Here is a 131,803-nt window from a genome sequence, read left to right on the forward strand (position 1 = left end):
CCCTCTCTTAGATATTTATTTTGTACTAGGAAGTGTTTTTATTTGTTAATCCTTTGTTGCTCTTGTGAGCTGTTTTGAGCTCACCCTGGTTGTTAGGAAAGGGCTTGGAGGAGGAGTCAGCGGATCTCTGAGGCTTCTGTACACAGTGCTTGATTCTGATTTTTATGCTTGAGGAGCTGGACACAGAGGAAGGGTATAGAACTTGTACAGGTATATATCTGTATCTGCGAAGCTGTATGTATAGATCAATGTCCAGAATTAAGTAAAAGTGAAACAAAAGAAGTGCCATGGTCAGATCACTTTCTGGTGCAACTGGACTTCTCCGCAACCCTTCCCCTCTGCAGGGAGGTGGGACCGATTCGGATGGTCCGCCCCCGCTACTTAATGGATCCAATTGGCTTCCAGAGAGTGGTAGGGGATGTTTTATCCCATGTTGATGGCCTCTCAGCCGACTCCCTGGTGGCCCGCTGGAATGTGGAGTTAACCAGGGCCATTGACTGGCTCCGAAGCGCCCTCTCCGATTGCATGGAGCCCGGACAGCCCCGTGGTTTTCCCCAGAGCTGAGGGCGATGAAACAGTCGCTGAGACGGCTAGAGCGCCGGTGGCGGAAAACTCATTCTGAATCCGACCGAACACGGGCTAGAGCTCAACTTCGAGCCTACCAAGTGGCAATGGCGACGGCGAAGAGGACCTTCTTCACCGTCTCCATCGCATCTGCAGAAAACAGCAGCAGGAGACTCTTCCAGGTGGTTCGCAATTTAGCGGAACCACCTGCTCCATCCGGGCCCAGTACGGGCCACAGGATCTCCTGCAATGATTTTGCAAAGTTTTTTGCAGATAAAGTCGCTCAGATTCGGGTAGAGGTAGACTCCACCGTGGGAGCAGGGCCGGGGCGGGGGAGTGCTAGAGTCTTGTCTAGTCAAGTTTTGTGGGATCAATTTCAATCTGTTACCTCCGAGGATGTGGACAGGCTGCTTGGACGAGTGAAACCAGCCACCTGTCTCCTTGATCCTTGCCCATCCTGGCTAATAAAAGCTAGCCGGGAAGGGCTGGGCGATGGGCTCCGCAGGGTGATAAATGCTTCTCTCCATGAGGGAGCCTTCCCAGACCCGCTGAAAGAGGCGGTTATTAAACCGCTTCTTAAAAAACCATCTTTAGATCCAGCCAATATGGCCAACTATTGCCCAGTCTCAATTCTTGGGCAAGGTGATTGAGCAAGTGGTTGCTGAACAACTCCAGGCACGCCTGGAAGAAGCGGACCATTTGGATCCCTTCCAGTCAGGATTCAGGCCTCATCATGGGACTGAAACTGCCTTGGTCGCACTGGTCGATGATCTCCGGCGGGCTAGGGACAAAGGTAAGAGCTGTTTCCTTGTTCTGCTGGATCTCTCAGCGGCTTTTGACACCATCGACCATAACATCCTTCTGGACCGTCTAGAGGGCTTGGGAGCTGGGGGCACTGTCATGCAGTGGTTCCGCTCCTTCCTCCTGGGCCGTGTTCAGAAAGTGGTGGTGGGGGATGAGTGTTCAGACCCCTGGGCTCTCACTTGTGGGGTGCCTCAGGGTTCTGTCCTCTCCCCCATGCTTTTTAACATCTATATGCAGCCGCAGTTATATGCATATAGATGTTAAATATGCATATGCATATAGCTGCATCTATATGCAGCTCAGTTGCGGATATGCCTGGAAGCGAAGCGAAAGGAAAGTCCGATGCTGTAAAGAAAAATATTGCATAGGAACCTGGAATGTAAGAACCATGAATAGAGGTAAGCTGGATGTGGTCAAAAATGAGATGACAAGAATAAATATCGACATCCTGGGCATCAGTGAACTAAAATGGAAGGGAATGGGCGAATTCAGTTCGGGTGACTATCATATCTACTACTGTGGGCAAGAATCCTGTAGCAGAAATGGAGTGGCCCTCATAGTCAACAAAAGAGTGGCAAAAGCTGTGATGGGATGCAATCTCAAAAATGACAGAATGATCTCGATACGAATCCAAGGCAGACCTTTTAACATCACAGTAATCCAAGTTTATGCACCAACTACCGGTGCTGAAGAAAGTGAAATTGACCAATTCTATGAAGACCTACAACACCTTCTAGAAATGACACCAAAGAAGGATGTTCTTCTCATTACAGGGGATTGGAATGCTAAAGTAGGGAATCAAGAGATAAAAGGAACAACTGGCAAGTTTGGCCTTGGAGTTCAAAATGAAGCAGGGCAAAGGCTAATAGAGTTCTGTCAAGAGAACAAGCTGGTCATCAGAAACACTCTCTTCCAGCAACACAAGAGACGACTCTACACATGGATATCACCAAATGGGCAGCATCGAAATCAGATTGATTATATTCTCTGCAGCCAAAGATGGAGAAGCTCTATACAGTCAGCAAAAACAAGACCTGGAGCTGACTGTAACTCAGATCATCAGCTTCTTATAGCAAAATTCCAGCTTAAACTGAAGAAAGTAGGAAAAACCACTGGGCCAGTAAGATACAATCTGAATCAAATCCCTTATGAATACACAGTGGAAGTGAGGAACAGGTTTAAGGATTTAGATTTGGTGGACAGAGTGCCTGAAGAACTATGGATGGAGGCTCGTAACATTATACAGGAGGCAGCAACGAAAACCATCCCAAGGAAAAGGAAATGCAAGAAAGCAAAGTGGCTGTCCAACGAGGCCTTACAAATAGCGGAGGAGAGGAGGCAAGCAAAATGCAAGGGAGATAGGGAAAGATACAGGAAACTGAATGCAGATTTCCAAAAAACAGCAAGGAGAGACAAGAGGGTCTTCTTAAATGAGCAATGCAAAGAAATAGAGGAAAACAATAGAATGGGGAAAACCAGAGATCTGTTCAAGAAAATTGGAGATATGAAAGGAACATTTCGTACAAAGATTACCATAATCAAGGACAAAAGTGGTAAGGACCTAACAGAAGCAGAAGACATCAAGAAGAGGTGGCAAGAATACACAGAGGAATTATACCAGAAAGATATGGAGGTCTCGTACACCCCAGGTAGTGTGGTTGCTGACCTTGAGCCAGACATCTTGGAGAGTGAAGTCAAATGGGCCTTAGAAAGCACTGCTAATAACAAGGCCAGTGGAAGTGATGATATTCCAGCTGAACTATTTAAAATTTTAAAAGATGATGCTGTTAAGGTGCTACACCCAATATGCCAGCAAGTTTGGAAAACTCAGCAATGGCCAGAGGATTGGAGAAGATCAGTCTACATCCCAATTCCAAAGAAGGGCAGTGCCAAAGAATGCTCCAACTACCGCACAATTGCCCTCATTTCACACGCTAGCAAGGTTATGCTTAAAATTCTACAAGGCAGGCTTAGGCAGTATGTGGACCGAGAACTCCCAGAAGTGCAAGCTGGATTTCGAAAGGGCAGAGGAACCAGAGACCAAATAGCAAACATGCGCTGGATTATGGAGAAAGCTAGAGAGTTCCAGAAAAACGTCTACTTCTGCTTCATTGACTATGCAAAAGCCTTTGACTGTGTCGACCACAGCAAACTATGGCAAGTTCTTAAAGAAATGGGAGTGCCTGATCACCTCATCTGTCTCCTGAGAAATCTCTATGTGGGACAAGAAGCTACAGTTAGAACTGGATATGGAACAACTGAGTGGTTCAAAATTGGGAAAGGAGTACGACAAGGTTGTATATTGTCTCCCTGCTTATTTAACTTATATGCAGAATTCATCATGCGAAAGGCTGGACTAGATGAATCCCAAGCAGGAATTAAGATTGCCGGAAGAAATATCAACAACCTCAGATATGCAGATGACACAACCTTGATGGCAGAAAGTGAGGAGGAATTAAAGAACCTTTTAATGAGGGTGAAAGAGGAGAGCGCAAAATATGGTCTGAAGCTCAACATCAAAAAAACCAAGATCATGGCCACTGGTCCCATCACCTCCTGGCAAATAGAAGGGGAAGAAATGGAGGCAGTGAGAGATTTTACTTTCTTGGGCTCCTTGATCACTGCAGATGGTGACAGCAGTCACGAAATTAAAAGACGCCTGCTTCTTGGGAGAAAAGCAATGACAAACCTAGACAGCATCTTAAAAAGCAGAGACATCAGCTTGCCGACAAAGGTCCGTATAGTTAAAGCTATGGTTTTCCCAGTAGTGATGTATGGAAGTGAGAGCTGGACCATAAAGAAGGCTGATCGCCGAAGAATTGATGCTTTTGAATTATGGTGCTGGAGGAGACTCTTGAGAGTCCCATGGACTGCTAGAAGATCAAACCTATCCATTCTTAAGGAAATCAGCCCTGAGTGCTCCCTGGAAGGACAGATCGTGAAGCTGAGGCTCCAATACTTTGGCCACCTCATGAGAAGAGAAGAATCCTTGGAAAAGACCCTGATGTTGGGAAAGATTGAGGGCACTAGGAGAAGGCGACGACAGAGGACAAGATGGTTGGACAGTGTTCTCGAAGCTACGAACATGAGTTTGACCAAACTACGGGAGGCAGTGGAAGACAGGAGTGCCTGGCGTGCTATGGTCCATGGGGTCACGAAGAGTCGGACACGACTAGACGACTAAACAACAATGCAGCCGCTGGGAGAGATCGTCAGGGGGTTTGGGGTGGGTGTCCATCAGTATGCTGATGATACCCAGCTCTACCTCTCTTTTAAATCAGAACCAGTGAAGGCGGTGAAGGTCCTGTGTGAGTGCTTGGAAGCGGTTAGAGGATGGATGGCGGCTAACAGATTGAGATTGAATCCTGACAAGACAGAAGTCCTGTTTGTGGGGGACAGGAGGCGGGCGGGTGTGGAGGACTCCCTGGTCCTGAATGGGGAACTGTGCCCCTGAAAGACCAGGTGCGCAGCCTGGGAGTCATTTTAGACTCACAGCTGTCCATGGAGGCACAGGTCAACTCTGTGTCCAGGGCAGCTGTTTATCAGCTCCATCTGGTACGCAGACTGAGTCCCTACCTGTCTCTCCAGAGTGGTGCATGCTCTAGTTATCTCTCGCTTGGACTACTGCAATGCGCTCTACGTGGGGCTACCCTTGAAGGTGACCCGGAAACTACAACTAATCCAGAATGCGGCAGCTAGACTGGTGACTGGGAGCGGCCGCCGAGACCACATAACACCAGTCCTGAAAGACCTACATTGGCTCCCAGTACGTTTCCGAGCACAATTCAAAGTGTTGGTGTTGACCTTTAAAGCCCTAAACGGCCTCGGTCCGTTATACCTGAAGGAGCGTCTCCACCCCCATCTTTCTGCCCGGACACTGAGGTCCAGCTCTGAGGGCCTTCTGGCGGTTCCCTTGTTGCGAGAAGCCAAGTTACAGGGAACCAGGCAGAGGGCCTTCTCGGTAGTGGCACCCACCCTGTGGAATGCCCTCCCACTAGAGGTCAAAGAGAACAACAATTACCAGACCTTTAGAAGGCATCTCAAGGCAGCCCTGTTTATGGAAGCTTTTAATGTGTGATGGATTTCTGTATTTTAATGTTTGATGGATTTCTGTATTTTAGAATTTCTGTTTTGTTGGAAGCTGCCCAGAGTGGCTGGGGGCACCCGGCCAGATGGGCGGGGTATAAATAATAAATTATTATTATTATTATTATTATTATTATTATTATTATTATTACTGAAGCCTTATCTTCTGCAGGAGTAAACATTTTTGAATCTTAAGCTGTCTCTGTGAGGCAATTGGAACTGGGGGGGGGAACTTCTGCTATGTGGGTATCCCAACAACCTTGGGCTTCTGTTTCATGCACAGTGCTGTACAAAACTGGTTCATCTGACAACATTAATGTCAGGTGAGTGTCATTTCCAGCTCCCCCTGCATCTGAGAAGAGCCTGGCTGCTGGATTAGGCCAAAGGGGGCCCATCTGGTCCAGCAATCTGTTCTTCACCAGATGCCCAAATGGGAAGCCTGAAATCAGAACACCCTGTTCAACATGCCCCAGCTTTTCAAGGGTGGGTAAAGCTTTCTACAATGAAAACAGGCGAAATACCTCGTATAAGTGCTATGCAAATAGATGTGCAATGCTATGATTAGGAAGAAGCAATGCAAAACTCAGGCTGCTCTAAAAACAGTCCTGGACACTCCTTGGACACTTTCCAGCTTTTGGATCTGAATAGAGGATGCAAAGAACCAACATGCAGAATTGGAGGAGGGAGGAGGAAGGAAGCGTCAGTCCCCAACCTCACCAGGGCTTCCCCGTGCAGGTTTGGTGGCAAATTCCCAATTTCCTGGTCACATTCTTGGTACTCACCCAATCCTCCCAGACACTTGTAAAAAAAGTAAGTATTGACACTTAAAACAGGGAAATGTTCCATGCCCAGACTTGTGGTCAGCTTGATGGCAAAGTGTGTCTTTTCAGCTAATGCCAGGAATTAATTGTGCAAATACCAGAGGCTACTGGAGATTATTCGTTCAGGTAAATAGCTTAAAACACCGCACATGTTTCTAAGGAGGTGGCTGGGTGGAATGCTAATACAACAGGATGATAAAATGAATTCATAGATATTGTGAACAGTCAAATGGCATACAGGAAGTAGCATCATTGCTTCCCAATCCTCTTTTGCATTCTCCATTGTAGATTCACACCTATAAAAATGACCAGTAACCAAGGTGATTGAGAAATGAGATTGTGCTGCGCATGAGATTGTGCTGCGCATTAGGCATCACTGAAACCTGGTGGGATGAGTCTCGTGACTGGAATGTAGTAATAGAGGGATACAATCTATTTAAGAGAAATAGACCAAACAGGAAAGGAGGAGGAGTAGCTTTATATGTTAGGGATATGTATACCTGTGAAGAGATCCAGGATTTAAAACTTCAAAGCCAAATTGAGAGTATCTGGGTCAAAATTAAGGGAGAGAAAAACAACAGTGATCTCATTGTGGGAGTTTACTATAGATCCCCAAGCCAAACTGAGGACACAGATGATGCCTTCCTGGAACAGATGGCCAAGCATTCCAAAGGAAGTGAGATAGTAGTAATGGGGGATTTCAACTATCCTGATATTTGTTGGAAGTCAAACTCAGCCAAGAGCATAAGGTCGAACAGATTCCTCACTGGCCTTGCAGACAACTTCATTGTCCAGAAAGTGGGAGAAGCAACAAGAGGATCAGCCATTTTAGATCTGGTCCTAACCAATAGTGATGACTTGGTTAGTGGGGTAGAAGTGGCAGGATCATTAGGTGGGAGTGACCATGCTCTTCTGGAGTTTATTATCCAGCGGAAAGGAGCAACCAAGCACACTAAGGTCCAAATTCTTGACTTTAAGAAAGCCGACTTCAGAAAACTTAGGGAAACGCTGGGTGAAATCCCATGGACAGTAATACTAAAAGGGAAGGGAGTTCATGATGGTTGGGAGTTTGTTAAAAGGGAGATATTAAAAGCACAACTTCAGGCAATACCAATGAGACGGAAACATGGAAGGTGCCTAAAGAAGCCAGGCTGGCTATCTAAAGAACTTTTGACTGAGTTAAGATTTAAAAGGGATATGTACAAAAAATGGAAAAGGGGGGAAATCTCCAGAGAGGAATTCAAACATATAGCCAGCACGTGTAGAGACAAAGTCAGAAAAGCTAAAGCACAGAATGAACTCAGGCTCGCCAGAGAGGTTAAAAGCAACAAAAAGGGCTTTTATGGGTATGTTCGTAGCAAAAGGAAAAACAAGGAAACAGTGGGGTCACTCAGAGGAGAAGATGGTGAAATGCAAACAGGGGACAGAGAAAGGGCAGAACTCCTCAATGCCTTCTTTGCCTCAGTCTTCTCCAAGAAAGAAAAAAACACCCGACCTGAAGAATATGGAGCAGATGATTCAGCAGGGGGAACACAGCCCAGAATAAGTGAGGTGGTAGTACAAGAATACTTGGCTAGTTTAGATGTATTCAAGTCTCCAGGGCCAGATGAACTACATCCAAGAGTATTAAAAGAACTGGCAGAGGTGATTTCAGAACCACTGGCAATAATCTTTGAAAATTCCTGGAGAACAGGCGAAGTTCCAGCAGACTGGAGGAGGGCAAATGTTGTCCCTATTTTCAAAAAGGGGGGAAGAGAGGACCCAAACAATTACCGCCCAGTCAGCCTGACATCAATACCAGGAAAGATTCTAGAGCAGATCATTAAGCAAACAGTCTGTGAGCACCTAGAAAGAAACTCTGTGATCACTAAAAGTCAGCATGGGTTCCTGAAAAATAAGTCATGTCAGACTAATCTGATCTCATTTTTTGACAGAATTACAAGCCTGGTAGATGAAGGGAACGCTGTGGATGTAGCCTATCTTGATTTCAGCAAGGCCTTTGACAAGGTGCCCCATGATATTCTTGTAAAGAAGCTGGTAAAATGTGGGCTAGACAATGCTACCATTCAGTGGATTTGTAGCTGGATTACTGACCGAACCCAAAGGGTGCTCATCAATGGCTCCTCCTCATCCTGGAGAGTAGTGACTAGTGGGGTGCCACAGGGTTCTGTCTTGGGCCCAGTCTTGTTCAACATCTTTATCAATGACTTGGATGATGGGCTTGAGGGAATCCTGAGCAAGTTTGCAGATGACACCAAGTTGGGAGGGGTGGCTAACACCCCAGAGGACAGGATCACACTTCAGAATGACCTTAACAGATTAGACAACTGGGCCAAAGCAAACAAGATGAATTTTAACAAGGAGAAATGTAAAGTACTACACTTGGGCAAAAAAAATGAAAGGCACAAATACAGGATGGGAGACACCTGGCTTGAGAGCAGTACATGTGAAAAGGATCTAGGAGTTTTGGTTGACCACAAACTTGACATGAGTCAGCAGTGTGATGCAGCAGCTAAAAAAGCCAATGCAATTCTGGGCTGCATCAATAGGAGTATAGCATCTAGATCAAGGGAAGTAATAGTACCACTGTATTCTGCTCTGGTCAGACCTCACCTGGAGTATTGTGTCCAGTTCTGGGCACCACAGTTCAAGAAGGATACTGATAAGCTGGAACGTGTCCAGAAGAGGGCAACCAAAATGGTCAAAGGCCTGGAAACGATGCCTTATGAGGAACGGCTTAGGGAGCTGGGTATGTTTAGCCTGGAGAAGAGAAGGTTAAGGGGTGATATGATAACCATGTTCAAATATATAAAAGGATGTCATATAAAGGAGGGAGAAAGGTTGTTTTCTGCTGCTCCAGAGAAGCGGACACGGAGCAACGGATTCAAACTACAAGAAAGAAAATTCCACCTAAACATTAGGAAGAACTTCCTGACAGTAAGAGCTGTTCGGCAGTGGAATTTGCTGCCAAGGAGTGTGGTGGAGTCTCCTTATTTGGAGGTCTTTAAGCAGAGGCTTGACAGCCATCTGTCAGGAATGCTTTGATGGTGTTTCCTGCTTGGCAGGGGGTTGGACTGGATGGCCCTTGTGGTCTCTTCCAACTCTATGATTCTATGATTCTATGATTCTATGATTATATCTACAAAATGACATGGGTGACAGAGACTTGGTTGGATGAAGCAGATGGGCCTGTCCTTGCCGCTGCTTGTCCACCAGGTTTCTCGTATGCACAGCAGCCCAAGTCATATGGTGTGTGTGTGTGTGTTTAACAGTGATTTTCAGGAAGTCACTAGTTTACATCAGGCGTCCTATTGGGAAGACCCACTTTTCTGAGTGCATGTTCTGGAAGTTGGGCAACAGGGGCAGTACAGGATTCCTTTTGGTGTACCGACCTCCCCGCTGCACCAAGGATTTCCTGGCCGAGCTGCTTCAGGTCGTGGCAGATGTTCTCCTGGAGACACCTAGTTTGATTGTCCTATGGGATTTTAACATCCATGCGGTCACTTCCCTGGTGGACTCCCAGGCTGTGGATCTGGTCCTTCAGGGGCACCGTTACCCCATTCAGGACCAGGGAGTCCTCCACACCCACCCGCCCTCTGTCCCCCCAAAACAGTACTTCTGTCTTATCAGGATTCAACCTCAATCTGTTAGCCGCCATCCATCCTCCAAACGCCTCCAGGGCCTTCACTGCCTTCACTGGTTCTGATTTGAAAGAGAGGTAGAGCTGGGTATCATCCGCATACTGATGAACACCCAGCCCAACCCCCCTGATGATCTCTCCCAGCAGCTGCATGTAGATTTTAAAAAGCATGGGGGAGAGGACAGAACCCTGAGGCACCCCACAAGTGAGAGCGCAGGGGTCTGAACACTCATCCCCCACCACCACTTTCTGGACACGGCCCAAGAGGAAGGAGCGGACTGTATGACAGTGCCCCCAGCTCCCAAGCCCTCTAGATGGTACAGAAGGATGTTATGGTTGATGGTATCAAAGGCCACTGAGAGACCCAGCGCAACTAGGAAACAGCTCTCATCTTTGTCCCTGGCCCGCCAGAGATCATCAACCAGTGCGACCAAGGCAGTTTCAGTCCCATGGTGAGGCCTGAATCCCACCTGGAAGGGATCCAAATGGTCCGCATCCTCCAGCTCCATGCCTGGAGTTGTTCCGCAATCACTCAGCACAGTATCCCTGAAGGAGCGTCTCCACCCCCATCGTTCAGCCCAGATACCAAGGTCCAGCTCCAAGGGCCCTCTGGCGGTTCCCTCCCTGTGAGAAGCCAAGTTACAGGGAACCAGGCAGAAGGCCTTCTTGGTGGTGGCTCCCACCCTGTGGAACGTCCTCCCATCAGATGTCAAAGAAATAGACAACTATCTGACTTTTAGAAGACATCTGAAGGCAGCCCTCTTTAGGGAAGTTTTTAATGCCCGATGTTTTATTGTATTTTAATACAACCCCCAGGATGGGCGGGGTATACTGTAAATAATAAATACTGTAATAAAGGTTGTGCCTGTGAGAATTTCTAGTCTGGAAAAAATGCAAGTAAGAGGTAACTGGATATAAATTTGTAAAACTATGAATGTGTGAGAAGTCCCTTACGTGGACTTGCAATCAGACAAGGAGACACCGAGGTAAGTCTTACCGGTTCCTCTTTATTGTAACGCGTTTGCAAAGGCGGGCTCCACGACCTGAGTGGCGAAGAGCCAAGAGCAATGTACAGGCTTAAGCTTATATCTCTCCCTACTGCTGCCGCCCCTCCCTTCAGAGGCTTGGCTTACAATCTAACTATCAGAGTCAAACACATTTCTATACATTAACCGAGCTACACTCCCTATTCTAACGTTTAACCTTATCAGGAAGCAGGGGCTATGCTTCCTTATCTCTATGGCACCCTCTAACTCAGCTGACAGGGCACCCTGGAATTTTCCACTGAGTTTGAGGCACATCCTGTCTTTGTTTTAGTGACATCCTGACTTAGTTTTTCCCACAATCCCCCCTCTTTTTATATCTTGTCTCAAACTCACAGAGTAGTTCATGTCCCAATCTGCTTTGATTATTCTCATCCTCCCTGGTGGAAACTGCCGTATACCTCATTGTCATCAAATGTGTATGTACTTTTCTCTCTGCTAATAGAGCCAGTGAATTATTAATAGCTCGGACAAAGATGGGCAATATGCATGGGATCAGGATGCACCCTGCTGCTATTAGTCCAATAAGGGCTACAATTGCCTGTAGTCCGGGTAATTTTGGAAACCAGGTACTGAACATGTCCTTAAAATTGAATCCATCCCACGTTTGAACCGGCACGTGAGCTAATTTAACCATTCTATCAGCTATGTCCTTTACCACCTTTCCACTATCATCTATTTCTATACAACAATTGGTCAGATTGAATTTTCCACAGACCCCTCCCAGCGCCCACGTTTTCTCCTTTAATATGTTTGAAAAGATATTTTCTGTCTTGTAAATAGGATCGTTCCCATTCGTAACTTCCACATCCAATTCCGGCGTTCCCATTTGGTCCTTGGCCTTTGTTTATTGCTAGACAGGCATCAAAGCAGACCATAACCTTCCCGGCTCCCCTTGTGGTGTTATGTGCTATGTATCCCTGCCTGTTTTGGGCTATCTGGAACATGTTTGTTCTTTCCCCGGCTGTATTTGATCCTACAATGCTGGATTATAACCTCCTCTATGAAAACTATATTACACTCTTCAGTACAATGCACACACAGCACACACCCCTCACAATGCGCACAGCAACAGCATTCAAAGAAACACTCACACGTGCAGAACAGACACATTTACAGTCTAGGAGTGCTCTGCTGGATTCTGGTTCCTGATTTTGTAAGAGTCACTCTTAGCGGGTTATCTGGACTGGCCGTTGCCGTCCAACTCTCCGGCGGGGCTTTCTTCACCCGGTGGTAGTGGGTCCATCCATGCTCTCTGGTCCGTACTGCTGACTCAGTGGTGAGTAGGACTTGGTATGGGCCCTCCCAACTCGGGGTGAGTTTCTCCGACCGCCACGCTTTTATCAGGACCAGGTCTCCAGGTTGGAAGCTGTGCTGTTGTTCCAAGAGTGGGGGTCTCTGTGCTAGTACGCCTTGCCTGTGAAAGGATAACAAAGACTGGGACAGTGACTGCAGATATTTCCGGGTGAACTGATCCCTAAATTCAATCTGAGGGTTTCCTAGGGGAGCTAGATAGGGGTGGCCCATCATCATTTCAAATGGGGACAGTCCAGTGTCCTTCCGGGGAGCCACCCTCATCCTTAATAAGGCCAGGGGGAGATTCTTTGTCCAGGGCAAACCATTCTCTAGATACAGCTTGGTCAAGTGTTTCTTAATCTCTCCATTGGCCCGTTCCACTTTCCCACTACTCTCAGGATGCCAGGGGGTGTGAAAGTTCCATGTGATTCCCACCGCCCTCATCACCTCTTGCATTGCCAATTGGGTGAAATGGGTCCCCCTATCTGAGTCTATTGCTTCCGTTATCCCATAGCGAGGAAGAATATGCTCCAGGATGGCTTTTCCAACCACTTGGGCCGTGGCTCTGCGGCTGGGAAAGGCCTCAACCCATCCTGTGAGATGATCCTTAAACACCAACAAATACTTTTGCCCCCCTCTTTCTGGCAACTCAGTAAAATCTACTTGTATCCTTTGGAATGGCCACACCGCTAACGGTCGCCCGCCCCTTTCTGTCTTTCTGGCTCGGGCCTTATTGACCTTCTGACATATTAAACATTTCCATGCAATGGCGTGCGCCATGGGCCACATGTCCCTGCTCCAATACAGGGGTTTCACCAGATTAACCATTCCCTCAGTGCCCAGATGGCTTCCCGCGTGTATTTTCTCTAAAATATTTAGCATCACCGATTTAGGAAGGACCATCTGTCTCTCTGGGGTTTCCCAATCATCTCCTTTCTTTTTCCACCCCTCCTTTTCCATATATTCCTTTTCCTTTTGAGTAAATACTAAATTTTTCAGGTCCTGCGGATCTATCACCGGAACCTGTAGGACACATTGCCTAATTACTTCGTCTCTGGGCTCTCCCTCAGCTGCTTCTCGCGCCCTGAGGTCTGCCCATGCATTTCCCTGCTCCTCTGGACTATGTCCCTTGGTATGAGCTAGAATATGCACAATCCCTACTTTCCGTGGTCCCATTAGAGATTCTAGCAACCGTTCCAACAAGGCCACATGCTCAATCCGTTTCCCATCTGCCTTAATAAAACCTCTCTCTCTCCATGTCCTGCCAAAAGTATGAACCACTCCCCACGCGTATCTTGAATCTGTCCATATGGTTATATCCAATCCTTTTGCTAATTCTAGGGCACGAGTCAATGCCATCACTTCACATTTTTGAGCTGACCAAGTGCTGGGGAGCGCCCCGCTTTCTATAGCCTCCCCATCTTCCTTTACCACTGCATATCCTGACTTCCTTCTGCCTTCTCTAACATAGCTGGACCCATCCACAAACCACCTTTCACCTTCCTTCAATGGCACTTCACTTAGATCTTCCCTTACTTTTGCCATCAATTCTATATCTCTCAGGCAGTCATGCTCATCTGGCTCCCATTCCTTCCTTTCTCCCCTAAGAAATTCCGCGGGATTCAAGTTCCTGTCTGTCCCAATAGTGATGTCTGAGCCTGTTCTCAAAATTCCCTCATATTGTACCAGACGTCTGTCCGTCATCCAGGTCGGAGCGGCTCCCGTCATGACCGCCCCGATCTGGTGAGGGCTGTGTACAATCAAGGCTCCCCCAAAAGTCAGTTTTCTGCTTTCTAGAACCAGTTCAGCTGCTGCTGCTACTGCTTGTATACACGCTGGCCACCCTCTGACCACTGGTTCTAATGTTGTACTCAAATAAGCCACCGGGTGGTATCTTCCTCCCCTTTTCTGAGCTAGCACCCCCACTGCCGTTTGGGATGCCACTGTCACATATAGGTGGAAGGGTTGTTGTAAGTTGGGCAGGGCCAATGCCGGACTGGCGATTAGGGTTCTCTTAATTTCTTCCCATCTTTCCCTGTCTCCTTCATCCCACAATACTTCCTCTTCCTTCCCAGTTAGCTTCTTATTCAAGAATTGGGTTAATTTTGAATATTGGTCTATCCATAATCTACAATATCCCAGCAATCCCAACATCCTTCGCACATCAGTCCTAGTTCTCGGGGGTCTCAATTCCATGATACCTCTTACCCTATCTGGGTCCAATTGTCTGGTTCCCCCATCCAATATGTGCCCTAAATATTTAACTCTCCTTTCAGTGAACTGCAACTTTTCCCTGGATACCTTGACTCCCAGGTTGCCCAGCCAATTCAACAATCGAATGGAATCTAATTTAACTTCCTTTTCCTTTTCTTGCAGACACATTCTCTCTTTCTCCTTCTACCTACCTAGCACCTTCACTGCACATACAACATACAATCCACCATTTAACTCCCCTACTCAGCAAGAAATTTGTAGGCTTGCAGACACGTTGCCTTCCACCTAGCCATAAAGTAACAGAATTGGAAGGGACCTAAGGTCATCCAATCTGACCCTCTAAAACAATGGTTCCCAAATAGGGGTTCGGGGACCCCTGGGGGTCCACGGAGTACACCCATGTGGTACACGGCCCCATCCCTTGCCTCCCCCCAACTAATTTTTGTCATTTTTGCATGGTAATAGCACAAATTTTATGGTCTGTTATATCACTGTGTGGTTTTTTAATAGATTGGCCAGAATCAGTTTATATATTTTGACCTGCCAATACATAGCAATGTTTCACTCCTCAGGCTGAGGGAAAACAGGGCAGCCGATTGCGAAACCCTGCCTTCCCCTCACACTGACAGATCATCCTCACTTCAAGGCACCATGGCACTACCTTCCCTTCTCACTGAGGCAAAGCAGCCTCTCTTAATCAGCAAGAAAGCAGCAGCAGCAGCCACAGTGGGCATGCATCTTCACTGGCTGCCACCGCTCGCTGCCCTGCTGATGGCGGCTTGAAGTACCGGTACCCCCTCATCCCCTTCCACTCAAACCATGCGGTGGAAGTGACTCTGCTTTCCTTCCCCCCCTCATCCGACCTCTGTGGCTGCTCCTTCCCTCAACCCCACTAGGCCTGGCTGATACATTGCCCAGGACCAGCATGAGGGACAGACTGCAACTACGGCTTCACTCAGCAGTGTATCATGGGTGAAACTGCTGCCTCCTGAGTCCCTCTGCACGCAAGCAGGTGTGGGATCGCGGCTGCTCAGCTGGGGAAATGCAAGTTCTGTCCCAGTTCTCCATTGAGAGGCATGCAGTTGCATTCCCCTCAAGTGAGAAGTTTAACCCCCACCTTGCCTCCAGCATGAGCCAGAGAGGGGGGTGAGGTCTCTGTTAGACTTCCCCCCCCCCACCCTCTACCACCACCTGGTCCATATTTGGGGGGGGGCACACATCATGGTCTATCAGGATATCATGATGCTAAGCTGCTGATATACCATGATGTTGAAAGCCAGCTATCACCCAGCCCTAGTCTGTTTTTTTTTTTTAGTATCCCTAAAATCCATTGCTTATTAGGAGCTACCCCACATTTTGTTCAAAAACTTGCTTTGCAGAGGTAACTACCATAGAGTTATAAGATACCCAAGTTGGGTGAATTTTCTAGAGAAAAATCATCCTCATTTGCATGGTACGCCTAACGCAAAGGATAGGAGTAACTAAGGGTTAAATAAGCACATACAGAAACTGAGAAGGGGTGAGTACCTTCCACACCAAATGGAGTTCCTAGCAATACTTTCCCCCTCCCTTTCAGCTTTCCCATGGAAGGAAGCTTACTTGGGAGTAAGTTTACTTATTAGTAAATCCTGGCTGCTCTCACAGAAACTGTAGGAGCCCTTCTGCCCAACTGAACCAAAGCTAAAACTGGACTCAGGTAGACAATTGCTGGCTATGGAGCCTCTACCTTTAATAATATTTTCCTAGAAGGCACGCCGTATTAAAACATTGGGCTAAATTCACAGCACATTTCAAAGTAGAATAGAACATGACGGTAGATTAGCTCTCTCATAAACTCAATTCCAACTAAACATTCCCCATAAGTTCCAAATTTCTTTCCTCTTTAATTGCAAGGGGGGGGCAATCCCCCTCTCAGAACACAATTTAACACGTACAGGAATTCTTTCCTTTCCTTTCTACCACTTAGAGGAAGACTCTATTTTGGAGCCCTTCTTTTGACAAAACATTTGCACACCTCATTCTTACATTTCCATGTTTAAGATTGATCAGGTCCAACATGGCTTCTTTAAACTAATTTTTTTTTTTTTTTGAGCAAGCTTGCAATTATAACTATCTGTGGATATTATGGCCAAATTTAAACAAATCCCTTGAACATTTTCAGTCTTGAGTACAGCTCTTATTTACTTCAAGAAAAACAGAGATCTCTAACATACAGACTCTCAGGCTGGATTTTTCTCTAATTATTTATGGGTTTCTGTCTGGCCTTTTGACAGAGACACAAAGAACAGACTCACATATACTTAACAAACACACATAATAGACAACATGTAACATATAACTATATATATATATCTTTCCTTCATTTTAAGGAATTTGCTTGTTCCATTAAACTCTTATACACTGGGGTTGATGAGCCTCCCCCCATTTTCCCTTCACCTCAATTATTCACTGCACTCACACACTCGCACCTGAGTTTTGTGGCCTGGGTGGTCGCCCACACGCAGGAAACGCACTACTGCCCAGTCCGGTCTCTGCCAAGGCAGAGACCCACACTCAGTTTTGGGTTTCCTCTACGGTCCCCCACTCTTTCACACTCCATGCATATAGGCGCCTCACACAAACAGCCTCCCAACCTAACCTGGTTCCCTTTTACCTTCCCATTTTTATTTTATTTTATTTTATTTTTACCTTACACGTTTTACCTTTACCCTATGGAAGGATAGTTCGGTCACGTCTTACCTCTACTGCGTGCCTACTAGACCACTTCCACGAGGCTGATCAGGCCTCTTGCCCCTACCTCTGCTGCGGGGTCCCTTATTCTCTGTTCCTTATTTTCTGTCAGTTCCTCTGACTTCTTCTCCCCTGTCTTTCCCTTCTCAGGAAATCACACAATACTCACCCCTTTCAGTCCAGTGCCCCCTTCTCGGTGTGGCTAGTGAACTGACAGGCGTCCCTGCAGGGCAAGGCAGTTCGTGACTGCAACGGTCCCTGACCGCTTCCTTTCTCTTATTTCCCTTAAACACACTTAAATCGGTTCTCCGTCGTTCAGCCCTCGGGATCTGTCACCACAGGATCCGGACAGTGGGTCTCTCTGAAAAGAACAGAGTGCCGGCCGACCCTCTCCCGAGATTCCTGCCGCGCAGACCGTCGAGGGCCCCACGTTGGGCGCCAAAATTGTGAGAAGTCCCTTACGTGGACTTGCAATCAGACAAGGAGACACCGAGGTAAGTCTTACCGGTTCCTCTTTATTGTAACGCGTTTGCAAAGGCGGGCTCCACGACCTGAGTGGCGAAGAGCCAAGAGCAATGTACAGGCTTAAGCTTATATCTCTCCCTACTGCTGCCGCCCCTCCCTTCAGAGGCTTGGCTTACAATCTAACTATCAGAGTCAAACACATTTCTATACATTAACCGAGCTACACTCCCTATTCTAACGTTTAACCTTATCAGGAAGCAGGGGCTATGCTTCCTTATCTCTATGGCACCCTCTAACTCAGCTGACAGGGCACCCTGGAATTTTCCACTGAGTTTGAGGCACATCCTGTCTTTGTTTTAGTGACATCCTGACTTAGTTTTTCCCACAATCCCCCCTCTTTTTATATCTTGTCTCAAACTCACAGAGTAGTTCATGTCCCAATCTGCTTTGATTATTCTCATCCTCCCTGGTGGAAACTGCCGTATACCTCATTGTCATCAAATGTGTATGTACTTTTCTCTCTGCTAATAGAGCCAGTGAATTATTAATAGCTCGGACAAAGATGGGCAATATGCATGGGATCAGGATGCACCCTGCTGCTATTAGTCCAATAAGGGCTACAATTGCCTGTAGTCCGGGTAATTTTGGAAACCAGGTACTGAACATGTCCTTAAAATTGAATCCATCCCACGTTTGAACCGGCACGTGAGCTAATTTAACCATTCTATCAGCTATGTCCTTTACCACCTTTCCACTATCATCTATTTCTATACAACAATTGGTCAGATTGAATTTTCCACAGACCCCTCCCAGCGCCCACGTTTTCTCCTTTAATATGTTTGAAAAGATATTTTCTGTCTTGTAAATAGGATCGTTCCCATTCGTAACTTCCACATCCAATTCCGGCGTTCCCATTTGGTCCTTGGCCTTTGTTTATTGCTAGACAGGCATCAAAGCAGACCATAACCTTCCCGGCTCCCCTTGTGGTGTTATGTGCTATGTATCCCTGCCTGTTTTGGGCTATCTGGAACATGTTTGTTCTTTCCCCGGCTGTATTTGATCCTACAATGCTGGATTATAACCTCCTCTATGAAAACTATATTACACTCTTCAGTACAATGCACACACAGCACACACCCCTCACAATGCGCACAGCAACAGCATTCAAAGAAACACTCACACGTGCAGAACAGACACATTTACAGTCTAGGAGTGCTCTGCTGGATTCTGGTTCCTGATTTTGTAAGAGTCACTCTTAGCGGGTTATCTGGACTGGCCGTTGCCGTCCAACTCTCCGGCGGGGCTTTCTTCACCCGGTGGTAGTGGGTCCATCCATGCTCTCTGGTCCGTACTGCTGACTCAGTGGTGAGTAGGACTTGGTATGGGCCCTCCCAACTCGGGGTGAGTTTCTCCGACCGCCACGCTTTTATCAGGACCAGGTCTCCAGGTTGGAAGCTGTGCTGTTGTTCCAAGAGTGGGGGTCTCTGTGCTAGTACGCCTTGCCTGTGAAAGGATAACAAAGACTGGGACAGTGACTGCAGATATTTCCGGGTGAACTGATCCCTAAATTCAATCTGAGGGTTTCCTAGGGGAGCTAGATAGGGGTGGCCCATCATCATTTCAAATGGGGACAGTCCAGTGTCCTTCCGGGGAGCCACCCTCATCCTTAATAAGGCCAGGGGGAGATTCTTTGTCCAGGGCAAACCATTCTCTAGATACAGCTTGGTCAAGTGTTTCTTAATCTCTCCATTGGCCCGTTCCACTTTCCCACTACTCTCAGGATGCCAGGGGGTGTGAAAGTTCCATGTGATTCCCACCGCCCTCATCACCTCTTGCATTGCCAATTGGGTGAAATGGGTCCCCCTATCTGAGTCTATTGCTTCCGTTATCCCATAGCGAGGAAGAATATGCTCCAGGATGGCTTTTCCAACCACTTGGGCCGTGGCTCTGCGGCTGGGAAAGGCCTCAACCCATCCTGTGAGATGATCCTTAAACACCAACAAATACTTTTGCCCCCCTCTTTCTGGCAACTCAGTAAAATCTACTTGTATCCTTTGGAATGGCCACACCGCTAACGGTCGCCCGCCCCTTTCTGTCTTTCTGGCTCGGGCCTTATTGACCTTCTGACATATTAAACATTTCCATGCAATGGCGTGCGCCATGGGCCACATGTCCCTGCTCCAATACAGGGGTTTCACCAGATTAACCATTCCCTCAGTGCCCAGATGGCTTCCCGCGTGTATTTTCTCTAAAATATTTAGCATCACCGATTTAGGAAGGACCATCTGTCTCTCTGGGGTTTCCCAATCATCTCCTTTCTTTTTCCACCCCTCCTTTTCCATATATTCCTTTTCCTTTTGAGTAAATACTAAATTTTTCAGGTCCTGCGGATCTATCACCGGAACCTGTAGGACACATTGCCTAATTACTTCGTCTCTGGGCTCTCCCTCAGCTGCTTCTCGCGCCCTGAGGTCTGCCCATGCATTTCCCTGCTCCTCTGGACTATGTCCCTTGGTATGAGCTAGAATATGCACAATCCCTACTTTCCGTGGTCCCATTAGAGATTCTAGCAACCGTTCCAACAAGGCCACATGCTCAATCCGTTTCCCATCTGCCTTAATAAAACCTCTCTCTCTCCATGTCCTGCCAAAAGTATGAACCACTCCCCACGCGTATCTTGAATCTGTCCATATGGTTATATCCAATCCTTTTGCTAATTCTAGGGCACGAGTCAATGCCATCACTTCACATTTTTGAGCTGACCAAGTGCTGGGGAGCGCCCCGCTTTCTATAGCCTCCCCATCTTCCTTTACCACTGCATATCCTGACTTCCTTCTGCCTTCTCTAACATAGCTGGACCCATCCACAAACCACCTTTCACCTTCCTTCAATGGCACTTCACTTAGATCTTCCCTTACTTTTGCCATCAATTCTATATCTCTCAGGCAGTCATGCTCATCTGGCTCCCATTCCTTCCTTTCTCCCCTAAGAAATTCCGCGGGATTCAAGTTCCTGTCTGTCCCAATAGTGATGTCTGAGCCTGTTCTCAAAATTCCCTCATATTGTACCAGACGTCTGTCCGTCATCCAGGTCGGAGCGGCTCCCGTCATGACTGCCCCGATCTGGTGAGGGCTGTGTACAATCAAGGCTCCCCCAAAAGTCAGTTTTCTGCTTTCTAGAACCAGTTCAGCTGCTGCTGCTACTGCTTGTATACACGCTGGCCACCCTCTGACCACTGGTTCTAATGTTGTACTCAAATAAGCCACCGGGTGGTATCTTCCTCCCCTTTTCTGAGCTAGCACCCCCACTGCCGTTTGGGATGCCACTGTCACATATAGGTGGAAGGGTTGTTGTAAGTTGGGCAGGGCCAATGCCGGACTGGCGATTAGGGTTCTCTTAATTTCTTCCCATCTTTCCCTGTCTCCTTCATCCCACAATACTTCCTCTTCCTTCCCAGTTAGCTTCTTATTCAAGAATTGGGTTAATTTTGAATATTGGTCTATCCATAATCTACAATATCCCAGCAATCCCAACATCCTTCGCACATCAGTCCTAGTTCTCGGGGGTCTCAATTCCATGATACCTCTTACCCTATCTGGGTCCAATTGTCTGGTTCCCCCATCCAATATGTGCCCTAAATATTTAACTCTCCTTTCAGTGAACTGCAACTTTTCCCTGGATACCTTGACTCCCAGGTTGCCCAGCCAATTCAACAATCGAATGGAATCTAATTTAACTTCCTTTTCCTTTTCTTGCAGACACATTCTCTCTTTCTCCTTCTACCTACCTAGCACCTTCACTGCACATACAACATACAATCCACCATTTAACTCCCCTACTCAGCAAGAAATTTGTAGGCTTGCAGACACGTTGCCTTCCACCTAGCCATAAAGTAACAGAATTGGAAGGGACCTAAGGTCATCCAATCTGACCCTCTAAAACAATGGTTCCCAAATAGGGGTTCGGGGACCCCTGGGGGTCCACGGAGTACACCCATGTGGTACACGGCCCCATCCCTTGCCTCCCCCCAACTAATTTTTGTCATTTTTGCATGGTAATAGCACAAATTTTATGGTCTGTTATATCACTGTGTGGTTTTTTAATAGATTGGCCAGAATCAGTTTATATATTTTGACCTGCCAATACATAGCAATGTTTCACTCCTCAGGCTGAGGGAAAACAGGGCAGCCGATTGCGAAACCCTGCCTTCCCCTCACACTGACAGATCATCCTCACTTCAAGGCACCATGGCACTACCTTCCCTTCTCACTGAGGCAAAGCAGCCTCTCTTAATCAGCAAGAAAGCAGCAGCAGCAGCCACAGTGGGCATGCATCTTCACTGGCTGCCACCGCTCGCTGCCCTGCTGATGGCGGCTTGAAGTACCGGTACCCCCTCATCCCCTTCCACTCAAACCATGCGGTGGAAGTGACTCTGCTTTCCTTCCCCCCCTCATCCGACCTCTGTGGCTGCTCCTTCCCTCAACCCCACTAGGCCTGGCTGATACATTGCCCAGGACCAGCATGAGGGACAGACTGCAACTACGGCTTCACTCAGCAGTGTATCATGGGTGAAACTGCTGCCTCCTGAGTCCCTCTGCACGCAAGCAGGTGTGGGATCGTGGCTGCTCAGCTGGGGAAATGCAAGTTCTGTCCCAGTTCTCCATTGAGAGGCATGCAGTTGCATTCCCCTCAAGTGGGAAGTTTAACCCCCACCTTGCCTCCAGCATGAGCCAGAGAGGGGGGTGAGGTCTCTGTTAGACTTCCCCCCCCCACCCTCTACCACCACCTGGTCCATATTTGGGGGGGGGGCACACATCATGGTCTATCAGGATATCATGATGCTAAGCTGCTGATATACCATGATGTTGAAAGCCAGCTATCACCCAGCCCTAGTCTGTTTTTTTTTTTTTAGTATCCCTAAAATCCATTGCTTATTAGGAGCTACCCCACATTTTGTTCAAAAACTTGCTTTGCAGAGGTAACTACCATAGAGTTATAAGATACCCAAGTTGGGTGAATTTTCTAGAGAAAAATCATCCTCATTTGCATGGTACGCCTAACGCAAAGGATAGGAGTAACTAAGGGTTAAATAAGCACATACAGAAACTGAGAAGGGGTGAGTACCTTCCACACCAAATGGAGTTCCTAGCAATACTTTCCCCCTCCCTTTCAGCTTTCCCATGGAAGGAAGCTTACTTGGGAGTAAGTTTACTTATTAGTAAATCCTGGCTGCTCTCACAGAAACTGTAGGAGCCCTTCTGCCCAACTGAACCAAAGCTAAAACTGGACTCAGGTAGACAATTGCTGGCTATGGAGCCTCTACCTTTAATAATATTTTCCTAGAAGGCACGCCGTATTAAAACATTGGGCTAAATTCACAGCACATTTCAAAGTAGAATAGAACATGACGGTAGATTAGCTCTCTCATAAACTCAATTCCAACTAAACATTCCCCATAAGTTCCAAATTTCTTTCCTCTTTAATTGCAAGGGGGGGGGGGCAATCCCCCTCTCAGAACACAATTTAACACGTACAGGAATTCTTTCCTTTCCTTTCTACCACTTAGAGGAAGACTCTATTTTGGAGCCCTTCTTTTGACAAAACATTTGCACACCTCATTCTTACATTTCCATGTTTAAGATTGATCAGGTCCAACATGGCTTCTTTAAACTAATTTTTTTTTTTTTTTTTTGAGCAAGCTTGCAATTATAACTATCTGTGGATATTATGGCCAAATTTAAACAAATCCCTTGAACATTTTCAGTCTTGAGTACAGCTCTTATTTACTTCAAGAAAAACAGAGATCTCTAACATACAGACTCTCAGGCTGGATTTTTCTCTAATTATTTATGGGTTTCTGTCTGGCCTTTTGACAGAGACACAAAGAACAGACTCACATATACTTAACAAACACACATAATAGACAACATGTAACATATAACTATATATATATATCTTTCCTTCATTTTAAGGAATTTGCTTGTTCCATTAAACTCTTATACACTGGGGTTGATGAGCCTCCCCCCATTTTCCCTTCACCTCAATTATTCACTGCACTCACACACTCGCACCTGAGTTTTGTGGCCTGGGTGGTCGCCCACACGCAGGAAACGCACTACTGCCCAGTCCGGTCTCTGCCAAGGCAGAGACCCACACTCAGTTTTGGGTTTCCTCTACGGTCCCCCACTCTTTCACACTCCATGCATATAGGCGCCTCACACAAACAGCCTCCCAACCTAACCTGGTTCCCTTTTACCTTCCCATTTTTATTTTATTTTATTTTATTTTTACCTTACACGTTTTACCTTTACCCTATGGAAGGATAGTTCGGTCACGTCTTACCTCTACTGCGTGCCTACTAGACCACTTCCACGAGGCTGATCAGGCCTCTTGCCCCTACCTCTGCTGCGGGGTCCCTTATTCTCTGTTCCTTATTTTCTGTCAGTTCCTCTGACTTCTTCTCCCCTGTCTTTCCCTTCTCAGGAAATCACACAATACTCACCCCTTTCAGTCCAGTGCCCCCTTCTCGGTGTGGCTAGTGAACTGACAGGCGTCCCTGCAGGGCAAGGCAGTTCGTGACTGCAACGGTCCCTGACCGCTTCCTTTCTCTTATTTCCCTTAAACACACTTAAATCGGTTCTCCGTCGTTCAGCCCTCGGGATCTGTCACCACAGGATCCGGACAGTGGGTCTCTCTGAAAAGAACAGAGTGCCGGCCGACCCTCTCCCGAGATTCCTGCCGCGCAGACCGTCGAGGGCCCCACGTTGGGCGCCAAAATTGTGAGAAGTCCCTTACGTGGACTTGCAATCAGACAAGGAGACACCGAGGTAAGTCTTACCGGTTCCTCTTTATTGTAACGCGTTTGCAAAGGCGGGCTCCACGACCTGAGTGGCGAAGAGCCAAGAGCAATGTACAGGCTTAAGCTTATATCTCTCCCTACTGCTGCCGCCCCTCCCTTCAGAGGCTTGGCTTACAATCTAACTATCAGAGTCAAACACATTTCTATACATTAACCGAGCTACACTCCCTATTCTAACGTTTAACCTTATCAGGAAGCAGGGGCTATGCTTCCTTATCTCTATGGCACCCTCTAACTCAGCTGACAGGGCACCCTGGAATTTTCCACTGAGTTTGAGGCACATCCTGTCTTTGTTTTAGTGACATCCTGACTTAGTTTTTCCCACAAATGGTAAAGAGAAAGTAGATAGAGAACAGCTCTTCTGCCTCTTTCCTAAAACTAGAACGCCTGGTATACAACGAAACCGAATGTTGGAATTTAGGTGGGAATGTTTTAAAAGTTCTTGCAACCCTGCTTCAACTGCTCAGTCTTGGCTCGAACCTGTTGCGCAATAAACCTTGCTATTTTGCTCCGGTTGGTGGCTGGATTCCTTCCTTTATTCCGACCGCGGGCTCTTGGCTGAGCAGCTGGGTGGCTGAGCAGCCACGCACCGAGAATTTTCTATAACCGGCTGTATTTTACTTGGATGTCTCTTTTGTGTGTGTGTGTGTGTGTGTGTGTGTGTGCGTGCAAAAGCCAAAGCCCCATTTTCCCCATAACACAGGAGTCACAGAATCCAAGCCTCTGCACCAGGGGTCAGCAACCTTTTTCAGCAGGGGGCTGGTCCACTGTCCCTCAGACCTTGGGGGGGGGGCGCGGACTATATTTTTTTTGGGGGGGGGGATGAACAAATTCCTATGCCCCAATAATTTCCCAGAGATTTAATAAAAGGACACATTCTACTCATGTAAAAACACACTGATTCCCGGACCGTCCGCGGGCCGGATTGAGAAGGTGATTGGGCCGCATCCGGCCCCCGGGCCTTAGGTTGCCTACCCCGCTCTGCACCAAAACCTAAATCACGGATGGATCTAATCTCGTGGCGTGGGGTGGGGGAGGAAAGGATTTTGCAATGAAAACATTGTGGGGGGGGGCCCACTTTGCAATTGGATTTCTGGGATCAGCCCCTCCGTTGATCTCTAGATCCCCAGAAGGAAGAGGGGAGGGGGGAAACCTTCCTCTCCCCCCACATTCAACTCTTTCTCTCTCCTCCCTCACACAGCACCCACAACCCACCCATCATATGTTGCTCCTCCTCCTCGCCATCCGGCTTCTGTTCCGGGAATGGGAGGGGGAGAGAGAGCCCCCTCCCAAACTGCCTGCTTCTCCCGGAAGTGGCGCTTCTACGCCGGTTTGCTCCTCTGCGCCGTAGCTCTAGGGGCGCGCGCTTTCGGAAAGGGGAGGAGGGGCGGCAGGGGAAATCCCCCCCCCCGTGGGAAAGAGAATCGGGAGCGAGGACAAAGAGGTAAAGGGGCCGCGGGGGGGGGAGAGAAAAGGACTCAGAGGCCCCCCGCCAGCTCCCCAAAGAGCCTTTCGTGGGTCCCATCGGCAGGGCCTGGATCCCTGCACGCGCCATGGCGGGGGGGGGGGGACATGGGGCGCCAACCCAGGGGGTCCCCACGAGGACCCCCCTTGCCCCGTTTCCCCCACGCACGGATCCCTGAGAAAGGCGGGCCATGAAAGGGTTAAGGGGCGCGGGGGACGCCTGGATAGAGACCCCCCTCGTCCCTTCTCTACTCGTCTTGGGGGGGGGCTCCGGATGGAGAAACAAGGGGTGCGGAGGGGAGACACAGGGACAGAGAGGGGAGGTCGAGGAAGTGGGGGGGAGCATCCCTGGGGCAGGGAAGGGCAGCATTGGCGGGGGGGGGGGGAGAAGAGAGAGATAGGAAGACCAGTTTTTAGGGAGACGTCTCCGCGGGGAAGCTCCGGAATGACCGTCTTGGGTTCTCCCTCCCACCCAGGAATCCACCTCCACGTAACCAGAGAGGGATCAAGGTAACCAGAGAGGGATCCCTGGAAAAGGGGGGGTCCAGTCCCCCCACCCCTTCCTTCCTTCATGCTCCATCCTCTTCCCACCCCAGAAGCCCCTTCCCTTCCCTGCCCAGACTCGTAGGTTCTGCCAAGTCCAACTGTTATGTATTAAGTTAACTGCAATTCTCACTCAGGTCCACAACATGCAAATGAAGGATTGAGAGTGCTGTTGACGGATTGGGTAGCTAGGGGAAGTTTGTTACTGCTACAAGTTACAGAGTACTATATAAGCCAGTTGGCTAAGCTACTGTTCAGCCTGGACTCAGAGCTAGAATAAAGAACTGGTTGTTTTGAGAGCTGTGTCTTCATCCTTCTTAGCCACTATTCAACACCAACCATTGGTCCCCCTGGAGAGGAGAGGAAATCCCAAGAGGAAGAGGGGAGGGGAAGCTTCCCGGAAGCGGCTCTTTGTTTCCGCAATCCCACCCAGGAAGCAGCCAGAAACCTTTCCCTCTCTCTCAGGCTTCCATCTTTAAGTGTCTTTTCCACTCCCTGGTTCATTGAGGATGAGGATAATGTACACCTGTCATCAGAAACACAGGTGCAGAGTCCGTGGAAAGGCTCTCAGGATTGATATAGAAGTCGAAAGCATTTCTCTTCCTCTTATTCTTTGTAGGCAGCGTCAGAGTGACTGACAAGCTGAGATACAATCCATCAGCATCCGATGACAGCGACTGCATGAATCTTCCCAGTCAAAGGACCCATTTTCATGATAGACAGTGCCTGTGGCTGGAGGCTCTACACGCAGGGTTTGCCTATGCAGGCCAAAGACTGCCAGTTTTAGCACAGGTGAGGTGTGTGACCTCCCCAAATTTACAGACTGTATGTGAATTAGAATTTGTGGGTGGGATTATAGTTCACGGCAACCCTGTGATTTTCTCCACCCATAATGTTTTGAGATCTGATATTGTAGTACAAATCCAAAATAACTACAAACAATCACAATATAACAACAAGAAGAGATAGTGGTTCATTTCCTTGACCTCTGAAGGGAGAGCGTTCCACAGGGTGGGTGCCACCACCGAGAAGGCCCTCTGCCTGGTTTCCTGTAACCTCATTTCTCATGGGGGGGGGAGGGACACTAGCAGAAGACCCTCTGAGTAGGACCTCAGTGTCTGGGCTGGACGATGGGCTTGGAGATGCTCCTCCAGGTCTTCAGAACCAAGTCTGGGCTTTAGGTTGCAGATTTTTCTCCTCCATAATGATCTCTAGATCAAGTACGACATATTATTAGCAGAGTAGGAAAAAACAGCAGCAAAAAAATTCAATCAGCAGAGAAATTTATTACTGAAGGTAAATAAGCATAACAGGAGCCAAAAAAAGGAGCAAAAAATTAACTTCCAGTAAAACCCTAACTTAGCAAACCCAAACAGCACTCAAGTAAGAAACACACAAGCAGAGTACAGAATAGCAGGATAGGAAGTGGGACCAGGCACCTTTCAATACTGTAATTTATAAGCAATTCAATGGCAGAGTAACCTTGGGACTGGATAACAAGCCTGGTTCACTCCAGTTCAAACCAGCTTCATCTGGTTCCCAAACACAAGGAAGGATCTCCTTCTATCTCAGGTCGGGGACAGAGGGTGGCGCTAAGGAAGGACTCGTTGCCACAGCCCTCCTTGGTGTGCGGAGTCCCCAGGGCGCAATACTTTCCCTGATGCTTTTCAACATCTTTATGCGTTCCTTTGCTCAGATTGTCCAGAGTTTTGGGCTGGGTTGTCATCAATATACTGATGACACCCAGCTTTATCTTTTGATGGACGGCCACCCTGCCTCGTCCCTGGACACACTGACCAGATGCTTGGATCCTGTGGCTGGATGGCTGCGTGGGAGACGGTTGAGCTAAATCCTTCGAAGACAGAGGTCCTCTGGCTGGGTCGGGACGACATGGGGTTGGGGGGCCATCTCCCATCTCTTGCCGGGGCTCAATTAGTGCCAGCTCCTTCTGTCAAGAGTTTGGGTGTAGCCTTTAACGCCTCCCTTTCCATGGAGGCGCAGGTTACAGCCACAGCAAAGGTGCCATTTTTCCATCCCCACCGTATCAAGCAGTTGGTCCCTTACCTCTCTCACCCTGATCTGGCCACAGTGATCCGTGCGACGGTCACCTCCAGGCTTGATTATTGTAACTCGCTCTACGCGGGGCTGCCCAGAAACTCCAGCGGGTGCAGAATGCTGTGGCGAGGCTCCTTACAGGGTCCCTGCCATGGGACCACATTCATCCAGTGCTTTACCAGTGGAGTACAGGGTCAGATTTAAGGTGCTGGTTTTGACCTTTAAAGCCCTATGCGGCCTAGGATCCTTGTACCTACCGGACTGCCTTTGCTGGTATGCCCTGCGGAGGACCTTAAGGTCCACAAATAACAACACATTGGAGGTCCTGAGCCTCAATGAGGTTAGATTGGTCTTAACTATTTGCAGCTTTTGAGTCACCTTCAAAGGTAGCCGCATGTTGAGCACATGGCAATAGTCCAAGCAGGAGATAACCAGAGCATGCACCACTCTGGGAAGACAGTCTGCAGGCTGGTAGGGTCTCAGCCTGTGTACCAGATGGAGCTGGTAGACAGCTGCCGTGGACACAGAACTGACCTGTGCCTCCATGGACAGCTGTGAGTCCAAAATGACTCCAAGGCTGCACACCTGGTCCTGAATGGGCACAGTTACCCCATTCAGGACCAGGGAGTCCCCCACACCTACCTGCCCTCTGCCCCCCCCCAAAAAAACAGTACTTCCGTCTTGTCAGGATTTGTCCTCAATCTGTTAGCCACCACCCACCTGCTGACAGTCAAACAGGGCATTCACCGCCTTCACTGGTTCCAATTTAAAAAGAGAGGTAGAGCTGGGTATCATCCACATACTGGTGAACGCCCAGCTCAAATGCCCTGATGATCTCTCCCAGTGGCTTCATATAGATGTTAAAAAGCCTGAGGGGGGAGGAAGATAATGGTGGCAGGAGCTTTCCTGGTCCTGCACCCCCAAAAGCTCCAGGCATAATACTTTCATTAGCTTTGAAGGGGGCACTTGATACTTCTTCAAAGGACAAATATTCTGCATACTTTTTCATTGACGTATGATATAAAAAGGAGTTATGTTTTATATATTCCACATAGGAGAGACTTTGATAAACAGGTCTGAGTTCATCGCTCCGCCTGAAACTGCTGTGTTAGCAGCAATGGAAGCCTGGGCAGTGTGGTTGGGGGTCCTGGGCTGCCTAGACCCCCTCCTCAGCCTGGCTGATATGGTCCCAAAGAAAGCAGAACAGAACGTTTGGCACCAGTTTGGCTGCAGGAGTTGCTGGAAGGAGGTGTGCAGGACACCATCCAACGGTCTTAGAGAGGCTCTCCTCCAGAGCCTTTTCTTCTCCTGAGGATAAACCACGAGGCAGCGAAGGTTTAGGATCCGAGTTTTCCTTCTCAATGGGCTCCCTTCCCCAATTGACGAGCCCCACCTTCCCTTCACTTTCCTCTGCAACATGGACAGAATCTGCCTTCCTCACTGAGGGATTCACTGCTGTTCTCATCCTCTCCATCCAGCAGGGCCTGCCTTCACCTGCAGCAGAATTCCCCAACACACCAAGGATTGGAGACCCATCAGCTATCCTCACCTGGTTTAGCCGGCCGGTTGAAGCCGTTGCTTGGATCCTGGCCTCTGTTGCATGCTGGCAGCTTCTGGAAGCCACAGGTGAGCACTCAGTGCAGGGTGGGGACCCCCAAAACATGTCGGCCACCAAAGGTACTACTGCTCCCCCAACACCCCAAGACATCCTATAATTGTGATATTTAAGATGGATCAGGAATAAATTCATGTCCCCAGAAATAACACAACTTCTGGCCATTAATGAATCAATACTACATGTTCAAGGTTGAAGTTTCCCTTAAGTACAGTTATCCATTTGCCTTTGATATCCAGCTTTTTCAGTGCCAGATTAGGATAGTCCTGCGTCAGAAGAGGGGCACGAGGTCCGGCAGCACATCATTATAAAGAACAATGGGGGTGGGTGTTTCCATCTGGGATCCCCATGTTCCAGCTGCTTTCCTTCGGCTTCTCCTGCTCTTTCAATGCAATGTGAGGCATGTAGACGGAGGTCCATCTCCAAGAACAGGAGCTTCCCTGAGCACCCATTCAGCTGACCCCAAGCGCCAAGCCTTGTCACTAGTTCTCTGACTGACCCAGACCACAGTCCCTGGAAAAGATGTAGACCTGGATCTCACAGAATGGTCCATATGGACCTCCTGAGGCCAATGGGACTGTGCAGGGGATTAATGAAGATCTAGATCTGTTTGTTTCTGGTTGGTGACCTTGCAGTGACCTTCTGGTGAGTCAGGGGAGCCAGGTGATTAGCTGTGGGCGGAGCTAGTCAGTGCTTGGAGTGCAGCAACTGAAGAGGGAGCAGAAGGGCTTCTGCCTCTTGGATTTAGGTGACTGTCCAGGCTTGTGTGTCCAGGCGCGCAGTTTGACCCATCTTTTAGTTTTAGCTCAGCAAGTCTCACACATTTATTAGGGGGGGGGGGGAGCCTAGGCTTCTTCTTCTTCACCACCGACTTCAAGCTTTTCAAGATGGAGGGGGAGGGAACAACTGTAGTCACTTGCAATTCCTGCGCAATGTTTGTTTTCTTGCCAAAGGATGTAGGCAGCTACACTTTCCGCAATTGCAAGTTGGTTGCCCTACTGGAAGGCAAGGTTGCCCTACTGGAAAACAAGGTCCAGCAACTTCGGGTCCGTGTTTCTACACTCCAGAGAATCAAAGAGCTGGAGCTTTACTTGGATGCAGCAGAGCACACTGTCTGCACCAAGGAGGAGGAGACAGGGGACATCCCTGAGGAGGTCAGTTCCCCAAGACAGCAGCCAGATGTATGGAGGAACGTGACTCATAGAAGTAGAAGGCCCAGGGATCGCTCTGAGTGTTTAGAGCTACACAATCGATTTGAAGTCCTCTCCCTTAACATGGAAGACGAGGAACAGACTCCGTTTGAAGATCTCTCCCTCATCACAGTTGATCAGGAATATGAAGATGAGCAGCAAAGTCAGTCCTCCGGGAATATGCAGGTAACCTTGGAAGAGACAGCACATGGAAGAATCCCGAACAAGCCTATGAAGAGGCGTGTAGTGCATAGCTGCCAAGTTTTCGCTTTTCTCGCGAGGAAGCCTATTCAGCATAAGGGAAAATCCCTGTAAAAAAGGGATAACTTGGCAGCTATGGGGTGTAGTGGTGATAGGGGATTCCCTACTGAGGGGTACAGAAGCAGTGATCTGTGGGCCTGACATGATGTCTCGAGAGGTGTGCTGTCTCCCCGGGGCCAAGATCAAAGATGTAACAGAACAGAACGGCTGCAAGGAATCACAAAACCCACTGACAAATACCCCTTCCTTTTGGTGCATGTGGGAACCAATGACACTGCAAGCCATAGCCTCCAGAAGATCAAAAGTGATTATGAGGCTCTGGGCAGGAAGTTGAAGCAATTAAATGCACAAATTGTCATCTCATCTGTCCTCCCAGTTGAACGACATGGCCCAGGGAGAGAGGGAAAAATAGGGGAAGTGAACAACTGGCTTCGCAAATGGTGCAAACAGGAACGGTTTGGATTCTTAGATCACGGTCTGCAGTTTCTTGAAGACGGACTTCTGGCAAGTGATGGGCTGCACCTCACAAGGGTTGGAAGGAATGTTTTTGCCATGAAACTCAAAAACCTCATCAGGAGGGCTTTAAACTGACTTATGTGGGGGAGGGAGACAGTGGTCCTGAAGGTAGGAGTCTATCAAATGCTGAAGATGATCATCCAAATGTCAAGGACCAAATGGAGCAAACAGCATGCAGACCTAGTGGCGGGAGGAAAATATCATTAAATAAGACACATGGGGGAATGATCAATGGTCTTCAATGTCTGTATACTAATGCACAGAGCATGGGAAATAAACAAGATGAACTTGAGCTCTTGGTACAGCAAACTAAATACGACATAATAGGCATCACTAAAACCTGGTGGGATGAGTCTCATGATTGGAATGTAGAAATAGAGGGATACAATCTATTTCAGAGAAATAGACCAAAGAGGAAAGGAGGAGGCGTAGCGTTATATGTCAGGGATGTGTATACCTGTGAAGAGATCCAGGATTTAAAACTTCAAAGCCAAGTTGAGTGTATCTGGGTCAAAATTAAGGGATGTGTATACCTGTGAAGAGATCCAGGATTTAAAACTTCAAAGCCAAGTTGAGTGTATCTGGGTCAAAATTAAGGGAGAGAAAAATAACAGTGATCTCATTGTGGGAGTTTACCGGTACTATAGCTCCCCAAGCCAAACTGAGGACACAGATGATGCCTTCCTGGAACAGATGACCAGGCATTCAAAAGGAAGTGAGATAGTAGTAATGGGGGATTTCAACTATCCTGATATTTGTTGGATGTCAAACTCAGCCAAGAGCATAAGGTCGAACAGATTCCTCACTGGCCTTGCAGACAATTTCATTGTCCAGAAAGTGGGAGAAGCAACAAGAGGATCAGCCATTTTAGATCTGGTCCTAACCAATAGTGATGACCTGGTTAGTGGGGTAGAAGTGGCAGGATCATTAGGTGGGAGTGATCATGCTCTTCTGGAGTTTATTGTTCAGCGGAAAGGAGCAACCAAGCATACTAAATCTCAAATCCTAGACTTTAAGAAAGCCGACTTCAGAAAACTTAGAGAAACGCTGGGTGAAATCCCATGGACAGAAATGCTAAAAGGGAAGGGAGTTCATGACGGTTGGGAGTGTGTTAAAAGGGAGATATTAAAAGCACAACTTCAGGCAATACCAATGAGACGGAAACATGGAAGGTGCCTAAAGAAGCCAGGGTGGCTATCTAAAGAACTTTTAACTGAGTTAAGATTTAAAAGGGAGATGTACCAAAAATGGAAAAAGGGGGAAATCACCAGAGAGGAATTCAAACAAATAGCCAGCACGTATAGAGACAAAGTCAGAAAAGCTAAAGCACAGAATGAACTTAGACTTGCTAGCGGTCACTCTGACCTGCACATCACCACTGGACGTTTTACGGTCGATTGGTGACGTGCCAACTACAAAATAAACACCTCCACCAAAACACCACAGACCAGGATACAGATAAAATAAAACGAAGTTGCTTTATTGTGTGTTCATATGCTTAATGGTTGCAGTACAAATCTTAGGTTGTTCTAAATTTCAGATGGTTCCTATACCGGCCTATTACCTCTAATTATAAATTACCGGCCTATTACCGCTAAAGTCAACTAAGTAAATATTTATTAATAATCTCACAACTTTGTATCCCGTCTGACTAAATCACCACCTATTCTCCTTCCTCAATATATTAAACCAGCTCTCTCTGCATATAACCAACCACTCCTAGCTCAACACCAACTCCCACTCCCTCAACCTCAACTCAACTCCAACCTCAACTGACTAACTACCACTCGGGAGGGGTTTTTATCCCTGGGCTGAGCCCGCCCCCGAGGGTTCTATCTGCTCTAAGCTTAACCCCTCACATGCTGGGTTTGTCTAGGTGGCGAATCGCCACATACCTCCCCCCATATTAAATTTGTAACAGGGCGTTGCTAGTTTTAAGTAACCCCCTGTTACAAATGGCATATTAAAAGGTCACACAACTAACTAATTTCCTAACATAAACATTTAAATCATGTTACTCTTACCTTTTAATTTCTTTTACACATATAACATAACAGTTTCAGCAACAGTAAAAATACATACCCTTTTGAAACCTTTATTTACATGCAATAGCATATTTTACCCAGACATGCAATAGTTCATTACTGGCATGGTGACTCCTTTATGGCTCAGTCCGTGTGATCAGGTCTTCTTGATAATGCATCAGCGATGACGTTCATAGTCCCTTTAACTGGTCGGATGGAGAAATAAAAGCAACAAAAAGGGCTTTTATGGGTATGTCCGTAGCAAAAGGAAGAACAAGGAAACACTGGGGTCGCTTAGGGGAGAAGATGGTGAAATGCAAACAGGGGACAGAGAAAGGGCAGAACTCCTCAATGCCTTCTTTGCCTCAGTCTTCTCCAAGAAAGAAAACAACGCGCGACCTGAAGAATATGGAGCAGATGATTCAGCAGGGGAAACACAGCCCAGAATAAGTAAGGAGGTAGTACAAGAATACTTGGCTAGTTTAGATGTATTCAAGTCTCCAGGGCCAGATGAACTACATCCAAGAGTATTAAAAGAACTGGCAGAGGTGATTTCAGAACCACTGGCAATAATCTTTGAAAATTCCTGGAGAACAGGCAAAGTTCCAGCAGACTGGAGGAGGGCAAATGTTGTCCCTATTTTCAAAAAGGGGAAAAGAGAGGACCCAAACAATTACCGCCCAGTCAGCCTGACATCAATACCAGGAAAGATTCTAGAGCAGATCATTAAGCAAACAGTCTGTGAGCACCTAGAAAGAAACTCTGTGATCACTAAAAGTCAGCATGGGTTCCTGAAAAATAAGTCATGTCAGACTAATCTGATCTCATTTTTTGACAGAATTACAAGCCTGGTAGATGAAGGGAATGCTGTGGATATAGCCTATCTTGATTTTAGCAAGGCCTTTGACAAAGTGCCCCATGATATTCTTGTAAAGAAGCTGGTAAAATGCGGGCTAGACAATGCTACCATTCAGTGGATTTGTAACTGGCTGACTGACCGAACCCAAAGGGTGCTCATCAATGGCTCCTCTTCATCCTGGAGAGTAGTGACTAGTGGGGTGCCACAGGGTTCTGTCTTGGACCCAGTCTTATTCAACATCTTTATCAATGACTTGGATGATGGGCTTGAGGACATCCTGAGCATGTTTGCAGACGACACCAAATTGGGAGGGGTGGCTAATTCCCCAGAGGACAGAATCACACTTCAGAATGACCTTAACAGATTAGACAACTGGGCCAAAGCAAACAAGATGAATTTTAACAAGGAGAAAGGTAAAGTACTACACTTGGGCAAAAAAAATGAAAGGCACAAATACAGGATGGGTGACACCTGGCTTGAGAGCAGTACATGTGAAAAGGATCTAGGAGTCCTGGTAGACCACAAGCTTGACATGAGTCAGCAGTGTGATGCAGTAGCTAAAAAAGCCAATACAATTCTGGGCTGCATCAATAGGAGTATAGCGTCTAGATCAAGGGAAGTAATAGTACCACTGTATTCTGCTCTGGTCAGACCTCACCTGGAGTACTGTGTCCAGTTCTGGGCACCACAGTTCAATAAAGATACTGACAAGCTGGAACGTGTCCAGAGGAGGGCAACCAAAATGGTCAAAGGCCTGGAAACAATGCCTTATGAGGAACGGCTTAGGGAACTGGGTATGTTTAACCTGGAGAATAGAAGGTTAAGGGGTGATATGATATCCATGTTCAAATATATAAAAGGATGTCATATGGAGGAGGGTGAAAGGTTGTTTTCTGCTGCTCTGGAGAAGCAGACGCGGAACAATGGATTCAAACTACAAGAACGAAGATTCCAGCTAAACATTAGGAAGAACTTCCTGACAGTAAGAGCTGTTCGGCAGTGGAATTTGCTGCCAAGGAGTGTGGTGGAGTCTCCTTCTTTGGAGGTCTTTAAGCAGAGGCTTGACAGCCATCTGTCAAGAATGCTTTGATGGTGTTTCCTGCTTGGCAGGGGGTTGGACTGGATGGCCCTTGTGGTCTCTTCCAACTCTATGATTCTATGATTCTAGAGGTGGAAACAGGGGTGGATGGAGGATTATGATGCAGAGGATGGGAAATATCCAAAGGAACGAGGAACCAGAGAAGGAGACAGAGAGCAGCTGCCTTTCCTGTGAGGAAACAATGGATTTGAAAAGGCTGTATTCCCAGATCATGCTGCTTTATTAACGATGATTGAGGACTATGAAAGGTTGCTGATGCATTACTATCATTTGATGACATTCCATCTTCATTTACTACAATCTGGAATCATGGGTGGAGATGTAGGAGGCATAGAAATAAGAGAGGGTGCTAATGGTGCTTGATGTGTTCTTTTTTTCTTTGTTCCCTTCCTTGAAACCCAAACAGGACTTCTTCTCAGCCCACCCTGAGGAAAGTGATGGAGAAGACAAGTCAGAATTTCAGGGGAGGGAGCAACTTTCATTTCCCTAGAAAAAACCATTATAATGTGTGAAATGTGGAATATGCTTCACTGAATGAGCACACATAGCTCACATCAACTATCTCAAGGAGCTAAGAAACCATTTAAAGGTATGGAGAGTGGAAAGAGTTTTACTGATAGTGGAACACTTAGAACACATCAGCGGACTCACATGGGCAAGAAAGGATTCCAATGCAAGGAGTCTGGAAAGAGCTTCAATCAGAGTGAACACCTCAATATTCACCTACAGACTCAAACAGGAGAGAAACCATATGAATGTATGGAGTGCGGACGACACTATAGTGATAGTGGAAACCTTCGAAGACACCAACGGGTTCACACAGGAGAGAAACCATATAAATGTATGGAGTGTGGAAAGAGTTTCAGTCACAGTGGTCACCTCAATATACATCTACAGACTCATACAGGAGAGAAACCATTTAAGTGCATGGAGTGTGGGAAGAGCTTCAGTCAGAGTGGAAACCTTAGACAACACCAATTGGTTCACACAGAGGAGAAACCATTTAAATGCATGGAGTGCGGAAAGAGCTTCAGTCAGAGTGGAAACCTTAGACAACACCAATTGGTTCACACAGAGGAGAAACCATTTAAGTGCACGGAGTGTGAAAAAAGCTTCAGTCAGAGTGGAAAGCTTAGACAACACCAATTGGTTCACACAGAGGAGAAACCATTTAAATGCATGGAGTGCGGAAAGAGCTTCAGGTTCAATGCAAACCTGAGATGCCATCAACGGACTCACACAGGAGAGAAACCATATAAATGTATGGAGTGTGGAAAGAGTTTTAGTGATAATGGAAACCTTAGAAGCCATCAACGGACTCACACAGGAGAGAAACCATATAAATGTATGGAGTGTGGAAAGAGCTTCTGTCAGAATGGACACCTTAGAAAACATCTACAGACTCACACAAGGGAGAAACCATTTAAATCCATGGAGTGCGGAAAGAACTTCAGTAGGAGTAGACAACTCAATATACATCTACAGATTCACACAGGGGAGAAACCATTTAAATGCATGGAGTGCGGAAAGAGCTTCAGTTTAAATGAGTCCCTTAGAAGACACCAACGGACTCACACAGGAGAGAAACCATATAAATGTATGGAGTGTGGACAGAGTTTCAGTCACAGTGGACAACTCAATATACATCTACAGATTCACACAGGGGAGAAACCATTTAAATGCATGGAGTGCGGAAAGAGCTTCAGTTTCAATGAGTCCCTTAGAAGACACCAACGGACTCACACAGGAGAGAAACCATATAAATGTATGGAGTGTGGAAAGAGCTTCAGTTTAAATGAGTCCCTTAGAAGACACCAACGGACTCACACGGGTGAAAAACCATATAAATGTATGGAGTGTGGAAAGAATTTTAGTGATAATGGAAACTTTGGAAAACATCAACGGACTCACACAGGAGAGAAACCATATAAATGTATGTAGTGTGGAAAGAGTTTCAGGTACAGTGGACACCTCAATAGACATTTACAGACTCACACAGGAGAGAAACCATATAAATGCATGGAGTGTGGAAAGAACTTCAGTAGGAGTAGACAACTCAATAGACATCTACAGATTCACACAGGGGAGAAACCATTTAAATGCATGGAGTGTGGAAAGAGTTTCAGTTTTAATGAGTCCCTTAGAAGACACCAACGGAATCACACAGGAGAGAAACCATATAAATGTATGGAGTGTGGAAAGAGCTTCTGTCAGAATGGACACCTTAGAAAACATCAACGGACTCACACAGGAGAGAAACCATATAAATGTATGGGGTGTGGAAAGAGTTTCAGTCACAGTGGAAATCTTAGAAAACATCAGCAGACACACAGGGAAGAAACCATATAAATGTATGGCATGTGGAAGGAACTTCAGTCAGAGGGGAGCCCTTGATTTAAGTCAAAAAACTTGCACAAGAGACAAACCATGTAAATGTCAGGAAAGTAAATAGAGGGTCAGTCCTAGTGGAAGTCCTGTATCAACAGACTCATGAGCAGGAAGAACTTTAATAGTTTAACCATACAAACCCATCAACAACTGAAGAGTAGAAGCAGTTTAAATGGAAAGATTTGCAGAAAGTGCTTTTGTTATAATGGAGTGTTTAAGAAACATCTTGGGACTCTCACAGGGGAGAACCCATTTAGATGTATGGAATGTGGGACGTGTTCCTCTCAGAATCCACTCCTTTCTTCACAGCAATAAACTCAGCAGGAAATCAGTCTTAAAAGCATGATGTGTATGTGAAGTTCTTGTGTTTATATGTAAAACAACAGTAATGAAATATTTAAGGCAATGTCTCACAATAGGGAGTATAATTTTAGATGTAAGATACCTTTTGATAGAGAGGGACAATCTGGATTGCTGGTGGGGAGTGAGGATTAGGGCTGGGCGATATATTAATAGCTCGTCCAATACCGGTTTCTAGACCACATTGTGATAACCTTTGAAAAACAATTGATATGGCAATAAACCACGAATCACAGTGTGTGTTTTGAGGATGTGCCTGGAAGCAGCCGGCAGAAAACTTTGCTTCGTGAAGCCCCTGAAGATGCCCAGTTGCTGACTTCCCTCCCAGACGACAGGAAGCGAAACACACACCTCCTTTGCCCTGTGTCGTTCCAGCCTCTTTCCTCCCTTGCTCCCTTCTGCCGGTTTGTGTGTCTGACTTAGATATACTGTGGGTGTATTTTTTTACTGCTGGAACTGGATTTGCTCTCAGGAGCTAAGCTTTGTGCCTCATTGGGCACCAACTGAAAATTGTATGCTTTGAACCCTCAGTAAACTATTACTGAAGAAGTCCTCCTGCCTGTGTGTGTTGTTGTTGTTGTTGTTGTTTTGACCTCTGCATGGGAATTGCTCTGCACGTGGCCCGTTCCCCGCTGATACTTAGTTTATGCCCTGGAGTTGCTGTACTCAAGCATGCAAGATGGGTGTGTGTGTGTGTGTGTGTGTGTGTGACTGGTTTTTCCACCAAACTCTGTCCCCCCCTCCCCCCACCACATGATCTCCAAACACTGCTTCTTCACTAGAACTTATCCCTGCCTCCTACATATTCTGAAGAAAACTTAAAATTCTGTAATTTAATGGGAGATTCCCCGCCCCTAAGCCTAATTGCAAGAGGGGGAAGGAGGGGCTGCAGGTACCAGGGAAGTCTCCTGGGGGGGGGGTCCATCTTCACTCATGTACCCCATGGGGCACCCCAGAGCTGCTGCTTATTCCGGGGTTAGGGGATGATAGTACTTTTCCATTGTCCCAGAAGTTATTATTCTTCCAGCTAGAGGACCACAGTGCATATTGTTATTGTACTGATTTGATTGCTGCTGCTGCTGCTGCCATGGACTGGCAGGGTGGAAGGGGGGGGGGAGGCACCAGCTGGGGAACTGACCAGGGAAGAAGGCTGGATCCCGGGTGTTCTATGCCCCCAAAGGCTATCCAAACTCCTAGCTCTAGGTCTCGCCAGTGTGGTGTAGTGGTTAAGAGCGGTAGACTAGACGTAATCTGGGGAATCAGGTTCGAGTCTCCACTCTTCCACATGCAGCTGCTGGGTGACCTTGGTCTAGTCACACTTCTCTGAAGTCTCTCAGCCTCACTCACGTCACAGAGTGTTTGTTGTGGGGGAGGAAGGGAAAGGAGAATGTTATCCGCTTTGAGACTCCTTCAGGTAGTGATAAAGCGGGATATCAAATCTAAAATCCAAACTCTAGGTCTGGCCAATAAAAGGCTGATATGGGAGCTGTTGGGGGCCAGGCTGGTTCTTTCTTTTTCACCTCTCCTCTGGGAAAGTGCTCTTTCTTTTGGGCTTTGATTACTTCTGCCTCCTTCAGTGCCCACGGCACCATCAGCGAGGTACAATTCTGCGCCCCCATTCCTGGTGTTAACAGCACCAAGACCTAAAACATGGATGGAGCATTCTGAGGTCATGCCGTGGGGTGGGGGAAGGAAGGATTTTGCAATGTAACCATTGTGGGGGGGGGGGCGACCCCCACTTTGCAGTTTTATTGCTGGGATCAGCCCCTCCCTCGTTCTCCTGATCCCCAGAAGGAAGAGGGGAGGTCAAAAACCTTCCTCTCCCCCCACTAAATTCCTCCCCACTCCTCCCGGCACATCCTTCCCTCCCTCCGCCCCCTCAACCCCAAATCCCCTCCCCAATATGTTGCTCCTCCTCCTCGCCATCCAGCTTCTGTTCCGGGAATGGGGGGGGGGAGAGCCCCCTCCCAAACTGCCTGCTTCTCCCGGAAGTGGAGCTTCTACACCGGATTGCTGCTCTGCGCCGTAGCTCTAGGGGCGCGCGCTTTCGGAAAGGGGAGGAGGTACACGCAGGGGAAATCCCCCCCCCGTGGGAAAGAGAATCGGGAACGAGGGGAAAGAGGTAAAAGGGCGGGGGGGGGGGAGAGAAAAGGACCCAGAGACCCCCGCCAGCTCCGCAAAGCGCCATTCGTGGTTCCCGTCTGCATGTTGTCGATCCCTGCACGCGTGCTGCGAAGGGGGCTTTCCTTGGCCCCTTAGGCGCCTTGGCAGGGGGGGGCATGGGGCGCCCACCCAGGGGGTCCCCACGAGGACCCCCCTTGCCCCGTTTCCCCCACGCAGGGATCCCTGAGACCCTGTGGTCTCTGCATGGAGAAAGGCGGGCCAGGAAAGGGTTAACGGGAGCGGGGGACGCCTGGATACAGACCCCCCCTCGTCCCTTCTCTACTCGTCTTGGGGGGGGGGCTCCGGATGGAGAGACAAGGGGTGCGGAGGGGAGACACAGGGAAAGAGAGGGGAGGTCGAGGAAGTGGGGGGGAGCATCCCTGGCGGGGGGGGAGAGAAGAGAGAGATCGGAAGACCAGATTTTAGGGAGACGTCCCCATCGTCACCGTCTTGGCTTCTCTCTCCCACCCAGGAATCCGCCTCCCCGTCAAGGTAACCAGAGAGGGATCCCTGGAAAGGGGGGGTGTCCAGCCCCCCCCCTTCCTTCCTTCCTTCCTGCATGCTCCATCCTCTTCCCACCCCAGAAGCCCCTTCCCTTCCCTGCCCAGACTCATTGGCTCTTCCAAGTCCAACTGTTATGTATTAAGTTTACTGCAATTCTCACTCATGTCCACAACAAGCAAATGAAGGATTGAGAGTGCTGTTCACGGATTGGGTAGCTAGGGGAAGTTTGTTACTGTTGCAAGTTACAGAATACTATATAAACCAGTTGGCTAAGCTACTGTTCAGCCTGGACTCAGAGCTAGAATAAAGAGCTGGTTGTTTTGAGAGCTGTGTCTTCATCCTTCTTAGCCACTATTCAACACCAACCATTGGTCCCCCTGCAGAGGAGAGGAAATCCCAAGAGGAAGAGGGGAGGGGAAGCTTCCCGGAAGCGGCTCTTTGTTTCCGCACTCCCACCCAGGAAGCAGCCGGAAACCTTTCCCTCTCTCTCAGGTTTCCATCTTTAAGTGTCTTTCCCACTGCCGGGTTCATTGAGGATGAGGATAATGTACACCTGTCATAAGAAACAGGGGTGCAGAGTCCGTGGAAAGGCTCTCAGGATTGATATAGAAGTTGCACCTCAAAAGCATTTCTGTTCCTCTTATTCTTTGTAGCCAGTGTCAACTGCCCTGAAACCAGTTCTGGCCAGGGAGGGTGGGGTACCAATTAAAATTTATTAATATTATTATTCTTAACCTCATAACCACTTATCCCACCACCTGCTCTCAGCAGAAAGGAAACTGCCTTATCAGCTAAAATGTTCCAGTTAGAGAATACAACTTTGAATCACAGAGTAAAACTACCAGAACCTTCTTGAACCAATAGACTAGGAATCATCTCTCTACATGAGACCAATACTTTTCTATGCCTGAAAAAATGCAACCATGACACTTTAAAGGTCAGCACCAAGAGTTTGAATTAAGCTCAGAAATGCGCTGAGAGCCAGGGAAGATCCTTTAGGACCAGTGATATGTGGTCCCGGCGGCTGCTCCTAGGTCCTCATTATTTGGAGTTTTTGAGTCACCTTCAAAGGTAGCCCCATGTTGAGCACATGGCAATAGTCCAAGCAGGAGATAACCAGAGCATGCACCACTCGGGGGGGGGGGGGACAGTCTGCAGGCTGGTAGGGTCTCAGCCTACGTACCAGACAGCTGCCCTGGACCCAGAACTGACCTGCGTCTCCATGGACAGCTGTGAGTCCAAAATGACCCCCAGGCTGAGTACCTGGTCCTTTAGGGGCACAGTTAACCCATCAGGACCAGGGAGTCCCCCACACCTGCCCGCCCTCTGTGCCCCCAAATTGTTACTTCTGTCTTGTCAGGGTTCAACCTAAATCTGTTAGCCGCCATCCATCCTCCAACCACCTCTGGAAATGCGCACAAGGCATTCACTGCCTTCACTGGTTCCAATTTAAAAGAGAGGAAGATCTGGGAATCATCCACAGTTTCAGTTCCAGGATGAGGCCTGAATCCCAATTGGAAGGATAATGGTGGCAGAAGCTTTCCTGGTCCTGCAGCCCACAAAAGTTCCAGGCACAATACTTTCATTAGCTTTGAAGGGGCCATAGGATGCTTGGTGGTCTTTCCTTCAAAAAACAAATATTCGGAATACTTTGACAGTGACGTATGATGAAAATAGCACTTCTGTTTTCCTTATTCAACATCGGACAGACTTTGATAGACAGGTCTGAGCTCATCTCTTCATCCGAAACTGCTGTGTTAGCAGCAATGGAAGCCTGGGCAGTGGGGTTGGGGGTCCTGGGCTGCCTAGACCCTCTTCTCAGCCTGGCTACTATGGTCCCAACGAAAGCAGAGCAGTAGGTTTGGCACCAGTTTGGCTGCAGGAGTTGCTGGACACCATCCAACGGTCTTAGAGAGGTTCTCCTCCAGAGCCTTTTCTTCTCCTGAGGATAACCCACGAGGCAGCGGAGGTTTAGGATCAGAGTTTTCCTTCTCAATGGGCTCCCTTCCCCGGTTGACGAGCCCCATCTTCCCTTCCCTTTCCTCTGCAACATGGACAGGATCTGCCTTCCTGACTGTGAGATTCACTATTGTTCTCATCCTCTCCATCCACCAGGGCCTGCCTTCACCTGCAGCAGAATTCCCCAACCCACCAACGATTTGAGACCCATCAGCTATCCTCACCTGGTTTAGCCGGCCGGTTGAAGCCGTTGCTTGGATCCTGGCCTCTGTTGCATGCTGGCAGCTTCTGGAAGCCACAGGTGAGCACTCAGTGCAGGGTGGGAACCCCCCCCCCCAACATGTCGGCCACCAAAGGTACTACTGCTCCCCTAACACCCCAAGGCATCCTATAATTATGATATTTAAGATGGATCAGGAATAAATTCATGTCCCCAGAAATAACACAACTTCTGGCCATTAATGAATCAATACTACATGTTCAAGGTTGAAGTTTCCCTTAAGTACAGTTATCCATTTGCCTTTGATATCCAGCTTTTTCAGTGCCAGATTAGGATAGTCCTGTGTCAGAAAAGGGGCACGAGGTCAGGCAGCACATCATTATTATAAAGAACAATGGAGGTGGGTGTTTCCATCTGGGATCCCCATGCTCCAACTACTGCTCCTTCTGCTTCTCCTACTCTCTCCATGCAATGAGAGGCATGTAGACGGAGGTCCATCTCGAAGAACAGGAGCTTCCCTGAGCACCCATTCAGCTGACCCCAAGCGCCAAGCCTTGTCTCTAGTCCTCTGACTGACCCAGACCACAGTCCCTGGAAAAGACGTAGACCTGGGTCTCACAGAATGGTCCACATGGACCTCCTGAGGCCAATGGGACTGTGCAGGTGATTCATGAAGATTTAGAGGTGGAAACGGGGGTGGATGGAGGATTATGATGCAGAGGATGGGAAATGTTCAAAGGAATGATGAAGTGGAGAAAGAGAGGACCTGTTGATGGACAGAGAGCAGCTGCCTTTCCTGTGAGGAAAGAATAGATTTGAAAAGGCTGTATTCCAAGATCATGCTGCTTTATTAACGATGATTGATAAACTATGAAAGGTTGCTGATGCATTAGTATCATTTGATGACATTGCATCTTCATTTCCTAAAATCTGGGAACATGGGTGGAGAATGTAGGAGACATCGAAATAAGAGAGGGTGCTAATGGTGCTTGATGTGTTCTTTTTTTCTTTGTTCCCTTCCTTGAAACCCAAACAGGACTTCTTCTCAGCCCACCCTGAGGAAAGTGATGGAGAAGACAAGTCAGAATTTCAGGGGAGGGAGCAACTTTCATTTCACTAGAAAAAACCATTATAATGTGTGAAATGTGGAATATGCTTCACTGAATGAGCACACATAGCTCACATCTCAAAAAGGGGAGAAACCGTTTAAAGCTATGGAGAATGGAAAGAGTTTAACTGATAGTGGAACACTTAGAGCACATCAAGGTACTCACATGGGCAAGAAAAGATTCCAATGCAAGGAGTCTGGAAAGAGGGGAAACCTCAATATACATCAGCGGACTCACACAGGAGAGAAACCATATGAATGTATGGAGTGCGGAAAGAGTTTTAGTGATAATGGAAACCTTAGAAGACACCAACGGGTTCACACAGGGGAGAAACCTTTTAAATGCATGGAGTGTGGAAAGAGCTTCAGTTGGAGTGGACACCTCAATAGTCATCTACAGACTCACACGGGAGAAAGACCATTTAAATGTATGGAGTACGGAAAAAGCTTCAGTCAGAGTGGAGACCTTAAATTACACCAGCGAACTCACATGGGAGAAAAACCATATGATTGCATAGAGTGTGGAAAAAGCTTCTGTTTCAATGCAAGACTTAAAACACATCAACGGACTCACACAGGAGAGAAACCATTTAAGTGCATGGAGTGTGGAAAGAGCTTCAGTTTAAATGCAAACCTTAGAAGCCATCAACGGACTCACGCGGGTGAAAAACCATATAAATGTATGGAGTGTGGAAAGAACTTCAGTAAGAGGGTACAACTCAATATACATCTACAGATTCACACAGGGGAGAAACCATTTAAATGCATGGAGTGTGGAAAGAGCTTCAGTTTAAATGCGTGCCTTCGAAGACACCAACGGACTCACACAGGAGAGAAACCATATAAATGTATGGAGTGTGGAAAGAGTTTCAGTCACAGTGGACAATTCAACATACATCTAGAGACTCACACAGGGGAGAAGCCATTTAAATGCAAGGAGTGTGGAAAGAGCTTCAGTTTAAATGCAAACCTTAGAAGCCATCAACGGACTCACACGGGTGAAAAACCATATAAATGTATGGAGTGTGGAAAGAGTTTTAGTGATAATGGAAACTTTGGAAAACATCAACGGACTCACACAGGAGAGAAACCATATAAATGTATGGAGTGTGGAAAGAGTTTCAGGTACAGTGGACACCTCAATAGACATTTACAGACTCACACAGGAGAGAAACCATATAAATGCATGGAGTGTGGAAAGAACTTCAGTAGGAGTAGACAACTCAATAGACATCTACAGATTCACACAGGGGAGAAGCCATTTAATTGCATGGAGTGCGGAAAGAGCTTCAGTTTCAATGAGTCCCTTAGAAGACACCAACGGACTCACACAGGAGAGAAACCATATAAATGTATGGAGTGTGGAAAGAGTTTTAGTGATAATGGAAACCTTAGACAACATCAACGGACTCACACAGGAGAGAAACCATATAAATGTATGGGGTGTGGAAAGAGTTTCAGTCACAGTGGAAATCTTAGAAAACATCAGCAGACACACAGGGAAGAAACCATATAAATGTATGGCATGTGGAAGGAACTTCAGTCAGAGGGGAGCCCTTGATTTAAGTCAAAAAACTTGCACAAGAGACAAACCATGTAAATGTCAGGAAAGTAGATAGAGGGTCAGTCCTAGTGGAAGTCCTGTATCAACAGACTCATGATCAGGAAGAACTTTAATAGTTTAACCGTACAAACCCATCAACAACTGAAGAGTAGAAGCAGTTTAAATGGAAAGATTTGCAGAAAGTGCTTTTGTTATAATGGAGTGTTTAAGAAACATCTTGGGACTCTCACAGGGGAGAACCCATTTAGATGTATGGAATGTGGGACGTGTTCCTCTCAGAATCCACTCCTTTCTTCACAGTAATAAACTCAGCAGGAAATCAGTCTTCAAAGCATGATGTGTATGTGAAGTTCTTGTGTTTATATGTAAAACTGAACAGTAATGAAATATTGAAGGCAATGTCTCACAATAGGGAGTATAATTTTAGATGTAAGATACCTTTTGATAGAGAGGGACAATCTGGATTGCTGGTGGGGAGTGAGGATTAGGGCTGGGCGATATATTAATAGCTCGTCCAATACCGGTTTCTAGACCACATCGCGATATCCTTTGAAAAACAATTGATATGGCAATAAACCACGAATCACAGCGTGTGTTTCTGGGATGTGCCTGGAAGCAGCCGGCAGAAAACTTTGCTTCGTGAAGCCCCTGAAGATGCCCAGTTGATGACTTCCCTCCCAGACGACAGGAAGAGAAACACACACCTCCATTGCCTTGTGTCGTTCCAGCCTCTTTCCTCCCTTGCTCCCTTCTGCCGGTTTGTGTGCCTGACTTAGATATACTGTGGGTGTATATTTTTTTACTGCTGAAACTGGATTTGCTCTCAGGAGCTAAGCTTTGTGCCTCACTGGGGACGCAATGAGAACTGTATGCTTTGAACCCTCAGTAAACTATTACTGAGGAAGTCCTGCTGCCTGTGTGTGTGTGTGTGTGTGTGTGTGTGGTTGTTGTTGTTGTTTTGACCTCTGCATGGGAATTGCTCTGCATGTGGCCCCTTCCCCGCTGATACTTAGTTTATGCCCTGGAGTTGCTGTACTCAAGCATGCAAGATGGTGTGTGTGTGTGTGTGTGTGTGTGTGTGTGTGTGTGTGTGTCTGGTTTTTCCACCAAACTCTGTCCCCCTCCCCCCACCACATGATCTCCAAACACTGCTTCTTCGCTAGAATTTATCCCTGCCTCCTACGCATTCTGAAGAAAACATAAAATTCTGTAATTTAATGGGAGATTCCCCGCCCCTAAGCCTAATTGCAAGAGGGAGAAGGAGGGGCTGCAGGTACCAGGGAAGTCTCCTGGGGGCGGGGCATCTTCACTCATGAACCCCATGGGGCACCCCAGAGCTGCTGCTTATTCTGGGGTTTGGGGATGATAGTACTTTTCCATTGTCCCAGGAGTTATTCTTCCAGCTAGAGGACCACAGTGCATATTGTTATTGTACTAATTTTATTGCTGCTGCTGCTGCTGCTGTCATTGACTGGCAGGGTGGAAGGGGGAGGGGAGGCACCAGTTGGGGAACTGACCAGGGAAGAAGGCTTGGATACCGGGTGTTGTATGCCCCGAAAGGCTATCCAAACTCCTAGCTCTAGGTCTCGCCAGTGTGGTGTAGTGGTTAAGAGCGGTAGACTAGACTCGTAATCTGGGGAATCAGGTTCGAGTCTCCACTCTTCCACATGCAGCTGCTTGGTGACCTTGGTCTAGTCACACTTCTCTGAAGTCTCTCAGCCTCACTCACCTCACAGAGTGTTTGTTGTGGGGGAGGAAGGGAAAGGAGAATGTTAGCCGCTTTGAGACTCCTTCAGGTAGTGATAAAGCAGGATATCAAATCCAAAATCCAAACTCTAGGTCTGGCCAATAAAAGGCTGATATGGGAGCGGTTGGGGGCCAGGCTGGTTCTTTCTTTTTCACCTCTCCTCTGGGAAAGTGCTCTTTCTTTTGGGCTTTGATTACTTCTGCCTCCTTCAGTGCCCACGGCACCCACAATTTTCTTGCCAAAGGATGTGGGTAGCTACACCTGCAACAATTGCAAGTTGGTTTCCCTACTAGAAAACAAGGTTGCCCTTCTGGAAGAGAAGGTGCAGCAGCTTCAGGGGCGTGTATCTACGCTCCAGAGAATTAAAGAGCTGGAGCTTTTCTCGGATGCAGCAGAGCACACTGTCTGCACCAAGGAGGAGACAGGGGATCTCCCTGAGGAGGAGGTCAGTTCCCCAACACAGCAGCCAGATGTATGGAGGAACGTGACTCATAGAAGTAGAAGGCCCAGGGATCGCTCTGAGTGCTTAGAATTACACAACCGTTTTGAAGTGCTCATGGAAGACGAGGAACAGACTCCACCTGAGGATCTCTCCCTCATCACAGTTGATGAGGAATATGAAGACGAGCAACCAAGTCAGTCCTCTGGAAATATGCAGGTAACCTTGGAAGGGACAGCACATAGAAGAATCCCAACCAAGCCTATGAAGAGGCGTGTAGTGGTGATTGGGGATTCCCTACTGAGGGGTACAGAAGCAGTGATCTGTGGGCCTGACAAGATGTCTCGAGAGGTGTGCTGTCTACCTGGGGCCAAGATCAAAGATGTAACAGAACGGCTGCAAGGAATCATAAAACCCACTGACAAATACCCCTTCCTTTTGGTGCATGTGGGAACCAATGACACTGCAAGCCATAGCTTACAGAAGATCAAAAATGATTATGAGGCTCTGGGCAGGAAGTTGAAGCAATTAGATGCACAAATTGTCATCTCTTCTGTCCTCCCAGTTGAACGACATGGCCCAGGGAGAGAGGGAAAAATAGGGGAAGTGAACAACTGGCTTCGCAAATGGTGCAAACAGGAACGGTTTGGATTCCTAGATCACGGCCTGCAGTTTCTTGAAGATGGACTTCTGGCAAGTGATGGACTGCACCTCACAAAAGTTGGGAGGAATGTTTTTGCCACAAAACTCAAAAACCTCATCAGGAGGGCTTTAAACTGACTTATGTGGGGGAGGGAGACAGTGGTCCTGAAGGTAGGAGTCTATCAAATGCTGAAGATGATCATCCAAATGTCAAGGACCAAATGGAGCAAGCAGCATGCAGACCTAGTGGTGGGACAAAAATATCCTTAAATAAGAGACATGGGGGAATGATCAACGGTCTTCAATGTCTGTATACTAATGCACAGAGCATGGGAAATAAACAAGATGAACTTGAGCTCTTGGTACAGCAAACTAAATATGACATAATAGGCATCACTGAAACCTGGTGGGATGAGTCTCATGACTGGAATGTAGTAATAGAGGGATACAATCTATTTAAGAGAAATAGACCAAACAGGAAAGGAGGAGGAGTAGCTTTATATGTTAGGGATATGTATACCTGTGAAGAGATCCAGGATTTAAAACTTCAAAGCCAAATTGAGAGTATCTGGGTCAAAATTAAGGGAGAGAAAAACAACAGTGATCTCATTGTGGGAGTTTACTATAGATCCCCAAGCCAAACTGAGGACACAGATGATGCCTTCCTGGAACAGATGGCCAAGCATTCCAAAGGAAGTGAGATAGTAGTAATGGGGGATTTCAACTATCCTGATATTTGTTGGATGTCAAACTCAGCCAAGAGCATAAGGTCGAACAGATTCCTCACTGGCCTTGCAGACAACTTCATTGTCCAGAAAGTGGGAGAAGCAACAAGAGGATCAGCCATTTTAGATCTGGTCCTAACCAATAGTGATGACTTGGTTAGTGGGGTAGAAGTGGCAGGATCATTAGGTGGGAGTGACCATGCTCTTCTGGAGTTTATTATCCAGCGGAAAGGAGCAACCAAGCATACTAAGGTCCAAATTCTAGACTTTAAGAAAGCCGACTTCAGAAAACTTAGGGAAACGCTGGGTGAAATCCCATGGACAGTAATACTAAAAGGGAAGGGAGTTCATGATGGTTGGGAGTTTGTTAAAAGGGAGATATTAAAAGCACAACTTCAGGCAATACCAATGAGACGGAAACATGGAAGGTGCCTAAAGAAGCCAGGCTGGCTATCTAAAGAACTTTTGACTGAGTTAAGATTTAAAAGGGATATGTACAAAAAATGGAAAAGGGGGGAAATCTCCAGAGAGGAATTCAAACATATAGCCAGCACGTGTAGAGACAAAGTCAGAAAAGCTAAAGCACAGAATGAACTCAGGCTCGCTAGAGAGGTTAAAAGCAACAAAAAGGGCTTTTATGGGTATGTCCGTAGCAAAAGGAAAAACAAGGAAACAGTGGGGTCACTCAGAGGAGAAGATGGTGAAATGCAAACAGGGGACAGAGAAAGGGCAGAACTCCTCAATGCCTTCTTTGCCTCAGTCTTCTCCAAGAAAGAAAACAACGCCCGACCTGAAGAATATGGAGCAGATGATTCAGCAGGGGAAACACAGCCCAGAATAAGTAAGGAGGTAGTACAAGAATACTTGGCTAGTTTAGATGTATTCAAGTCTCCAGGGCCAGATGAACTACATCCAAGAGTATTAAAAGAACTGGCAGAGGTGATTTCAGAACCACTGGCAATAATCTTTGAAAATTCCTGGAGAACAGGCGAAGTTCCAGCAGACTGGAGGAGGGCAAATGTTGCCCCTATTTTCAAAAAGGGGAAAAGAGAGGACCCAAACAATTACCGCCCAGTCAGCCTGACATCAATACCAGGAAAGATTCTAGAGCAGATCATTAAGCAAACAGTCTGTGAGCACCTAGAAAGAAACTCTGTGATCACTAAAAGTCAGCATGGGTTCCTGAAAAATAAGTCATGTCAGACTAATCTGATCTCATTTTTTGACAGAATTACAAGCCTGGTAGATGAAGGGAATGTTGTGGATGTAGCCTATCTTGATTTCAGCAAGGCCTTTGACAAGGTGCCCCATGATATTCTTGTAAAGAAGCTGGTAAACTGTGGGCTAGACAATGCTACCATTCAGTGGATTTGTAACTGGCTTACTGACCGAACCCAAAGGGTGCTCATCAATGGCTCCTCCTCATCCTGGAGAGTAGTGACTAGTGGGGTGCCACAGGGTTCTGTCTTGGGCCCAGTCCTGTTCAACATCTTTATCAATGACTTGGATGATGGGCTTGAGGGCATCCTGAGCAAGTTTGCAGATGACACCAAATTGGGAGGGGTGGCTAACACCCCAGAGGACAGGATCACACTTCAGAATGACCTTAACAGATTAGACAACTGGGCCAAAGCAAACAAGATGAATTTTAACAAAGAGAAATGTAAAGTACTACACTTGGGCAAAAAAAATGAAAGGCACAAATACAGGATGGGAGACACCTGGCTTGAGAGCAGTACATGTGAAAAGGATCTAGGAGTCTTGGTAGACCACAAACTTGACATGAGTCAACAGTGTGATGCAGCAGCTAAAAAAGCCAATGCAATTCTGGGCTGCATCAATAGGAGTATAGCATCTAGATCAAGGGAAGTAATAGTACCACTGTATTCTGCTCTGGTCAGACCTCACCTGGAGTACTGTGTCCAGTTCTGGGCACCACAGTTCAAGAAGGATACTGATAAGCTGGAACGTGTCCAGAAGAGGGCAACCAAAATGGTCAAAGGCCTGGAAACGATGCCTTATGAGGAACGGCTTAGGGAGCTGGGTATGTTTAGCCTGGAGAAGAGAAGGTTAAGGGGTGATATGATAACCATGTTCAAATATATAAAAGGATGTCATATAGAGGAGGGAGAAAGGTTGTTTTCTGCTGCTCCAGAGAAGCGGACACGGAGCAACGGATTCAAACTACAAGAAAGAAAATTCCACCTAAACATTAGGAAGAACTTCCTGACAGTAAGAGCTGTTCGGCAGTGGAATTTGCTGCCAAGGAGTGTGGTGGAGTCTCCTTCTTTGGAGGTCTTTAAGCAGAGGCTTGACAGCCATCTGTCAGGAATGCTTTGATGGTGTTTCCTGCTTGGCAGGGGGTTGGACTGGATGGCCCTTGTGGTCTCTTCCAACTCTATGATTCTATGATTCTATGATTCTATGATCAATACTTTCCTTTGAACTTCTGTAGCCACGTAGGGCTCTCTCTCAGGACCGCTACCCAGGAGTCGGCGTATGGAAACTGCTCCCAACATCCAGGGTGTTTTGTCACACTTCGAAAGATCTGGTTGGTTAGGTCCAGGTCCTACGAGCCCTGGGAGAGTGGGGCTGTTTGCAGGGAGTTCTCAGTCATTTGGGGTTCATCGCTCCACCGTACGTATTTGCGTTTGAATTTGCCAAAATTATTCACCATGCCTTGTAATGGAATCCATTCCTCCTATGAGTGTGCCCCCCCCCCCCCATTATGCCTCCTGCTTGAGTTGTCAGCCTTCAGTGCCCACGGCACCATCAGTGAGGTACAATTCTGCCCCCCATTCCTGGTGTTAAGAGCACCAAGACCTAAAACATGGATGGAGCATTCTGAGGTCATGGCGTGGAGTGGGGGAAGGAAGGATTTTGCAATGTAACCATTGTGGGGGGGGGGGCACTTTGCAGTTGGATTGCTGGGATCAGCCCCTCCCTCGCTCTCCTGATCCCCAGAAGGAAGAGGGGAGGGGGGAAACCTTCCTCTCCGCCCCCCACTAAATTCCTCCCCTCCCCTCCTGGAACATCCTTGTCTCACTCCGCCCCTACAACCCCAAATCCCCTCCCCAATATGTTGCTCCTCCTCCTCGCCATCCGGCTTCTGTTCCGGGAATGGGGGGGGGAGGAGAGCCCCGTCCCAAACTGCCTGCTTCTCCCGGAAGTGGAGCTTCTACACCGGATTGCTCTTTTGCGCCGTAGCTCTAAGGGCGCGCGCTTTCGGAAAGGGGAGGAGGGGCGGCAGGGGAAACGCCCCCCCCCGTGGGAAAGAGAATCGGGAGCGAGGACGAAGAGGTAAAGGGGCCGCGGGGGGGGGGGGAGAGAAAGGACCCAGAGACCCCCGCCAGCTCCGCAAAGCGCCATTCGTGGTTCCCGTCCGCATGGTGTCGATCCCTGCACGCGTGCTGCGAAGGGGGCTTTCCTTGGTCCCATAGGCGCCTTGGCGGGGGGGGGGACATGGGGCGCCCACCCAGGGGGTCCCCACGAGGACCCCCCCCTTGCCCCGTTACCCCCACGCAGGGATCCCTGAGACCCTCTGGTCTCTGCATTGAGAAAGGCGGGCCAGGAAAGGGTTAACGGGAGCGGGGGACGCCTGGATAGAGACCCCCCCTCGTCCCTTCTCTACTCGTCTTGGGGGGGGGGCTCCGGATGGAGAGACAAGGGGTGCGGAGGGGAGACACAGGGAAAGAGAGCGGAGGGCGAAGAAGTGGGGGGGGGAACATCCCTTATGCATTAAGTTAACTGCAGTACTTGTTCTGGGCAACGTGGCTGCAGTTCTCACTCAGGTCCACAACATGCAAATGATGGATTGAGAGTGCTGTTCACGGATTGGGTAGCTAGGGGGAGTTTGTTACTGTTGCAAATTACTGAATACTATATAAGACAGTCGGCTAACCAGTGTTTCCCAACCTTGTGCCTCCAGCTGTTTTTGGACTACAACTCCCATCATCCCTAGCTAGCAAGACCTTGGTCAGGAATGATGGGAATTGTAGTCCGAAAACAGCTGCAGGCACAAGGTTGGGAAAAACTGGGCTAAGCTACTGTTCAGTCTGGACTCAGAGCTAGAATAAAGAGCTGGCTGTTTTGAGAGCTGTGTCTTCATCCTTCTTAGCCACTATTCAACACCAACCATTGGTCCCCCTGGAGAGGAGAGGAAATCCCAAGAGGAAGAGGGGAGGGGAAGCTTCCCGGAAGCGGCTCTTTGTTTCCACACTCCCACCCAGGAAGCAGCCAGAAGCCTTTCCCTCTCTCTCAGGCTTCCATCTTTAAGTGTCTTTTCCACTGCCTGGTTCATTGAGGATGAGGATAATGTACACCTGTCATAAGAAACAGGGGTGCAGAGTCCGTGGAAAGACTCTCAGGATTGATATAGAAGTTGCACCTCAAAAGCATTTCTGTTCCTCTTATTCTTTGGAGACGCAGGTCAGTATATTTGGCATCAGTTTGGCTGCAGGAGTTGCTGGACATCATCCAACGGTCTTAGAGAGGTTCTCCTCCAGAGCCTTTTCTTCTCCTGAGGATAACCCACGAGGCAGCGAAGGTTTAGGATCCGAGTTTTCCTTCTCAATGGGGTCCCTTCCCCAATTGAGGAGCCCCATCTTCCCTTCACTTTCCTCTGCAACATGGACAGAATCTGCCTTCTTGACTGAGGGATTCACTATTGTTCTCATCCTCTCCATCCACCAGGGCCTGCCTTCACCTGCAGCAGAATTCCCCAACCCACCAAGGATTTGAGACCCATCAGCTATCCTCACCTGGTTTAGCCGGCCAGTTGAAGCCGTTGCTTGGATCACGGCCCCTGTTGCATACTGACACAGGTGAGCACTCAGTGCAGGGTGGGGACCCCCCATAACCTGTCGGCCACCAAAGGTACTACTACTCCCCTAACACCCCAAGACATCCTATAATTATGATATTTAAGATGGATCAGGAATAAATTCATGTCCCCTGAAATAACACAACTTCTGGCCATTAATGAATCAATACTACATGTTCAAGGTTGAAGTTTCCCTTAAGTACAGTTATCCATTTGCCTTTAATATCAAGCTTTTTCAGTGCCAGATTAGGATAGTCCAGAAGATGGGCACGAGATCAGGCAGCACATCATTATTATAAAGAACAATGGGGGTGGGTGTTTCCGTCTGGGATCCCCATGTGCCAGTTGCTTTCCTTCGGCTTCTCCTGCTCTTTTCATGCAATGTGAGGCATGTAGACGGAGGTCCATCTCCAAGGACAGGAGCTTCCCTGAGCACCCATTCAGCTGACCCCAAGCGCCAAGCCTTGTCACTAGTTCTCTGACTGACCCAGACCACAGTCCCTGGAAAAGATGTAGACCTGGATCTCACAGAATGGTCCATATGGACCTCCTGAGGCCAATGGGACTGTGCAGGGGATTAATGAAGATCTAGAGGGGGAAACGGGGGTGAATGGAGGATTATGATGCAGAGGATGGGAAATGTTCAAAGGAATGATGGAGAAAGAGAGGACCTGTTGATGGACAGAGAGCAGCTGCCTTTCCTGTGAGGAAAGAATAGATTTGAAAAGGCTGTATTCCCAGATCATGCTGCTTTATTAACGATGATTGAGGACTATGAAAGGTTGCTGGTGCATTACTATCATTTGATGACATTGCATCTTCATTTCCTAAAATCTGGGAACATGGGTGGAGAATGTAGGAGACATCGCAATAAGAGAGGTTGCTAATGGTGCTTGATGTGTTCTTTTTTTCTTTGTTCTCTTCCTTGAAACCCAAACAGGACTTCTTCTCAGCCCATTCTGAGGAAAGTGATGGAGAAGAGAAGTCAGAATTTCGGGGGAGGGAGAAACTTTCATTTCACTAGAAAAAAACGTTATAATGTGTGAAAAGTGGAATATGCTTCACTGAATGAGCACACATAGCTCACATCAACTATCTCAAAAAGGGAGAAACCGTTTAAAGGTATGGAGAATGGAAAGAGTTTCACTGATAGTGGAACACTTAGAACACATCAGGGGACTCACGTGGGCAAGAAAGGATTCCAATGCAAGGAGTCTGGAAAGAGCTTCAATCAGAGGGGAAACCTCAATAAACATCAGCGGACTCACACAAGTGAAAAACTATATAAATGTATGGAGTGTGGAAAGAGTTTTAGTGATAGTGGACGCCTTAGACAACATCAACGGACTCACACAGGAGAGAAACCTTTTGAATGTATCAAGTGCGGAAAGTGCTTTAGTGAGAATGGAAAGCTTAGAAGACATCAACGGGTTCACACAGGGGAGAAACCTTTTAAATGCATGGAGTGCGAAAAAAGCTTCAGTCAGAGTGGAAACCTTAAATTACACCAGCGAACTCACATGGGAGAAAAACCATATGATTGCATGGAGTGTGGAAAAAGCTTCCGTTTCAATGCAAGACTTAAAACACATCAACGGACTCACACAGGAGAGAAACCATTTAAGTGCATGGAGTGTGGAAAGAGCTTCTGTCAGAGTGGACAACTAAATATACACCTACAGATTCACACAGGAGAGAAACCATTTAAATGTATGGAGTGTGGAAAGAGTTTTAGTGATAATGGAAACCTTAGAAGACACCAACGGACTCACACAGGAGAGAAACCATATAAATGTATGGAGTGTGGAAAGAGTTTTAGTGATAATGGAAACCTTAGACAACATCAACGGACTCACACAGGAGAAAAACCATATAAATGCATGGAGTGTGGAAAGAGCTTCAGTTGGACTGGACAACTCAGTATTCATCTACAGACTCACACGGGCGAAAAACCATTTAAATGCATGGAGTGCGAAAAAAGCTTCAGTCAGAGTGGAGACCTTAAATTACACCAGCGAACTCACACGGGAGAAAAACCATATGAATGCATGGAGTGTGGAAAAAGCTTCCGTTTCAATGCAAGACTTAAAACACATCAACGGACTCACACAGGAGAGAAACCATTTAAATGCATGGAGTGTGGAAAGAGCTTCTGTCAGAGTGGACAACTCAATATACACCTACAGATTCACACAGGGGAGAAACCTTTTAAATGCATGGAGTGCGGAAAAAGCTTCAGCTTAAATGCAAAGCTTAGAAGCCATCAACGGACTCACACAGGAGAGAAACCATATAAATGTATGGAGTGTGGAAAGAGTTTCAGTCACAGTGGTCACCTCAATATACATCTACAGACTCACACAGGAGAGAAACCGTATAAATGTATGGAGTGTGGGAAGAGCTTCAGTCAGAGTGGACAACTTAGAGGACATCTTCAGACTCATACAGGAGAGAAACCATTTAAATGCATGGAGTGTGGGAAGAGCTTCAGTTTAAATTCAAACCTTAGAAGCCATCAACGGACTCACACGGGTGAAAAACCATATAAATGTATGGAGTGTGGAAAGAGTTTTAGTGGTAATACAAACCTTAGAAAACATCAACGGACTCACACAGGAGAGAAACCATATAAATGTATGGAGTGTGGAAAGAGTTTCAGTTACAGTGGACACCTCAATAGACATCTACGGACTCATACAGGGGAGAAACCATATAAATGCATGGAGTGTGGAAAGAACTTCAGTCACAGTAGACAACTCAATAGACATCTACAGATTCACACAGGGGAGGAACCATATAAATGCATGGAGTGTGAAAAGAGCTTCAGTTTCAATGAGTCCCTTAGAAGACACCAACGGACTCACACAGGAGAGAAACCATATAAATGTATGGAGTGTGGAAAGAGTTTTAGTGATAATGGAAACCTTAGACAACATCAACGGACTCACACAGGAGAAAAACCATATAAATGTATGGAGTGTGGAAAGAGTTTCAGTCACAGTGGAAATCTTAGAAAACATCAGCAGACACACGGGAAAGAAACCATATAAATGTATGGCATGTGGAAGGAACTTCAGTCAGAGGGGAGCCCTTGATTTAAGTCAAGAAACTAACACAAGAGACAAACCATACAAATGTCAGGAAAGTAGATAGAGGGTCAGTCCTAGTGGAAGTCCTATATCAACAGACTCTTGAGCAGGAAGAACTTTAATAGTTTAACCGTACAAACCCATCAACAACTGAAGAGTAGAAGCAGTTTAAATGGAAAGATTTGCAGAAAGTGCTTTTGTTATAATGGAGTGTTTAAGAAACATCTTGGGACTCTCACAGGGGAGAACCCATTTAGATATATGGAACTAGTGGAATTCAGCCCGTTTAGTAAACGGGCGCTAGCTGGGCGGGAACAGAGGGGAAGCCCTGGGACGGCGCAGGCGTCGCCTCCACCAGCGGGGATGTGCGTGGAAGACCCCAGGCTCCACCTGGGTGGTTTGCTGTGGCGGCGGGTGGGCGGTTTGTGTGTGTGTGTGTGTGTGTGTGTGTGTGAGAGAGAGAGAGAGAGAGAGAGAGAGAGAGAGAGAGAGAAGTGAGCGGGGCTTTTCTGGGATGTGCCGCCTGCGCGAGCTAAGTGCGCATTGCAGCCAGGCTGGTGGCAAGTTTGCACTCAGGGTCACTGTGGAATAGGGAGGACTGAATGTATTGGGGGTGGGAAGGGTGGGGGGGTTGTGTGTGTGTGTGCGGTATGTGTGTGGAGAGAGATGTGGTGGTCAAGCCACTCCGGCTCCAGCCTCTTATCAAAAGGTTGCTGTGGATCCCGTTTCCCTAAGCAACACCCAATAAAAGCCTCCATAAAAAATAAAAATAAAATAAAAGCACAGCCGAGAGAGGGGCAGACGCAGACGGCTTTCTCTCCCCTTCGCCCCAAATGCTTTAATTTCCCCTCAAACGCGGCCTGTCTGGACGGAGGAATCGAGGCTCTCGTTCGCTCGCTCGGCTTTGTGGGCGTTGTAGTTTCCCTTTCCCTCCTCCCTGCGCGGTATTAGAGACGGCTGTGTCGGGACGGGGGGTGGGTGGGCCGTGGCGGGCCAGGAGCGTGTCCTGCTCAGCTGTGTGTGTGCGTGTGTGTGTAAGAGAGAGAGAGCGCGAGCGCGCGCGAAGGGAAAAAGCAGCAGCCGTGAGAGGGGAAAGTTGCGGCTGCGTTTCCCTCCAGTGACTGCCTGAGGTGGTTTGCTGTGGCGACGGGCGGGCGGTTTGTGTGTGTGTGTGTGCGCGAGAGAGAGAGAGAGAGAAGCGCACGGGTCTATCCCGCAGCCTCCTCCTTCTCGCACTGCTGCTTAGAAGCGAGTGGTTGGCGACCGCAAACGGTAGGCAGAAGGGTTGGGGGGAGAGAGCGCGCGCCTGCGTTCCAAGTCTCTGGTCCAATCCCTGTATCCCTGGGGTACATGCGCAGTACCCCAGGGACACACGGGACAACTGGACGCAGGGACAACTTGGACATTATTATATAGGATGTGGGACATGTTCCTCTCAGAATCCACTCTTTTCTTCACAGCAATGAACTCAGCAGGAAATCAGTCTTAAAAGCATGATGTGTATTTGAAGTTCTTGTGTTTATATGTAAAACTGAACAGTAATGAAATATTGAAGGCAATGTCTCACAATAGGGAGTATAATTTTAGATGTAAGATACCTTTTGATAGAGAGGGAAAATCTGAATTGCTGGTGGGGAGTGAGGATTAGGGCTGGGCCATATATTAATAGCTCGTCCATACCGGTTTCTAGACCACATCACGATAACCTTTGAAAAATAATTGATATGGCAATAAACCACGAATCACAGTGTGTGTTTCTAGGATGTACCTGGAAGCAGCCGGCAGAAAACTTTGCTTCGTGAAGCCCCTGCACATTCCCAGTTGCTGACTTCCCTCCCAGGTGACAGGAAGAGAAACACACACCTCCATTGCCCTGTGTCGTTCCAGCCTCTTTCCTCCCTTGCTCCCTTCTGCCGGTTTGTGTGCCGGACTTAGATATACTGTGGGCGTATTTTTTTACTACTGAAACTGGATTTGCTCTCAGGAGCTAAATTTTGTGCCTCACTGGGGACCCACTGAGAACTGTAGGCTTTGAACCCTCAGTAAACTATAAATGAAGAAGTCCTGCTTCCAGTGTGTGTGTGTGTGTGTGTGTGTGTTGTTGTTGTTGTTGTTGTTGTTGTTGTTGTTGTTGTTGTTTTGACCTCTGCATGGGAATTGCTCTGCACGTGGCCCCTTCCCCGCTGATACTTAGTTTATGCCCTGGAGTTGCTGTACTCAAGCATGCAAGATGGGTGTGTGTGTGCGTGCGTGTGACTGGTTTTTCCACCAAACTCTGTCCCCCCTCTCCCCACCACATGATCTCCAAACACTGCTTCTTCACTAGAACTTGTCCCTGCCTCCTACGCATTCTGAAGAAAACTTAAAATTCTGTAATTTAATGGGAGATTCCCCGCCCCTAAGCCTAATTGCAAGAGGGGGAAGGAGGGGCTGCAGGTACCAGGGAAGTCTCCTGGTGGGTCCATCTTCACTCATGTACCCCATGGGGCACCCCAGAGCTATTGCTGCTGCTGCTGCTGCTGTCATGGACTGGCAGGGTGGAAGGTGGGGGGAGGCACCAGCTGGAGAACTGACAAGGGAAGAGGGCTTGGATCCCGGGTGTTGTATGCCCCCAAAGGCTATCCAAACTCTTAGCTCTAGGTCTAGCCAGTGTGGTGTAGTGGTTAAGAGGGGTAGACTAGACTCGTAATCTGGGGAACCGGGTTCACGTCTCCGCTCCTCCACATGCAGCTGCTGGGTGACCTTGGGCTAGTCAGACTTCTCTGAAGTCTCTCAGGCTCACTCACCTCACAGAGTGTTTGTTGTGGAGGAGGAAGGGAAAGGAGAATGTTAGCCGCTTTGAGACTCCTTCGGGTAGTGATAAAGCGGGATATCAAATCTAAAATCCAAACTCTAGGTCTGGCCAATAAAAGGCTGATACGGGAGCCGTTGGGGGCCAGGCTGGTTCTTTCTTTTTCACCTCTCCTCTGGGAAAGTGCTCTTTCTTTTGGGCTTTGATTACTTCTGCCTCCTTCAGTGCCCACGGCACCATCAACATACTTTCCTTTGAACTTCTGTAGCCATGTAGGGCTCTCTCTCAGGACCGCTACCCAGGAGTCGGCGTATGGAAACTGCTCCCAACATCCAGGGTGTTTTGTCACACTTCGAAAGATCTGGTTGGTTAGGTCCAGGTCCTTTGAGCCCGGGAGTTCTCAGTTGCAGGGAGTTCTCAGTCATTTGGGGTTCATCCCTCCACTGTATTTGCGTTTGAATTTGCCAGAAATTATTCACCATGCCTTGTAATGGAGTCCATTCCTCCTATGAGTGTGCCCCCCCCCCCCATTATGCCTCCTACCATTGAAGCCAGTTGAAGCCGTTGCTTTGATCACAGCCCCAGTTGCATGCTGGCAGCTTCTGGAAGCCACAGGTGAGCGCTCAGTGCAGGGTGGGAACCCCCCCCCCCAAACATGTCGGCCACCAAAGGGAATTCTGCTCCCCTAACACCCCAAGGCATCCTATAATTATGATATTTAAGATGGATCAGGAATAAATTAATGTCCCCAGAAATAACACAACTTCTGGCCATTAATGAATAAATACTACATGTTCAAGGTTGAAGTTTCCCTTAAGTACAGTTATCCATTTGCCTTTGATATCCAGCTTTTTCAGTGCCAGATTAGGATAGTCCTGTGTCAGAAGAGGGGCACAAGGTCAGACAGCACATCATTATTATAAAGAACAATGGGGGTGGGTGTTTCCATCTGGGATTCCCATGCTCCAACTTCTGCTCCTTCTGCTTCTCCTACTCTCTCCATGCAATGAGAGGCATGTAGACGGAGGTCCATCTCCAAGAACAGGAGCTTCCCTGAGCACCCATTCAGCTGACCCCAAGCGCCAAGCCTTGTCTCTAGTCCTCTGACTGACCCAGACCACAGTCCCTGGAAAAGACGTAGACCTGGGTCTCACAGAATGGTCCACATGGACCTCCTGAGGCCAATGGGACTGTGCAGGGGATTAATGAAGATTGAGAGGTGGAAACGGGGGTGAATGGAGGATTATGATGCAGAGGATGGGATGGGAAATGTCCAAAGGAATGATGAAGCGGAGAAAGAGAGGACCTGTTGATGGACAGAGAGCAGCTGCCTTTCCTGTGAGGAAACAATTGATTTGAAAAGGCTGTATTCCCAGATCATGCTGCTTTATTAACGATGATTGAGGACTATGAAAGGTTGCTGATGCATTACTATCATTTGATGACATTGCATCTTCATTTCCTAAAATCTCGGAACATGGGTGGAGAATGTAGGAGACATCGCAATAAGAGAGGTTGCTAATGGCGCTTGATGTGTTCTTTTTTTCTTTGTTCTCTTCCTTGAAACCCAAACAGGACTTCTTCTCAGCCCATTCTGAGGAAAGCGATGGAGAAGACAAGTCAGAATTTCGGGGGAGGGAGCAACTTTCATTTCATTAGGAATAGACATCAAAATGTGTGAAATGTGGAATATGCCTCACTGAATGAGCACACATAGCTCACATCAACTATCTCAAAGAGCAAAGAAACCATTTAAAGGTATGGAGAGTGGAAAGAGTTTTACTGATAGTGGAACACTTAGAACACATCAGGGGAATCACATGGGGAAGAAAGGATTCCAATGCAAGGAGTCTGGAAAGAGGTTCAATCAGAGGGGAAACTTCAATAAACATCAGCGGACTCACACAAGTGAAAAACCATATAAATGTATGGAGTGTGGAAAGAGCTTTAGTAATAGTGGAAGCCTTAGACAACATCAACGGACTCACACAGGAGAGAAACCATATGAATGTATGGAGTGTGGAAAGAGCTTCAGTTTAAATGCAAACCTTAGAAGACACCAACGGATTCACACAGGAGAGAAACCATATGAATGTATGGAGTGCGGAAAGAGTTTTAGTGATAATGGAAACCTTAGAAGACACCAACGGGTTCACACAGGGGAGAAACCTTTTAAATGCATGGAGTGTGGAAAGAGCTTCAGTTGGAGTAGACAACTCCATATTCATCTACAGACTCACACGGGAGAAAAACCATTTAAATGTATGGAGTACGGAAAAAGCTTCAGTCAGAGTGGAGACCTTAAATTACAGCAGCAAACTCACATGGGAGAAAAACCATATGAATGCATGGAGTGTGGAAAAAGCTTCCATATCAATGCAAGACTTAAAACACATCAACGGACTCACACAGGAGAGAAACCATTTAAGTGCATGGAGTGTGGAAAGCGCTTCAGTTTAAATGCAAACCTTAGAAGCCATCAACGGACTCACACGGGTGAAAAACCATATAAATGTATGGAGTGTGGAAAGAACTTCAGTAAGAGGGTACAACTCAATATACATCTACAGATTCACACAGGGGAGAAACCATTTAAATGCATGGAGTGTGGAAAGAGCTTCAGTTTAAATGCGTGCCTTAGAAGACACCAACGGAATCACACAGGAGAGAAACCATATAAATGTATGGAGTGTGGAAAGAGTTTCAGTCACAGTGGACAATTCAACATACATCTAGAGACTCACACAGGGGAGAAGCCATTTAAATGCATGGAGTGTGGAAAGAGCTTCAGTTTAAATGCAAACCTTAGAAGCCATCAACGGACTCACACGGGTGAAAAACCATATAAATGTATGGAGTGTGGAAAGAGTTTTAGTGATAATGGAAACTTTGGAAAACATCAACGGACTCACACAGGAGAGAAACCATATAAATGTATGGAGTGTGGAAAGAGTTTCAGGTACAGTGGACACCTCAATAGACATTTACAGACTCACACAGGAGAGAAACCATATAAATGCATGGAGTGTGGAAAGAAATTCAGTAGGAGTAGACAACTCAATAGACATCTACAGATTCACACAGGGGAGAAGCCATTTAAATGCATGGAGTGTGGAAAGAGCTTCAGTTTCAATGAGTCCCTTAGAAGACACCAACGGACTCACATAGGAGAGAAACCATATAAATGTATGGAGTGTGGAAAGAGTTTTAGTGATAATGGAAACCTTAGACAACATCAACGGACTCACACAGGAGAGAAACCATATAAATGTATGGGGTGTGGAAAGAGTTTCAGTCACAGTGGAAATCTTAGAAAACATCAGCAGACACAGGGAAGAAACCATATAAATGTATGGCATGTGGAAGGAACTTCAGTCAGAGGGGAGCCCTTGATTTAAGTCAAAAAACTTGCACAAGAGACAAACCATGTAAATGTCAAGAAAGTAGATAGAGGGTCAGTCCTAGTGGAAGTCCTGTATCAACAGACTCATGAGCAGGAAGAACTTTAATAGTTTAACCATACAAACCCATCAACAACTGAAGAGTAGAAGCAGTTTAAATGGAAAGATTTGCAGAAAGTGCTTTTGTTATAATGGAGTGTTTAAGAAACATCTTGGGACTCTCACAGGGGAGAACCCATTTAGATGTATGGAATGTGGGACATGTTCCTCTCAGGGTCCACTCTTTTCTTCACAGCAATAAACTCAGGAGGAAATCAGTCTTCAAAGCATGATGTATATGTGAAGTTCTTGTGTTTATATGTAAAACAACAGTAATGAAATATTTAAGGCAATGTCTCACAATAGGGAGTATAATTTTAGATGCAAGATACCTTTTGATAGAGAGGGAAAATCTGAATTGCTGGTGGGGAGTGAGGATTAGGGCTGGGCGATATATTAATAGCTCGTCCATACCGGTTTCTAGACCACATCGCGATAACCTTTGAAAAACAATTGATATGGCAATAAACCACGAATCACAGCGTGTGTTTCTGGGATGTGCCTGGAAGCAGCCGGCAGAAAACTTTGCTTCGTGAAGCCCCTGAAGATGCCCAGTTGCTGACTTCCCTCCCAGACGACAGGAAGCGAAACACACACCTCCATTGCCCTGTGTCGTTCCAGCCTCTTTCTTCCTTGCTCCCTTCTGCCGGTTTGTGTGCCTGACTTAGATGTACTGTGGGTGTATTTTTTTTACTGCTGAAACTAGATTTGCTCTCAGGAGCTAAGCTTTGTGCCTCACTGGGGACGCAATGAGAACTGTATGCTTTGAGCCCTCAGTAAACTATTACTGAAGAAGTCCTGCTGCCTGTGTGTGTTGTTGTTGTTGTTGTTGTTGTTTTGACCTCTGCATGGGAATTGCTCTGCATGTGGCCCCTTCCCCGCTGATACTTAGTTTATGCCCTGGAGTTGCTGTACTCAAGCATGCAAGATGGGTGTGTGTGTGTGTGTGTGTGTGTGTGTGACTGGTTTTTCCACCAAACTCTGTCCCCCCTCCCCCCACCACATGATCTCCAAACACTGCTTCTTCACTAGAACTTATCCCTGCCTCCTACGCATTCTGAAGAAAACATAAAATTCTGTAATTTAATGGGAGATTCCCCGCCCCTAAGCCTAATTGCAAGAGGGAGAAGGAGGGGCTGCAGGTACCAGGGAAGTCTCCTGGGGGCGGGGCATCTTCACTCATGAACCCCATGGGGCACCCCAGAGCTGCTGCTTATTCTGGGGTTTGGGGATGATAGTACTTTTCCATTGTCCCAGGAGTTATTCTTCCAGCTAGAGGACCACAGTGCATATTGTTATTGTACTAATTTTATTGCTGCTGCTGCTGCTGCTGTCATTGACTGGCAGGGTGGAAGGGGGAGGGGAGGCACCAGTTGGGGAACTGACCAGGGAAGAAGGCTTGGATACCGGGTGTTGTATGCCCCGAAAGGCTATCCAAACTCCTAGCTCTAGGTCTCGCCAGTGTGGTGTAGTGGTTAAGAGCGGTAGGCTAGACTCGTAATCTGGGGAACCGGGTTCGCTTCCCCGCTCCTCCACATGCAGCTGCTGGGTGACCTTGGTCTAGTCACACTTCTCTGAAGTCTCTCAGCCCCACTCACCTCACAGAGTGTTTGTTGTGGGGGAGGAAGGGAAAGGAGAATGTTAGCCGCTTTGAGACTCCTTCAGGTAGTGATAGAGCGGGATATCAAATTTAAAATCCAAACTCTAGGTCTGGCCAATAAAAGGCTGATATGGGAGCCGTTGGGGGCCAGGCTGGTTCTTTCGTTTTCATCTCTCCTCTGGAAAGTGCTCTTTCTTTTGGGCTTTGATTACTTCTGCCTCCTTCAGTGCCCACGGCACCATCAGCGAGGTATAATACTGCCCCCCCCCCTTCCTGGTGTTAACAGCACCAAGACCTAAAACATGGATGGAGCATTCTGAGGTCATGGCGTGGAGTGGGGGAAGGAAGGATTTTGCAACGTAACCATTGTGTGTGGGGGGGGGGCACTTTGCAGTTGGATTGCTGGGATCAGCCCCTCCCTCGTTCTCCTGATCCCCAGAAGGAAGAGGGGAGGGAAAAAACCTTCCTCTCCCCCCACTAAATTCCTCCCCACTCCTCCCGGCACATCTTTCCCTCCCTCCGCCCCTCAACCCCAAATCCCCTCCCCAATATGTTGCTCCTCCTCCTCGCCATCCAGCTTCTGTTCCGGGAATGGGGTGGGGGGAGAGCCCCCTCCCAAACTGCCTTCTTCTCCCGGAAGTGGAGCTTCTACACCGGATTGCTGCTCTGCGCCGTAGCTCTAGGGGCGCGCGCTTTCGGAAAGGGGAGGAGGTACACGCAGGGGAAATCCCCCCCCCCGTGGGAAAGAGAATCGGGAACGAGGGAAAAGAGGTAAAGGGGCCGCGGGGGGGGGGGGAAGGACCCAGAGACCCCCGCCAGCTCCCCAGAGCTCCATTCGTGGTTCCCGTCTGCATGTTGTCGATTCCTGCACGCGTGCTGCGAAGGGGGCTTTCCTTGGCCCCTTAGGCGCCTTGGCAGGGGGGGGACATGGGGCGCCCACCCAGGGGGTCCCCACGAGGACCCCCCTTGCCCCGTTTCCCCCACACAAGAATCCCTGAGACCCTGTGGTCTCTGCATGGAGAAAGGCGGGCCAGGAAAGGGTTAACGAGAGCGGGGGACGCCTGGATGGAGACCCCCCTCGTCCCTTCTCTACTCGTCTTGGGGGGGGGGCTCCGGATGGAGAGACAAGGGGTGCGGAGGGGAGACACAGGGAAAGAGAGGGGAGGTTGAGGAAGTGAGGCGGGGAGCATCCCTGGGGCAGGGAAGGAAAACATGGGTGGGGGGGGGGGAGATCGGAAGACCAGATTTTAGGGAGACGTCCCCATCGTGGTGCCCGAGGGGAAGCTCCGGAACGACCGTCCTCTTGGTTTCTCCTTCCCACCCAGGAATCCGCCTCCCCGTCAAGGTAACCAGAGAGGGATCCCTGGAAAGGGGGGGTCAGCCCCCCCACCCCTTCCTTCCTTCATGCTCCATCCTCTTCCCACTCCAGAAGCCCCTTCCCTGCCCAGACTCCTAGGTTCTTCCAAGTCCAACTGTTATGTATTAAGTTAACTGCAATTCTCACTCATGTACACAACATGCAAATGAAGGATTGAGAGTTCTGTTCACGGATTGGGTAGCTAGGGGAAGTTTGTTACTGTTGCAAGTTACAGAATACTATATAAACCAGTTGGCTAAGCTACTGTTCAGCCTGGACTCAGAGCTAGAATAAAGAACTGGTTGTTTTGAGAGCTGTGTCTTCATCCTTCTTAGCCACTATTCAACACCAACCATTGGTCCCCCTGGAGAGGAGAGGAAATCCCAAGAGGAAGAGGGGAGGGGAAGCTTCCCGGAAGCGGCTCTTTGTTTCCGCAATCCCACCCAGGAAGCAGCCGGAAACCTTTCCCTCTCTCTCAGGTTTCCATCTTTAAGTGTCTTTCCCACTGCCGGGTTCATTGAGGATGAGGATAATGTACACCTGTCATAAGAAACAGGGATGCAGAGTCCGTGGAAAGACTCTCAGGATTGATATAGAAGTTGCACCTCGAAAGCATTTCTCTTCCTCTTATTCTTTGTAGCCAGTGTCAACTGCCCTGAAACCAGTTCTGGCCAGGGAGGGTGGGGTACCAATTAAAATTTATTAATATTATTATTCTTAACCTCATAACCACTTATCCCACCACCTGCTCTCAGCAGAAAGGAAACTGCCTTATCAGCTAAAATGTTCCAGTTAGAGAATACAACTTTGAATCACAGAGCAAAACTACCAGAACCTTCTTGAACCAATAGACTAGGAATCATCTCTCTACATGAGACCAATACTTTTCTATGCCTGAAAAAATGCAACCATGACACTTTAAAGGTCAGCACCAAGAGTTTGAATTAAGCTCAGAAATGCGCTGAGAGCCAGGGAAGATCCTTTAGGACCAGTGATATGTGGTCCCGGCGGCTGCTCCTAGGTCCACATTCTGTATTATTTGGAGGTTTTGAGTCACCTTCAAAGGTAGCCCCATGTTGAGCACATGACAATACTCTGAGCAGGAGATAACCAGAGCATGCACCACTCGGGGGGGGGGGGGAGAGAGTCTGCAGGCTGGTAGGGTCTCAGCCTGTGTACCAGACAGCTGCCCTGGACCCAGAACTGACCTGCGTCTCCATGGACAGCTGTGAGTCCAAAATGACCTCCAGGCTGAGTACCTGGTCCTTTAGGGGCACAGTTAACCCATCAGGACCAGGGAGTCCCCCACCTGCCCGCCCTCTGTCCCCCCAAAAGGTTACTTCTGTCTTGTCAGGGTTCAACCTAAATCTGTTAGCCGCCATCCATCCTCCAACCACCTCTGGAAATGCGAACAAGGCATTCACTGCCTTCACTGGTTCCAATTTAAAAGAGAGGAAGATCTGGGAATCATCCACAGTTTCAGTTCCAGGATGAGGCCTGAATCCCAATTGGAAGGATAATGGTGGCAGAAGCTTTCCTGGTCCTGCAGCCCACAAAAGTTCCAGGCACAATACTTTCATTAGCTTTGAAGGGGCCATAGGATGCTTGGTGGTCTTTCCTTCAAAAGACAAATATTTGGAATACTTTGACAGTGACGTATGATGAAAATATCACTTCTGTTTTCCTTATTCAACATCGGACAGACTTTGATAGACAGGTCTGAGCTCATCTCTTCATACGAAACTGCTGTGTTAGCAGCAATGGAAGCCTGGGCAGTGGGGTTGGGGGTCCTGGGCTGCCTAGAGAACAAGACCCCCTTCTCAGCCTGGCTGATATGGTCCCAAGGAAAGCAGAGCAGTATATTTGGCACCAGTTTGGCTGCAGGAGTTGCTGGAAGGAGGTGTGCAGGACACCATCCAACGGTCTTAGAGAGGTTCTCCTCCAGAGCCTTTTCTTCTCCTGAGGATAACCCACGAGGCAGCGGAGGTTTAGGATCCGAGTTTTCCTTCTCAATGGGGTCCCTTCCCCGGTTGACGAGCCCCATCTTCCTTTCACTTTCCTCTGCAACATGGACAGAATCTGCTTCCTGACTGTGAGATTCACGGTTGTTCTCATCCTCTCCATCCACCAGGGCCTGCCTTCACCTGCAGCAGAATTCCCCAACCCACCAACGATTTGAGACCCATCAGCTATCCTCACCTGGTTTAGCCGGCCGGTTGAAGCCGTTGCTTGGATCCTGGCCTCTGTTGCATGCTGGCAGCTTCTGGAAGCCACAGGTGAGCGCTCAGTGCAGGGTGGGACCCCCCCCCCAACATGTCGGCCACCAAAGGTACTACTGCTCCCCTAACACCCCAAGGCATCCTATAATTATGATATTTAAGATGGATCAGGAATAAATTCATGTCCCCAGAAATAACACAACTTCTGGCCATTAATGAATCAATACTACATGTTCAAGGTTGAAGTTTCCCTTAAGTACAGTTATCCATTTGCCTTTGATATCCAGCTTTTTCAGTGCCAGATTAGGATAGTCCTGTGTCAGAAGAGGGGCACAAGGTCAGGCAGCACATCATTATTATAAAGAACAATGGGGGTGGGTGTTTCCATCTGGGATTCCCATGCTCCAACTACTGCTCCTTCTGCTTCTCCTACTCTCTCCATGCAATGAGAGGCATGTAGACGGAGGTCCATCTCGAAGAACAGGAGCTTCCCTGAGCACCCATTCAGCTGACCCCAAGCGCCAAGCCTTGTCTCTAGTCCTCTGACTGACCCAGACCACAGTCCCTGGAAAAGACGTAGACCTGGGTCTCACAGAATGGTCCACATGGACCTCCTGAGGCCAATGGGACTGTGCAGGTGATTCATGAAGATTTAGAGGTGGAAACGGGGGTGGATGGAGGATTATGATGCAGAGGATGGGAAATGTTCAAAGGAATGATGAAACGGAGAAAGAGAGGACCTGTTGATGGACAGAGAGCAGCTGCCTTTCCTGTGAGGAAAGAATAGATTTGAAAAGGCTGTATTCCAAGATCATGCTGCTTTATTAACGATGATTGAGGACTATGAAAGGTTGCTGATGCATTACTATCATTTGATGACATTGCATCTTCATTTCCTAAAAATCTGGGAACATGGGTGGAGAATGTAGGAGACATCGCAATAAGAGAGGTTGCTAATGGTGCTTGATGTGTTCTTTTTTTCTTTGTTCTCTTCCTTGAAACCCAAACAGGACTTCTTCTCAGCCCATTCTGAGGAAAGCGATGGAGAAGACAAGTCAGAATTTCAGGGGAGGGAGCAACTTTCATTTCACTAGAAAAAACCATTATAATGTGTGAAATGTGGAATATGCTTCACTGAATGAGCACACATAGCTCACATCTCAAAAAGGGGAGAAACCGTTTAAAGCTATGGAGAATGGAAAGAGTTTAACTGATAGTGGAACACTTAGAGCACATCAAGGTACTCACATGGGCAAGAAAAGATTCCAATGCAAGGAGTCTGGAAAGAGGGGAAACCTCAATATACATCAGCGGACTCACACAGGAGAGAAACTATATAAATGTATGGAGTGTGGAAAGAGCTTTAGTAATAGTGGAAGCCTTAGACAACATCAACGGACTCACACAGGAGAGAAACCATATGAATGTATGGAGTGTGGAAAGCATTTTAGTGATAATGGAAACCTTAGAAGACACCAACGGATTCACACAGGAGAGAAACCATATGAATGTATGGAGTGCGGAAAGAGTTTTAGTGATAATGGAAACCTTAGAAGACACCAACGGGTTCACACAGGGGAGAAACCTTTTAAATGCATGGAGTGTGGAAAGAGCTTCAGTTGGAGTGGACACCTCAATAGTCATCTACAGACTCACACGGGAGAAAAACCATATAAATGCATGGAGTGCGGAAAGAGCTTCAATTTAAATGCGTCCCTTAGAAGACACCAACGGAATCACACAGGAGAGAAACCATATAAATGTATGGAGTGTGGAAAGAGTTTCAGTCACAGTGGACAATTCAACATACATCTAGAGACTCACACAGGGGAGAAGCCATTTAAATGCATGGAGTGTGGAAAGAGCTTCAGTTTAAATGCAAACCTTAGAAGCCATCAACGGACTCACACGGGTGAAAAACCATATAAATGTATGGAGTGTGGAAAGAGCTTTAGTGATAATGGAAACTTTGGAAAACATCAACGGACTCACACAGGAGAGAAACCATATAAATGCATGGAGTGTGGAAAGAACTTCAGTAGGAGTAGACAACTCAATAGACATCTACAGATTCACACAGGGGAGAAGCCATTTAAATGCATAGAGTGTGGAAAGAGCTTCAGTTTCAATGAGTCCCTTAGAAGACACCAACGGACTCACACAGGAGAGAAACCATATAAATGTATGGAGTGTGGAAAGAGTTTTAGTGATAATGGAAACTTTGGAAAACATCAACGGACTCACACAGGAGAGAAACCATATAAATGCATGGAGTGTGGAAAGAACTTCAGTAGGAGTAGACAACTCAATAGACATCTACAGATTCACACAGGGGAGAAGCCATTTAAATGCATGGAGTGTGGAAAGAGCTTCAGTTTCAATGAGTCCCTTAGAAGACATCAACGGACTCACACAGGAGAGAAACCATATAAATGTATGGAGTGTTGAAAGAGCTTCTGTCAGAGTGGACACCTTAGTAAACATCTACAGACTTACACAAGGGAGAAACCATTTAAATGCATGGAGTGCGGAAAGAGCTTCAGTTTAAATGAGTCCCTTAGAATCTTAGAAGACATCAGCAGACACACAGGGAAGAAACCATATAAATGTATGGCATGTGGAAGGAACTTCAGTCAGAGGGGAGCCCTTGATTTAAGTCAAGAAACTTACACAAGAGACAAACCATGTAAATGTCAGGAAAGTAGATAGAGGGTCAGTCCTAGTGGAAGTCCTGTATCAACAGACTCATGAGCACGAAGAACTTTAATAGTTTAACCGTACAAACCCATCAACAACTCAAGAGGAGAAGCAGTTTAAATGGAAAGATTTGCAGAAAGTGCTTTTGTTATAATGGAGTGTTTAAGAAACATCTTGGGACTCTCACAGGGGAGAACCCATTTAGATGTATGGAATGTGGGACATGTTCCTCTCAGAATCCCTTCTTTTCTTCACAGCAATGAACTCAGCAGGAAATCAGTCTTCAAAGCATGATGTGTAAAAATAAAATAAAAGCACAGCCGAGAGAGGGGCAGACGCAGACGGCTTTCTCTCCCCTTCGCCCCAAATGCTTTAATTTCCCCTCAAACGCGGCCTGTCTGGACGGAGGAATCGAGGCTCTCGTTCGCTCGCTCGGCTTTGTGGGCGTTGTAGTTTCCCTTTCCCTCCTCCCTGCGCGGTATTAGAGACGGCTGTGTCGGGACGGGGGGTGGGTGGGCCGTGGCGGGCCAGGAGCGTGTCCTGCTCAGCTGTGTGTGTGCGTGTGTGTGTGTAAGAGAGAGAGAGCGCGAGCGCGCGCGAAGGGAAAAAGCAGCAGCCGTGAGAGGGGAAAGTTGCGGCTGCGTTTCCCTCCAGTGACTGCCTGAGATGGTTTGCTGTGGCGACGGGCGGGCGGTTTGTGTGTGTGTGTGTGCGCGAGAGAGAGAGAGAGAGAAGCGCACGGGTCTATCCCGCAGCCTCCTCCTTCTCGCACTGCTGCTTAGAAGCGAGTGGTTGGCGACCGCAAACGGTAGGCAGAAGGGTTGGGGGGAGAGAGCGCGCGCCTGCGTTCCAAGTCTCTGGTCCAATCCATGTATCCCTGGGGTACATGCGCAGTACCCCAGGGACACACGGGACAACTGGACGCAGGGACAACTTGGACATTATTATATAGGATGTGGGACATGTTCCTCTCAGAATCCACTCTTTTCTTCACAGCAATGAACTCAGCAGGAAATCAGTCTTAAAAGCATGATGTGTATGTGAAGTTCTTGTGTTTATATGTAAAACTGAACAGTAATGAAATATTGAAGGCAATGTCTCACAATAGGGAGTATAATTTTAGATGTAAGATACCTTTTGATAGAGAGGGAAAATCTGAATTGCTGGTGGGGAGTGAGGATTAGGGCTGGGCCATATATTAATAGCTCGTCCATACCGGTTTCTAGACCACATCACGATAACCTTTGAAAAACAATTGATATGGCAATAAACCACGAATCACAGTGTGTGTTTCTAGGATGTACCTGGAAGCAGCCGGCAGAAAACTTTGCTTCGTGAAGCCCCTGCACATGCCCAGTTGCTGACTTCCCTCCCAGACGACAGGAAGCGAAACACACACCTCCATTGCCCTGTGTCGTTCCAGCCTCTTTCCTCCCTTGCTCCCTTCTGCCGGTTTGTGTGCCTGACCTAGATATACTGTGGGTGTATTTTTTTACTGCCAAAACTGGATTTTGTGCCTCACTGGGGACCCACTGAGAACTGTATGCTTTGAACCCTCAGTAAACTATAACTGAAGAAGTCCTGCTTCCAGTGTGTGTGTGTGTGTGTGTGTGTGTGTGTGTGTGTGTGTGTGTGTTGTTGTTGTTGTTGTTGTTGTTGTTGTTGTTTTGACCTCTGCATGGGAATTGCTCTGCACGTGGCCCCTTCCCCGCTGATACTTAGTTCATGCCCTGGAGTTGCTGTACTCAAGCATGCAAGATGTGTGTGTGTGTGTGTGTGTGTGTGTGTGTGTGTGTGTGTGTGTGACTGGTTTTTCCACCAAACTCTGTCCCCCCTCCCCCCACCACATGATCTCCAAACACTGCTTCTTCACTAGAACTTATCCCTGCCTCCTACATATTCTGAAGAAAACTTTAAATTCTGTAATTTAATGGGAGATTCCCCGCCCCTAAGCCTAATTGCAAGAGGGGGAAGGAGGGGCTGCAGGTACCAGGGAAGTCTCCGGGGGGGGGTCCATCTTCACTCATGAACCCCATGGGGCAGCCCCAGAGCTGCTGCTTATTCTGGGGTTTGGGGGTGATAGTACTTTCCCATTGTCCCAGAGGTTTTTATTCTTCCAGCTAGAGGACCACAGTGCATATTGTTATTGTACTGATTTTATTGTTGTTGTTGCTGCTGCTGTCATTGACTGGCAGGGTGGAAGGGGGTGGGGAGGCACCAGCTGGGGAAATGACAAGGGAAGAAGGCTTGGATCCCGGGTGTTGTATGCCCCCAAAGGCTATCAAAACTCCTAACTCTAGGTCTAGCCAGTGTGTTGTTGTTTAGTCGTTTAGTCGTGTCCGACTCTTCGTGACCCCATGGACCAGAGCACGCCAGGCACTCCTGTCTTGCACTGCCTCCCGCAGTTTGGTCAAACTCATGTTCGTAGCTTCGAGAACACTGTCCAACCATCTTGTCCTCTGTCGTCCCCTTCTCCTAGTGCCCTCAATCTTCCCAACATCAGGGTCTTTTCCAAGGATTCTTCTCTTCTCATGAGGTGGCCAAGGTATTGGAGCCTCAGCTTCACGATCTGTCCTTCCAGGGAGCACTCAGGGCTGATTTCCTTAAGAATGGATAGGTTTGATCTTCTAGCAGTCCATGGGACTCTCAAGAGTCTCCTCCAGCACCATAATTCAAAAGCATCAATTCTTCGACGATCAGCCTTCTTTATGGTCCAGCTCTCACTTCCATACATCACTACTGGGAAAACCATAGCTTTAACTATACGGACCTTTGTAGGCAAAGTGATGTCTCTGCTTTTTAAGATGCTGTCTAGGTTTGTCATTGCTTTTCTCCCAAGAAGCAGGCGTCTTTTAATTTCGTGACTGCTGTCACCATCTGCAGTGATCAAGGAGCCCAAGAAAGTAAAATCTCTCACTGCCTCCATTTCTTCCCCTTCTATTTGCCAGGAGGTGATGGGACCGGTGGCCATGATCTTGGTTTTTTTGATGTTGAGCTTCAGACCATATTTTGCGCTCTCCTCTTTCACCCTCATTAAAAGGTTCTTTAATTCCTCCTCGCTTTCTGCCATCAAGGTTGTGTCATCTGCATATCTGAGGTTGTTGATATTTCTTCCGGCAATCTTAATTCCGGCTTGGGATTCATCTAGTCCAGCCTTTCGCATGATGAATTCTGCATATAAGTTAAATAAGCAGGGAGACAATATACAACCTTGTCGTACTCCTTTCCCAATTTTGAACCAATCAGTTGTTCCATATCCAGTTCTAACTAGCCAGTGTGGTGTAGTGGTTAAGAGCAGTAGACTAGACTCGTAATCTGGGGAATCAGGTTCGAGTCTCCACTCTTCCACATGCAGCTGCTTGGTGACCTTGGTCTAGTCACACTTCTCTGAAGTCTCTCAGCCTCACTCACCTCACAGAGTGTTTGTTGTGGGGGAGGAAGGGAAAGGAGAATGTTAGCCGCTTTGAGACTCCTTCAGGTAGTGATAAAGCAGGATATCAAATCCAAAATCCAAACTCTAGGTCTGGCCAATAAAAGGCTGATATGGGAGCGGTTGGGGGCCAGGCTGGTTCTTTCTTTTTCACCTCTCCTCTGGAAAAGTGCTCTTTCTTTTGGGCTTTGATTACTTCTGCCTCCTTCAGTGCCCACGGCACCATCAACGAGGTACAATACTTTCCTTTGAACTTCTGTAGCCATGTAGGGCTCTCTCTCAGGACCGCTACCCAGGAGTCGGCGTATGGAAACTGCTCCCAACATCCAGGGTGTTTTGTCACACTTCGAAAGATCTGGTTGGTTAGGTCCAGGTCCTACGAGCCCTGGGAGAGTGGGGCTGTTTGCAGGGAGTTCTCAGTCATTTGGGGTTCATCGCTCCACCGTACGTATTTGCGTTTGAATTTGCCAAAATTATTCACCATGCCTTGTAATGGAATCCATTCCTCCTATGAGTGTGCCCCCCCCCCATTATGCCTCCTGCTTGAGTTGTCAGCCTTCAGTGCCCACGGCACCATCAGTGAGGTACAATTCTGCCCCCCATTCCTGGTGTTAAGAGCACCAAGACCTAAAACATGGATGGAGCATTCTGAGGTCATGGCGTGGAGTGGGGGAAGGAAGGATTTTGCAATGTAACCATTGTGGGGGGGGGGGCACTTTGCAGTTGGATTGCTGGGATCAGCCCCTCCCTCGCTCTCCTGATCCCCAGAAGGAAGAGGGGAGGGGGGAAACCTTCCTCTCCGCCCCCCACTAAATTCCTCCCCTCCCCTCCTGGAACATCCTTGTCTCACTCCGCCCCTACAACCCCAAATCCCCTCCCCAATATGTTGCTCCTCCTCCTCGCCATCCGGCTTCTGTTCCGGGAATGGGGGGGGGGGAGGAGAGCCCCGTCCCAAACTGCCTGCTTCTCCCGGAAGTGGAGCTTCTACACCGGATTGCTCTTTTGCGCCGTAGCTCTAAGGGCGCGCGCTTTCGGAAAGGGGAGGAGGGGCGGCAGGGGAAACGCCCCCCCCCGTGGGAAAGAGAATCGGGAGCGAGGACGAAGAGGTAAAGGGGCCGCGGGGGGGGGGGAGAGAAAGGACCCAGAGACCCCCGCCAGCTCCCCAAAGCGCCATTCGTGGTTCCCGTCCGCATGGTGTCGATCCCTGCACGCGTGCTGCGAAGGGGGCTTTCCTTGGTCCCTTAGGCGCCTTGGCGGGGGGGGGGGACATGGGGCGCCCACCCAGGGGGTCCCCACGAGGACCCCCCTTGCCCCGTTTCCCCCACGCAGGGATCCCTGAGACCCTCTGGTCTCTGCATTGAGAAAGGCGGGCCAGGAAAGGGTTAACGGGAGCGGGGGACGCCTGGATAGAGACCCCCCCCTCGTCCCTTCTCTACTCGTCTTGGGGGGGGGGCTCCGGATGGAGAGACAAGGGGTGCGGAGGGGAGACACAGGGAAAGAGAGCGGAGGGCGAAGAAGTGGGGGGGGAACATCCCTTATGCATTAAGTTAACTGCAGTACTTGTTCTGGGCAACGTGGCTGCAGTTCTCACTCAGGTCCACAACATGCAAATGATGGATTGAGAGTGCTGTTCACGGATTGGGTAGCTAGGGGGAGTTTGTTACTGTTGCAAATTACTGAATACTATATAAGACAGTCGGCTAACCAGTGTTTCCCAACCTTGTGCCTCCAGCTGTTTTTGGACTACAACTCCCATCATCCCTAGCTAGCAAGACCTTGGTCAGGAATGATGGGAATTGTAGTCCGAAAACAGCTGCAGGCACAAGGTTGGGAAAAACTGGGCTAAGCTACTGTTCAGTCTGGACTCAGAGCTAGAATAAAGAGCTGGCTGTTTTGAGAGCTGTGTCTTCATCCTTCTTAGCCACTATTCAACACCAACCATTGGTCCCCCTGGAGAGGAGAGGAAATCCCAAGAGGAAGAGGGGAGGGGAAGCTTCCCGGAAGCGGCTCTTTGTTTCCACACTCCCACCCAGGAAGCAGCCAGAAGCCTTTCCCTCTCTCTCAGGCTTCCATCTTTAAGTGTCTTTTCCACTGCCTGGTTCATTGAGGATGAGGATAATGTACACCTGTCATAAGAAACAGGGGTGCAGAGTCCGTGGAAAGACTCTCAGGATTGATATAGAAGTTGCACCTCAAAAGCATTTCTGTTCCTCTTATTCTTTGGAGACGCAGGTCAGTATATTTGGCATCAGTTTGGCTGCAGGAGTTGCTGGACATCATCCAACGGTCTTAGAGAGGTTCTCCTCCAGAGCCTTTTCTTCTCCTGAGGATAACCCACGAGGCAGCGAAGGTTTAGGATCCGAGTTTTCCTTCTCAATGGGGTCCCTTCCCCAATTGACGAGCCCCATCTTCCCTTCACTTTCCTCTGCAACATGGACAGAATCTGCCTTCTTGACTGAGGGATTCACTATTGTTCTCATCCTCTCCATCCACCAGGGCCTGCCTTCACCTGCAGCAGAATTCCCCAACCCACCAAGGATTTGAGACCCATCAGCTATCCTCACCTGGTTTAGCCGGCCAGTTGAAGCCGTTGCTTGGATCACGGCCCCTGTTGCATACTGACACAGGTGAGCACTCAGTGCAGGGTGGGACCCCCCCCCCCAACATGTCGGCCACCAAAGGTACTACTACTCCCCTAACACCCCAAGACATCCTATAATTATGATATTTAAGATGGATCAGGAATAAATTCATGTCCCCAGAAATAACACAACTTCTGGCCATTAATGAATCAATACTACATGTTCAAGGTTGAAGTTTCCCTTAAGTACAGTTATCCATTTGCCTTTAATATCAAGCTTTTTCAGTGCCAGATTAGGATAGTCCTGCGTCAGAAGAGGGGCACGAGGTCAGAAGAGGGGCACGAGGTCAGCACTTCATCATTATAAAGAACAATGGGAGTGGGTGTTTCCATCTGGGATTCCCATGTGCCAGCTGCTTTCCTTCCGCTTCTCCTGGCCTTTCCATGCAATGTGAGGCATGTAGACCACAGTCCCTGGAAAAGACGTAGACCTGGGTCTCACAGAATGGTCCACATGGACCTCCTGAGGCCAATGGGACTGTGCAGGGGATTCATGAAAATCTAGAGGGGGAAACGGGGGTGAATGGAGGATTATGATGCAGAGGATGGGAAATGTTCAAAGGAATGATGAAGTGGAGAAAGAGAGGACCTGTTGATGGACAGAGAGCAGCTGCCTTTCCTGTGAGGAAAGAATAGATTTGAAAAGGCTGTATTCCCAGATCATGCTGCTTTATTAACGATGATTGAGGACTATGAAAGGTTGCTGGTGCATTACTATCATTTGATGACATTGCATCTTCATTTCCTAAAATCTGGGAACATGGGTGGAGAATGTAGGAGACATCGCAATAAGAGAGGTTGCTAATGGTGCTTGATGTGTTCTTTTTTTCTTTGTTCTCTTCCTTGAAACCCAAACAGGACTTCTTCTCAGCCCATTCTGAGGAAAGTGATGGAGAAGAGAAGTCAGAATTTCGGGGGAGGGAGAAACTTTCATTTCACTAGAAAAAAACGTTATAATGTGTGAAAAGTGGAATATGCTTCACTGAATGAGCACACATAGCTCACATCAACTATCTCAAAAAGGGAGAAACCGTTTAAAGGTATGGAGAATGGAAAGAGTTTCACTGATAGTGGAACACTTAGAACACATCAGGGGACTCACATGGGCAAGAAAGGATTCCAATGCAAGGAGTCTGGAAAGAGCTTCAATCAGAGGGGAAACCTCAATAAACATCAGCGGACTCACACAAGTGAAAAACTAAATAAATGTATGGAGTGTGGAAAGAGTTTTAGTGATAGTGGACGCCTTAGACAACATCAACGGACTCACACAGGAGAGAAACCTTTTAAATGTATCAAGTGCGGAAAGTGCTTTAGTGAGAATGGAAAGCTTAGAAGACATCAACGGGTTCACACAGGGGAGAAACCTTTTAAATGCATGGAGTGCGAAAAAAGCTTCAGTCAGAGTGGAAACCTTAAATTACACCAGCGAACTCACATGGGAGAAAAACCATATGATTGCATGGAGTGTGGAAAAAGCTTCCGTTTCAATGCAAGACTTAAAACACATCAACGGACTCACACAGGAGAGAAACCATTTAAGTGCATGGAGTGTGGAAAGAGCTTCTGTCAGAGTGGACAACTAAATATACACCTACAGATTCACACAGGAGAGAAACCATTTAAATGTATGGAGTGTGGAAAGAGTTTTAGTGATAATGGAAACCTTAGAAGACACCAACGGACTCACACAGGAGAGAAACCATATAAATGTATGGAGTGTGGAAAGAGTTTTAGTGATAATGGAAACCTTAGACAACATCAACGGACTCACACAGGAGAAAAACCATATAAATGCATGGAGTGTGGAAAGAGCTTCAGTTGGACTGGACAACTCAGTATTCATCTACAGACTCACACGGGCGAAAAACCATTTAAATGCATGGAGTGCGAAAAAAGCTTCAGTCAGAGTGGAGACCTTAAATTACACCAGCGAACTCACACGGGAGAAAAACCATATGAATGCATGGAGTGTGGAAAAAGCTTCCGTTTCAATGCAAGACTTAAAACACATCAACGGACTCACACAGGAGAGAAACCATTTAAATGCATGGAGTGTGGAAAGGGCTTCTGTCAGAGTGGACAACTCAATATACACCTACAGATTCACACAGGGGAGAAACCTTTTAAATGCATGGAGTGCGGAAAAAGCTTCAGCTTAAATGCAAAGCTTAGAAGCCATCAACGGACTCACACAGGAGAGAAACCATATAAATGTATGGAGTGTGGAAAGAGTTTCAGTCACAGTGGTCACCTCAATATACATCTACAGACTCACACAGGAGAGAAACCGTATAAATGTATGGAGTGTGGGAAGAGCTTCAGTCAGAGTGGACAACTTAGAGGACATCTTCAGACTCATACAGGAGAGAAACCATTTAAATGCATGGAGTGTGGGAAGAGCTTCAGTTTAAATTCAAACCTTAGAAGCCATCAACGGACTCACACGGGTGAAAAACCATATAAATGTATGGAGTGTGGAAAGAGTTTTAGTGGTAATACAAACCTTAGAAAACATCAACGGACTCACACAGGAGAGAAACCATATAAATGTATGGAGTGTGGAAAGAGTTTCAGTTACAGTGGACACCTCAATAGACATCTACGGACTCATACAGGGGAGAAACCATATAAATGCATGGAGTGTGGAAAGAACTTCAGTCACAGTAGACAACTCAATAGACATCTACAGATTCACACAGGGGAGGAACCATATAAATGCATGGAGTGCGAAAAGAGCTTCAGTTTCAATGAGTCCCTTAGAAGACACCAACGGACTCACACAGGAGAGAAACCATATAAATGTATGGAGTGTGGAAAGAGTTTTAGTGATAATGGAAACCTTAGACAACATCAACGGACTCACACAGGAGAAAAACCATATAAATGTATGGAGTGTGGAAAGAGTTTCAGTCACAGTGGAAATCTTAGAAAACATCAGCAGACACACGGGAAAGAAACCATATAAATGTATGGCATGTGGAAGGAACTTCAGTCAGAGGGGAGCCCTTGATTTAAGTCAAGAAACTAACACAAGAGACAAACCATACAAATGTCAGGAAAGTAGATAGAGGGTCAGTCCTAGTGGAAGTCCTATATCAACAGACTCTTGAGCAGGAAGAACTTTTATAGTTTAACCGTACAAACCCATCAACAACTCAAGAGGAGAAGCAGTTTAAATGGAAAGATTTGCAGAAAGTGCTTTTGTTATAATGGAGTGTTTAAGAAACATCTTGGGACTCTCACAGGGGAGAACCCATTTAGATATATGGAACTAGTGGAATTCAGCCCGTTTAGTAAACGGGCGCTAGCTGGGCGGGAACAGAGGGGAAGCCCTGGGACGGCGCAGGCGTCGCCTCCACCAGCGGGGATGTGCGTGGAAGACCCCAGGCTCCACCTGGGTGGTTTGCTGTGGCGGCGGGTGGGCGGTTTGTGTGTGTGTGTGTGTGTGTGTGTGTGTGTGTGAGAGAGAGAGAGAGAGAGAGAGAGAGAAGTGAGCGGGGCTTTTCTGGGATGTGCCGCCTGCGCGAGCTAAGTGCGCATTGCAGCCAGGCTGGTGGCAAGTTTGCACTCAGGGTCACTGTGGAATAGGGAGGACTGAATGTATTGGGGGTGGGAAGGGTGGGGGGGTTGTGTGTGTGTGCGGTATGTGTGTGGAGAGAGATGTGGTGGTCAAGCCACTCCGGCTCCAGCCTCTTATCAAAAGGTTGCTGTGGATCCCGTTTCCCTAAGCAACACCCAATAAAAGCCTCCATAAAAAATAAAAATAAAATAAAAGCACAGCCGAGAGAGGGGCAGACGCAGACGGCTTTCTCTCCCCTTCGCCCCAAATGCTTTAATTTCCCCTCAAACGCGGCCTGTCTGGACGGAGGAATCGAGGCTCTCGTTCGCTCGCTCGGCTTTGTGGGCGTTGTAGTTTCCCTTTCCCTCCTCCCTGCGCGGTATTAGAGACGGCTGTGTCGGGACGGGGGGTGGGTGGGCCGTGGCGGGCCAGGAGCGTGTCCTGCTCAGCTGTGTGTGTGCGTGTGTGTGTAAGAGAGAGAGAGCGCGAGCGCGCGCGAAGGGAAAAAGCAGCAGCCGTGAGAGGGGAAAGTTGCGGCTGCGTTTCCCTCCAGTGACTGCCTGAGATGGTTTGCTGTGGCGACGGGCGGGCGGTTTGTGTGTGTGTGTGTGCGCGAGAGAGAGAGAGAGAGAAGCGCACGGGTCTATCCCGCAGCCTCCTCCTTCTCGCACTGCTGCTTAGAAGCGAGTGGTTGGCGACCGCAAACGGTAGGCAGAAGGGTTGGGGGGAGAGAGCGCGCGCCTGCGTTCCAAGTCTCTGGTCCAATCCCTGTATCCCTGGGGTACATGCGCAGTACCCCAGGGACACACGGGACAACTGGACGCAGGGACAACTTGGACATTATTATATAGGATGTGGGACATGTTCCTCTCAGAATCCACTCTTTTCTTCACAGCAATGAACTCAGCAGGAAATCAGTCTTAAAAGCATGATGTGTATGTGAAGTTCTTGTGTTTATATGTAAAACTGAACAGTAATGAAATATTGAAGGCAATGTCTCACAATAGGGAGTATAATTTTAGATGTAAGATACTGTCACAGTGGCCTGAGTGGACTACTTCAGAGTAACGACGCTACGCAGCTCTGCATTTTATTCTTTTATTGGTGCTGCGTATTTACAGTGCTCAAGTCATTGCTATTTACACGGAGCGATGTTGTCAGTCGGTTTCAGAACCTCCTAATGGCTTTTGGCGCGTCTTTCTCCAACACAAAAGCTTTGGCAGACCCATCCTCTTGCCCCTCCTCTTCCTGCGTAATTCTGGAGTTGGAGGGATGGGTCTTCCCCCCTTGCTTGCCCCTTCCTGTCCCACCTGGGACCCTGGCTCCTCTACCTTGCCTGAGCCTCGGACACGACTTCCTGCTTCCCCACTGGAATCGGAACTCTCCCTGCTTTCCCCTTTGCTCGGGGACGGGCTTGAACTCAGGAGGGGAGGGACTTCGCGATATCCCCTGTCCCTCACATCCACCCCCCTCCCAAGCTCTCCTTCACCCCTCCCCAGGCCCCCCCCATGTGTCGGTGACGACTGGAAGCCTAAGAACTCAGTGCTCTCCGAGCCCGTTGGTGTGAATACCTCCCCCCAGTCCTGCGAGCCCCCCCCTTCCGCCTGGGCGGACGGGAATCCCAAAAAGTCCGTGGCGTCAGAGCTGGTGGGGGTAAAAACGTTCTGCCAATCTGCTCCTTCCTCAGACTGGGTGGATCTCGGTGACACCCATACCTCATCCTCTGGTTCCTCAAACTCCGCTTCCCAGCGCCATGGTGAGCTGCTCTCCCGTGCCTCCTCCTCCTCCCCCTCCCTTTCCATGTGCCAGGGCTTGGGTCTGTGGGGAAAGAGGGCGTGAAATTCTTCCACCAAGAATTCCTCCTGTATCTGAGTGGCTGGGACCCATTCATTCTGGGACGGTGGAGCATCCTCCCATGCCATGAGGTACTCCAGTCCCCCCACCCCCCACCTTGAATCCAGGATGGCCGTGGCCTCATTGAGTTGCTCCCTGCCTTCCCTCTCCCCCCCTCCCTCGGGGGTTTGTTCGCTGTCTCGGAGCCTGCTGCTTTCCCTGTACGGCGACAGCAGCGATCTATGAAACACTGGATGCACCCTCATGTCCTCTGGCAGTGCCAGCCTGTATGCCACCGGGTTTACCTGTTGCGTGACCGTGAAGGGGCCCAGCCTTTTGGGTGCCAGCTTTTTGCACCTCCCTCTGGTGGGAAGGCCCTCCGAGGACAACCACACCTTGTCCCCCACCCTGATGACCTCCCCTTGTCGCCTGTGGCGATCTGCCCCCTTTTTGTACGCTTCCTTGGCCCTCTCCAAGTGTTCTCTGAGCTGCTGGTGCACCGTCTCCAGTTCCTCTGCCCAATCCTCAGCCTGTGGGCCCTCCTCCTCCTCCTCCTCCCTCTCCCTCTCTGGGAAAGATCTGAGGTCGCGCCCGTAATTGGCCTTAAAGGGCGACACCCCTGTGGAGACGTGCACTGCATTGTTGTAGGCAAATTCTGCTAGTGGCAAGCGATCCACCCAGTCCGTTTGCCGCTGGCTGACGTAGCATCTCAGGTACTGCTGCAGAATGGCGTTGACCCTCTCCGCTTGTCCGTTGGTCTGCGGGTGTCTAGCCGTCGACAAGCTGACCTCCACCTGCAGGAGGTTCATGAGCCGCCGCCAGAACCTGGAAACAAATTGGCGGCCACGATCCGAAATAACCCTTAAAGGTAATCCATGCAGTCTGAAAATGTGATCAACAAACAGTTTGGCTGTCTCTTCTGCCGAGACTGCCCTGGCACACGGTATAAAGTGACACATTTTGGACATAAGGTCCACCACCACCAACACTGCAGTCTTACCCCTGGACGAAGGCAGATCTGTGATGAAGTCCATGGACACCACTTCCCACGGCCTGTGTGGTGTGGCTAAGGGCTCCAGCAACCCTGGTGGCGCTGCTCTGACCACCTTCGCCCGCTGGCAGGTGGTACAGCCCCTTACATAGTCTCGAACATCTTCCCGCACCCCTGGCCACCAGAAGTGTCTCATGACTAGGTGAGCGGTTTTGTCCCTTCCAAAATGCCCCGCTGTAGGGTTGTCGTGCATCTGCTTGAGGACCGTACGTCGAAGCTGGGTGGTGGGCAGGTACAGCGCACCCTTGTAGAAAAGCAGCCCTCTGCGTTCTGCAAAGTCTTTTGCCTGCTCCCTCCCCCCTCTCAGTTCTCTGAAGATGCGGTTGGCAAATTCATCCGCTGCCGTCAGAGCTGTGAGTTCTGCCTCGCTCACCACAGCTGCTCCGCAGGACCATGCCGACGGGGGGAAAATGTGCCTTGGGGCTGGTGGCGCCTCCTCCTCCATGTACTCTGGCTTGCGGGAGAGGGCATCCGCCCTGACATTCTGCTCCCCCGGGATGTAGTGGATGGAGAAGTTGAAGTTCGAGAAGAACTCTGCCCACCGTATCTGCCGCTGGTTGAGCACCCTGGCAGTTCTCCAGAACTCCAGGTTCTTGTGGTCTGTGCACACCTGGATGGGGTGCTTTGCGCCCACCAGGAAGTGTCGCCAGTGCTGGAACGCAGCGTAGATCGCAAGAAGTTCCCTATCAAACACTGTGTAGTTGCGTTCAGGCTGTGTCAGCTTCCTGGAGAAGAAGGCACAGGGTCTCCACTCCCTGTTGGCGTCCAGTTGCAACAAAATTGCGCCCACAGCTTTTTCAGAAGCATCTGTCTCAATGCGTAGGGGCGCGTCCTGCACCACATGGAATAGGTTTTGGTCTGAGGCGAACACTCTCTTGAGGCTTTCGAACGCTGCTTGCGCCTCTGGTGTCCACTTGAACTTCTGCTTGCCTCTCAGGCAGTCCGTGATGGGAGCCGTAACGCGAGAGAAGTTCTTGATGAACTTCCTGTAGAAGTTAGCGAAGCCTAGTAGGCGTTGGGCATCTTTGCGCGTCCTGGGGCTGTGCCAGTCCAGGATGGCCTGCACCTTGTCCTTGTCCATCGCCAGCCCCTTGTCTGACAGCTTGTAGCCCAGGAAGTCCACCTCTTTGGTGTGAAACTTGCACTTCTCCAGCTTCACATACAGGTGGTTCTCCTTCAGGCGTTGCAACACCTCTCTGACATCTTTCACATGCTGCACTGGGTCATTCGAGTAGATAAGGATGTCATCTAGGAAGACCAAGCATTTCCTGAAGAGGAGGGACCCCAGGACGTGGTGCATGAAGGCCTGGAAGCATGCTGAGCCCCCTTGCAAACCGAAGGGCATCACCAGATATTCAAAAGAGCCCAGAGGCGTGAACATCGTGGTTTTCCATTCATCTCCTTCCCGGATCCTGATCAAGTTGTACGCCCCCCTTAGGTCCAGCTTGGTGAAAATCTTGCCCCTGCGTGCCGCTGTCAGGAGATCATCCACTCTGGGCATGGGGAAAGCCACTGGCTCTGTCACCGAATTCAGCCGTCTAAAGTCCACCACAAGACGGCGCTGTTGCGTGTCTTTCTTGTCCACCCAGAAGACCGGGCTGCCCCCTGCTGCCTTGCTTTCCCTTATGAACCCCCGCTTGAGGTTCTTGTCGATGAAAGCGCGCAGATCCTCCAGCTCCTGGTCTGACATGGCGTACAGCTTGGCTGGGGGTATCGTAGCCCCTGGCACCAGGTTGATCTGGCAGTCAAAAGGCCTGTGCGGGGGTAGGTGGTCGGACTCCGCTTCGCTGAAGACCTCCTGCAGGTCCCAGTACTGCTTGGGTATTGCCTCACCCCCTTTGATATGCATGGTGGCCACCGTGGCTATTGGAGGCCCCTCCCCTGGTTGGTGCTGCATGCAATGTTCCAGACAAAAGTCCGACCCAAACGTGATGCACCTCTGGTGCCAACTGATGGAGGGGTCGTGGCGCGCCAGCCAGCTCATGCCCAAGACGATGGGGGGGTCTGAGATGGTGGTGACGTTGAACGCCAGTGTCTCTGAGTGCCTTCCCACCGTCATTCTCATGGGGGGGGTTTGATGTGTGATGGCCCCTCCCAGCAGCTCCCTGCCGTCAATGGTTGCCACGTGCAGAGGAAAATCCAACTGCAAAAGCTGGATTTGGTGCTCTTCTGCAAAGCTTCTCGAGAAGAAGTTGGCGGACGCCCCACTGTCAATTAAGGCAAGGACTGTCAGGGGATAGCCATTTGGGAGCGTTAGCGTCACTTCTAGAACCACTCCTGCTCTGGGAGGGGTGGGCTGGCTCTGCACCTCTCTGTGCGGGTGGGCGGGCTGGGGCTGTTGTCTGCTGACTGTGCCTGGCTGCTGCCCCTTGTCTCCTGCAGCCAGGCTTTCCCGTTTCCCTGCTGTGGTGCTGCGTCAGTGGGGGAGGGCACCACCGTTCCCGCCTTTCCTTGCCACTCCCTGCGATGTGGGCAGTCTCTGACGAGATGCTGGGGTGAGTTGCAGAGAAAGCAATTCCCGCCCCTTCCCTCCTTGCGTCTTGGCGCCGCTGGGGTTTGAAAAGCCCGCGCGCGCGCGCTATCAATCTGCAAGGGCTCCTGGTCCTGGCTGGCTCCAGGCGTGGCTTGAAAGGGTTGTTGAGGGAGTGGCTTCTCCTGCGACCGTGGGAACCAAGCCCGCTTTGCGCGCGTCGCTTGCTTGTCGTTCCACCGGGATTCCTGCCTCACCCCCACCGCCAGAGCTGCTTTGCTCAGCTGATCCATAGTACTGGGCTTTGGACCTCTCGAGAGTTCATCCTTCACCTCCTCGCTCAAACCCAAGTAAAACGCAGCTTGCATGGGAGGCGAATCCAAAACCCACCCCAGTCTGTGCACCAGCATGGTGAATTTCGCCCAATATGCGCGAACTGTCATATTTCCTTGGCGTAAATTATGCAGTTCCTCCTTAGTCTGGTCCAAATGACTATCGGACGAATACATCGTCCTCAAACCTTCTAGAAATTGTTGGACATTTTTCATGCAAGGATTCTTGGTTGCGATTAATGGTCTTAGCCACTCCCTGGCTGCTCCGGTGAGATGTTCCACAATAAACGCTACTCTGTGCTCATCATCGGGGAACTCATTCTGGTGCAGCTCAAGAGCATACACGATCTCAGTCTCAAAGCCCTGAAACTCCTTCGGGTCTCCATTGAACTTGCTTACAAGGGTCCCTGCTCTCCTTCCTGGCAGCACTTGGACTTGGGGAGCCCCTCCCGCCTTGTTTTTCTCTGCATCCAGCTTGTTTTGGAGGTCTACCGCCACCGCCCTTAAATGCTGCTCTTTTTCCTGGAGCTCTCTCACCTGTTCCGCAAGTTGTAGCCGGTCGTCCTGGACCTTCTTAGTCTCCTCTTTAGCTGCCTTCAATTCTCCCTGCGCCTGCAGCGACAGCTGTTGCAGTTCTAGCTGGGCTTGCTCAGCGATCTGCCGCCACTTCTCCGCCTCGGACACGCTCATCCCGGCAACTCCGAAGTAGCCCAAAAAGGATTAGGAGGTTGCTGTCACAGTGGCCTGAGTGGACTACTTCAGAGTAACGACGCTACGCAGCTCTGCATTTTATTCTTTTATTGGTGCTGCGTATTTACAGTGCTCAAGTCATTGCTATTTACACGGAGCGATGTTGTCAGTCGGTTTCAGAACCTCCTAATGGCTTTTGGCGCGTCTTTCTCCAACACAAAAGCTTTGGCAGACCCATCCTCTTGCCCCTCCTCTTCCTGCGTAATTCTGGAGTTGGAGGGATGGGTCTTCCCCCCTTGCTTGCCCCTTCCTGTCCCACCTGGGACCCTGGCTCCTCTACCTTGCCTGAGCCTCGGACACGACTTCCTGCTTCCCCACTGGAATCGGAACTCTCCCTGCTTTCCCCTTTGCTCGGGGACGGGCTTGAACTCAGGAGGGGAGGGACTTCGCGATATCCCCTGTCCCTCACAGATACCTTTTGATAGAGAGGGAAAATCTGAATTGGTGGTGGGGAGTGAGGATTAGGGCTGGGCGATATATTAATAGCTCGTCCATACCGGTTTCTAGACCACATCACGATAACCTTTGAAAAACAATTGATATGGCAATAAACCACGAATCACAGTGTGTGTTTCTAGGATGTACCTGGAAGCAGCCGGCAGAAAACTTTGCTTCGTGAAGCCCCTGCACATGCCCAGTTGCTGACTTCCCTCCCAGACGACAGGAAGCGAAACACACACCTCCATTGCCCTGTGTCGTTCCAGCCTCTTTCCTCCCTTGCTCCCTTCTGCCGGTTTGTGTGCCTGACCTAGATATACTGTGGGTGTATTTTTTTACTGCCAAAACTGGATTTTGTGCCTCACTGGGAACCCAATGAGAACTGTATGCTTTGAACCCTCAGTAAACTATAACTGAAGAAGTCCTGCTTCCAGTGTGTGTGTGTGTGTGTGTGTGTGTGTGTGTGTGTTGTTGTTGTTGTTGTTGTTGTTGTTGTTGTTGTTTTGACCTCTGCATGGGAATTGCTCTGCACGTGGCCCCTTCCCCGCTGATACTTAAATCATGCCCTGGAGTTGCTGTACTCAAGCATGCAAGATGTGTGTGTGTGTGTGTGTGTGTGACTGGTTTTTCCACCAAACTCTGTCCCCCCTCCCCCCACCACATGATCTCCAAACACTGCTTCTTCACTAGAACTTATCCCTGCCTCCTACATATTCTGAAGAAAACTTTAAATTCTGTAATTTAATGGGAGATTCCCCGCCCCTAAGCCTAATTGCAAGAGGGGGAAGGAGGGGCTGCAGGTACCAGGGAAGTCTCCGGGGGGGGGGGGTCCATCTTCACTCATGAACCCCATGGGGCAGCCCCAGAGCTGCTGCTTATTCTGGGGTTTGGGGGTGATAGTACTTTCCCATTGTCCCAGAGGTTTTTATTCTTCCAGCTAGAGGACCACAGTGCATATTGTTATTGTACTGATTTTATTGTTGTTGCTGCTGCTGCTGTCATTGACTGGCAGGGTGGAAGGGGGTGGGGAGGCACCAGCTGGGGAAATGACAAGGGAAGAAGGCTTGGATCCCGGGTGTTGTATGCCCCCAAAGGCTATCAAAACTCCTAACTCTAGGTCTAGCCAGTGTGGTGTAGTGGTTAAGAGCAGTAGACTAGACTCGTAATCTGGGGAATCAGGTTCGAGTCTCCACTCTTCCACATGCAGCTGCTTGGTGACCTTGGTCTAGTCACACTTCTCTGAAGTCTCTCCGCCTCACTCACCTCACAGAGTGTTTGTTGTGGGAGAGGAAGGGAAAGGAGAATGTTAGCCGCTTTGAGACTCCTTCAGGTAGTGATAAAGCAGGATATCAAATCCAAAATCCAAACTCTAGGTCTGGCCAATAAAAGGCTGATATGGGAGCGGTTGGGGGCCAGGCTGGTTCTTTCTTTTTCACCTCTCCTCTGGGAAAGTGCTCTTTCTTTTGGGCTTTGATTACTTCTGCCTCCTTCAGTGCCCACGGCACCATCAACGAGGTACAATACTTTCCTTTGAACTTCTGTAGCCATGTAGGGCTCTCTCTCAGGACCGCTACCCAGGAGTCGGCGTATGGAAACTGCTCCCAACATCCAGGGTGTTTTGTCACACTTCGAAAGATCTGGTTGGTTAGGTCCAGGTCCTACGAGCCCTGGGAGAGTGGGGCTGTTTGCAGGGAGTTCTCAGTCATTTGGGGTTCATCGCTCCACCGTAAGTATTTGCGTTTGAATTTGCCAAAATTATTCACCATGCCTTGTAATGGAATCCATTCCTCCTATGAGTGTGCCCCCCCCCCATTATGCCTCCTGCTTGAGTTGTCAGTCTTCAGTGCCCACGGCACCATCAGTGAGGTACAATTCTGCCCCCCATTCCTGGTGTTAAGAGCACCAAGACCTAAAACATGGATGGAGCATTCTGAGGTCATGGCGTGGAGTGGGGGAAGGAAGGATTTTGCAATGTAACCATTGTGGGGGGGGCACTTTGCAGTTGGATTGCTGGGATCAGCCCCTCCCTCGCTCTCCTGATCCCCAGAAGGAAGAGGGGAGGGGGGAAACCTTCCTCTCCGCCCCCCACTAAATTCCTCCCCTCCCCTCCTGGAACATCCTTGTCTCACTCCGCCCCCTCAACCCCAAATCCCCTCCCCAATATGTTGCTCCTCCTCCTCGCCATCCGGCTTCTGTTCCGGGAATGGGGGGGGGGGAGGAGAGCCCCGTCCCAAACTGCCTGCTTCTCCCGGAAGTGGAGCTTCTACACCGGATTGCTCTTTTGCGCCGTAGCTCTAAGGGCGCGCGCTTTCGGAAAGGGGAGGAGGGGCGGCAGGGGAAACGCCCCCCCCCGTGGGAAAGAGAATCGGGAGCGAGGACGAAGAGGTAAAGGGGCCGCGGGGGGGGGGGAGAGAAAGGACCCAGAGACCCCCGCCAGCTCCGCAAAGCGCCATTCGTGGTTCCCGTCCGCATGGTGTCGATCCCTGCACGCGTGCTGCGAAGGGGGCTTTCCTTGGTCCCTTAGGCGCCTTGGCGGGGGGGGGACATGGGGCGCCCACCCAGGGGGTCCCCACGAGGACCCCCCTTGCCCCGTTTCCCCCACGCAGGGATCCCTGAGACCCTCTGGTCTCTGCATTGAGAAAGGCGGGCCAGGAAAGGGTTAACGGGAGCGGGGGACGCCTGGATAGAGACCCCCCCCTCGTCCCTTCTCTACTCGTCTTGGGGGGGGGCTCCGGATGGAGAGACAAGGGGTGCGGAGGGGAGACACAGGGAAAGAGAGCGGAGGGCGAAGAAGTGGGGGGGGGGAACATCCCTTATGCATTAAGTTAACTGCAGTACTTGTTCTGGGCAACGTGGCTGCAGTTCTCACTCAGGTCCACAACATGCAAATGATAGATTGAGAGTGCTGTTCACGGATTGGGTAGCTAGGGGGAGTTTGTTACTGTTGCAAATTACTGAATACTATATAAGACAGTCGGCTAACCAGTGTTTCCCAACCTTGTGCCTCCAGCTGTTTTTGGACTACAACTCCCATCATCCCTAGCTAGCAAGACCTTGGTCAGGAATGATGGGAATTGTAGTCCGAAAACAGCTGCAGGCACAAGGTTGGGAAAAACTGGGCTAAGCTACTGTTCAGTCTGGACTCAGAGCTAGAATAAAGAGCTGGCTGTTTTGAGAGCTGTGTCTTCATCCTTCTTAGCCACTATTCAACACCAACCATTGGTCCCCCTGGAGAGGAGAGGAAATCCCAAGAGGAAGAGGGGAGGGGAAGCTTCCCGGAAGCGGCTCTTTGTTTCCACACTCCCACCCAGGAAGCAGCCAGAAGCCTTTCCCTCTCTCTCAGGCTTCCATCTTTAAGTGTCTTTTCCACTGCCTGGTTCATTGAGGATGAGGATAATGTACACCTGTCATAAGAAACAGGGGTGCAGAGTCCGTGGAAAGACTCTCAGGATTGATATAGAAGTTGCACCTCAAAAGCATTTCTGTTCCTCTTATTCTTTGGAGACGCAGGTCAGTATATTTGGCATCAGTTTGGCTGCAGGAGTTGCTGGACATCATCCAACGGTCTTAGAGAGGTTCTCCTCCAGAGCCTTTTCTTCTCCTGAGGATAACCCACGAGGCAGCGAAGGTTTAGGATCCGAGTTTTCCTTCTCAATGGGGTCCCTTCCCCAATTGACGAGCCCCACCTTCCCTTCACTTTCCTCTGCAACATGGACAGAATCTGCCTTCTTGACTGAGGGATTCACTATTGTTCTCATCCTCTCCATCCACCAGGGCCTGCCTTCACCTGCAGCAGAATTCCCCAACCCACCAAGGATTTGAGACCCATCAGCTATCCTCACCTGGTTTAGCCGGCCAGTTGAAGCCGTTGCTTGGATCACGGCCCCTGTTGCATACTGACACAGGTGAGCACTCAGTGCAGGGTGGGGACCCCCCATAACCTGTCGGCCACCAAAGGTACTACTACTCCCCTAACACCCCAAGACATCCTATAATTATGATATTTAAGATGGATCAGGAATAAATTCATGTCCCCAGAAATAACACAACTTCTGGCCATTAATGAATCAATACTACATGTTCAAGGTTGAAGTTTCCCTTAAGTACAGTTATCCATTTGCCTTTAATATCAAGCTTTTTCAGTGCCAGATTAGGATAGTCCAGAAGATGGGCACGAGATCAGGCAGCACATCATTATTATAAAGAACAATGGGGGTGGGTGTTTCCGTCTGGGATCCCCATGTGCCAGTTGCTTTCCTTCGGCTTCTCCTGCTCTTTTCATGCAATGTGAGGCATGTAGACGGAGGTCCATCTCCAAGGACAGGAGCTTCCCTGAGCACCCATTCAGCTGACCCCAAGCACCAAGCCTTGTAACTACGGTTGTTCTCTGACTGACCCAGACCACAGTCCCTGGAAAAGACGTAGACCTGGGTCTCACAGAATGGTCCATATGGACCTCCTGAGGCCAATGGGACTGTGCAGGGGATTAATGAAGATCTAGAGGGGGAAACGGGGGTGAATGGAGGATTATGATGCAGAGGATGGGAAATGTTCAAAGGAATGATGGAGAAAGAGAGGACCTGTTGATGGACAGAGAGCAGCTGCCTTTCCTGTGAGGAAAGAATAGATTTGAAAAGGCTGTATTCCCAGATCATGCTGCTTTATTAACGATGATTGAGGACTATGAAAGGTTGCTGGTGCATTACTATCATTTGATGACATTGCATCTTCATTTCCTAAAATCTGGGAACATGGGTGGAGAATGTAGGAGACATCGCAATAAGAGAGGTTGCTAATGGTGCTTGATGTGTTCTTTTTTTCTTTGTTCTCTTCCTTGAAACCCAAACAGGACTTCTTCTCAGCCCATTCTGAGGAAAGTGATGGAGAAGAGAAGTCAGAATTTCGGGGGAGGGAGAAACTTTCATTTCACTAGAAAAAAACGTTATAATGTGTGAAAAGTGGAATATGCTTCACTGAATGAGCACACATAGCTCACATCAACTATCTCAAAAAGGGAGAAACCGTTTAAAGGTATGGAGAATGGAAAGAGTTTAACTGATAGTGGAACACTTAGAACACATCAGGGGACTCACATGGGCAAGAAAGGATTCCAATGCAAGGAGTCTGGAAAGAGCTTCAATCAGAGGGGAAACCTCAATAAACATCAGCGGACTCACACAAGTGAAAAACTATATAAATGTATGGAGTGTGGAAAGAGTTTTAGTGATAGTGGACGCCTTAGACAACATCAACGGACTCACACAGGAGAGAAACCTTTTAAATGTATCAAGTGCGGAAAGTGCTTTAGTGAGAATGGAAAGCTTAGAAGACATCAACGGGTTCACACAGGGGAGAAACCTTTTAAATGCATGGAGTGCGAAAAAAGCTTCAGTCAGAGTGGAAACCTTAAATTACACCAGCGAACTCACATGGGAGAAAAACCATATGATTGCATGGAGTGTGGAAAAAGCTTCCGTTTCAATGCAAGACTTAAAACACATCAACGGACTCACACAGGAGAGAAACCATTTAAGTGCATGGAGTGTGGAAAGAGCTTCTGTCAGAGTGGACAACTAAATATACACCTACAGATTCACACAGGAGAGAAACCATTTAAATGTATGGAGTGTGGAAAGAGTTTTAGTGATAATGGAAACCTTAGAAGACACCAACGGACTCACACAGGAGAGAAACCATATAAATGTATGGAGTGTGGAAAGAGTTTTAGTGATAATGGAAACCTTAGACAACATCAACGGACTCACACAGGAGAAAAACCATATAAATGCATGGAGTGTGGAAAGAGCTTCAGTTGGACTGGACAACTCAGTATTCATCTACAGACTCACACGGGCGAAAAACCATTTAAATGCATGGAGTGCGAAAAAAGCTTCAGTCAGAGTGGAGACCTTAAATTACACCAGCGAACTCACACGGGAGAAAAACCATATGAATGCATGGAGTGTGGAAAAAGCTTCCGTTTCAATGCAAGACTTAAAACACATCAACGCACTCACACAGGAGAGAAACCATTTAAATGCATGGAGTGTGGAAAGGGCTTCTGTCAGAGTGGACAACTCAATATACACCTACAGATTCACACAGGGGAGAAACCTTTTAAATGCATGGAGTGCGGAAAAAGCTTCAGCTTAAATGCAAAGCTTAGAAGCCATCAACGGACTCACACAGGAGAGAAACCATATAAATGTATGGAGTGTGGAAAGAGTTTCAGTCACAGTGGTCACCTCAATATACATCTACAGACTCACACAGGAGAGAAACCGTATAAATGTATGGAGTGTGGGAAGAGCTTCAGTCAGAGTGGACAACTTAGAGGACATCTTCAGACTCATACAGGAGAGAAACCATTTAAATGCATGGAGTGTGGGAAGAGCTTCAGTTTAAATTCAAACCTTAGAAGCCATCAACGGACTCACACGGGTGAAAAACCATATAAATGTATGGAGTGTGGAAAGAGTTTTAGTGGTAATACAAACCTTAGAAAACATCAACGGACTCACACAGGAGAGAAACCATATAAATGTATGGAGTGTGGAAAGAGTTTCAGTTACAGTGGACACCTCAATAGACATCTACGGACTCATACAGGGGAGAAACCATATAAATGCATGGAGTGTGGAAAGAACTTCAGTCACAGTAGACAACTCAATAGACATCTACAGATTCACACAGGGGAGGAACCATATAAATGCATGGAGTGTGAAAAGAGCTTCAGTTTCAATGAGTCCCTTAGAAGACACCAACGGACTCACACAGGAGAGAAACCATATAAATGTATGGAGTGTGGAAAGAGTTTTAGTGATAATGGAAACCTTAGACAACATCAACGGACTCACACAGGAGAAAAACCATATAAATGTATGGAGTGTGGAAAGAGTTTCAGTCACAGTGGAAATCTTAGAAAACATCAGCAGACACACGGGAAAGAAACCATATAAATGTATGGCATGTGGAAGGAACTTCAGTCAGAGGGGAGCCCTTGATTTAAGTCAAGAAACTAACACAAGAGACAAACCATACAAATGTCAGGAAAGTAGATAGAGGGTCAGTCCTAGTGGAAGTCCTATATCAACAGACTCTTGAGCAGGAAGAACTTTTATAGTTTAACCGTACAAACCCATCAACAACTCAAGAGGAGAAGCAGTTTAAATGGAAAGATTTGCAGAAAGTGCTTTTGTTATAATGGAGTGTTTAAGAAACATCTTGGGACTCTCACAGGGGAGAACCCATTTAGATATATGGAACTAGTGGAATTCAGCCCGTTTAGTAAACGGGCGCTAGCTGGGCGGGAACAGAGGGGAAGCCCTGGGACGGCGCAGGCGTCGCCTCCACCAGCGGGGATGTGCGTGGAAGACCCCAGGCTCCACCTGGGTGGTTTGCTGTGGCGGCGGGTGGGCGGTTTGTGTGTGTGTGTGTGTGTGTGTGTGTGTGTGTGAGAGAGAGAGAGAGAGAGAGAGAGAGAGAGAGAGAGAGAGAGAGAGAAGTGAGCGGGGCTTTTCTGGGATGTGCCGCCTGCGCGAGCTAAGTGCGCATTGCAGCCAGGCTGGTGGCAAGTTTGCACTCAGGGTCACTGTGGAATAGGGAGGACTGAATGTATTGGGGGTGGGAAGGGTGGGGGGGGTTGTGTGTGTGTGCGGTATGTGTGTGGAGAGAGATGTGGTGGTCAAGCCACTCCGGCTCCAGCCTCTTATCAAAAGGTTGCTCTGGATCCCGTTTCCCTAAGCAACACCCAATAAAAGCCTCCATAAAAAATAAAAATAAAATAAAAGCACAGCCGAGAGAGGGGCAGACGCAGACGGCTTTCTCTCCCCTTCGCCCCAAATGCTTTAATTTCCCCTCAAACGCGGCCTGTCTGGACGGAGGAATCGAGGCTCTCGTTCGCTCGCTCGGCTTTGTGGGCGTTGTAGTTTCCCTTTCCCTCCTCCCTGCGCGGTATTAGAGACGGCTGTGTCGGGACGGGGGGTGGGTGGGCTGTGGCGGGCCAGGAGCGTGTCCTGCTCAGCTGTGTGTGTGTAAGAGAGAGAGAGCGCGAGCGCGCGCGAAGGGAAAAAGCAGCAGCCGTGAGAGGGGAAAGTTGCGGCTGCGTTTCCCTCCAGTGACTGCCTGAGGTGGTTTGCTGTGGCGACGGGCGGGCGGTTTGTGTGTGTGTGTGCGCGAGAGAGAGAGAGAGAGAGAGAGAGAGAGAGAGAAGCGCACGGGTCTATCCCGCAGCCTCCTCCTTCTCGCACTGCTGCTTAGAAGCGAGTGGTTGGCGACCGCAAACGGTAGGCAGAAGGGTTGGGGGGAGAGAGCGCGCGCCTGCGTTCCAAGTCTCTGGTCCAATCCCTGTATCCCTGGGGTACATGCGCAGTACCCCAGGGACACACGGGACAACTGGACGCAGGGACAACTTGGACATTATTATATAGGATGTGGGACATGTTCCTCTCAGAATCCACTCTTTTCTTCACAGCAATGAACTCAGCAGGAAATCAGTCTTAAAAGCATGATGTGTATTTGAAGTTCTTGTGTTTATATGTAAAACTGAACAGTAATGAAATATTGAAGGCAATGTCTCACAATAGGGAGTATAATTTTAGATGTAAGATACCTTTTGATAGAGAGGGAAAATCTGAATTGCTGGTGGGGAGTGAGGATTAGGGCTGGGCGATATATTAATAGCTCGTCCCTACCGGTTTCTAGACCACATCACGATAACCTTTGAAAAACAATTGATATGGCAATAAACCACGAATCACAGTGTGTGTTTCTAGGATGTACCTGGAAGCAGCCGGCAGAAAACTTTGCTTCGTGAAGCCCCTGCACATTCCCAGTTGCTGACTTCCCTCCCAGGTGACAGGAAGAGAAACACACACCTCCATTGCCCTGTGTCGTTCCAGCCTCTTTCCTCCCTTGCTCCCTTCTGCCGGTTTGTGTGCCGGACTTAGATATACTGTGGGCGTATTTTTTTACTACTGAAACTGGATTTGCTCTCAGGAGCTAAATTTTGTGCCTCACTGGGGACCCACTGAGAACTGTAGGCTTTGAACCCTCAGTAAACTATAAATGAAGAAGTCCTGCTTCCAGTGTGTGTGTGTGTGTGTGTTGTTGTTGTTGTTGTTGTTTTGACCTCTGCATGGGAATTGTTCTGCACGTGGCCCCTTCCCCGCTGATACTTAGTTTATGCCCTGGAGTTGCTGTACTCAAGCATGCAAGATGGGTGTGTGTGTGTGTGTGTGTGTGTGCGTGCGTGTGACTGGTTTTTCCACCAAACTCTGTCCCCCCTCTCCCCACCACATGATCTCCAAACACTGCTTCTTCACTAGAACTTGTCCCTGCCTCCTACGCATTCTGAAGAAAACTTAAAATTCTGTAATTTAATGGGAGATTCCCCGCCCCTAAGCCTAATTCCAAGAGGGGGAAGGAGGGGCTGCAGGTACCAGGGAAGTCTCCTGGTGGGTCCATCTTCACTCATGTACCCCATGGGGCACCCCAGAGCTATTGCTGCTGCTGCTGCTGCTGTCATGGACTGGCAGGGTGGAAGGTGGGGGGAGGCACCAGCTGGGGAACTGACAAGGGAAGAGGGCTTGGATCCCGGGTGTTGTATGCCCCCAAAGGCTATCCAAACTCTTAGCTCTAGGTCTAGCCAGTGTGGTGTAGTGGTTAAGAGGGGTAGACTAGACTCGTAATCTGGGGAACCGGGTTCACGTCTCCGCTCCTCCACATGCAGCTGCTGGGTGACCTTGGGCTAGTCACACTTCTCTGAAGTCTCTCAGGCTCACTCACCTCACAGAGTGTTTGTTGTGGAGGAGGAAGGGAAAGGAGAATGTTAGCCGCTTTGAGACTCCTTCGGGTAGTGATAAAGCGGGATATCAAATCTAAAATCCAAACTCTAGGTCTGGCCAATAAAAGGCTGATACGGGAGCCGTTGGGGGCCAGGCTGGTTCTTTCTTTTTCACCTCTCCTCTGGGAAAGTGCTCTTTCTTTTGGGCTTTGATTACTTCTGCCTCCTTCAGTGCCCACGGCACCATCAACATACTTTCCTTTGAACTTCTGTAGCCATGTAGGGCTCTCTCTCAGGACCGCTACCCAGGAGTCGGCGTATGGAAACTGCTCCCAACATCCAGGGTGTTTTGTCACACTTCGAAAGATCTGGTTGGTTAGGTCCAGGTCCTTTGAGCCCGGGGGGAGGGGGGCTGTTTGCAGGGAGTTCTCAGTCATTTGGGGTTCATCCCTCCACTGTATTTGCGTTTGAATTTGCCAGAAATTATTCACCATGCCTTGTAATGGAGTCCATTCCTCCTATGAGTGTGCCCCCCCCATTATGCCTCCTACTTGAGTTGTCAGCCTTCAGTGCCCACTGCACCAAGCGAGGTACAATTCTGCCCCCCATTCCTGGTGTTAACAGCACCAAGACCTAAAACATGGATGGAGCATTCTGAGGTCATGGCCTGGAGTGGGGGAAGGAAGGATTTTGCAACGTAACCATTGTGGGGGGGGGCACTTTGCGGTTGGATTGCTGGGATCAGCCCCTCCCTCGTTCTCCTGATCCCCAGAAGGAAGAGGGGAGTGGGGAAACCTTCCTCTCCCCCCACTAAATTCCTCCCCACTCCTCCCGGCACATCTTTCCCTCCCTCCGCCCCCTCAACCTCAAATCCCCTCCCCAATATGTTGCTCCTCCTCCTCGCCATCCAGCTTCTGTTCCGGGAATGGGGGGGGGAGAGCCCCCTCCCAAACTGCCTGCTTCTCCCGGAAGTGGAGCTTCTACAGCGGATGGCTGCTCTGCGCCGTAGCTCTAGGGGCGCGCGCTTTCGGGAAGGAGAGGTGGTACACGCAGGGGAAATCCCCCCCCGTGGGAAAGAGAATCGGGAACGAGGGGAAAGAGGTAAAGGGGCCGCGGGGGGGGGAAGGACCCAGAGACCCCCGCCAGCTCCCCAGAGCGCCATTCGTGGTTCCCGTCTGCATGTTGTCGATCCCTGCACGCGTGCTGCGAAGGGAGCTTTCCTTGGCCCCTTAGGCGCCTTGGCAGGGGGGGGACATGGGGCGCCCACCCAGGGGGTCCCCACGAGGACCCCCCTTGCCCCGTTTCCCCCACGCACAGATCCCTGAGACACTGTGGTCTCTGCATGGAGAAAGGCGGGCCAGGAAAGGGTTAACGGGAGCGGGGGACGCCTGGATAGAGACCCCCCTCGTCCCTTCTCTACTCGTCTTTGGGGGGGGGGCTCCGGATGGAGAGACAAGGGGCGCGGAGGGGAGACACAGGGAAAGAGAGGGGAGGGCGAGGAAGGGGGGGGGGAGCATCCATGGGGCAGGGAAGGAAAATATGGGGCGGGGGGAGATCGGAAGACCAGATTTTAGGGAGACGTCCCAATCGTGGAGCCCGAGGGGAAGCTCCGGAACGACCAAGGTAACCAGAGAGGGATCCCTGGAAAGGGGGGGGGGTCCAGCCCCCTACCCCTTCCTTCCTGCATGCTCCATCCTCTTCCCACCCCAGAAGCCCCTTCCCTGCCCAGACTCATAGGTTCTTCCAAGTCCAACTGTTATGTATTAAGTTAACTGCAATTCTTACCCTGCCCACTTTTGCTGCAGTTCTCACTCAGGTCCACAACATGCAAATGAAGGATTGAGAGTGCTGTTCACGGATTGGGTAGCTAGGGGAAGTTTGTTACTGTTGCAAGTTACAGAATACTATATAAACCAGTTGGCTAAGCTACTGTTCAGTCTGGACTCAGAGCTAGAATAAAGAGCTGGCTGTTTTGAGAGCTGTGTCTTTCTTCATCCTTCTTAGCCACTATTCTACACCAACCATTGGTCCCCCTGGAGAGGAGAGGAAATCCCAAGAGGAAGAGGGGAGGGGAAGCTTCCCTGAAGTGGCTCTTTGTTTCCGCACTCCCACCCAGGAAGCAGCCAGAAGCCTTTCCCTCTCTCTCAGGCTTCCATCTTTAAGTGTCTTTTCCACTGCCTGGTTCATTGAGGATGAGGATAATGTACACCTGTCATAAGAAACAGGGGTGCAGAGTCCGTGGAAAGACTCTCAGGATTGATATAGAAGTTGCACCTCAAAAGCATTTCTGTTCCCCTTATTCTTTGGAGACGCAGGTCAGTATGTTTGGCATCAGTTTGGCTGCAGGAGTTGCTGGACACCATCCAACGGTCTTAGAGAGGTTCTCCTCCAGAGCCTTTTCTTCTCCTGAGGATAACCCACGAGGCAGCGAAGGTTTAGGATCCGAGTTTTCCTTCTCAATGGGGTCCCTTCCCCAATTGACGAGCTCCATCTTCCTTTCACTTTCCTCTGCAACATGGACAGAATCTGCCTTCTTGACAGTGGGATTCACTATTGTTCTCACCCTCTCCATCCAGCAGGGCCTGCCTTCACCTGCAGCAGAATTCCCCAACCCACCAAGGATTGGAGACCCATCAGCTATCCTCACCTGGTTTAGCCGGCCAGTTGAAGCCGTTGCTTTGATCACAGCCCCAGTTGCATGCTGGCAGCTTCTGGAAGCCACAGGTGAGCGCTCAGTGCAGGGTGGGAACCCCCCCCCCCAAACATGTCGGCCACCAAAGGGAGTTCTGCTCCCCTAACACCCCAAGGCATCCTATAATTATGATATTTAAGATGGATCAGGAATAAATTAATGTCCCCAGAAATAACACAACTTCTGGCCATTAATGAATAAATACTACATGTTCAAGGTTGAAGTTTCCCTTAAGTACAGTTATCCATTTGCCTTTGATATCCAGCTTTTTCAGTGCCAGATTAGGATAGTCCTGTGTCAGAAGAGGGGCACAAGGTCAGACAGCACATCATTATTATAATTAACAATGGAGGTGGGTGTTTCCATCTGGGATCCCCATGCTCCAACTACTGCTCCTTCTGCTTCTCCTACTCTCTCCATGCAATGAGAGGCATGTAGACGGAGGTCCATCTCCAAGAACAGGAGCTTCCCTGAGCACCCATTCAGCTGACCCCAAGCGCCAAGCCTTGTCTCTAGTCCTCTGACTGACCCAGACCACAGTCCCTGGAAAAGACGTAGACCTGGGTCTCACAGAATGGTCCACATGGACCTCCTGAGGCCAATGGGACTGTGCAGGTGATTCATGAAGATTTAGAGGTGGAAACGGGGGTGGATGGAGGATTATGATGCAGAGGATGGGAAATGTTCAAAGGAATGATGAAACGGAGAAAGAGAGGACCTGTTGATGGACAGAGAGCAGCTGCCTTTCCTGTGAGGAAAGAATAGATTTGAAAAGGCTGTATTCCAAGATCATGCTGCTTTATTAACGATGATTGAGGACTATGAAAGGTTGCTGATGCATTACTATCATTTGATGACATTGCATCTTCATTTCCTAAAATCTTGGAACATGGGTGGAGAATGTAGGAGACGTCGAAATAAGAGAGGTTGCTAATGGTGCTTGATGTGTTCTTTTTTTCTTTGTTCTCTTCCTTGAAACCCAAACAGGACTTCTTCTCAGCCCATTCTGCGGAAAGCGATGGAGAAGACAAGTCAGAATTTCGGGGGAGGGAGCAACTTTCATTTCATTAGGAATAGACATCAAAATGTGTGAAATGTGGAATATGCCTCACTGAATGAGCACACATAGCTCACATCAACTATCTCAAAGAGCAAAGAAACCATTTAAAGGTATGGAGAGTGGAAAGAGTTTTACTGATAGTGGAACACTTAGAACACATCAGGGGAATCACATGGGGAAGAAAGGATTCCAATGCAAGGAGTCTGGAAAGAGGTTCAATCAGAGGGGAAACTTCAATAAACATCAGCGGACTCACACAAGTGAAAAACTATATAAATGTATGGAGTGTGGAAAGAGCTTTAGTAATAGTGGAAGCCTTAGACAACATCAACGGACTAACACAGGAGAGAAACCATATGAATGTATGGAGTGTGGAAAGAGCTTCAGTTTAAATGCAAACCTTAGAAGACACCAACGGATTCACACAGGAGAGAAACCATATGAATGTATGGAGTGCGGAAAGAGTTTTAGTGATAATGGAAACCTTAGAAGACACCAACGGGTTCACACAGGGGAGAAACCTTTTAAATGCATGGAGTGTGGAAAGAGCTTCAGTTGGAGTAGACAACTCCATATTCATCTACAGACTCACACGGGAGAAAAACCATTTAAATGTATGGAGTACGGAAAAAGCTTCAGTCAGAGTGGAGACCTTAAATTACACCAGCAAACTCACATGGGAGAAAAACCATATGAATGCATGGAGTGTGGAAAAAGCTTCCATTTCAATGCAAGACTTAAAACACATCAACGGACTCACACAGGAGAGAAACCATTTAAGTGCATGGAGTGTGGAAAGCGCTTCAGTTTAAATGCAAACCTTAGAAGCCATCAACGGACTCACACGGGTGAAAAACCATATAAATGTATGGAGTGTGGAAAGAACTTCAGTAAGAGGGTACAACTCAATATACATCTACAGATTCACACAGGGGAGAAACCATTTAAATGCATGGAGTGTGGAAAGAGCTTCAGTTTAAATGCGTGCCTTAGAAGACACCAACGGAATCACACAGGAGAGAAACCATATAAATGTATGGAGTGTGGAAAGAGTTTCAGTCACAGTGGACAATTCAACATACATCTAGAGACTCACACAGGGGAGAAGCCATTTAAATGCATGGAGTGTGGAAAGAGCTTCAGTTTAAATGCAAACCTTAGAAGCCATCAACGGACTCACACGGGTGAAAAACCATATAAATGTATGGAGTGTGGAAAGAGTTTTAGTGATAATGGAAACTTTGGAAAACATCAACGGACTCACACAGGAGAGAAACCATATAAATGTATGGAGTGTGGAAAGAGTTTCAGGTACAGTGGACACCTCAATAGACATTTACAGACTCACACAGGAGAGAAACCATATAAATGCATGGAGTGTGGAAAGAAATTCAGTAGGAGTAGACAACTCAATAGACATCTACAGATTCACACAGGGGAGAAGCCATTTAAATGCATGGAGTGTGGAAAGAGCTTCAGTTTCAATGAGTCCCTTAGAAGACACCAACGGACTCACATAGGAGAGAAACCATATAAATGTATGGAGTGTGGAAAGAGTTTTAGTGATAATGGAAACCTTAGACAACATCAACGGACTCACACAGGAGAGAAACCATATAAATGTATGGGGTGTGGAAAGAGTTTCAGTCACAGTGGAAATCTTAGAAAACATCAGCAGACACAGGGAAGAAACCATATAAATGTATGGCATGTGGAAGGAACTTCAGTCAGAGGGGAGCCCTTGATTTAAGTCAAAAAACTTGCACAAGAGACAAACCATGTAAATGTCAAGAAAGTAGATAGAGGGTCAGTCCTAGTGGAAGTCCTGTATCAACAGACTCATGAGCAGGAAGAACTTTAATAGTTTAACCATACAAACCCATCAACAACTGAAGAGTAGAAGCAGTTTAAATGGAAAGATTTGCAGAAAGTGCTTTTGTTATAATGGAGTGTTTAAGAAACATCTTGGGACTCTCACAGGGGAGAACCCATTTAGATGTATGGAATGTGGGACATGTTCCTCTCAGGGTCCACTCTTTTCTTCACAGCAATAAACTCAGGAGGAAATCAGTCTTCAAAGCATGATGTGTATGTGAAGTTCTTGTGTTTATATGTAAAACAACAGTAATGAAATATTTAAGGCAATGTCTCACAATAGGGAGTATAATTTTAGATGCAAGATACCTTTTGATAGAGAGGGAAAATCTGAATTGCTGGTGGGGAGTGAGGATTAGGGCTGGGCGATATATTAATAGCTCGTCCATACCGGTTTCTAGACCACATCGCGATAACCTTTGAAAAACAATTGATATGGCAATAAACCACGAATCACAGCGTGTGTTTCTGGGATGTGCCTGGAAGCAGCCGGCAGAAAACTTTGCTTCGTGAAACCCCTGAAGATGCCCAGTTGCTGACTTCCCTCCCAGACGACAGGAAGCGAAACACACACCTCCATTGCCCTGTGTCGTTCCAGCCTCTTTCCTCCCTTGCTCCCTTCTGCCGGTTTGTGTGCCTGACTTAGATATACTGTGGGTGTATATTTTTTTACTGCTGAAACTGGATTTGCTCTCAGGAGCTAAGCTTTGTGCCTCACTGGGGACGCAATGAGAACTGTATGCTTTGAGCCCTCAGTAAACTATTACTGAAGAAGTCCTGCTGCCTGTGTGTGTGTGTGTGTGTGTGTGTGTGTGTGTTGTTGTTGTTGTTGTTGTTGTTGTTGTTGTTTTGACCTCTGCATGGGAATTGCTCTGCACGTGGCCCCTTCCCCGCTGATACTTAGTTTATGCCCTGGAGTTGCTGTACTCAAGCATGCAAGATGGGTGTGTGTGTGTGTGTGTGTGTGTGTGTGTGACTGGTTTTTCCACCAAACTCTGTCCCCCTCCCCCCACCACATGATCTCCAAACACTGCTTCTTCACTAGAACTTATCCCTGCCTCCTACGCATTCTGAAGAAAACATAAAATTCTGTAATTTAATGGGAGATTCCCCGCCCCTAAGCCTAATTGCAAGAGGGAGAAGGAGGGGCTGCAGGTACCAGGGAAGTCTCCTGGGGGCGGGGCATCTTCACTCATGAACCCCATGGGGCACCCCAGAGCTGCTGCTTATTCTGGGGTTTGGGGATGATAGTACTTTTCCATTGTCCCAGGAGTTATTCTTCCAGCTAGAGGACCACAGTGCATATTGTTATTGTACTAATTTTATTGCTGCTGCTGCTGCCGCTGTCATTGACTGGCAGGGTGGAAGGGGGAGGGGAGGCACCAGTTGGGGAACTGACCAGGGAAGAAGGCTTGGATACCGGGTGTTGTATGCCCCGAAAGGCTATCCAAACTCCTAGCTCTAGGTCTCGCCAGTGTGGTGTAGTGGTTAAGAGCGGTAGGCTAGACTCGTAATCTGGGGAACCGGGTTCGCTTCCCCGCTCCTCCACATGCAGCTGCTGGGTGACCTTGGTCTAGTCACACTTCTCTGAAGTCTCTCAGCCCCACTCACCTCACAGAGTGTTTGTTGTGGGGGAGGAAGGGAAAGGAGAATGTTAGCCGCTTTGAGACTCCTTCAGGTAGTGATAGAGCGGGATATCAAATTTAAAATCCAAACTCTAGGTCTGGCCAATAAAAGGCTGATATGGGAGCCGTTGGGGGCCAGGCTGGTTCTTTCGTTTTCATCTCTCCTCTGGAAAGTGCTCTTTCTTTTGGGCTTTGATTACTTCTGCCTCCTTCAGTGCCCACGGCACCATCAGCGAGGTATAATACTGCCCCCCCCCTTCCTGGTGTTAACAGCACCAAGACCTAAAACATGGATGGAGCATTCTGAGGTCATGGCGTGGAGTGGGGGAAGGAAGGATTTTGCAACGTAACCATTGTGTGGGGGGGGGCACTTTGCAGTTGGATTGCTGGGATCAGCCCCTCCCTCGTTCTCCTGATCCCCAGAAGGAAGAGGGGAGGTCAAAAACCTTCCTCTCCCCCCACTAAATTCCTCCCCACTCCTCCCGGCACATCTTTCCCTCCCTCCGCCCCTCAACCCCAAATCCCCTCCCCAATATGTTGCTCCTCCTCCTCGCCATCCAGCTTCTGTTCCGGGAATGGGGGGGGGGAGAGCCCCCTCCCAAACTGCCTGCTTCTCCCGGAAGTGGAGCTTCTACACCGGATTGCTGCTCTGCGCCGTAGCTCTAGGGGCGCGCGCTTTCGGAAAGGGGAGGAGGTACACGCAGGGGAAATCCCCCCCGTGGGAAAGAGAATCGGGAACGAGGGAAAAGAGGTAAAGGGGCCGCGGGGGGGGGGGAAAGGACCCAGAGACCCCCGCCAGCTCCCCAGAGCGCCATTCGTGGTTCCCGTCTGCATGTTGTCGATTCCTGCACGCGTGCTGCGAAGGGGGCTTTCCTTGGCCCCTTAGGCGCCTTGGCAGGGGGGGGACATGGGGCGCCCACCCAGGGGGTCCCCACGAGGACCCCCCTTGCCCCGTTTCCCCCACACAGGAATCCCTGAGACCCTGTGGTCTCTGCATGGAGAAAGGCGGGCCAGGAAAGGGTTAACGAGAGCGGGGGACGCCTGGATGGAGACCCCCCTCGTCCCTTCTCTACTCGTCTTGGGGGGGGGGCTCCGGATGGAGAGACAAGGGGTGCGGAGGGGAGACACAGGGAAAGAGAGGGGAGGTCGAGGAAGTGAGGCGGGGAGCATCCCTGGGGCAGGGAAGGAAAACATGGGTGGGGGGGGGGGAGATCGGAAGACCAGATTTTAGGGAGACGTCCCCATCGTGGTGCCCGAGGGGAAGCTCCGGAACGACCGTCCTCTTGGTTTCTCCTTCCCACCCAGGAATCCGCCTCCCCGTCAAGGTAACCAGAGAGGGATCCCTGGAAAGGGGGGGTCAGCCCCCCCCACCCCTTCCTTCCTTCATGCTCCATCCTCTTCCCACTCCAGAAGCCCCTTCCCTGCCCAGACTCCTAGGTTCTTCCAAGTCCAACTGTTATGTATTAAGTTAACTGCAATTCTCACTCATGTCCACAACATGCAAATGAAGGATTGAGAGTGCTGTTCACGGATTGGGTAGCTAGGGGAAGTTTGTTACTGTTGCAAGTTACAGAATACTATATAAACCAGTTGGCTAAGCTACTGTTCAGCCTGGACTCAGAGCTAGAATAAAGAACTGGTTGTTTTGAGAGCTGTGTCTTCATCCTTCTTAGCCACTATTCAACACCAACCATTGGTCCCCCTGGAGAGGAGAGGAAATCCCAAGAGGAAGAGGGGAGGGGAAGCTTCCCGGAAGCGGCTCTTTGTTTCCGCAATCCCACCCAGGAAGCAGCCGGAAACCTTTCCCTCTCTCTCAGGTTTCCATCTTTAAGTGTCTTTCCCACTGCCGGGTTCATTGAGGATGAGGATAATGTACACCTGTCATAAGAAACAGGGATGCAGAGTCCGTGGAAAGACTCTCAGGATTGATATAGAAGTTGCACCTCGAAAGCATTTCTCTTCCTCTTATTCTTTGTAGCCAGTGTCAACTGCCCTGAAACCAGTTCTGGCCAGGGAGGGTGGGGTACCAATTAAAATTTATTAATATTATTATTCTTAACCTCATAACCACTTATCCCACCACCTGCTCTCAGCAGAAAGGAAACTGCCTTATCAGCTAAAATGTTCCAGTTAGAGAATACAACTTTGAATCACAGAGCAAAACTACCAGAACCTTCTTGAACCAATAGACTAGGAATCATCTCTCTACATGAGACCAATACTTTTCTATGCCTGAAAAAATGCAACCATGACACTTTAAAGGTCAGCACCAAGAGTTTGAATTAAGCTCAGAAATGCGCTGAGAGCCAGGGAAGATCCTTTAGGACCAGTGATATGTGGTCCCGGCGGCTGCTCCTAGGTCCTCATTATTTGGAGTTTTTGAGTCACCTTCAAAGGTAGCCCCATGTTGAGCACATGGCAATACTCTGAGCAGGAGATAACCAGAGCATGCACCACTCGGGGGGGGGGGAGAGAGTCTGCAGGCTGGTAGGGTCTCAGCCTGTGTACCAGACAGCTGCCCTGGACCCAGAACTGACCTGCGTCTCCATGGACAGCTGTGAGTCCAAAATGACCCCCAGGCTGAGTACCTGGTCCTTTAGGGGCACAGTTAACCCATCAGGACCAGGGAGTCCCCCCCACCTGCCCGCCCTCTGTCCCCCCCAAAAGGTTACTTCTGTCTTGTCAGGGTTCAACCTAAATCTGTTAGCCGCCATCCATCCTCCAACCACCTCTGGAAATGCGAACAAGGCATTCACTGCCTTCACTGGTTCCAATTTAAAAGAGAGGAAGATCTGGGAATCATCCACAGTTTCAGTTCCAGGATGAGGCCTGAATCCCAATTGGAAGGATAATGGTGGCAGAAGCTTTCCTGGTCCTGCAGCCCACAAAAGTTCCAGGCACAATACTTTCATTAGCTTTGAAGGGACCATAGGATGCTTGGTGGTCTTTCCTTCAAAAGACAAATATTTGGAATACTTTGACAGTGACGTATGATGAAAATAGCACTTCTGTTTTCCTTATTCAACATCGGACAGACTTTGATAGACAGGTCTGAGCTCATCTCTTCATACGAAACTGCTGTGTTAGCAGCAATGGAAGCCTGGGCAGTGGGGTTGGGGGTCCTGGGCTGCCTAGAGAACAAGACCCCCTTCTCAGCCTGGCTGATATGGTCCCAAGGAAAGCAGAGCAGTATATTTGGCACCAGTTTGGCTGCAGGAGTTGCTGGAAGGAGGTGTGCAGGACACCATCCAACGGTCTTAGAGAGGTTCTCCTCCAGAGCCTTTTCTTCTCCTGAGGATAACCCACGAGGCAGCGGAGGTTTAGGATCCGAGTTTTCCTTCTCAATGGGGTCCCTTCCCCGGTTGACGAGCCCCATCTTCCTTTCACTTTCCTCTGCAACATGGACAGAATCTGCCTTCCTGACTGTGAGATTCACGGTTGTTCTCATCATCTCCATCCACCAGGGCCTGCCTTCACCTGCAGCAGAATTCCCCAACCCACCAACGATTTGAGACCCATCAGCTATCCTCACCTGGTTTAGCCGGCCGGTTGAAGCCGTTGCTTGGATCCTGGCCTCTGTTGCATGCTGGCAGCTTCTGGAAGCCACAGGTGAGCGCTCAGTGCAGGGTGGGACCCCCCCCCCAACATGTCGGCCACCAAAGGTACTACTGCTCCCCTAACACCCCAAGGCATCCTATAATTATGATATTTAAGATGGATCAGGAATAAATTCATGTCCCCAGAAATAACACAACTTCTGGCCATTAATGAATCAATACTACATGTTCAAGGTTGAAGTTTCCCTTAAGTACAGTTATCCATTTGCCTTTGATATCCAGCTTTTTCAGTGCCAGATTAGGATAGTCCTGTGTCAGAAGAGGTGCACAAGGTCAGGCAGCACATCATTATTATAAAGAACAATGGGGGTGGGTGTTTCCATCTGGGATTCCCATGCTCCAGCTACTGCTCCTTCTGCTTCTCCTACTCTCTCCATGCAATGAGAGGCATGTAGACGGAGGTCCATCTCCAAGAACAGGAGCTTCCCTGAGCACCCATTCAGCTGACCCCAAGCGCCAAGCCTTGTCTCTAGTCCTCTGACTGACCCAGACCACAGTCCCTGGAAAAGACGTAGACCTGGGTCTCACAGAATGGTCCACATGGACCTCCTGAGGCCAATGGGACTGTGCAGGTGATTCATGAAGATTTAGAGGTGGAAACGGGGGTGGATGGAGGATTATGATGCAGAGGATGGGAAATGTTCAAAGGAATGATGAAACGGAGAAAGAGAGGACCTGTTGATGGACAGAGAGCAGCTGCCTTTCCTGTGAGGAAAGAATAGATTTGAAAAGGCTGTATTCCAAGATCATGCTGCTTTATTAACGATGATTGAGGACTATGAAAGGTTGCTGATGCATTACTATCATTTGATGACATTGCATCTTCATTTCCTAAAAATCTGGGAACATGGGTGGAGAATGTAGGAGACGTCGAAATAAGAGAGGTTGCTAATGGTGCTTGATGTGTTCTTTTTTTCTTTGTTCCCTTCCTTGAAACCCAAACAGGACTTCTTCTCAGCCCATTCTGAGGAAAGCGATGGAGAAGACAAGTCAGAATTTCAGGGGAGGGAGCAACTTTCATTTCACTAGAAAAAACCATTATAATGTGTGAAATGTGGAATATGCTTCACTGAATGAGCACACATAGCTCACATCTCAAAAAGGGGAGAAACCGTTTAAAGCTATGGAGAATGGAAAGAGTTTAACTGATAGTGGAACACTTAGAACACATCAGGGGAATCACATGGGGAAGAAAAGATTCCAATGCAAGGAGTCTGGAAAGAGGGGAAACCTCAATATACATCAGCGGACTCACACAGGAGAGAAACTATATAAATGTATGGAGTGTGGAAAGCACTTTAGTGATAATGGAAACCTTAGAAGACACCAACGGGTTCACACAGGGGGGAAACCTTTTAAATGCATGGAGTGTGGAAAGAGCTTCAGTTGGAGTGGACAACTCAATATTCATCTACAGACTCACACGGGAGAAAAACCATTTAAATGTATGGAGTGCGGAAAAAGCTTCCGTTTCAATGCAAGACTTAAAACACATCAACGGACTCACACAGGAGAGAAACCATATAAATGTATGGAGTGTGGAAAGAGTTTTAATGATGGTGGAAACCTTAGAAAACATCAACGGACTCACACAGGAGAGAAACCATATAAATGTATGGAGTGTGGAAAGAGCTTCTGTCAGAGTGGACACCTTAGACAACATCTACAGACTCACACAAGGGAGAAACCATTTAAATGCATGGAGTGCGGAAAGAACTTCAGTAGGAGTAGACAACTCAATATACATCTACAGATTCACACAGGGGAGAAACCATTTAAATGCATGGAGTGCGGAAAGAGCTTCAGTTTCAATGAGTCCCTTAGAAGACACCAACGGACTCACACAGGAGAGAAACCATATAAATGTATGGAGTGTGGACAGAGTTTCAGTCACAGTGGACAACTCAATATACATCTACAGATTCACACAGGGGAGAAACCATTTAAATGTATGGAGTGTGGAAAGAGCTTCAGTTTAAATGAGTCCCTTAGAAGACACCAACGGACTCACACGGGTGAAAAACCATATAAATGTATGGAGTGTGGAAAGAGTTTTAGTGATGGTGGAAACCTTAGAAAACATCAACGGACTCACACAGGAGAGAAACCATATAAATGTATGGAGTGTGGAAAGAGCTTCTGTCAGAGTGGACACCTTAGTAAACATCTACAGACTCACACAAGGGAGAAACCATTTAAATGCATGGAGTGCGGAAAGAGCTTCAGTTTAAATGAGTCCCTTAGAAGCCATCAATGGACTCACACAGGTGAAAAACCATATAAATGTATGGAGTGTGGAGGGAGTTTCAGTCACAGTAGAAATCTTAGAAGACATCAGCAGACACACAGGGAAGAAACCATATAAATGTATGGCATGTGGAAGGAACTTCAGTCAGAGTGGGACCCTTTATTTACATCTACAAACTTACACAAGAGACAAACCATATAAATGTCAGCAAAGTAGATAGAGGGTCAGTTCTAGTGGAAGTCCTATATCAACAGACTCATGAGCAGGAAGAACTTTAAGAGTTTAACCATACAAACCCATCAACAACTCAAGAGGAGAAGCAGTTTAAATGGAAAGATTTGCAGAAAGTGCTTTTGTTATAATTGAGTGTTTAAGAAACATCTTGGGACTCTCACAGGGGAGAACCCATTTAGATGTATGGAATGTGGGACGTGTTCCTCTCAGAGTCCCCTCTTTTCTTCACAGGTATGAACTCAGCAGGAAATCATTCTTAAAAGCATGATGTGTATGTGAAGTTCTTGTGTTTATATGTAAAACTGAACGGTAATGAAATATTGAAGGCAATGTCTCACAATAGGGAGTATAATTTTAGATGTAAGATACCTTTTGATAGAGAGGGAAAATCTGAGTTCCTGGTGGGGAGTGAGGATTAGGGCTGGCCCATATATTTATATCTCGCCCAATACCAGTTTCTAGACCACATCACGATAAGTGAGGCCCCTGCAGATGCCGAGTTGCTGACTTCCCTCCCAGGTGACAGGAAGAGAAACACACACCTCCATTGCCCTGTGTTGTTCCATCCTCTTTCCTCCCTTGCTCCCTTCTGCCGGTTTGTGTGCCTGACTTAGATATACTGTGGGTGTATTTTTTTACTGCTGAAACTGGATTTGCTCTCAGGAGCTAAGCTTTGTGCCTCACTGAGAACTGTATGCTTTGAGCCCTCAGTAAACTATTACTGAAGAAGTCCTGCTGCCTGTGTGTGTGTTGTGTTGTTGTTGTTGTTGTTGTTTTGACCTCTGCATGGGAATTGCTCTGCATGTGGCCCCTTCCCCGCTGATACTTAGTTTATGCCCTGGAGTTGCTGTACTCAAGCATGCAAGATGGGTGTGTGGGTGGGTGTGTGGGTGGGTGTGTGTGTGACTGGTTTTTCCACCAAACTCTGTCCCCCCTCCCCCCCCACATGATCTCCAAACACTGCTTCTTCACTAGAACTTATCCCTGCCTCCTACGCATTCTGAAGAAAACTTAAAATTCTGTAATTTAATGGGAGATTCCCCGCCCCTAAGCCTAATTGCAAGACGGAAAAGGAGAATGAGGGGCTGCACGTACCAGGGAAGTCTCCTGGGGGGCCCCAGCTTCACTCATGAACCCCATGGGGCACCCCAGAGCTGCTGCTTATTCTGTGGTTTGGGGATGATAGTACTTTCCCATTGTCCCATTGTCCATTGTATCTGAAGAAGTGTGCATGCACACGAAAGCTCATACCAAAATATAAACTTAGTTGGTCTTTAAGGTGCTACTGAAGGAATTTTTTTATTGTCCCAGGAGTTATTCTTCCAGCTAGAGGACCACAGTGCATATTGTTATTGTACTGATTTTATCGCTGCTGCTGCTGCTGCTGCTGTCATTGACTGGCAGGGAAAAGGGGGGGGGGGAGGCACCAGCTGGGGAACTGACAAGGGAAGAGGGCTTGGATCCCGGGTGTTGTATACCCCCAAAGGCTACCCAAACTCTTAGCTCTAGGTTTAGCCAGTGTGGTGTAGTGGTTAAGAGGGGTAGACTAGACTCGTAATCTGGGGAACCGGGTTCACGTCTCCGCTCCTCCACATGCAGCTGCTGGGTGACCTTGGGCTAGTCACACTTCTCTGAAATCTCTGAGGCTCACTCACCTCACAGAGTGTTTGTTGTGGAGGAGGAAGGGAAAGAAGAATGTTAGCCGCTTTGAGACTCCTTCGGGTAGTGATAAAGCGGGATATCAAATCTAAAATCCAAACTAGGTCTGGCCAATAAAAGGCTGATACGGGAGCCGTTGGGGTCCAGGCTGGTTCTTTCTTTTTCACCTCTCCTCTGGAAAAGTGCTCTTTCTTTTGGGCTTTGATTACTTCTGCCTCCTTCAGTGCCCACGGCACCATCAACGAGGTACAATACTTTCCTTTGAACTTCTGTAGCCATGTAGGGCTCTCTCTCAGGACCGCTACCCAGGAGTCGGCGTATGGAAACTGCTCCCAACATCCAGGGTGTTTTGTCACACTTCGAAAGATCTGGTTGGTTAGGTCCAGGTCCTATGAGCCCGGGGGGGAGGGGGGCTGTTTGCAGGGAGTTCTCAGTCATTTGGGGTTCATCCCTCCACCGTATTTGCGTTTGAATTTGCCAGAAATTATTCACCATGCCTTGTAATGGAGTCCATTCCTCCTATGAGTGTGCCCCCCCCCATTATGCCTCCTACTTGAGTTGTCAGCCTTCAGTGCCCACGGCACCATCAGCGAGGTACAATTCTGCCCCCCATTCCTGGTGTTAACAGCACCAAGACCTAAAACATGGATGGAGCATTCTGAGGTCATGGCCTGGAGTGGGGGAAGGAAGGATTTTGCAACGTAACCATTGTGGGGGGGGGCACTTTGCAGTTGGATTGCTGGGATCAGCCCCTCCCTCGTTCTCCTGATCCCCAGAAGGAAGAGGGGAGGGGAAAAACCTTCCTCTCCCCCCACTAAATTCCTCCCCACTCCTCCCGGCACATCCTTCCCTCCCTCCGCCCCCTCAACCCCAAATCCCCTCCCCAATATGTTGCTCCTCCTCCTCGCCATCCAGCTTCTGTTCCGGGAATGGGGGGGGGAGAGCCCCCTCCCAAACTGCCTGCTTCTCCCGGAAGTGGAGCTTCTACAGCGGATGGCTGCTCTGCGCCGTAGCTCTAGGGGCGCGCGCTTTCGGGAAGGGGAGGTGGTACACGCAGGGGAAATCCCCCCCCCGTGGGAAAGAGAATCGGGAACGAGGGGAAAGAGGTAAAGGGGCCGCGGGGGGGGGGGAAGGACCCAGAGACCCCCGCCATGGGGCGCCCACCCAGGGGGTCCCCACGAGGACCCCCCTTGCCCCGTTTCCCCCACGCAGGGATCCCTGAGACCCTGTGGTCTCTGCATGGAGAAAGGCGGGCCAGGAAAGGGTTAACGGGAGCGGGGGACGCCTGGATAGAGACCCCCCCTCGTCCCTTCTCTACTCGTCTTGGGGGGGGGCTCCGGATGGAGAGACAAGGGGCGCGGAGGGGAGACACAGGGAAAGAGAGGGGAGGGCGAGGAAGTGGGGGGGGGAGCATCCATGGGGCAGGGAAGGAAAACATGGGGGGGGGGAGATCGGAAGACCAGATTTTAGGGAGACGTCCCCATCGTGGAGCCCGAGGGGAAGCTCCGGAACGACCAAGGTAACCAGAGAGGGATCCCTGGAAAGGGGGGGGGTCCAGCCCCCTACCCCTTCCTTCCTGCATGCTCCATCCTCTTCCCACCCCAGAAGCCCCTTCCCTGCCCAGACTCATAGGTTCTTCCAAGTCCAACTGTTATGTACATTAAGTTAACTGCAATTATCACTCATGTCCACAACATGCAAATGAAGGATTGAGAGTGCTGTTCACGGATTGGGTAGCTAGGGGAAGTTTGTTACTGTTGCAAGTTACAGAGTACTATATAAGCCAGTTGGCTAAGCTACTGTTCAGCCTGGACTCAGAGCTAGAATAAAGAACTGGTTGTTTTGAGAGCTGTGTCTTCATCCTTCTTAGCCACTATTCAACACCAACCATTGGTCCCCCTGGAGAGGAGAGGAAATCCCAAGAGGAAGAGGGGAGGGGAAGCTTCCCGGAAGTGGCTCTTTGTTTCCACACTCCCACCCAGGAAGCAGCCAGAAGCCTTTCCCTCTCTCTCAGGCTTCCATCTTTAAGTGTCTTTCCCACTGCCGGGTTCATTGAGGATGAGGATAATGTACACCTGTCATAAGAAACAGGGGTGCAGAGTCCGTGGAAAGGCTCTCAGGATTGATATAGAAGTTGCACCTCAAAAGCATTTCTGTTCCTCTTATTCTTTGTAGGCAGCGTCAGCTGCCCTGAAACCATTTCTGGCTAGGGAGGGTGGGGTACCAATTAAAATTTATTAATATTATTATTATTCTTAACCTCATAACAACTTATCCCACCACCTGCTCTCAGCAGAAAGGAAACTGCCTTATCAGCTAAAATGTTCCAGTTAGAGAATACAACTTTGAATCACAGAGCAAAACTACCAGAACCTTCTTGAACCAATAGACTAGGAATCATCTCTCTACATGAGACCAATACTTTTCTATGCCTGAAATAATGCAACCATGACACTTTAAAGGTCAGCACCAAGAGTTTGAATTAAGCTCAGAAATGCGCTGAGAGCCAGGGAAGATCCTTTAGGACCAGTGATATGTGGTCCCGGCGGCTGCTCCTAGGTCCACATTCTGTATTATTTGGAGTTTTTGAGTCACCTTCAAAGGTAGCCCCATGTTGAGCACATGGCAATAGTCCAAGCAGGAGATAACCAGAGCATGCACCACTGGGGGGGGGGGAGACAGTCTGCAGGCTGGTAGGGTCTCAGCCTGTGTACCAGAGAGCTGCCCTGAACCCAGAACTGACCTGCGTCTCCATGGACAGCTGTGAGTCCAAAATGACCCCCAGGCTGAGTACCTGGTCCTTTAGGGGCACAGTTAACCCATCAGGACCAGGGAGTCCCCCCCACCTGCCCGCCCTCTGTGCCCCCAAAATGTTACTTCTGTCTTGTCAGGGTTCAACCTAAATCTGTTAGCCGCCATCCATCCTCCAACCACCTCTGGAAATGCGAACAAGGCATTCACTGCCTTCACTGGTTCCAATTTAAAAGAGAGGAAGATCTGGGAATCATCCACAGTTTCAGTTCCAGGATGAGGCCTGAATCCCAATTGGAAGGATAATGGTGGCAGAAGCTTTCCTGGTCCTGCAGCCCACAAAAGTTCCAGGCACAATACTTTCATTAGCTTTGAAGGGGCCATAGGATACTTGGTGGTCTTTCCTTCAAAAGACAAGTATTTGGAATACTTGACGTATGATGAAAATTGGACTTCTGTTTTCCTCATTCAACATCGGACAGACTTTGATACACAGGCCTGAGCTCATCTCTCCATCCGAAACTGCTGTGTTAGCAGCAATGGAAGCCTGGGCAGTGGGGCTGGGGGTCCTGGGCTGCCTAGAGAACAAGACCCCCTTCTCAGCCTGGCTACTATGGTCCCACGGAAAGCAGAGCAGTAGGTTTGGCACCAGTTTGGCTACAGGAGTTCCTAGAAGGAGGTGTGCAGGACACCATCCAAAGGTCTTAGAGAGGTTCTCCTCCAGAGCCTTTTCTTCTCCTGAGGATAACCCATGAGGCAGCGGAGGTTTAGGATCAGAGTTTTCCTTCTCAATGGGCTCTCTTCCTTTCTCGGTTGACGAGCCCCATCTTCCCTTTCCTTTCCTCTGCAACATGGACAGAATCTGCCTTCCAGACTGTGAGATTCACTATTGTTCTCATCCTCTCCATCCACCAGGGCCTGCCTTCACCTGCAGCAGAATTCCCCAACCCACCAAGGATTTGAGACCCATCAGCTATCCTCACCTGGTTTAGCCAGCCGGTTGAAGCCGTTGCTTGGATCACGGCCGATGTTGCATGCTCACAGCTTCTGGAAGCCACAGGTGAGCGCTCAGTGCAGGGTGGGGACCCCCCAAAACATGTCGGCCACCAAAGGTACTACTGCTCCCCTAACACCCCAAGGCATCCTATAATTATGATATTTAAGATGGATCAGGAATAAATTCATGTCCCCAGAAATAACACAACTTCTGGCCATTAATGAATCAATACTACATGTTCAAAGTTGAAGTTTCCCTTAAGTACAGTTATCCATTTGCCTTTAATATCCAGCTTTTTCAGTGCCAGATTAGGATAGTCCTGTGTCAGAAGAGGGGCACAAGGTCAGACAGCACATCATTATTATAAAGAACAATGGGGGTGGGTGTTTCCATCTGGGATTACCATGCTCCAACTTCTGCTCCTTCTGCTTCTCCTACTCTCTCCATGCAATGAGAGGCATGTAGACGGAGGTCCATCTCCAAGAACAGGAGCTTCCCTGAGCACCCATTCAGCTGACCCCAAGCGCCAAGCCTTGTCTCTAGTCCTCTGACTGACCCAGACCACAGTCCCTGGAAAAGACGTAGACCTGGGTCTCACAGAATGGTCCACATGGACCTCCTGAGGCCAATGGGACTGTGCAGGGGATTCATGAAGATCTAGAGGGGGAAACGGGGGTGAATGGAGGATTATGATGCAGAGGATGGGAAATGTTCAAAGGAATGATGAAGTGGAGAAAGAGAGGACCTGTTGATGGACAGAGAGCAGCTGCCTTTCCTGTGAGGAAAGAATAGATTTGAAAAGGCTGTATTCCAAGATCATGCTGCTTTATTAACGATGATTGATAAACTATGAAAGGTTGCTGATGCATTACTATCATTTGATGACATTGCATCTTCATTTCCTAAAATCTGGGAACATGGGTGGAAAATGTAGGAGACATCGCAATAAGAGAGGTTGCTAATGGTGCTTGATGTGTTCTTTTTTTCTTTGTTCCCTTCCTTGAAACCCAAACAGGACTTCTTCTCAGCCCATTCTGAGGAAAGTGATGGAGAAGACAAGTCAGAATTTCGGGGGAGGGAGCAGCTTTCATTTCACTAGAAAAAACCATTATAATGTGTGAAATGTGGAATATGCTTCACTGAATGAGCACACATAGCTCACATCTCAAAAAGGGGAGAAACCGTTTAAAGCTATGGAGAATGGAAAGAGTTTAACTGATAGTGGAACACTTAGAACACATCAGGGGAATCACATGGGGAAGAAAAGATTCCAATGCAAGGAGTCTGGAAAGAGGGGAAACCTCAATATACATCAGCGGACTCACACAGGAGAGAAACTATATAAATGTTTGGAGTGTGGAAAGCACTTTAGTGATAATGGAAACCTTAGAAGACACCAACGGGTTCACACAGGGGAGAAACCTTTTAAATGCACGGAGTGTGGAAAGAGCTTCAGTTGGATTGGACAACTCAATATTCATCTACAGACTCACACGGGAGAAAAACCATTTAAATGTATGGAGTGCGGAAAAAGCTTCCGTTTCAATGCAAGACTTAAAACACATCAACGGACTCACACAGGAGAGAAACCATATAAATGTATGGAGTGTGGAAAGAGCTTCAGTCACAGTAGACAATTCAATAGACATCTACAGTTTCACACAGGGGAGAAACCATTTAAATGCATGGAGTGTGGAAAGAGCTTCAGTTTAAATGCGTGCCTTCGAAGACACCAACGGACTCACACGGGTGAAAAACCATATAAATGTATGGAGTGTGGAAAGAGTTTTAATGATGGTGGAAACCTTAGAAAACATCAACGGACTCACACAGGAGAGAAACCATATGAATGTATGGAGTGTGGAAAGAGCTTCTGTCAGAGTGGACACCTTAGACAACATCTACAGACTCACACAAGGGAGAAACCATTTAAATGCATGGAGTGCGGAAAGAACTTCAGTAGGAGTAGACAACTCAATATACATCTACAGATTCACACAGGGGAGAAACCATTTAAATGCATGGAGTGCAGAAAGAGCTTCAGTTTAAATGAGTCCCTTAGAAGACACCAACGGACTCACACAGGAGAGAAACCATATAAATGTATGGAGTGCGGAAAGAGCTTCTGTCAGAATGGACACCTTAGAAAACATCTACAGACTCACACAAGGGAGACACCATTTAAATGCATGGAGTGCGGAAAGAGCTTCAGTTTAAATGAGTCCCTTAGAAGACACCAACGGACTCACACAGGAGAGAAACCATATAAATGTATGGAGTGTGGAAAGAGCTTCAGTTTAAATGAGTCCCTTAGAAGACACCAACGGACTCACACGGGTGAAAAACCATATAAATGTATGGAGTGTGGAAAGAATTTTACTGATGATGGAAACCTTAGAAAACATCAACGGACTCACACAGGAGTGAAACCATATAAATGTATGGAGTGTGGAAAGAGCTTCTGTCAGAGTGGACACCTTAGTAAACATCTACAGACTCACACAAGGGAGAAACCATTTAAATGCATGGAGTGCGGAAAGAGCTTCAGTTTAAATGAGTCCCTTAGAAGCCATCAATGGACTCACACAGGTGAAAAACCATATAAATGTATGGAGTGTGGAGGGAGTTTCAGTCACAGTGGAAATCTTAGAAGACATCAGCAGACACACAGGGAAGAAACCATATAAATGTATGGCATGTGGAAGGAACTTCAGTCAGAGTGGGACCCTTTATTTACATCTACAAACTTATACAAGAGACAACCATATAAATGTAAGGAAAGTATATAGAGGGTCAGTCCTAGTGGAAGTCCTATATCAACAGACTCATGAGCAGGAAGAACTTTAATAGTTTAACCATACAAACCCATCAACAACTCAAGAGGAGAAGCAGTTTAAATGGAAAGATTTGCAGAAAGTGCTTTTGTTATAATGGAGTGTTTAAGAAACATCTTGGGACTCTCACAGGGGAGAACCCATTTAGATGTATGGAATGTGGGACGTGTTCCTCTCAGAGTCCCCTCTTTTCTTCACAGCTATGAACTCAGCAGGAAATCAGTCTTCAAAGCATGATGTGTATGTGAAGGTCTTGTGTTTATATGTAAAACTGAACAGTAATGAAATATTGAAGGCAATGTCTCACAATACTGAGTATAATTTTAGATGTAAGATACCTTTTGATAGAGAGGGAAAATCTGAATTGGTGGTGGGGAGTGAGGATTAGGGCTGGGCGATATATTAATAGCTCGTCCATACCGGTTTCTAGACCACATCACGATAACCTTTGAAAAACAATTGATATGGCAATAAACCACATCACGATAAGTGAGGCCCCTGCAGATGCCGAGTTGCTGACTTCCCTCCCAGACGACAGGAAGCGAAACACACACCTCCTTTGCCCTGTGTCGTTCCAGCCTCTTTGCTCCCTTGCTCCCTTCTGCCGGTTTGTGTGCCTGACTTAGATATACTGTGGGTGTATTTTTTTACTGCTGAAACTGGATTTGCTCTCAGGAGCTAAGCTTTGTGCCTCACTGAGAACTGTATGCTTTGAGCCCTCAGTAAACTATTACTGAAGAAGTCCTGCTGCCTGTGTGTGTGTAGTGTTGTTGTTGTTGTTGTTTTGACCTCTGCATGGGAATTGCTCTGCATGTGGCCCCTTCCCCGCTGATACTTAGTTTATGCCCTCATTACAGGGGACTGGAATGCTAAAGTAGGGAATCAAGAGATAAAAGGAACAACTGGCAAGTTTGGCCTTGGAGTTCAAAATGAAGCAGGGCACAGGCTAATAGAGTTCTGTCAAGAGAACAAGCTGGTCATCACAAACACTCTCTTCCAACAACACAAGAGACGACTCTACACATGGATATCACCAAATGGACAGCATCGAAATCAGATTGATTATATTCTCTGCAGCCAAAGATGGAGAAGCTCTATACAGTCAGCAAAAACAAGACCTGGAGCTGACTGTAACTCAGATCATCAGCTTCTTATAGCAAAATTCCAGCTTAAACTGGGCCAGTAAGATACAATCTGAATTAAATCCCTTATGAATGCACAGTGGAAGTGAGGAACAGGTTTAAGGATTTAGATTTGGTGGACAGAGTGCCTGAAGAACTATGGATGGAGGCTCGTAACATTATACAGGAGGCAGCAACGAAAACCATCCCAAGGAAAAGGAAATGCAAGAAAGCAAAATGGCTGTCCAACGAGGCCTTACAAATAGCGGAGGAGAGGAGGCAAGCAAAATGCAAGGGAGATAGGGAAAGATACAGGAAACTGAATGCAGATTTCCAAAAAACAGCAAGGAGAGACAAGAGGGTCTTCTTAAATGAGCAATGCAAAGAAATAGAGGAAAACAATAGAATGGGGAAAACCAGAGATCTGTTCAAGAAAATTGGAGATATGAAAGGAACATTTCGTATGATGCAGCAGCTAAAAAAGCCAATGCAATTATGGGCTGCATCAAGAGGAGTATAGCATCTAGATCAAGGGAAGTAATAGTACCACTGTATTCTGCTCTGGTCAGACCTCACCTGGAGTACTGTGTCCAGTTCTGGGCACCACAGTTCAAGAAGGATACTGACAAGCTGGAACGTGTCCAGAAGAGGGCAATCAAAATGGTCAAAGGCCTGGAAACGATGCCTTATGAGGAACGGCTTAGGGAGCTGGGTATGTTTAGCCTGGAGAAGAGAAGGTTAAGGGGTGATATAATAGCCATGTTCAAATATATAAAAGGATGTCATCTAGAGGAGGGAGAAAGGTTGTTTTCTGCTGCTCCAGAGAAGCAGACACGGAGCAATGGATTCAAACTATAAGAAAGAAGATTCCACCTAAACATTAGGAAGAACTTCCTGACAATAAGAGCTGTTCGGCAGTGGAATTTGCTACCAAGGAGTGTGGTGGAGCCTCCTTCTTTGGAGGTCTTTAAGCAGAGGCTTGACAGCCATATGTCAAGAATGCTTTGATGGTGTTTCCTGCTTGGCAGGGGGTTGGACTGGATGGCCCTTGGGGTCTCTTCCAACTCTATGATTCTAAAGCATCCATAACAGATGTCCATGTGGCCATGGATTAAAATCTCCCCAGTAAGTCTCTGGAAAAGGAGTTGAGAGGTGGGAGTTTGGGGGTGGGGAAATGGCAGCAGAAAACAGGTTCGGTCCCTCCACCTCCCAAGGCTGTTTTTTGTTTTTAAAAATAACACAGGATTGCTGGTGTGGGCTGTGGACTCCGAGGGACATTCCTCCAATTCTGGTGGGAACGCCCTCAGGTTTCATTAGTCTGGCCTCAAGTACCGTATATCCAAAAATAGATGAAGCAATTCAATCACCTGTTCAGGCTTCCCCACAACTGCAGCTAAGATTTCCCAGGATTGGAAAACCTTGAGAAATCTACGTTTGCCTTCATTTGCCATAAGAATTTACGGACTTTGGCTGTTGCAGGAAAAAAACCACCCTGGCTACGTGACCTCTCGCTTTAAGGATTATGGCTGTTCCCTGCATCCCTGAGAGCCCTTGGCCAGAGTCGCAAAAAGGGGGGTTTCATTTAGAAATACAGATACACGGTATTCATTCATAAAGAAATATGGTTACATAGAGTCTCAGGCAACAGAGAAAGGGTAGGAAAGGGAGCCTTTATTACACAGGGCTTTATCTTGAGGGGTTCGTGTTGGTGCGATACTAGAGTGGTGTTGTAGGATCAGACTGGGTCCCCTTGAGGGCATTTATGCCAATCTTGATTCCCAAATGAAGCCTCGTTTGGGTGCCCCCCCCCCATAAAATTCCCTAACAATGCTGGTTCTCAATAATATGTGTTGTCTGCTCCCAAGTCTTTGGGGAGGGCGGGGAGGGAATGCCACTAGGTGCAGAAGCCGGGTGGCAATGGAAAATGTGTGCCCCAGTGTGGCTGTACTCCTGCCAGCTGGGCTTGTTTTCCTCTTGTGCCCCTGAATCTTCCTGCGCAGCTGCAAACGTCTCTCTCTGTTGCATTCTTGCATCTTCTCCAGGACGTTTTGTCCTGTCTGATCTGCAGACTATCCCTGCTAACAGTCCTGGTCTTCCTCTTGCATCAGCCTGGCCTGGAAGAGGAGGAGGAGGGTGCAGCAGGACGAGGAATCACCAGCCCCACCTCAGATGATTCAGGAGCACGTCCTCAGAGCCGAGGCCATGTTGCGCTCTGAACTCCCCTGTGGGAGACCCACAACCTGCATTGTGAGAACACGAGAAGAACCTGCTGGATCACGCCAGTGGCCCATCGAGTCCATCCTCCTGTTCTCATGGGGGCCAACCAGATGTGAAGGCCAGAGCAGGATCTGAGCACAAGAGCCCCCCCCTCCCCTTTGGTGATTTCCACCACTGGTTTTCAGAAACTTCTCTGTCGCCTCAAATAGTGGAGCCAGAGCAGAGGAATCCTGGCTAGGAGCCACGGAGAGACTTCTCCATGAATTTGGCAAACTGCAGGCAAAAGACCTTCTCAGTAGTGGCGCCCACCCTGTGGAACGCCTTCCCGTCAGATGTCAAAGAGATAAATAATTATATGGCCTTCCATAGACATCTGAAGGCACCCCCATAGGAGGAAGCTTTTATAGCTCAGCTTGTAGAGCACGAGACTCCTAATCCCAGGCTTGTGAGTTCGAGCCCCACGTCACGTTGGGCAAAAGATTCAGGGGGTTGGACTGGATGGTCCACAGGGTCCCTTCCAACTCTCTGAGTCTGGGTGCAATGTTCTGTTGTGTTTTCTACATTCTGTTGGAAGCCGCCCAGATTGGCTGGGGCAGCCCAGTCAGAGGGCCAGCGTGCAAAAAACCCCCCCCAAAACATTATATTACTGTATTATTATTACAAAGGCTGCTGGCGATCACCAACTCCAGATTCTAGCTTTGCTTTCTCCCCGAGCGCAAGTCATTCCGTGTGTTGCAGAACAGCATCCCCTGGGGTCAATCTGCCACCTGCCCCAGCCAGACCCAAGTTCACCTCCGCAGTGAGAATGAGGCCACGGCTGCCACCTGCTCACAATCTCTCTCCCTCGGCTGGTACATTCAGTGCTGCCAGCAAAAGCTCGTTCCAGATTTGTCACCACGATTTCGAAATCAAGGGGAAGAGGCTGGTCTGGTCTGGAAGCGCAAGCCCTGGACTCAGTTGCCCCTCGACCCTTGCTCACATTTGCTTGCTGGGTGGATCAGGGCCCAGGGACAACATCGGCCACAGTATCAGCCATGTGGTTGGGTTCCACAGTGCAGAAACTGCTCGACACCCCACAACCTCAGGCATTGCATGAATCCTGATATTATGAGACTTGTAAAACAATCTCTCTCTCTCTCCCTCTCTCTCTCTCTCTCTCTCACACACACACACAGTCATAGAATCGTAGATGGGATCCCCGAGGGTCATCTAGTCCAACCCCCCTGCAATGCAGAAATCTCAGCTCAAGAATTCATGACAGATGGCCATCCAAACGCTGCTTTAAAACCTCCAAGGAAGGAGAGTCCACCTTCTCCAAAGGGAGACCTTTCCACTGTTGAACAGCTCTCACCATCAGATCAGAAAGTTCTTCCATATGTTGAGTCGGAATCTCCTTTCTTGTACCTTGAAGCCACTGGTTCTTGAGTCCTGCCCTCCAGAACAGGAGAATACAAGCTTGCTCCCTCTTCCATGGGACAGCCCTAACTGTGTTTCAGTCAGGAGGCATTGCCTCCTGAGTTTTGACAGCGGGGGAACTCTGCTAGTGGGGGAAAGCAGCAAGCCTGGGTGTGAAAAGGGGCACAAGGAAGATATCAATAGGCAGGGAGTTCCAAAGTGTCGGTGCTGCCAGAAAATCGAGTTCTTCCAAATGTGCCCAGGGCCATTTTGCTCTTTGCAGGCTCCCCTCTGCCCCATTCTTCCCAGGCACAAAGCAAGCTGGCAGCCACATGTTATGTGTGCCCCAAGCCCAAAGGAATGCTGGATGCCCCGAACCTGTTTTCTGGGTGAAAGGTGACGGAAAGCCTCAGGGCTCCGGCTGCCTTTGGGTCCGGCCTCATCGCTCAGGTTCCTTCTCTGCCCTTGCTCAGGTCGGCCCAGGGAATGCAGAAGATTGTTGTCTTGCCAGTTGGAAATCTGAGGAACCAGGAGGCCTCGCCAGTGGCTATTTTTACAAATGCGCAGGAGCTTAAGTGCTTTGCACCAAGACCGAGATTTTGTGCGATTCCTGGCTGTGGCAAGCAAGGCGTTCCCAGCCACAGATTATCCAGCCATTGTGATCAAATGCAAGGACGTGGCTGGTGCTGTGGTCTAAATCACTACGTTTGTCACTGAGCTTTCATGTGCATGCACACTTCTAGTTGGTCTCTAAGGTGCTACTATGGGATGCAGGTGGCGCTGTGGATTAAACCACTGAGCCTAGGGCTTGCCGATCAGAATGTTGGTGGTTCGAATCCCTGCGACGGGGTGAGCTCCCGTTGCTTGGTCCCAGCTCCTGCCAACCTAGCAGTTTGAAATCACATCAAAGTGCAAGTAGATAAATAGGTACTGCTACAGCGGGAGGGTCAACGGCGTTTCCGTGTGCTGCTCTGGTTCGCCAGAAGCGGCTTAGTGACGCTGGCCACATGACCTGGAAGCTGTCTGTGGACAAACGCCAGCTCCCTCAGCCTATAGAGCGAGATGAGCGCCACAACCCCAGAGTCGTCTATGATTGGACTTAACTGTCAGGGGTCCTTTACCTTTTTAAGGGCATAAGAGCCTGCTGGATTTGGCCCAAGGAGACCCATCTAGTCACAGTGGTCAGCCAGATGCCCACCAGCAAGACCCGAGTGCAAAACCACCCCCACCAACGCTCTCCCCACTTGTGATTCTGGGCAATTGGCATGATTCAGAGGTGAGATTATCCCAACAGTGGAGGGACGGCCAGTATTGTTGATTATTATTTATCTTTTGTGTGCCTATGCCACCTTTTTCTCTAGGGAGCTTGAGGTAGTGTACTTGCTTCCCCATTGTCGCTCCTCATTTAATCCACACAACAACCCTGTGAGGTAGGTTAGGCTGAAGGGCAGCAACTGGTCACCCAGCAAGCTTTTTTGGTTTGAGCCACCATTGGCAGCAAAAGCAGCAGAGATGTTTTATACTTAAAACAATATTTAGTCTCTTGCTAATTATGCTAAGGGACCCAGGTGGCGCTGTGGGTTAAACCACAGAGCCTAGGGCTTGCTGATCAGAAGGTCGGCGGTTCGAATCCCTGCAACGGGGTGAGCTCCTGTTGTTCGGTCCCAGCTCCTGCCAACCTAGCAGTTCGAAAGCACATCAAAGTGCCTTCTGGCGGGAAGGTAAACGGCATTTCCGTGCGCTGCTCTGGTTCGCCAGAAGCAGCTTTGTCATGCTGGCCACATCACCCGGAAGCTGTCTGCAGACAAACACCAGCTCCCTTGGCCTATAGAGCGAGATGAGCGCCGCAACCCCAGAGTCGGACACGACTGGACCTGATGGTCAGGGGCCCCTTTACCTTTACCTAATTATGCTGCTTCAAATGCGCATTTTATATTTGACTTCCTTTAGCAACGCTTTGTTTTGAAATGTTTAAGAGAAGGTTTTTCATAAAATTATAGCTGCATTCCGTAGTTGGCCTCCTTTGTAATGTTTTATGTTGTCTTTTAAGACAACATTTTAGTTTCCTGTTAACTATGTTGCTTTAAATCAGACATACGGTAGCCAAACTCGGCCCTCCAGATGTTTTGGGACTACAACTCCCATCATCCCTGACCACTGGTCCTGTTAGCTAGGGAACATGGGAGTTGTAGGCCAAAAACATCTGGAGGGCTGAGTTTGCCTATGCCTGCTTTAAATGCATACTTTACTTTTGTCTTTCTTCAGGACTGCTTTATTCTCAATGGTTTTGTCTTAAAAATATAAACTGCTATAGATGTTATAAGAGAAAACTCCTCCTTTATCCAAGAGCCCACCCAAGCGTCCTTACGTAGGTGTTCTATCGGTAGGAGAAAATAACAGAGGCCAGCCAGAGAATATTGAGAAGCAAAGCAGCTATGTAGTAAGCCTGATCTTTATTAAACTGTTGCAACAGGGTCCCCCACTCACCACAAGCAGGAGAGAAGAGGGACCCTAAACAATGGTGTGCAAGCCCTTATATAGACTTTTGAAATAAATAATGATGATGATGATAATAATAATAATAATAATAATAATGATGATGATGTTAGGGAAAAATCTGGGTGCGAGGCTGCTCTGCCACCCAGCTCATCGGGCATGAGCCTGTGGTCCACTGCGAAATGAAAAGGAAGGAGTCCAGCCACCAACCGGAGCAAACAGCAAGGTTTATTACTGCGCAGCAGGTTCAAGCCAAGACTGAACACTGAGAACAGGGTTACAATAACTTCTAAAACTTCCCACCTGAATCCCATAATGCATTTCAAAAGCGTCATTCCTACATCACTGTTACATAGCTAAACGTCAGAAAAGGGGAGGTACATACAGCATTAACATACTGGTAAACCAGGGACCCAGGTGGCGCTGTGGGTTAAACCTCAGAGTCTAGGGCTTGCTGATCAGAAGGTCGGCGGTTCGAATCCCTGCAACGGGGTGAGCTCCCGTTGCTCGGTTCCAGCTCCTGCCCACTTAGCAGTTCGAAAGCACATCAAAGTGCAAGTAGATAAATAGGCGGGAAGGTAAATGGTGTTTCCATGCGCTGCTCTGGTTTGCCAGAAGCAGCTTTGTCATGCTGGCCACATGACCCGGAAGCTGTCTGCGGACAAACGCTGGCTCCCTCGGCCTATAGAGCGAGATGAGCGCCGCAACCCCAGAGTCGGACACGACTGGACCTGATGGTCAGGGGCCCCTAGGCACTCCTGTCTTCCACTGCCTCCCGCAGTTTGGTCAAACTCATGTTCGTAGCTTCAGGAACACTGTCCAACCATCTCGTCCTCTGTCGCCCCCTTCTCCTAGTGCCCTCCATCTTTCCCAACATCAAGGTCTTTTCCATCAAGGTGATGGGATTAGGCTTGGCCAAAAATCAGCTCAGCAAAGTGCCTCTGGGCACTTCCTGGAGTCCCTTTTCAAGGGCAAAATAGTGTTGGAATGGGGGAACTGGAGTTGATTTTATATGATTTTTAAAACTAGGTAACTTCCCTGAGCTGTCAAGTCGAAAGGATACATTAATGCATAATATTTATAATAAAGATGTGCCCCCCCTCCGTGAATTCCCCAACAAATAATAATTTAAAGAAAAACACCTCCAGTGAAGGAGACTTCTCCTTGGAAGGTGCTGGCCTCTCTTCCTTGAAGACTTTTAAGCAGAGGTTGGATGGCCACCTGTTAGGGTTTTCTTAGCTGCAATTCCTGCATTGCAGGAGGCTGGACTAGAGGACCCTTGGGGGTCCCTCCTTCCAACCCTACTATTCTCTGATTCTATGAGGAATGAAGGAGACTGGTACCAGTGCCGAGTGCTGCCCCTGGGGAACCTGGCCCCAAAGTGAATTTGGCTGGGGATTTAAATAATCCCCGCCCTTCCGCAGTGTGTGCCTGCCTGGGGGTGAAATTCTCACTCTTCGCAAGGATGGTGAAAGCCCAGGGGTCTAAGTAGGTGAAAGGGCAACTGGGCGCCCAGGAAGGAGGAAGGAGGGGAGGGTCCCTCCCTGGTGATGCATCCAGGGGGCGTCTTGCGAGGGGGCGCACAAGGCCAAGGGGCGGGCTGGACGGCTGAGTCTTTCCTGTTTGTTGGTTGAAAGAAGAGGAAGCTGGGGGGGCGATGGGGGGGAGGAGCACAGAACGGGAGCTCAGGTCCTGCTTGCGAGGGGTTCCTGTAATGGGCACCAGGTTGGCCACCGTGAGAAGGCAACACTGGATTCTCTCCCGTCTCCCTGCGCTATCCAGCAGGGGTTTCAGAAGCACTGCTGCCTCTGACTGGGGAGGGCAGGGTACAGCCACCCTGCCCAGGAGCCCCCCCAAACCTCTCCCCTCCTCCAGGAATGGTCGTTGCTGCCCCCTGTGGCAGGGAGTTCCACAGGTTCACTCTGCGCCAGGTGAAGACGCACTGTCCTCCCTGAGAGAGGGAGAAAAGCTCTTCTCCATCCGCTTTCTCCATTCCAGACGTACTTTTCATAAACTTATACAGTGGAACCTCGGTTTATGAACACCTCGGTTTACGAATTTTCGGTTTACGAACGCCGCGGACCCATCTGGAACGGATTAATTCACTATCCATTACTTTCAATGGGAAAGTTTGCTTCAGTTTATGAACGCTTCAGTTCATGAACAGACTTCCGGAACCAATTACACCCATGCTTCGGAGCAAAATAAAAAAATTCCTTCAGTAGCACCTTAAAGACCAACTAAGTTTATATTTTGGTATGAGCTTTCGTGTGCATGCACACTTCTTCAGATACACACAGTGTGCATGCACACGAAAGCTCATACCAAAATATAAACTTAGTTGGTCTTTAAGGTGCTACTGAAGGAATTTTTTTATTTTGCTTCGACTCAGACCAACACGGCTACCTACCTGTAACCCATGCTTCGGGTTAAGTACGCTTCAGGTTGAGTACTCTGTGGATTCACTTTCCATTACTTTCAATGGGAAAGTTCGCTTGAATTTATGAACACTTCAGTTTAAGTACTCCGCGGACCATCTGGAACAGATTAATCCACTTTCCATTACTTTCAATGGGAAAGTTCGCTTCAGTTTATGAACGCTTCAGTTTATGAACAGACTTCCGGAACCAATTGTGTTCATAAACCGAGGTACCACTGGATCAGTATGCTATATGAGGCGAGGCGGCCAGAACTTTACGCAGCCTTCCAAATCTGGTCGCACCAAACATTCATAAAGTGGCCTTAGGAAACACAGGATCGAGTTGGGAGGTACCCCGGGGTCATTTAGTCCAACCCCCTTCAACGCAGGCCGATAGTGGCCGTTTCGTTTCCAGTCGCTTTCCTAACGATCCCTCGTAGGGGACTTGTCTTTTCCACGGCCGCTGCCTCCCCCCACTTCATCAAAACTGGGTGCTTGAGCGGAGGGGGGTGCAATTGGAGGGTAGCGCGCCTCCCTTCGGAGAGAGAGCCCAAAAACCGAGCAAGCGGTGCAGAAGTCGCGGGATTAGGCATCTTCGGAGCTGGCGGGACGCGTGTGTGTGTGTGTGTGTGAGAGAGAGAGAGAGAGAGAGAGTGAGAGAGAGAGAGAGTGAGAGAGAGTGTGTGTGAACGGTGTGTCAGACGGGGCTAGCCCCCCCTTCTCTGGCCAAGAGCTCAGTGGGTGAGAGGTCACTGCAGGGGCTAGGGGGAGAGAGGGCGGCTCCTGCACAGCCCGGGCGTGCGGCACGTGCAAGGCGTGTACAGCCGTCGGGGGGTGGGGAAGCGTGCAAAGGCAGCAGGGAGCCCCTCCTCACGCTCCCTCTCCGCCCCCGAGCTTTCAGGAGGGGAGGGGCCGCCCCCGCGACGCCAGTTCCCACGGCCGCCCCGTCGAGTCAGCGCCGCCCCGTCGGAGGAGCCATAAGAGGCGGACGCGTGGCCGGCGGACGGGCTGCGCGTCGCCGCTGCCGGGAGACGAAGAGGAGGAGAGCCGGTGAGTTGTCGTCGTCGTCCCCCTCTCCGTCCCGTCCATTGGTTGGGGTCGTTCGGGGAAGACGGGTCGGGGCTGCATTGAGCCTCGACGCCTCCTCGCCTCTCCCCCCCCCCCATTGGGAAAAAGGGACGCCATGGGTCGGGGGTAGGGGAGCCTCTGCCCGTCGAAGGGGCCCGGGCCCATCGCCAACCGGGCGGGCTGGGAATGGCGCCCCGGACACCTGGGAGACCCTGCAGGGTCGTCCACGCCCATCCAGATGGTGCCCGGGTCGGGACTCTGCACATGCTCCGGGGTAGCCTGGTTTAGTAACATGGGTTGGTTTTCGGTCCAGGCAGGGACATTCCAGTTCCAGTTTGTGTTCCTGCTTACATTTTGGGGTGTGTATGGGCTGAAATCTAGAGGTGAAACTCAGGAAATTAGAATATCATGGAAAAGTGCATTTATTTCAGTAATGCAACCTATTTTTTAATTTTTCTTTAATTTTTACAAATGCTTTCTTTTGCAAATTCCACAGTAATAAAATAAATAGTTCCAATAATACAAAAATAAACATCGCTATTACATTTAATTAATTGCATTCTAGTTATAATTGACCCGCCTAATGACAAATAATTACAATTACAACAAACAAAGGCTTGACATCTTGCTTTGCATGTCATGCATCTATCTCATATATTGGTTTCACCTTTTAAGTCTTGTTACTGAAATAAATGCACTTTTCGCCGATATTCTAATTTTCCTCCTGCTCCGCTTTAATTGCTATATCTGGGAGACTGATAGTTGAAGCGCTCGCAACGGGAGTCATGTATTCCGGAGCACGTGCAGAGCACCTCCCGTTCCTTCGGACCGGTCAAATTAATTTCATTTATTGGTCGTCTTCTATCCCGTCCTTTCCTCCGAGGAGCTCAAGGTATGGCTTACATGTCCCCCCCCCCCGGTCTCCTTTAATCCCCACCAAAAACCCTGCGAAGTAGGGTAGGCCCAGAGAGTAAGGGACTGGCCTTCAGTCCTATCCAGTGAGCTTCATGGCCGAACTTGGCTGGGCGGGATTTGAACCCTGGTCTTAGTCCTCATTGAATCCCCACCACAACCCTGCAAGGAAGGTGAGCCTGAGAGGCAGCTTGGCCCCACTTTCTTGCTTTTGCCCTGATGGCTAAGTGGCAGCCCCAGCCCTGCTTCT

The 131,803-nt window shown here is 48.6% G+C and overlaps 9 protein-coding genes and 1 pseudogene across 16 annotated transcripts; 9 read left to right on the top strand and 1 right to left on the bottom strand.

The window, feature by feature from the left end:
* Positions 1-17,693: 17,693 nt before the first annotated feature.
* Positions 17,694-24,169, bottom strand: LOC132592712 (protein NYNRIN-like). Its single transcript, XM_060279291.1, has 2 exons — positions 23,955-24,169; positions 17,694-23,919 (listed from the first exon to the last, which is right to left on the bottom strand). Exon 2 carries the CDS (start codon positions 21,425-21,427, stop codon positions 18,863-18,865), a length of 2,565 nt encoding a protein of 854 aa, XP_060135274.1. The 5' UTR covers positions 21,428-23,919; positions 23,955-24,169; the 3' UTR covers positions 17,694-18,862.
* A 1,673-nt stretch (positions 24,170-25,842) lies between these two features.
* LOC132592713 (zinc finger protein 883-like) lies at positions 25,843-39,362 on the top strand (annotated as a pseudogene).
* Positions 39,363-41,491: 2,129 nt separating this feature from the next.
* LOC132592714 (zinc finger protein 709-like) lies at positions 41,492-47,266 on the top strand. Of its 2 annotated transcripts, XM_060279293.1 has the most exons (3): positions 41,492-41,551; positions 43,679-43,823; positions 44,779-47,266. In XM_060279293.1, the coding sequence occupies exon 3, from the start codon at positions 44,957-44,959 to the stop codon at positions 46,364-46,366; it is 1,410 nt and encodes a 469-aa protein (XP_060135276.1). In that variant the 5' UTR covers positions 41,492-41,551; positions 43,679-43,823; positions 44,779-44,956; the 3' UTR covers positions 46,367-47,266. The 2 variants fall into 2 exon arrangements, with proteins under 2 accessions (XP_060135276.1, XP_060135275.1); XM_060279292.1 differs by lacking the exon at positions 41,492-41,551 and having other exon boundaries at positions 43,277-43,823.
* Positions 47,267-53,099: 5,833 nt separating this feature from the next.
* LOC132592715 (zinc finger protein 658B-like) lies at positions 53,100-58,525 on the top strand. Of its 2 annotated transcripts, XM_060279295.1 has the most exons (3): positions 53,100-53,267; positions 54,660-54,790; positions 55,730-58,525. In XM_060279295.1, exon 3 carries the CDS (start codon positions 55,914-55,916, stop codon positions 57,837-57,839), a length of 1,926 nt encoding a protein of 641 aa, XP_060135278.1. In that variant the 5' UTR covers positions 53,100-53,267; positions 54,660-54,790; positions 55,730-55,913; the 3' UTR covers positions 57,840-58,525. The 2 variants fall into 2 exon arrangements, with proteins under 2 accessions (XP_060135278.1, XP_060135277.1); XM_060279294.1 differs by lacking the exon at positions 53,100-53,267 and having other exon boundaries at positions 54,586-54,790.
* Positions 58,526-61,668: 3,143 nt separating this feature from the next.
* Positions 61,669-64,790, top strand: LOC132592716 (zinc finger protein 420-like). The gene has a single exon (XM_060279296.1). It carries the CDS (start codon positions 62,373-62,375, stop codon positions 64,065-64,067), a length of 1,695 nt encoding a protein of 564 aa, XP_060135279.1. The 5' UTR covers positions 61,669-62,372; the 3' UTR covers positions 64,068-64,790.
* Positions 64,791-66,507: 1,717 nt separating this feature from the next.
* Positions 66,508-82,110, top strand: LOC132592718 (gastrula zinc finger protein XlCGF57.1-like). 3 transcript variants are annotated; one of them, XM_060279301.1, is made up of 5 exons: positions 66,508-66,540; positions 69,258-69,402; positions 70,356-71,786; position 72,202; positions 79,414-82,110. In XM_060279301.1, the coding sequence occupies exons 3-5, from the start codon at positions 70,534-70,536 to the stop codon at positions 81,079-81,081; spliced, it is 2,922 nt and encodes a 973-aa protein (XP_060135284.1). In that variant the 5' UTR covers positions 66,508-66,540; positions 69,258-69,402; positions 70,356-70,533; the 3' UTR covers positions 81,082-82,110. The 3 variants fall into 3 exon arrangements, with proteins under 3 accessions (XP_060135284.1, XP_060135283.1, XP_060135282.1); XM_060279300.1 differs by lacking the exons at positions 66,508-66,540; positions 69,258-69,402; positions 70,356-71,786; position 72,202 and adding exons at positions 76,448-76,578; positions 77,969-78,099 and having other exon boundaries at positions 78,972-82,110; XM_060279299.1 differs by lacking the exons at positions 66,508-66,540; positions 69,258-69,402; positions 70,356-71,786; position 72,202 and adding an exon at positions 77,449-78,099 and having other exon boundaries at positions 78,972-82,110.
* On the top strand, positions 67,000-104,734 carry LOC132592719 (zinc finger protein 420-like). Of its 2 annotated transcripts, none has more exons than XM_060279303.1 (3): positions 67,000-67,114; positions 100,910-101,057; positions 102,013-104,734. In XM_060279303.1, exon 3 carries the CDS (start codon positions 102,141-102,143, stop codon positions 103,833-103,835), a length of 1,695 nt encoding a protein of 564 aa, XP_060135286.1. In that variant the 5' UTR covers positions 67,000-67,114; positions 100,910-101,057; positions 102,013-102,140; the 3' UTR covers positions 103,836-104,734. The 2 variants fall into 2 exon arrangements, with proteins under 2 accessions (XP_060135286.1, XP_060135285.1); XM_060279302.1 differs by lacking the exon at positions 67,000-67,114 and adding an exon at positions 99,212-99,434.
* LOC132592717 (zinc finger protein 658B-like) lies at positions 90,802-96,169 on the top strand. 2 transcript variants are annotated; one of them, XM_060279298.1, is made up of 3 exons: positions 90,802-90,934; positions 92,324-92,454; positions 93,399-96,169. In XM_060279298.1, the coding sequence occupies exon 3, from the start codon at positions 93,583-93,585 to the stop codon at positions 95,506-95,508; it is 1,926 nt and encodes a 641-aa protein (XP_060135281.1). In that variant the 5' UTR covers positions 90,802-90,934; positions 92,324-92,454; positions 93,399-93,582; the 3' UTR covers positions 95,509-96,169. The 2 variants fall into 2 exon arrangements, with proteins under 2 accessions (XP_060135281.1, XP_060135280.1); XM_060279297.1 differs by lacking the exon at positions 90,802-90,934 and having other exon boundaries at positions 91,804-92,454.
* A 1,378-nt stretch (positions 104,735-106,112) lies between the features above and the next one.
* LOC132592720 (zinc finger and SCAN domain-containing protein 2-like) lies at positions 106,113-112,413 on the top strand. 2 transcript variants are annotated; one of them, XM_060279304.1, is made up of 3 exons: positions 106,113-106,336; positions 109,050-109,194; positions 110,148-112,413. In XM_060279304.1, exon 3 carries the CDS (start codon positions 110,326-110,328, stop codon positions 111,565-111,567), a length of 1,242 nt encoding a protein of 413 aa, XP_060135287.1. In that variant the 5' UTR covers positions 106,113-106,336; positions 109,050-109,194; positions 110,148-110,325; the 3' UTR covers positions 111,568-112,413. The 2 variants fall into 2 exon arrangements, with proteins under 2 accessions (XP_060135287.1, XP_060135288.1); XM_060279305.1 differs by lacking the exon at positions 106,113-106,336 and adding an exon at positions 106,813-106,910.
* Positions 112,414-114,782: 2,369 nt separating this feature from the next.
* Positions 114,783-120,666, top strand: LOC132592721 (zinc finger protein 665-like). The gene is made up of 3 exons (XM_060279306.1): positions 114,783-114,862; positions 117,010-117,154; positions 118,107-120,666. Exon 3 carries the CDS (start codon positions 118,285-118,287, stop codon positions 119,776-119,778), a length of 1,494 nt encoding a protein of 497 aa, XP_060135289.1. The 5' UTR covers positions 114,783-114,862; positions 117,010-117,154; positions 118,107-118,284; the 3' UTR covers positions 119,779-120,666.
* Positions 120,667-131,803: the final 11,137 nt, after the last annotated feature.

Source organism: Zootoca vivipara, chromosome 10, assembly GCF_963506605.1.
Source record: "Zootoca vivipara chromosome 10, rZooViv1.1, whole genome shotgun sequence".
NCBI classification, from domain to species: Eukaryota; Metazoa; Chordata; class Lepidosauria; order Squamata; family Lacertidae; genus Zootoca; species Zootoca vivipara.

Bases quoted from the DNA above. Each gene is read 5' to 3' on its own strand.
- LOC132592712 (XM_060279291.1), bottom strand. From the start codon at position 21,427: ATGTGTCTGCAAGAAAAGGAAAAGGAAGTTAAATTAGATTCCATTCGA.
- LOC132592714 (XM_060279293.1), top strand. From the start codon at position 44,957: ATGGAGAATGGAAAGAGTTTAACTGATAGTGGAACACTTAGAGCACAT.
- LOC132592715 (XM_060279295.1), top strand. From the start codon at position 55,914: ATGGAGAATGGAAAGAGTTTCACTGATAGTGGAACACTTAGAACACAT.
- LOC132592716 (XM_060279296.1), top strand. From the start codon at position 62,373: ATGAGCACACATAGCTCACATCAACTATCTCAAAGAGCAAAGAAACCA.
- LOC132592718 (XM_060279301.1), top strand. From the start codon at position 70,534: ATGGAGAATGGAAAGAGTTTAACTGATAGTGGAACACTTAGAGCACAT.
- LOC132592717 (XM_060279298.1), top strand. From the start codon at position 93,583: ATGGAGAATGGAAAGAGTTTAACTGATAGTGGAACACTTAGAACACAT.
- LOC132592719 (XM_060279303.1), top strand. From the start codon at position 102,141: ATGAGCACACATAGCTCACATCAACTATCTCAAAGAGCAAAGAAACCA.
- LOC132592720 (XM_060279304.1), top strand. From the start codon at position 110,326: ATGGAGAATGGAAAGAGTTTAACTGATAGTGGAACACTTAGAACACAT.
- LOC132592721 (XM_060279306.1), top strand. From the start codon at position 118,285: ATGGAGAATGGAAAGAGTTTAACTGATAGTGGAACACTTAGAACACAT.